This window comes from Hippichthys cyanospilos, chromosome 10 (genome assembly GCF_059441005.1).
Source record: "Hippichthys cyanospilos isolate Australia breed blue-spotted pipefish chromosome 10, RoL_Hcya_1.0, whole genome shotgun sequence".
Lineage (NCBI taxonomy): Eukaryota > Metazoa > Chordata > Actinopteri > Syngnathiformes > Syngnathidae > Hippichthys > Hippichthys cyanospilos.
The window spans coordinates 21,074,267-21,218,445 of NC_142378.1; the positions used below are offsets into that span (position 1 = coordinate 21,074,267).

The 144,179-nt window shown below is 40.7% G+C and overlaps 3 protein-coding genes and 1 long non-coding RNA gene across 9 annotated transcripts; 3 read left to right on the forward strand and 1 right to left on the reverse strand.

Moving 5' to 3' along the window:
- The first annotated feature begins 5,669 nt into the window (after positions 1-5,669).
- On the forward strand, positions 5,670-32,581 carry cilp2 (cartilage intermediate layer protein 2). The gene is made up of 11 exons (XM_088425281.1): positions 5,670-5,809; positions 11,385-11,459; positions 12,036-12,305; positions 12,417-12,599; positions 18,534-18,689; positions 18,771-19,088; positions 20,738-20,846; positions 20,963-21,120; positions 23,132-25,557; positions 26,905-27,351; positions 31,904-32,581. The coding sequence occupies exons 1-9, from the start codon at positions 5,749-5,751 to the stop codon at positions 25,543-25,545; spliced, it is 3,744 nt and encodes a 1,247-aa protein (XP_088281407.1). The 5' UTR covers positions 5,670-5,748; the 3' UTR covers positions 25,546-25,557; positions 26,905-27,351; positions 31,904-32,581.
- A 1,590-nt stretch (positions 32,582-34,171) lies between these two features.
- On the reverse strand, positions 34,172-75,554 carry LOC148417513 (Rieske domain-containing protein). Of its 2 annotated transcripts, XM_088425279.1 has the most exons (4): positions 75,373-75,554; positions 47,514-47,688; positions 37,038-37,153; positions 34,172-36,866 (listed from the first exon to the last, which is right to left on the reverse strand). In XM_088425279.1, the coding sequence occupies exons 1-4, from the start codon at positions 75,421-75,423 to the stop codon at positions 36,768-36,770; spliced, it is 441 nt and encodes a 146-aa protein (XP_088281405.1). In that variant the 5' UTR covers positions 75,424-75,554; the 3' UTR covers positions 34,172-36,767. The 2 variants fall into 2 exon arrangements, with proteins under 2 accessions (XP_088281405.1, XP_088281406.1); XM_088425280.1 differs by lacking the exons at positions 47,514-47,688; positions 75,373-75,554 and adding an exon at positions 40,595-40,921.
- A 23,943-nt stretch (positions 75,555-99,497) lies between these two features.
- LOC148417514 (uncharacterized) lies at positions 99,498-101,109 on the forward strand. 5 transcript variants are annotated; one of them, XM_088426060.1, is made up of 5 exons: positions 99,498-99,654; positions 99,733-99,784; positions 99,856-99,991; positions 100,117-100,385; positions 100,467-101,109. In XM_088426060.1, the coding sequence occupies exons 1-4, from the start codon at positions 99,524-99,526 to the stop codon at positions 100,311-100,313; spliced, it is 516 nt and encodes a 171-aa protein (XP_088282186.1). In that variant the 5' UTR covers positions 99,498-99,523; the 3' UTR covers positions 100,314-100,385; positions 100,467-101,109. The 5 variants fall into 5 exon arrangements, 3 of the variants coding, with proteins under 3 accessions (XP_088282186.1, XP_088282187.1, XP_088282185.1); XM_088426061.1 differs by having other exon boundaries at positions 99,898-99,991; XR_015867008.1 differs by having other exon boundaries at positions 99,498-99,784; positions 99,898-99,991; positions 100,120-100,385.
- A 36,660-nt stretch (positions 101,110-137,769) lies between these two features.
- On the forward strand, positions 137,770-143,307 carry LOC148417515 (uncharacterized). The gene is made up of 3 exons (XR_015867018.1): positions 137,770-137,929; positions 140,968-141,098; positions 142,215-143,307. It is a non-coding gene; the product is annotated as an uncharacterized LOC148417515 (long non-coding RNA).
- The last annotated feature ends 872 nt before the right edge of the window (positions 143,308-144,179 follow it).

Below are 144,179 nucleotides of genomic sequence, written 5' to 3' on the forward strand. Positions count from 1 at the left end.
CTTTCAAAGAGACAACTTTAGCAAACACACTGTTCCTAAAGAAAACATATTTCAGCTGTGAAGTGAAGGAAGGAGATGCTTTAACTACAGTAATCATTTCAACAAATATAGGAGCTGACTGATCAGCTATCAGCAATTGGATCTTTAATTGAAGAGGAAGATCAGATCGTAACTCCGCTGGGCAGTTTGCCTCCAAGTTCCGCTACAATTGTCACTACACTAGAAACTAAGACTGACAACCTGACACTGAGGTTTTTCAGCAGGCATTAATAAATGAAGAACAAAAGTGAACTGTTGCTAATGATTCCAGTGGTGCTACATCAGAGGGTGCATCAACCATATCATCACAATTTTGAGGAAATGTGTAAGATAGCTTCAAGACTCTGGGAGCAGTTGACAGAAAAAAAGGCAAAAAAAAAAAAGGCCAAACTAAACGTGACTGTCCAAGTTTGAAAAACAAACAAAAAAAGAAAATCGACAAAGCCAAGCATGTGATGTGTGAGGATGAAGGAGATTCATCGGAAAATACCTTTCTCAGAAAGAGGCAAACATTAACCAACCACAACAGGTTAAATGGTTTATTGATTGTGGAGAATCAAAACACATGTGATAAAGAAATGAAAAAGAAATCATTCATGATTACCAAGACACTGTGATTACAAAAACACAGTGAAACTGGATGATGGCAGGTTGGATTGGAAATCTCAACATGAACATGACCTTCTCATCTAGTAAATAATACTGTAAATTAATTCTCAATGGGAGCTTCTACCAAAAAAGGGATTACAGTACACTTCAAAAAGTCTTGTTGCTACATACGTGGAAGAAATGGAACACTTCAATGTATTGGAACACATCGAGCTCATGGACTATACCACTTGGATATTGAAGGAAGTGAAACTGTGTCACAGTGCATCAGTTGCTGCCAATCTGTGGCACCAGCACCTTGGTCACAAACTAAGTGTAAGGAACTCAAAGCTCAGGTGAATGAAGTGAACTTCTCTGAAGAAAAAGAGATTCCTTTCTGTTAAAGATGTGCGGAAGGCAAGTCGGCTAAAAAGTTATTTAAGTCGTTTGGAGGAATCCGTTCCAAACGCAAGATGTAGTTGCTTCACAGTGATGTCTGTGGTCCCATGCAGACCATTATCTGTTCTCAGCTTTGTGACACCCAGACCAGATTCTTTGAAGAATGTTCTCTCAAATTCCTTGAATTTGAGTAGCACCTCATTCTTCTGTTGCATCAAATATACCCTGCAGCATCTCTTGCAATCATTAATGAATGTCACAAAATGTTTTGATCCACCTGTAGGTGGGGCAAGAAAATTGAGGCACCGCTGCCTTAGGAGAAGATAATGCAATAAAAAAAACAAAAAACACAGTTAGTCAAATTTAATTGTTTCTCAACAGTTTTCTCAACTTTCAGGCTACATGTAACTCTACGATGACCATGAATTTTGTCAGAATGTCCAAATTAATGTAAAAGCCCTTTGCCGAAGCATAAGGGTTGTGATTGGTCATTGTAAACTTGACCTCACATTGCCCTAAAAATGTACGCATGCAAATAAACCATCTGGAATCCACATAACTTGAGGGCATGGGGATGAGCTGGTTTATTTACAAAACTCTGGTTTAAGATAGAAAAGGACTTCATCATAGTTTGGGTTTGCTTACACAGATGGACTTTGGTATGCTAGAGTCCTCACACTCAATGCAAACAACATCTTTGTGCTTCAAAAACACAAGTGGATTAACACTGGAGAGTATCATGTGAGTAAATTGCTGAATGCATGTTTGACCTTGCTCTTCAGAAAAGTACAAATTTAATACTTTAAATACACTATAGTGCTAAATTTGTAATCAATGTATGTGGTGGTTTTGGGGGCCTATAACAGATGAATGCCATTTCAATTGATTTCAAATCCTTTTCAAAAACAACAAGGAAATTAAGTAGAGCTTTGTCATGGCGCAAAAGAAACTTGTAAGTTAATTTGCCACTGTATAAATGTACATACTGGTGTATGATTTGTCTTGACAGTATTTGTTTGAAACATTAGACTGAACCAAGAGTTCCTCACTTAATGACAGAAGGCTAGATTCACTAAAGTATTGTGCGTCTTTTGTCAGGTGCTAACCACTAGAAATTGAACAAACAGCGTCCAATCCGCAAAGCATCAACAGATAGGTGAAATAAGTCTCAAACCTGCACTGCCTCGCAGAACGAATCTCAGTGTGCCAGCAGTATTGTACATATTTAAATGTGCAAAAGAGCTTCATTGGTAAATAACATAGAATTCATTGACACTATTAAATAGCAAAAAGCAGTTTGGGGGATCAACATCATATCAAATCTGTTGTAAATGCAACGCTCCTCAGTGGAAATTCACATTACGTGACGGAACATCCATTCCACGATCCATTTTCTTCTGCTTTATTCTGAGGTCAGGTCACAGGGGCAGCAGCCAATAAACATAGTGCCTCCAACATGTTCTAGGTCGTCCCCAGGGCATTCTCCCAGTGCGACATACAGTACTTCTATAATTGGAACACACCCTCTGGCCCCGCTTCTTAAAAAGGGGAACTGCCACTGGCCAATCCAAAGGCGCTTTACCTAATGTCTATGGTATGTTGCAAAGATGTGTAAACCAGGACAACTCTATAACATCCAGAGCCCTAAAGAACTCTCGACGGATCTTATCCACCCTCGAGGGCCTTGCCACCAAGGAGTGTTGTGACCACCTCGGTGACTTCAGCCCCAGAGACAGGAGAGTCCACCTCTGAGTTTTGCTGACTCTGTTTCCTCAAAGGTGGCATTGAAGAGTTCCACGAAGTACTCTGCCCACCGCTTCATGGCTTCCCGAGTTGAGGTCAGCATCTCCACTATACGCAGCTTTAATGGCACGCCTAACCATTTAACATTAGCCAATTAAAAGAAGGAAAGCATTTGCTCTTTTTGTCTTGATGACAATGGCACAGAGAAGAAGAATTAGTCGCTTTTGGATTAATCCAATCAATCAGCAAATTAGAAAACAATCTTGCCTGTATGGAGTGCTTTTTCTTTGTAAATCCGGATGTGTAGATCACGTTCTTTTTCCTGTTTGGAGCTTTCTGAACTGTGAATTTGACCACGGCGGATGACGGTGGGAAGGATTTTTCAAGTCCTGCGTTAAGTTGGCGGACTGCGGCGCGAGCAGCCACGACGCAGCGCAGCGCAGCGCAGCAGATACACAGGATGTGGAACCGCTCTCATTCATTAACATCATTCATAAACAGTTGTTATGTCTCCTGCTAATTGTGCCTTTGTTTTGCTTTTAGAAGCATGTTGCATTCCACCTTCAAAGGGAGAAGTCACTGGCCACAGACCTGTCTCCTATCTGTCAGCTGGGGCCTTCTTAAATGCAGCCCGGCCGAACGATGCCGGGTCATTACTCACTGATGTATTTCGAGTCCTGTATTCCTGCCTGACTATAGTGGAACCCAGGTTTACAACGTCCTTGCCTTATGTTTTTGTCACCTTAAAATGTGGACCGCGCCGTTTTTTTTTTTTGTCTTTACACCGTTTTGTTTGCCTTGTATCAAAAACAATAACTTCTCAAACATGGCGGTCAGTGTGTGTGCGTGACCGCGCTCATACGTCACTACACGCGTCACTGCCTATGTCACTGCAATGCTGGTCAGCTAATGGTCGGCGTCACGACTCCCTAAGATACTAGTTCACTATTGGTTGGCGTCATGGGATCACTAAGATGCTGGTCTGCTATTGGTCGGTGTCATGGAGTCACAAAGATGGTGATATGCTAAAGTCTATCTCATATGAGTGCTTACAATATCGTGTTTATTGGGCATTTTAGTGATTAATTAAAATTTTAAGTAGTTAGCCATGGGCCCCAAGGTTGCTAGTGATGTTAAAGAGAGAAATAAGAACATTATTAGTATGGCAACAAAGCTGGAGATAATCAAGAAATACGAAGAAGGCTAAGCTAGGCTACGGTACCCTCACAAGAGAATATGGCCATAACAAGCTCGTCACGTGACTCAAAGATAAATAAATCCTTTATATATTTTTGATTTATGATGTTATTTAATTGTACACATGCATATTATAATTAAGTAGCATGCATTATTCAATTTTGTTACAAATTTTTAATATGTATACAAAATTCTGATGTTTTTACCTGGGGTTTTTATGCAGCTTTTTCTTGTCATGGTCTGAGAGCCATCTGTTGTTTGAGGTCCCATCTGAGCTCATACTACGACGTTTGTTCCTGACAACAGCAGAGCGGAGTTGCAACGCAGTATGTGGATACCATGAGTTTTTCCATCATTTTTATAAGCATCCCCATCATTTGTCAGTAAAACAGGAGTCTGCTGGTGATGAGCCGACAGACGATCAATCAATCAATCAATCAATCAAATTTTATTTATATAGCCCTAAATCACCGAAGTCTCAAAGGGTTTCACAGATGAAAAGAGGTCGTACAGAGACATCTTTTCAGTATAAGGTACACAACAGCATCCAATGTCAAAGCTCCCAGAAGGGGAAGGAAAAACTCAAAAACCCCAATTTGGGGAAAATGAGAAACCTCCAGAAGGGACCGCAGATCCGTTGGAGCCTTCAACAAGCAACATTCCTCATTAGCTGAGCTCCACAAGTAGTGGACGAGCCCACTATTACAGGCCATTCGCACATGTGTAGACTTTGCCTTTCCTCGATTTTCCCTGAGTAGAGTGAAATGACACCACTTCCACTTTTTCATACCAGCAATTTGCAACGCAATCAGTTACTGTTAAAATTGTTACAGCGTTAACCGCAAGTGGAAGAAGAGGCTTAGCGCAGACAGAGAATTTCAGGCAGTAAGAGAGATCTCTTTAAAAGGAAAAGAGTATTTGACAATGGAATGGGAGATGTGTTCTTGCTTTTTTTTTTTTTTTTTTTTTTTAACTTGTCTCAGACGGCTGTAGCACCCACATCAACAAATTTTTAGATTGTGAGGATACAGCTTTACAAATAAGCCCGCATGCATTGAACCAGTGGTGGGAAACCTATGGCAAATTGGCCTAATTTGGAAACGGAGTCAATTTTATAGCATCCATCCAATCCACATTATTCGGAAACTGTACCGCTTTGTCTGGAGTGTTGTCGCGAGGTCAGCAGCTTCAGCATTTTACAGTAGTTGACCTAAATCAATTCCAAAAACAAATAGAATATCAGAAAAGCTGTTTATAAAGCTGATACATTTAAACCACACTACACTTTATTGTTATATTGACCATTTTTCTGTTTTAACAACTCATTGCTTTAAAATAATACTTGACTTTTTTAGCCAATTACAGCAGTAAAAAGATCATATTTTTTCTATAGTTAATTTGATACAGCATTTTTCCTGTACAATACATACATTATCTATAATAAACACATTTTGCCTGTTGCTGTCAACTGTTTTATTTTTAGCATCCACTCCCTCTACTCCTCCATTGTGTGGCCCCTACTACTTTGGTCCCCCAACCCCTCCTTTAAAACTGTTTGTGGAAGATGATACAGGGCATCTTAATATTGCTCTGAACTGACCAATGGCAAGCAGAAAGGGGCCGGATTGGCGAGCGCCCACATTGCTCCATCTTTTTAAAAAGCACCGGCCTCCCGCCTCCGACTAGACAATTGCTGCCTGAGCGGCGACGACACCTCAGCATCTTGCACACCTGACGAGGGACTGGTGGTCGACGCATTCTGGTGGGTGACAGAATTACACTATGTCAGGATTAAAAACAGCAGCCTTCTTCCAAGCTTTCCTGGCTCTGGGTCTAGGTCTAGGTAAGTGAATAAAGTTTCATCTTGTGTTGACAAGATTTTGAGACGATAGATTCATGGATAGATTCAAATGGGTGATGAGCTCATAGAGCAAAAGGGCGTACCGCATGTGTGCGATCGTGCATGATACATTAAGGACCACCACAATGGCTCGCGCGCTCCAATATTATGACACCAGCACGCTTCACTGACAGGCTAATACACAACATGTGATGATAGCAGAGAAGGGGATCATTAAGCAAAGAGTTCCCCCTGCACTAGTATTCTTCATATATGAACTAAAACAGAACAGTTGACAACAACAATAGAAATAAGAAAGATAATGTAAATACATGGACAATCAGATTAATATGCTACTCAGCCGTCCACCTTTTTTTTTATATCAAATTGTGCACTTCAAATAAATAAACAATATTATTCGGATGTTTTTGTTGGTCTACATTAAATGAACTGCTGAATGACATTGACAGATGTCGCTAACCACGACAGCAGTCTCTCAATCTTTACGAACGTTAAGTGACATCATATATAATTTTCATGAACGTAGAGAGAGATTTTATATGTTTTATGTTGTAGTTTGTATTACATACCATTTCACAAATGCAAACAAAAGCAAATATTAAAAACTTTATGCTTAATATGAGTTCGTGTAATGTGTTCAAACAATTCACTAATGATTTGCGCTATCTGTCATTTATAATAATGCATTTGCTAGAAAATCTGAAAAAAAACAGCCACAAAACAAAGATAAAATTCTGTGACAAAATTGTGATAGAATATATTTAATTTTTTTTTTTTTATAATAATTTGCAATTGAAGCGAGTGCAGCTAAACATCAAAAGGACCTACACAAGTAAAACTATTGCCAATTGAGACCCTAAACAAACATTTGTCCAACTGATCCCTAAATAGTTGTTTTGTTCCAAATTAAAAATCTTCAATAGCAAACATACATTAAAGACGCACAAAAGATTGCTTGTCCTCAGTTCACCCTTGCAACGTTCTGCCAATAGCGCACCTACCATCTGAAACTAAGTGGTCCATTTTCCCACCTACTGGCCTGGCGCCAGCTAAATGAGAGAATGGAATCAAAACGACAGGTTGAGTGAGTTTAAACATATATGGTCACTAGCACGTTTCTTTTTCTGATGGTCTTTCTCAGGCCACAGGATAGGTGCAGCATTTACAATTTGAAGGCGGCCAGCTACTTGTGCTACACAGCCGAAAGAGAAGCATCGTGGCACTGCTTTGCTTTCAGATTATTTAAACATACTCGCCAGAGCCAGCTAGCCTTAGTGGGGTGCCAATACATGCTACTGTAGATGGAGGGTGTCAAACCAGTTGGAGGACCACTGGGAGTCACAAGGTCTGGGAAGGGACGAGCAGGCCAGATGAATTTACCAACTTCAACCATGATAAGCGAGTGCTCATTAGAGCTTGCTTGCTTCAGACATAACAAATCATTTTTTCTTTGTTTCTGTCTTCACTACTTTTCCGCTTACTAAATGAATGTAAATATCCTGTTTTTCCTTTTTTTTTTGGTCGTATTCTTTTACTGTAATGAAAAACTGAAAAACTTTTATTTTTTCATTAACATTTATTATATTACAGTACTTTAAAACAATATTGTGATTTAATATGTGCTTATTTTTACTAACCTTTATTATCTATTCAGGTTCATAATATCAGGTTTATAATAGTAATGAAGCAAGCGGTTAGCCTCAATGCTTAGATAAAGGCTAACTAACTACATAAATACATTTGTAGGACAAAAGCAGATGAAACAACTGAAATTGAGAATTTTTCCCTCAAACTGCACTTTGTGATTTGAAAACTGTTTTCTACTACAATGCGATACCTATTTAAATTTGATTAATTGTTCAGACCCACTTGCTACTCAAAAAAATTATAAATTGGGGCACCCCTAAGTCAAGGGAAAGGTGGCATTTAGTTTACAAATAGAACTAGCATACAATATATTTCATATTTAATGGTTACAAAATAGTTCAGCAAGCTGTCTAAGAATACTTGCTTACACAGCACATAAAAGGCACATCAGTGCTGCTGTTCTGATTTTTTTAATCTTTTATGCATATTTTTCATCCAATTTATAACTTTATGACATTATCGAAGGTTGTCACAAACTACATTGTATTCAGACACATTCTTGACTATAAAACAAGGATTTCTTGTATAACGTTTTGGTTTTGATACATGATTTTTCAGTGTTATTTTTTGGTCCAATTTTTTAAAAATCATTTCTTCTGTATTTTGTTTTTGTTAACTCACAAGGACATTTGCGGGAGTAATTTATTTGCCATCACATTTTTTGCACTGTGAGCAGTTTTTCGCTCACGCACGTGCAGTAGTTCAAACAGGGATGCTGAGATAGCTTGAGTGTGACCAATCATGTTTGAACGATATCAAGGATGAAAGCTGCGTGTGGTTAATGCTTTACTGTACAGTATCAGAACACAAAAAAATTGAGCTCATGCATCTGATATGCATCATTAACTAATGTCAAGAGCAAAATTGCATGTCCTAATGAGGCGCAGATGCTTTAGGAATTCAAACTTGGACATTTGAGAGAAAAGAAAAAAAAAGACTGCACACACTTCGACCAAGAAGCTGGCCAAATACAAAAACAGCTTCCATATGACATGGCAAACACATCATCCCCTACGCAAGCAAGTGCCAGAGTTGCCCACACTCTCGAGTATGCCGACAGCCAGTCAGTCTGCATCAATTTAGACTACAACCTTGGCCTTCCAATACATCAAGTTATGTAACATTTGAAGGGGCGTCGATGTCTCCTCTTGGAATATACTTGTAATAAACAAGCTCCAGACTTCTTTACAACATCCATTTGGCAAAGTCATACCAGCTGTGACACCCAGGCTTTTTCCAGCATGTTTGCTGAAACCCTTTGACTTATTGGTGCAATCTGACAAAGTGCCACTGTTTTGCAAATGAAATGGATAAATCCCCCAAATTAGTGTCACAGTTGTCCCGAATTACGATGTCAAAAGAACTGTAATCTATTATCTCTTTAGTGTTTCTTTTCCTCCTTCCTACTTTATGAGACCTTTGTGGAAATGTCAAGGTTGAAGGTCAAACCTTACAAGTGTGAAAAGCGCACTAACAGATGAAAAATGCACACGTGAGAGGTTTAACGCTAAAGGAGACAAAGTATGAATTTACAGGAAATTAGGAATAGGAAAATGTAACTCACAAGGACTTGTGTTATTGCTCAGTTTGTTAAAGCCACGTGACATGGCACATGCTAATAATTCCATATTGCATATTTGTCAAAAAACAAGAAAGGTCTTCGACAGGCGAGGTCACAGTTGCAAATCAAGTCGGCATGGCTACTTTCAAATTTATTAAAATCATTAGGCCCCTTATACAATCGGTAACTGCCCAGATTACAGCATCCATCAGTAAAACTCTTGAAATCACCAGAACCAGGTACAGTTACATTTATTTATTTATTTGTTTATTTATTTGAGCCATAATGAGCAAGGTTGGACTACAACTGAATAATACTGGACTTGGATTAGACAGGATTAGACCAGCCAAAATTTTGGGAACACTAATTCAGCGTCATTTCATTACGTGAAAAGTAATTAATGGAGAAATATTGATGTAATTGTTTGGTAAACAAAACTTGATTATCAAAATCAAATCAAAAATCTAACCAGATTAACCATTTGAATTTGAAGGTGTGTCCAATTTTTTGGGTTGTATTGTATGTTGTAAAGAGTGTAGTCCTACCATCCAAAACAGTCTCTTCATAGATATTTGCATTGGGTGGGTGGAGGTGGGGGGACATTCAGTAAAGATAAGTGGTCAAGGTAATGGATGGAACAGGATCGATGGAAAAAATATTGGAAATAATGGAAGTAGAATTTACCATATTTTTCTGAGTAAAAATTGAATTTATTTTTCCTCATTTTCAACCCCCATATTAGGGGAGAGTCGACTTCAAATAGCTAATTCAGAAGAGACCAATTTTTTCCACATTTCTGCATTTGAATAACATTAATTTGAATTTGTAATTAGTACTATGGTGTCATTTACAACAGCTGTCCCACCGGTTCGCCGAGGATCAACTGGTACCGGGCCGTGTGGGCTGTACCCGAAATAATGTGTTGGAAATGATTTCGTTTAACAGTTCATGCGTTTGTGCATGATTTTTTATTTTTATTTTTTTTTTGTTTCCGCTTAAGGCCGCTGTTGATATTGCATACATAGTGAGAAGGATGATGTGGTTTTAAGAGCAGCCAGCAGCAGCAACCCCCCCATCCGTGTTGACATTACACACCCCCCCAGTCCGCAATTTAAATCTAAAGCATGGTGATAAAAAGGTTGGAGACCACTGATTTACAAGGCTTAAAATGATTATGTATACATCTAATTTGATATAGTATGCATCAGTTTTAAGGGCGAAAAATGCACTTCCGTCAAGTGCCACTTATTACCTCTTTGTTGTTGACAATGAGGCTGCGCGGACTTTGACACATTATGAAAAGGAAAAGACAGCTTGACTTGTCTCCTTCAGCCCTTGGATGTGTGCTCGAACAAGCAGGCATGAATGTTGGCAAGTGGGGGGGGGGGGGGGGGGGGGCAGCGAAGGGCAGCCTTCCACGCTGGGATCTCACAACTGTCATTAATTCAGTAAAGAACATTCCAATAACCACTAAACTGAGGGGTAGACCTTCATTTTTGTAAAATTCACACAAATTGACGTAAAAAAGGCAGGGTCGACTTTTAAGCAGAGAAATACGGTAATCTATTGTGGAAAAAAAAAGACAAAGGGGGCTTTAAAGCACTTGTCTGGTCTCAAAATCATCAGATATATTGATAAAACACAGACAACTGATCATTATAACCGCAATATGTAAGTTAGGATACGTCATCGTTGATAAGTAACCAAAGGAATGGAAGCCACTAATTAAATGGACAGGAAGTAGAGGAAAAAAAATAACTTCATTAAAATATAACTTCATAACAACTTTATAACGCTGTAGCGTTATGTCGAAACAGTCCTAAACTGTAATGTATTGTTGCGTTAAAGACACAAAATCCAATGCTGTGCTGATCAACCTTTAATCAAAGCACTTGTTTACCCTATACTAATGACTTGTAAATGATTGTATTTGCCGTTCTTAGTTGAGAGCAAAATGGTAGCTTCATTTTGAACTGTTAAGGACGAATAGTCTTTTGACGAGCTGTGCTGACATCTCTCTTTCCTAAATTCATCAATCTAATGTGCTGTTGGCATTGCGAGAAAGGCTTGATGCAAAGCCATAAGGACCCTTAGTCTTTAGGAGAGACGCTCACCACTGGAACTGCGAGTTATAGCATGCACACACACACCTAAATGGCACATTTGCAAATTTTCGTTTCCGTCACAGGGCATGACATGAAGTTTTTTTTTCAGTCCACACACAGCATTTTTTTTTTCAAATTATTATTCCCTTCTGATGTCCTGTGGGTTAGCAACCACACAACTGTTTTATTATGAATCATGAAGCTGCTTGCACTACTAACAAAAACACATTCTTGCTGTTTATAGGATTTCAAGATGAAAGTGTCTCAGTCAGGAGCAGGAGAGCAACACCAAAGAGTTTTACGGATACACGAGATACAGGTACAGAGGCACTGAAGGAATTTAAACACACTTTATGAATGGTGAAGAGGTGCAATTATTAGTCAATCTATTAACTGCTAAAAAGTAAAAAATCATTTTCTTATTTCTGCTCTGAGGAGTGGTCAGCACGTCAGCCTCACAATTCAAATCCAGCTCGCTCCAGCCTTCCTGTGTGGAGCTTGCATGTTCTCGCCGGGGTTCTCTCCAAGCACTCCAGCTTCCTCCGACTTTCTAAAAACATAAATGGGAGGTGTACAGTATTGGAAAACCTAAACTGTCCTTAGGTGTGATTGGGTGCGTGAATGGTTGTTCGTCATTGTGAGCCCTGTGATTGGCTGGCAAGCAGTCCTACTGCCCGAAGACTGCTGGGATAGGCACCAGCGAGCCAGCAAAGCTAGTGAGGGTAAGCGGCTACAGATAATGTATGGACGGATGCAGTGTAGGCTTCATGTGCTTCACAATGACTTATGTCAGGCTTAAAAGAGATGAGCAGGTTTCTGACATAAAATCTCGCTTCGACTTTGAACAACAGACACAAAGACTCTATTTTGTTCAATTCGTTTTGATTGCCGTCAGGTCTGACAGAATGGACGTCATGGTTTAACATTGATCACCCCGGTGGAAACGGAGATTACGAGCGCCTGGAGGCTATCCGCTTCTACTACCGGGAGCGAGTGTGCTCGAGACCCACAGCAATGGAAGCTCGCACCACAGACTGGGTGGCTGCGGCAGACACGGGTGAAGTAGTGCACTCCAGTCTGGAGAAGGGCTTCTGGTGCATCAACAAGGAGCAACCCTACGGACGCACCTGCTCCAACTACCATGTCCGCTTTCAGTGCCCACCCGGTAGCTAACCAGAGGTTTTTTTTATTTCAGTTCAGGAGCTGTCACATTGTCAACCACTGTACACTTTTTGCTCACTTTGTCACACCGCTTTCTGTCCTTGTTGATGCTCAGAGCAGAGTTTCTGGACAGAATGGGGTGAGTGGGGTCCGTGCACAACAACTGTTTGCAATGATGTCGGCATCCAGGTACGCCAGAGGAGATGCATGAGCACGCAGCCAATGCCTTTACTCTTGGTTCCTGCCTGCCAAGGGCATCATTCAGAGAGAAGGGAATGCTCCACGCCTCCATGTACAGGTGATTGCAACTTTGATTTTACTAACATGAGGCTTATCCACTATCTGTGCCACCAGTAGGCTTAGCTATTTTATGTGCGTCTGGCTTCGCATGTCTCATATTTAAAATGCCGGACTGTAACATACATAGTAGTTTTTTTGTAAACCCCACCATGCTACATGGTTTTATTTTTCCCTGAGGAAAACGCCTTACTCCACATTGTCACTATTTTTTAGATAAATGTTTTACTACTTGTATACGTTTTTTGAATCACTTAATATACATAGTTGTTTTTAAAAAAATAGATATGTGGTCTTGTTGATGGTTGTTTTCCAAAAAGTCTTTTCTATACATACTTAAAAAAAAACAAAAAAACCTTACAATCTATAAATGGTCGTTTTCTTTAAAAAATACAGGGACTATATATGGTCAGTTTTTATTTTTATAAGCCATCGCCTGTTTTTTTTTAAATGACACCTTTGTATACATGGATGAGTTCCTCCACCTCACTCTAAATGGTCACTTTTTAAAGACCTTAAATAACTAATTAAATCATAATTACAGGTGCTTTTTAAAATGTCTTACAAAGTGCTACACAGTGATCCCCCCCTACTTCGCGGTTACCGGGGGCTGTCAAGCCCCCGCGAAGTCTGAAACTCGCGAAGTAGGGTATCAGTTCCTAGATTTCTATGTACGCCCCTATGGCGTTATATTTGTGCCACAATTACGCACGCGCGGGAAAAAAAATTGAGCGGAGAAAATCAAACTGAGCGAGCGAAAACAGATTTTGAGAGCAAGAAAAAAACTATTGAGCGCGTAATGATAAGAGTTTGAGCACATTGGGCAAACAGGGCAAACGAGAGTGCGTCAACGGATAGCATACAAGCAATCTCATTGGATACTAAGCTGTGTCAATCAAAGTGCTTTTACAAGCTCTGATTGGCTGGTTTTGTGGCACAAACGTAACGCGTGAGCAGAACTGAGCGAGCGCAGAGGACGACTCGAGCGAGCGAGAGCTCAATGTTGAGCAAACGCGGTGTTGAGCGAGGGAGAGAGGAGTATCGCGAGCGAGAGCGAGATGTTGAGCGAGAGAGGGCTATCCCGAGCGAGCAAAGAGGAATTTTGAGCGAGCAATTTCGTTTTCTGTGTTCAAACTCAATCGGCGCGCGCTCAAACTCTTATCATTACGCGCTCAATAGTTTTTTTCTTGCTCTCAAAATCTGTTTTCGCTCGCTCAGTTTGATTTTCTCCGCTCATTTTTTTTTCCCGCGCATGCGTAATTGTGGCACAAATATAACGCCATACGCCCCAATATAGCCGCAGTAACCATAGACAATCCTTTTTTTTTGTGTTTTTTGCGTATTTTATTTCCTTTCTCCTATTATTTAACATTACGTTATCCTTATTAACATTATTGTATATTCATTAAAAAACTAATATTACTTAGTTTGTTGAGAATTTGTTCTCAGGACTGGTTATCTGCACCAAGACTCCGGTGAAAGAGTACGCAGGTCATCACGTTGAACTTCACATTTATTTTGGCTCATGTATGGTGCATCATGCAGTATATGTTGAATAATAAATCAACAACAATCTTAAAGTCAGAAAACTAACATATGAACATTTAATCTATGAATTTACTGTATTTTTAGCCGACATTAGTGGGTTAGCAACAACTAACAACTACTAACTATAAAGTGCAACCTCTACACAAACGAACACATAAACAGAATAAACACTCATCGCTTACTAAACATAGGCAGTAGCGTGCGTTATCAACAAAAATGATAAACTATAAATATGAGCTAACGTTGTCATTCACTACGTCGCCCGTAACAAGCCGAATGACGCACAGAGAACGTAAATCAGGAAACGGAAATGCATCGCGACCCGACAAATTAAAAGCATGCATTTCAAAATAAGATAAAAAACGTCACAAACTCTAAAGCTTGAAGAATTCTTAACATAGTTATTAACTAATATTACTTCGTTATTTGATTAATACAGTACTGTATAATGTACTTTTTTGCTTTTTTCAATTTCTGTACATTTTTGCACATTTTTTAAATGATTTTTTAATTTAAGATATTTTTTATTTTTCCTGAAAAACCGTGAGGTACTGAGACCGCGATATCTGAGACCGCGAAGTAGGAGGGATCACTGTATTTTGTCATTTTCTCAAGAAAATGGCTAGGTTTAATAAGCTTGCAGGCCTTCTCTCCTGGACGAATATGACCTGATATTATCATAAGTATAATAAACTATAATAAATGTAATAACCACAATAATAGTCATTTTCATTTTAAATTTATTCCCCCCCCCCATATATATTTTATGTATATAAATATTCTCGATATTTCGTTCTTTTCGTGTCATATTATATTCATTTGGTTCCCATCCTTCAAGTGCTGAAGTTTTACAGTAGAGTTTTAGCAAATTAGAGTTCAGCTAACTTGTGTCGCCAGGCTGTATGAAATCTACCTTCGCCCAAAGGTAGTGGTCCCCAACCCCCGGTCCGTGGACCGGTAACGGCCCGTGGATCAACTGGTACCGGGCTGCGTGGGCTGCACCCGAAATAATGTTTTGGAGATGATTTAGTTTAATGGTACACGCACACCGAACGCGAACGAGGCGAAAAAGTGGAGCGTTTTGTATTGTAGTCAATGGAGTTCACGTGACTGGGCGCGAATGCACATCGAATGGAGCAACGCGAATGGCTGCACGGTCACGAGAAGCGAAATTTCGCCTATCGCTTAAAGTTTTTTTTTTTTTTAACCTTTTTCCGCGTTTCGCGTCGCCACAGCCAATCAACTTCGGGAACATTTAACGGCTCGTGCAGGGGGCAGGTATGAATCATGGCGGTCGCTTTGCGTTTATCGGGAGCGATCCAACATGGCCAGCTGAGCTTTCAATACAAAACAGAGCCAAGCAAGAGCACTCACCTGGCTTGTAGAAAGGCGGAAGCGAGAACTTGGGACAACTGGTATGTCCAGCGTTTGTTTCACTTAACAGCTGTTGAACCGTAGTTACTGTGCAAAGCTAACGGTAGCACAGCATTGTCAGCACAATATTTAGCACGGTCTCGGCCACTTGGTTGCGACATTGAAACTTTTATTTTTTTGGCAGGCGAGTATTGCCACAAAGAATAAAGGTGCTGTCGGTGAAAATATTGGAACTGTCACATCCCAGAAAAGTGAAAGTTCTCAGCAATGCTCTTCTTTCCAGATCTATCGTAAAGTGCACAGCAACCTCGCTCCACTCCCCTCCCCTCTCCTCTCCTCGCGCGACAAAATGTGCGACAGAAAGCCCCGCAAATGAGCATTGCGATTCGGCGAGTGATTCGGCGTTCGGTGTGCACGTAGCACAGCAGTTTATATGTTTCGCACGACCATATCATGTGCCATCTGCATAAACTATAGTTTACGCCTAAAAAATACAGTTCAAACTGACCTGGCCCAAGGGTATTAAAGCTGACTCAGCCCAGCACGATTAATTAACTTGATTTGCAGGCCCAACCCGATTTTTTTTTTTTTTTTTTTTTTAATAGCGGGTCAAAAATATAATGCATGCAGAGGAAAAAATTAAAAAGACGACGGCGCCATGCGTTTACCTGTGCTTGGCTCCCCACTCATACCGTTGCATGTTTTACGTTTAAATTTCCTTGACTTTCGTTTATTCATAACTTCTTTGTGCTCCATATCAAAATAGCGGGTCAACAAAATGTAATGCATGCCGAGGAAAAAATTAAAAAGACGTCGGCACCACGCCTTCACTCGTGATTGGCTCCTCATTCATACCATTGCATGTTTCTCGTTTAGATTTCCCTGACTTTCGTTTATTCGTAACTTCTTTGTGCTCCACAACAAAATAGCGGGTTAAAATATATGCTTGCCGAGGAAATAATTAAAAAGACGGAGGCGCCACACTCATACCATTGCATATTTTTTGTTTAAGTTAGCCTGACTTTCATTCATTCATAACCTCTTTGTGGTCCATATCAAAATAGCGGGTCAAAAATCAAAAGGATTGCGACTCACGAGTGCTCCGCGCATTCATGATCTAGATCGATTCTGCGCTCTGCGGCTCCTGTTTAGTAGTTAAATAGCAATTACCAATAATGCATTCTCTGTTTTATCTGATTTTTTTTAATAACAAATATTTCTTAGTATAATGTCCATACAACGCTTATATTGTATGGATAAAGTTGTATTCTATTCATAAAGTTTGATGACTTTGCTGATCGTTTTTAATACATTCCCTTTAGTGAAGCACCATCTAGTGGCTGCGTAACGCAACTCTAGTGGATGCATAATGCATCCCCAGCCAGTACTATGGTTTTAAATCTACGTGCGCCTTATAATCCGGTGTGCCTTATGTATGACATTTTTTAGAAACTCGGCCATTCATTGATGGTGCACCTTATAATCCGGTGCACTTTATATTGCGGAAAATACGGTAAATGGTCCCATATTTTTAATAGACTGCTGCAATAGTCAATCGAGTCATAAGATCGCCATCTAGGGGCCTCACGTTGAATGTGACGTGACTGGATGCTCACTGCAGGAGGGGGGTGCCATACTGCATTGATCCACCATGTTTAACATTGGAAGTAGTTAAAAGTTATTTAAAACAAACAAAATAACATGTTGCTCAACCATAAGCTAGCGCAATCATAAGGCATAGCATACATTGAAGTAGAACATTTAGCAGAAAAATCAAATCTACTAATGGCTGAAGAAGAGCAAAACAGAAATTGGACCGACGCGACTTTCAGCTTTGGCGTCCATGTCAATACAAAATGATTGATTATTGGAAATTAAACAAATTAAAGCAAACTCTACAAGCATTTCATTGAAGTCTTTCTGAGGAAAGAAATAGAATGGATTTTTTTATTGAAATTAGTGCAGACAACTGTTTGGGTGAGTCAAGCATTTAATTCATTAATTTATTCATTTTTAATATGTTTTCATCATTTTATTTCATTCATATTCAATTAGTGGTAGAGAAATAGAATTATGTTCTCATATTAAACTGCAATTTGTAATTTAGCATACAATCTTGTTAAAACTTGCCTACTTTTAGTGTCACGATCTGTCTGGGTTTTATCAGTTGTCAGTTTATTTTGTGGAGTTTGAGTTATTTCGCTTTGGGTTCATGCTGTTTTTCCCAGCATCTGTCGTCATTAAAATTTGTGTCACCTGTCATGAGCGTGTTCCAACTCTAGTGTCTCCTCCACAGTACCTCTCGTTCTGTCCAGCTGTTTCGTGTTTGCATAAGTTTTGTCCTTTAAAGTGCCAGTTTAGATCTTTAGTTGACTAATGTCTATGTTCAACATCATTCCACAAATTCCCTGTCTCGCAGTTTTTTTTTTCTTTTTCGGTTGTTACTTTTCATCCAGCGTTTTTTCGTGTTTCGGCCAGGTTCTGCAAGTGATACATATTTTTGTTGAGCTCATCTCATATCCTACCTCCCTGCAGTTTGGATCCAGCTTCCCACACCTGTCACCAACGTGTCGTGCCGATATGACATTTGTTGGACTTCATGAAACTTTGCGGACAAATAATTTAAAATGAATATTAATTATTTAAAGTTTTGGCAGTATCACATACAATGATAAGTTTTAATTGCTGATACGGGTTTAGTGATGCTTAAATTCTGTGAAAAATAACCTGGGTAGCCCAACATGAGGTGTAAAATCACTGAAGGCCTAAGTGTGAAATGGGCAGACTGCCACTGCTCACATGAGACTGTATACTATATCTTATAACTATAACACACAAGAGAGCCAGATAACAAACACTGCTACACCAACAACAAATTTTTTCCACAGTGGGACTTGAAGTGTTCCAGAGTCTAAGTCCGTACAGATGTGCTTCTGCCACTCCGTTATCAGATCATTTCTGGCTCTGTCAAATATTCCTGAAAGTAATCCTTTCCAAATGTATCTGTGTGCAGCCAGGTGGAGTCCATGGGGTCGCTGGGGGTCATGCTCTGTAACATGCGGCGGGGGTCGGAGGATTCGAAAGAGGACTTGCGTGAGGACCTCGGAGACAGTAGAGTGCACCGGACGCCAAGCTGAAACTCAAAAATGTGGCAATAGTACATGTCCAGGTATGATGCGGGCAGCCAATGTGCTACATGTCGACGTCAACGGCAGCATGCATCTTTGACTTCTCCCCGTTGTTTTGGCAGTCAAATGTCAGCGCGTGTGCCCTGAAGGCCGTCCCGATGAACACTGCGCCCGCTGTGTGTGCGATGGCCACTTGTTGCATGGCGACGTCCGCAGTGTGATGGGAGTTCCTTTGGCGGGGGCTTTGGTAGCATTTGCCGACCATCCCAAAGTCGTTCGTGCCCGATCGGATGGCAAAGGCCGCTTCCGGCTGCAGGGCATCTGCTCGTCTGACGTGACTTCGCTCATCATTAGGAAGGACAAGTTTTCCCCCATTACGGTGTCGTCGAACAGCAATAGCACAGGCTTTTCTTGGGTGTCTGCTGTCCTCAGATCAGCCGGTGAGTAGAATGATGCATTCATTTCTATTGTATTTGTTCACATTATGGTTCCATATAGGACTGAAATAGGACTTTATTTCAGCCCTGGAGTTTCAGAGCTCAGCACGGCCCACTTTATTTTACAAACCTTTTAGTGAAGATTTATCATATTCACCTTTATTAGTATTACCACTGGGCGGCACTGGGTGATTAGCACGTCCGCCTCACAGTTAAAGGGACCCGATTTCAAATCCATCTGGTTCTGGCCTTCCTGCGTGGAGTTTGCATGTTCTTCTCGAGCCCATGTGGGCTCTTCTCTGAGCACTCTGGATTACTCCCAAACCCCAAAACATGCATGGCAGGTGAATTGGACATAATAAGTTGTCCTTAGTTGTGATTGGGTGTGTGAATGGTTGTTTGTCTCTGTGTGCCCTGTGATTCGCTGGCAACCAGTTCAGGGTGTCGCCCGCCTACTGCCCGAAGCCATTATCATGTTCTTGCTACATTTGGGATTAAATTATTGTGATGTGGTGACACCCTGGGCAACAAATGTAGGTAGTCAGTCCTGCATATAATGTAATAATAATAATGCTTACATTTATATAGCGCCTTTCACGAAACCCAAGATGCTTTACAAAGCCCAGCGCTATCACACAGTAAGACCAGTGGTGGTAAACTACGTTGCGTAGCCACAGCTGCCCTGGGGCAGACTGACAAAGGCGAGGCTGCTATACTGCACCATACGGCCCCTCACACCAACCACTGGAGGCAAGGTGGGTAAAGTGTCTTGCCCAAGGACACAACAGCATGTGACTCTGACAGAGCGGGGGATCGAGCAGCCGACACTTTGGTTACTGGACGACCCCCCCCCCCCCCCCCCCCCCCCCCCCCCCCACTGCCTGAGACACGGCCGCCTAAAAGATCTGTCTCAAGCATTGGCAATACATTTAAGCTTCAAAGTGATAATCAGATTTAAGTGATGTAGACACACAATGATTAGTGATTCCAAAATTAATGTGACCAGAAAAATAACTAATGGGTGCGTGAGAGGAACTGCTTGAACAACATACAGTACAGTATATTACAACCCAGCTCAGTAGGAATTTGCCACATCGTCTAGACGTGAGCTTCTCCTCTGGTCTAGAAGTTTTACACGTACTCACTCTGGGCCTGGCTAAAGGTAAACTGGTCTGTGAAAACTAATGTCACCAAAAATCATTTTAAAACCCCAAACCTGAGCATAGCCTCGAATTTTGCTTAGCAGCATGTAACAGAGAATCGAAATTCCCAACATCTTTTTAGACCAACTTTAAAGATTTTATAATTATCATATCAGACTACTGTGTGGTGTAATTATGTATAGTCTGTTGCTATTGGAACAGAAATTAAAAGCATAACACATTTGTACAGCGTGTCATGCCACTTTTTTTCTCAAATAAAATACCATTGAATGTTCTATACCAGCTCAAGGACTTTAATTGGGTAAATGATAAAACCAATATATAATGCTCATACGACTCCACAGAAGCACTTGTTTAATGGTGCGGTAACTAAAAGGAAAAAAAAGTTCATTTTAAACAGTCATTTTCCAAAAGTACATGAGCCAATGCAAGAAACATGTGTAATACAAGTGAATTGTACAAGCACTCAAAGCAGTTCTTTGCCCATAGAGAAGCCTTACATTGTCAAGCACCCTGAGGACAAAGTGCGTTACGAGGGCGGGCGCGTGCTACTATGCTGCAAGGCAACGGGCTCGCCAACACCTGACAAATACTACTGGTGCGTTAATTACTTGTGCAAAAACATTATGACCTTATTTCTTCTAATAGAACAAAGAAATGTTTTTTTTTCTCAATACTTATTTTGCATTGTTTTTGAAATTCTGTATGGTCAAGGTATCACAATGGCACTCTGCTGGACAGAAAGGTGTACAAATACCAAGAGGAACTTGTACTGAAAGATCTGAAGCCAGAGCAGGCCGGAGAGTATTATTGCAAAACCAGCAGCTCTGCAGGCAGCATTAAGTCCTCCCCAGCATCCGTCACTGTCATTGGTAAGTCTTGAAGATCTATCATGCCCATGCTACTGTGTGTTTCTTTTCCCAACACATAAACCCAGCCAAAACCAGTATCCAAACTGATAACACTCTCTTATTAGTCAATGCACAGTTTGTACAATAAACCTGATGATTTGTTTGACTCCACAAATTTATTCCAAATCCTACACAAGATCAAGCGAAGGCAGAATTCACTGCAGGCAGGTCTTTCCGAGAATTCTATTCTATTTACAGATGGAATATGAACATTGAAGAAGAAGTGACCCAAAGCTTTAGACCTCATATGTGAGCCATGTCCGTGCTTGAGAGGACAAAAAAAATAAATAAATAAAAAACGTCGGAGAAAGGGGGAAACACATTTAACAGGATATTTCTTTTATGGGGTTTATACGGGGAAAATACTTGCACTGTCTGGCCGAAGTTCAAGACTTTTCCCTTTCATTATTTTCACTCGTTCTAAAAAGCAGTGTGAGATCTACAAAAAAGTAAATGCTCCCAAGGCAGCCAAGGTGGAGGTGAAACAATAAATTCCTTTCTCTGTTGAGAATAACACATGTATGTGCTTAAATGGGCTAGCACTTTGCACATACAATATCCTCCAGGTGCTTCTGAGTTTCGAAGTGATTACCAATCACTGTGCCGTGACACATTCGTTTGCCATACAAAACCAAGTAAGTAAAGAGTTTTGATTAATTAAACCTGCTATAAACTGCCATGCCCATGCACAGCCTCATTTGCTTTGAGAAATGCCTCCAATTAAATATATCTAGCAGAAGCAAGCCCTAAAGAGATACTTTACTCATATAGCCATTTCAACCGTAAAAAAACAAAAGTTAAGTTTGTCCATAATTCATTTGAGAACTTCATTATTTTTCATTCACAATTCATACTTTTAAAACGAATTTTGCAACTTGCTGAGGGCTGAAAATGAGATTGCGTGTCTGAATGCATCAGGGCTCATGTGATCCCAATCACAGTTCATCTGTTTTCTGGATTTGGTCATGTGGTGACCGCAGTTTGAGTTGTGATTGGCTGTTACCTGAGCTCGAGCACGTGTAATGCATCTTCAGTCAATAGCAAATGGCTAAATGTGTTTCTGAAGGTATCTCTATTGGACATAAAACATAATGATTATCAAATTATTTACAGATTAAATATCCGACAGTAATGTACTTGTACAGAAGTGGAAACAAATAAACAATACTGTTTGTAACAATTAATTAATCAATTGTAATTAAAAAACTATGTGGGGGTATTAAACACTGTCAACGTTTTTTACTTTGACATTGCTGCAGATGGGTTCCGCAGGATTAAAAAGACCAATGGGCTGGATCTGGCCTCGGGGCCTAGCCTGCCCATCCCTGCTTTAGTCTCTATTGCCGAGCGACTCCATCTCAGATTTTCATTGGAGCTGTACACACACAGTCATCCACTGAGTGAGGCGAAGATACCTCTCCTTGGGGCACAGTACTTTCCATTGTGCCTAGCTATGTGGAAATGAGCCAAAACAAGACATCATGTACTATTTCAACCACCTTACATTTGTTCCACACGTTCTGCACTTTATTTATTTACTCGTGCACATAATGCAAATGTATTTCAGAGGAAAGAAAATGACAATTTTCAAAGCTCGGAGTCCTCAGATTGCAAATGGCTCAAACAGTCAGGAATACGTGTTAATACAGAACAAGTAGACGCAAAGGTAATGTTGGGAAATGCTTTCAAGGCACCCATTGCGACTAAAATCTTATTTTTGAAATGATCACACATTATCTTAGATTAATCCACTCTCAAAAACACCATGCCCCTCAAAACCATGCTAACTATGCTATGCCCTAACAATTGTGCACAAAACCCAGATGTTTCAGATGTTGTTTTTCTGTATACTTGTTGTTTTTTGTGTGTGTGCTGAGAAAAAAAAGTAGTAATCCTTGATGTGTCTCCAACTGATAACTTTTTTTATTTATCATATCACCATAACTCACTCTGATTCCTCACAAATTCACAGCAAAAGGAGCCCCAGCGTGCAATTCCACCCCTGAGACACATCTGATCAGACTGCCGCTGGATTGTGTACAACCCGGGACCAACTCCAAGTTTTACAATGCTGGCCGCTGCCCTCATAACAAATGCACTGGCTCCCTAGACTTTGATATGCGCTGCAGAGATGGCACTGGGTTTTGTTGTGGAGTCCAAGCAATGGAGAGCCGAACAATAGACTGTGGTAGCTACAGCCTTCCAATCCGGTCTATTTCTCAGTGCAGCTGTCAGAAGTGCGTGCAGCCAACTTTGCTTGTACGTGGCCGAGTGGTCACAGCTGACGATGGTGAGCCACTGCGGTTTGGTCACATCTACATTGGCAAAGAAAGGGCAGGCACCACTGGATACCAAGGAGGGTTCACCATACAAGTTAATCCTGACACACAGAGATTGGTGGTGAATTTTGTCGACCCCACTCAGAATTTCATTGACACACCGAAGGTGTTCATTTTGGACAAGAAAGGTGGATCAATCTACCATGATGTGAAGGTCATGAGGAAGCAGGCTCCTATTGATATCAATGCTGGTGAGACCAACGCTATTAACCTAGGAGAAATGAAAGGGGAAGAACCGATTGGACAGTTGGTCATTCCTGCCAATTCATTCCACAAAGACAATGGAGACGTTTATGAGGGAACTGTAAAAGCCAGCATCACCTTTATTGATCCAAGAAACATCACAACAGCTTCTGCCACCCCTGGTGACCTCAATTTTGTGGATCCTGAGGGTGACATGCTACCTTTGAGGACCTATGGCATGTTCTCCGTCGACTTCCGTGATGAGAGCAACAAAGAAGTACTCGGGGCTGGAGCAGTTCAAGTTCTTCTTGATACGCAACATGTGAAAATGCAAGAGCACATTCCCAAGATGAAACTCTGGTCTTTAAATCCCGACACTGGAGTCTGGGAGGAGGAAGGTGACTTCTCTAGCACAACAATTACTAGCGGACATGGACGGAGCAAGCGTGAGGAGCGCACTTTTCTCATTGGCAACATGGAGATTCGAGAGCGTCGACTTTTCAATTTGGATGTGCCTGAAAACAGGCGCTGCTATGTCAAAGTCCGTGCCTATATGAGTGACAAGTTCCTTCCTGTTGAACAGCTGGAAGGCGTCGTGATCAGCTTGATCAACCTCGAACCCAAGCCTGGCTATTCCTCCAATCCGAGGGCATGGGGTCGCTTTGACAGTGTTATCACCGGACACAACGGGGCCTGTTTGCCGGCCTTCTGCGATGCCCAGCGGCCTGATGCCTACACCGCATATGTGACAGCAATGATGGGTGGCGAGGAACTGGAGGCAGCTCCCTCCTCCCCGAAGATGAATCCAAATATCATTGGTGTGTCTCAGCCATATCTGGATAAAATAGACTACCAACGTTCTGACCATGAAGATCCAGCTCTGAAGAAAACAGCTTTTAGAATCAATTTGGCAAAGCCCAACCAAAATAATCTTGACGAGACCAATGGGCCCATATATCCGTATCAGAACTTAATAGCCTGCGAAAATGCTCCCGTTGATGCCAATCATTTTAGATTTTTTAGAGTGGAGAAGGACAAATATGAATACAATGTTGTACCCTTTGAGGAGACTGATCTGACAACCTGGACTGGAGACTACCTCTCATGGTGGCCTAATCCACAGGAATTCAGAGCATGTTTTATCAAGATTAAGGTCCACGGACAAAAGGAAGTGATGGTCAGATCGAGAAACCTGGGAGGAACACACCCAGAGACGATGAACAAACTTTATGGTATCCGAGATATACGCAGCACACGAGACATGCGAGAGGCTAACACTTCAGCAGCTTGTGTTGAGTTCAAATGCAGCGGCATGTTGTTTGATCAAGCTGAGGTGGATAGATCCCTTATCTCCATCATTCCCCAAGGGAATTGTCGCAAGATTGCTTCCAACAGCCTACTGCAGGAGTACCTCATCAAACACCCCCCAGTTGCGCAAAACAACGACTCTCATGCCTTCACTATGTTAGCGCCTGTAGATCCTCTGGGACATAATTATGGCATATACACGGTCACAGACCAGAATCCCAGGGTTGCTAAAGAAATTGCCATTGGCCGTTGCTTTGATGGTACCTCAGACGGTTTCTCCAGAGAGATGAAGTCTGACTCAGGAGTGGCTCTGACTTTCAGTTGTCCAGAGAGGAAAATCAACAGAGAAAGCCTTTTCCAGCGACTACAGACCAACCCAGGGCAGACACTGTCACAGATGGCGAGGGACATGAGGGAGATGGAAGGGATGCAGGTGCAGAGGTCATCCACTCAAGTGGTGGCCTATCCTTCCGAACAACAGGGCAGGATCCAAAGTCGCAGGGTTGTCACTACAAGCAGGAGGAGGACCCTTTTGCGCTCACAACAACGCCAATGATAGAAGCAAGAGGTAGGTCTGAAAGAAGGTGTATTCCTACTTGGAGTCATATCTATAGGAGCAAGGAACTACCAATGTAGAGTACTGTATTTTTTGGACCATAAGGCACAGTATACGTGAACAGGTTTTTATTTATTTATTTATTTAGTATGTGTGTGTGTGTGTGTGTGTGTGTGTGTGTGTGTGTGTGTGTGTGTGTGTGTGTGTGTCGGGGGGGGGGGTACTGGTTGATAATACACACCAGGTAGTAAGGCGCACTGAGGCGCATTAGTGCACATTACAGTAAATACACTTGATCAGAAATAAAATGAAAATTAGGATCTTTTCAGATTGAGTTGTTACTAACGTCATCATTTGTTGAGGGTAAACCTAGGGGACTTTGGAATATATATTATTAATTTGCGTTACTGATAATAATTTTTACATAAGTATGATAAAGTCAAAAGATGACATCCATAGTGAAAGTGTATCTGATAATAAGGTGCACTGACAATTAGAGAACTTTAACCTTATAGGGAATATATTTTTTCATTAAATATTCTGTTTTTATGGAGTTTGCATGTTCTCCCCGAGCCTGCGTGGGTTCTCTCCGGGCACTCCGGCTTCCTCCCACTCCCCAAAAACATGCATGGCAGGTGAATTTGACATACTAAATTGTCCTTAGGTGTGACTGGGCACGTGATTGGTCGTTCGTCTCTGTGTGCCCTGCGGTTGGTTGGCGACCAGTTCAGGGTGTCCCCGAGTCTACGGCCCGAAGCCAGCTGAGATAGGCGCCAGGACGTCTGCGACCCCAGTGGGGATAAGCGGCTATAGAAAATGGTTGGATGGATGGATTCTGTTTTTGTATTTCTATTTCTAAAGGTTGTAGCTTGAAAATAGTGAGTGATAGAGGGATACTGCAAAAGTTGCTTTGTGCAATATTACTACCTTGGCACTTGAAGGATGTAGGTGTGCCTTATAGTCTGAGAAACAAGGTACAACATTTTTGACACAGCTATGCTGTCTTTCAAACATACTAAACTCATTCCATGTATTGATAAATTCATTTTATTCATATTGATAAATATGTTTAAATGTTTTTGTTTGTCGTTCAAAACATGAACGTGGATGCAAGTCATTATGCTGTAGCATTTTTAACCTTAGTCTATGTTTTTGGAATTACTCTATCACAGCCAAACAACTTTACCAATACGTTTGAATGACTTTGTGAATAAATTCCAGTATCTTATCCCGACCACAAAATGTTTACTCTGCAGTGGCAGTTCCACTTTTTTGTACACATCGGGAATACATATACCTGTACTCTTTTTCTAAATGTAAATTTTAGACCTTCACCCGAGACTTCTCATGTTGTTGCAGTAAAACATGCTTCTCAACGAAGTTCCTCTCTATTGTGGAAATCACCCAACTCAGACAAACAGCAACATGTTGGGCCTGGCTGAAGATATCTGATAATTGTGTACTGACTTGAAGGGTTTGCTATCTTATTATTATTATTATTATTTTTTTGTAATGTCTCCTCCTGAATGACATGCAGCTTGTGGCTAAATGAAAATCAGTAACTAGCATGTAACTTAAAAGTTTTGGTCATATTTTATGTCCGAAAATCATATTTGAGATTAGCGAATATGCATTTATAAGTCTAATTTGTGGTATTTAGTGGTGTTTTTTCTTCTAACGCCAACTGTTTCTGGTGGTGGTACCCAATCGTGTAGAAATTGATTTCCATTCAACATCTCTAAAACTTGCAGACACTGAGACCTTTCTCTGAGAGACTCAAACGAGACCGACTGTGAATTCCGTCAGGTAACAGAGAACGTTTTCAGCAGTTTTCTTCATGTTGTGCATGGCTTTGCTACTTTGTTGGCTGTCATGATGCAGCTGCCCATACATACCAAAGCAAAAAGATATCATCCAAGAAAATAATAGAATAACACATTTGCTATTTCACCTAAAAAGGATTATACCTCAGGGTCTAGAATTTTTTCCAGCTATTTTGTGTTCGTCATTGAGTAATAAGTGAGAATATTGTGCAATATTGTGCAATAGGCCTTTTTTTTTTTAATTAAAATACTGAACAAAAGGGTTGTTGATAATTCAAGTGGTAACTCAGCAGTTTTATGGTCAGTGGTGAGCTGAGAGGTATTATATTTTACTCACTGCATTGGAGGGGTGATGGCTATTGGGTAGGAGGCCACTAATTGTAAAACCACACTTTGGAATAATGCTCCAGGACTAGCATGGACGCACACAACCGTACAGAGAGTCAAACATCAGAATTTCTTGGACTCCTATTTCTACATAATTAATAAGAATTCTAAGAAAACCTGTTTGAATTTGATGGGAAGGCTCCACAATCACAGCTATTTTGGTTAACAACTACATTCAACATGTACATCCAACAATATCCCATCATAAACTCAATAAATATACAGTATTGTTTTTTTTTTTTTCTGGCAGCCAATTTTAAGGTAAGTTAATGGCGTGGTCCACTTATGTAGCCATTTACAAGAATAAATAATAATTATTTTGTCTATAATTGCTGACTTAAATGTTTTTCATGTTATAATTATTACTTTTACAAATCCGATTTTGCCACTTACTGTCGACTGAACATGATATCACATGTGCTGAAAGCTTAGGTAACAACCAATCACAGCTCGGCTTGTGAATGTCTAATGGCCTGCAGGTGAACCATGAGTGATCATTATCCGAGCCTTGAGCATGGGTGACATTTTGGTCAGACAAGAGCATGTGGATTTTTTTTCTAAAGGGATTAATTGTTCACAAAGAAAATTTAGTCACCAAATCGATTCTAGACAAAATGATCAATCTTTTTACTTTTGACAAGGGCTAAATCATTGAACTATCCCTATAGTTTTTTTTCTCTTATTACTTCCAATCTTGTGTTTTCAACACTTTCAGGTTTCAACTGCATTTAGCCTACCTTCAACATGCTTGTCACAAACAGCAGCAAGTTTAACAAGTTCCTCAAACTAAATATACAGTACCGTGTGTACCGTTAATTATTGTCATGAACTTTAGGCTGTAAGCTCGTTCATCTGAAAAAGATTCGATTTGCAGCCTGAGGAGTAATCTAACCTCTCCACGCTGAACTAATCCTAAAACCAGTCAAGAGCGACAGCAGTCCATGGGGACCCCAGGACAGGCTGAGACATAAACACACTTGTGCAGTTAATTAGAAAATAAACTGTGCATTCCTTTGGGGGCCATTACAGCAATATGACCCAGATGTTCATTAACAGTTCAGAGACAAAGAAGTAATTAAAGCAAGAAAAATAATTTCCATCACAAGTGCACTAGCTTTCTACCCGGTACTGTTCAACAAAATCTTATACAAAAATTTGAATGAAACATGTATGGTTTGGCATAAAAGTTGTGCCACATTGCTGTGGTGATCCAGGTTTTAATCTCCAACGGAACATCCCTGTGTGGAGTGTTCATGAAAAGGATTCTGAGGTTGATTTGAAAACTCTAAATTACACACCAGTGTCTAGGTGACTGTAAAGAGTTGTATGTCTCTATGACAAGGGTTCTCAATCTTTTTGGACTGAGAGGCCCATTTTAAAAAGCAAATTTTCCAAAGACCCCTGTTGCAAATGTTTGCAGAAAAAAGAAAAAAAAAAAGCCAAACATAAGTGTACTTTTAATTCATCAACATATTCAATATGATAGAAAGTATATTTGTTTCTTTTCAGCTATACTGAAGTTTAAAAAATAAAAATTGCAAATTGCATGCCTCCTAATAATAAACCAGGTCAATTTCCCCCCAAAATGTTGCTTGCCAATTATTTAGTCAAAAACAGCAATATAAAATAATTACTGGCTTCATCGCCTTGTTAGCAAGCAATTGTAGACCCAAATGCATTTCGACAAATTTCAAAATTATTACATTTAAAAAAATATATTAAACTGGTTGAATTGATTGCTTTATTGGAGAGTCATGATTACTTTCATCATTTAATATAAAATAAAATGAACACCAGTGTATATATATATATATATATATATATATATATATATATATATATATATATATATATATATATATATATACACACACACAGGGTGTTCCAAAATATATGACCCCATTTTGTGGGACAATAATTTTGACAATGTTCGATGGAATGACCACAAATTTTCACAGCTTGCGCATAAACATTTACGTTGGCAGTTCTATCTTTTCAGGCTAAGAAAATGCCGTTCACTTCAAAAGAAAAGGCATTTTGCATGTTAGAGTTCACTCTGACTCAGTCACCGAAGACAGTGCAGCATGCCTTTTTCACAAATTTTGCAAAGAAGGCCCCATCTACAAAAGAAATTAGGACTTGGCACCATACATATTGAAAGAAAAGGGCTGCTTATATATACCTAAATGGCCAGGACGGCCATCAATGTGTGCAGAGTCCCAGGCGACACATTTATGAGCATTATGAACATTTATTAAAAACTGTCATAGAACCAACAAATATTTGTACTTTTCTTTGTAAATGTAACCAATAAAACATATGACCTTCAACATAAAGTGTATTTAGTTTTATTAAAATCCATAGAGATATAGGCATTTAGAATGGGGTCAACCATTTTGGAACACCCTTTGTATGTATTTGATTTGATTACTAACCCAATGTTCTGTCTTTCCTGTGTGTTCCAATTGCTTCTATCAAGGTAGAGAGACATGTAACAGCAAATGAGTTTAACTCTTTAATTTAGTTGTGTCAGTAGTACAGCTCTTAATTATTTATATCGTAAAACTGTAAAGAAAAGAAAATAAGCCAAACATAACTCAGGTAAATCCCATATGCCAAAATTATATATCTTACTAAATGTACACAAATTGCATGGATTAAATCATATAACTGAATTACATATCAGTCATATAACTGCATTACAAAATATATTCCTTTCAATCTAAAATGTTAAGTAGATGCAAATGAGTAGGAATATCAATGAAAAACATTTGCATATGCTAACACCTAGCACAAACAAAAATGCTTATCAGCTAAACACATACAAGGCAACACTATCTAGCACTCTGAAGATAAAAACTAACATTAGACAGCAACTGCTCCCAACTGAAGCCACAATGTCCTTCCCCACCACAGAATGGTGGGGCGCCAAAAAAAAAAATAGACTAAGCCAAACAAGGCAGAAATCTGTAACTGTTAAGAGATAAAGTAAATCATTTCCAAAACACCCACATTATTTCACGGACCCCCTGCGGTCAGGCCACTGACACCCGGCGGTAGGCGGACCCCACTTTGATAACCACTGCTCTATGTGACCAACTACCAGCCAGTCTAGAACGTACTTCACCACTTGCACAAAATCAGCTGGGATAGGCTCCCGTTACCCTCAACCTTAATGAGGACAATAGCTTCACAAAAGGGATTCTGGGTGTCTTGAAGCTTGCTGACACTTACGCACATACATTTTTGGAGTCAATGGCAAATCTTACAACATACTTGCACACACTCTGACTACAAGCACTGTCTGGACTGAAAACGGAAGTCACCGTGCAGCAGATATAGCATGCAACCCAAAAGACAAAAAGTAATTGAATCCAGAAGCTAAAGCAGCAGTCTGTCATGTCATCACGATGCCAAACATCTGCGCAGCAACTGAAGGAAAAGTTAGACCTGGAGAGACATTTGTCGGAAGAAGTGTTAGTGATGGATGAAATGTTTGGTCAAGGAGGAAGAAGTAAAGTAATTGGGGTCTTTGCAGTCCATCGCATGAGGTCTGACAACAAGTGTTTGCACATGCAAGCTGGAAAAATGCTTTGACAGCAGTGTGGGCTTATTCATGAGACACTATTGGGGGAGCTTCCACGAGCGACAACGTAACAATCATAATAATAGCCTGGCCAAGGCCTTGCATGGGAAAGTCAAGCGTGCTATTGCTTGGAACATTAAAGGGCACTTAGGAGGAAAAACATTAGCAGTGCTTTGGGGAAGAATCGATGAGAGTTTAAGCCCCATATCAACAGACAAAGCACACCAAAACAAGATTTATTCTTTGTGAAGAAAGGCATTCATGACAATAACATTTTCACTTGGCAAAGAATTGGAGAATGTTAGCCTGGTAAATCATGGGTTTGAAATTGAATGTCTTCAGTTTTTAAGCTATGTTCTGTAGAAAGTTGTGCGTTTTCAGAGTAGGAATCTGAACAACTTTCTGGAATCCTACGTATTCTCATGGGCAACAGTTTGAGGCGTAGAAGAACAATTGTTGAAACAAATCTTTGACATTTACCTATGCGGGGGTATTTTGGGGGTTACGTGAAACGGTGTTTCTGCAGTTATCAGGAAATCTATTCTTTTTCTCTCTGTGACAGGAGCGGTACTTTTTTCAAATCAAGAGCAAATTAAATGAAGCAACTCCTATGCAAGCCATTGTATGTCTTCATTTTCTTAAGTTCTATATGAATGTACATTGAAATAAAACATATGACATTGCATGTGACATCATTTATGGGTATATGCTGGAAGTGCTGAATAAAGTATGCCTACAGATACCACTACAAATACAGTTCCATTGTTTAATGAATCAGACATGGGCCTTTTTAAATGGTAAATGGTAAATGGACTTTCACGTATATAGCGCTTTTCTACCTTGGGTTCTCAAAGCACTTTACACTAACTAGTCATTTACCTACTGATGACGCAGCATCAGGAGCAACTGGGGGTTCAAATGTTTTTATTTTTCATTCAAAAGTTATTTGTGCTGGTTCAGGGATGCATGGATGAAAACATATTTCACAGCAGTTATACTTTTTCAACTTCCAACAAGATGGTTGAGAGATCATTTATTCCAGAGGTCAACCTTATTCATTTTACAACGACTTTCAAGTGAAGATGTGTTTGCATAAGACACCTCTAATTGCAGCTTTGATAAGATTAACATTTGCTTGGTAACTGTCATGACACCTGTCATGACACCACTTTCATGTGTAAATGATGTATTGTATAAACTTTGTATGATCAAAGGACTGTAAATAAATGATTTTGATGAAGCTTTTTGACTGCCGTTTGTTATGTGCTGTGGCAATGGAATATTTGTCCATTCCATGGTAAATTCAGTCTAAAATGCATGCATGACAGTCACTGATAAAATGTGTTAATGTGAACAGTAAATTTGATTAAAAATTTGTACTTTTGAGACACAAAGACAAACATCCATTATAACTAACACCTAAGGACATTTTAGTATGACCTTAATAATAATAATCATAATAGTAGGAGGAAACCAGAGAGCTGAACAAAACCCACGCAGGCACAAGGAGAACATGCAAACTCCACACAGGAAGATCTTGGTTGGAATTGAAGCCAGGACCACTGAACTGTGAGGCCAACGTGCTAACCAGTCTGCCACCGTGCTGCCCAATGTAGAAACAATGACTTGATTTTTCAGGCCTCATTTTATTGTACTTGGCCATTTAATTTGAATTTGGGCAGTGATTAGACTTTATACTGTTCTGATCGACTTTACTGCAATTAGTCGATATTTGCCAGTTCATCGTAAATTGTTGCATCCAGTATTTCTTTCCCAACTGGATTTTGTTTGACAAAAAAATAACAAATATAAAAATGATTTTAGTGCATCTATACACAAAACCAAACACCATGTCTCTTCTGTGAACCCATCAGGATGATAAATAATAAAGCTAGCAGTGAAACCCCAGATATTCACCGAAGTAAGGTTTAACCAGTAATTATTTGACTGTCGTAAAATTTCCCATCATGGAGCAAAGGCACCAACACTTTCGTGACTGGGCGGTTGTGCCTCTGTCAGGAAATGGAGCCGACATAAATTATACTACCGTTGTAACAGCAGCCACCGCTAAAAATTGAACTCAACATAACAACAAAAACATACAAACCAGAGTGAATTTGTTTTTCTCGCTGCAGCGAGAAAAACAAATTCTTTTTGGATCAGTGGTTCGTATGTTGTTGTGAACCTTCCCGTGGCATATTTCAAACCAGCCGTACATCCTCCTTTGTCAGTAAAGTGATTAGAGAAAAGGAGAAACACTTATTGAGGCCAGTTTTGATGGGGGCATTTTTATTTGTGCTTTACGTGGGTGACTTCTTTTATGGTTACAGGTGTCTCAGTAAATCATAAACCTTTCTTTCTCTCATGAGAATGCTTTTTATGAAAATCTCTGTTAAAAAACGAAAGAAAAAAAAAAGCCAAATCCAAATGAACTCCAAGAGGTCTGTGGCCTGACTGCAGGGGTTCCATGAAATAATTTGGGTGTTTTGGAATTGATTTAGTTTATCTTTTAACAGTTACAGATTTGTGCCTTTCTTTGCTTAGTCTTTGTTTTTTGGCGCCGCCTATGGTCGCTGTCTGCCTAGCTCAGGGGTCGGCAACCTGCGGCTCTGGAGCCACATGTGGCTCTTTCATCCTTATGCTGCGTGCACACCGAACACGAAAATTCGCGTGGCTACACTCATTTGCGGGGCTTTCTGTCGGCGTTGTACTTTTTGTCCACTTTACGGTAGACCCAGAAAGAAGAGCATTTGTCATGACTGGACATGGTGGCGTGAGGAGGTGTGGGATGTGGGAAAGGTGGAACAAAAAAAATGCTGGCTGAGAGGGATGAGGCTCAATAAATTGCTGGTTTAATGCAAAAACATAAGCTGGGAGAACAGGACCCAAAAAATGCGACATAAAACCTAAATGCAAGACACAAACTCAACTTACGGGGGGGCTACAAGGAACGGGAGGCACAAGGGAATGATGCGTGTCCGGGAAGCACAACAGCAAGACAGTGAGGGAAGACATACAATGACCCGACAAGAACTGAATGCCAACTGGGCACACAACGAGAAGACACGACACAGCTGGGGAGAGACAAAGGCAGGGGAAGTTGATTCGATGACAAGGAGGGCAGGTATACAATCAGGTGGAAACCAATCATACAAACAAGGCTCTACGCAAGAGAAACCAAATGAGCAGGACAAGAACTAAAAAGAAACCCACAGCTTGAGAAAACCAAAATTCCCCCAAAACAGAAAACCCAACCCGAAATCACAACAGATACATGACAGCATTGCTGAGAGCTTTCATTTTACTGGGATGTGGCAAAGCCAATATTTTCACTGACAGCACCTTTCTTTTTTTTACACTGCGTGTCCCTCGCTTTACGGCAATACTCGACTGCCAAAAAAAAAAAAGTTTCAATGCCGGTCAAAAAAATCTCTAAAAGAAGACTAGGACAAGCCTAGCTGCTAACCAGCAAAAAGAGTAACTCAGACCAGCCAAGATGGACTTTTCTCTGCCGTGGTACAGGGAAAAAAGCTTGGCAAACGAACTCATGCGTTGCCAATAGCACTAATTCATCGCTCAAGCATCCTTGCCTGCTTTTTCTTCATTCAGCAAAGCATTGCACATTACAAGACATAACAAAAAGAGCCAGTTGGGCACCACCAACAGCTGGGCCAAGGTCCCAGCTCACACTTTCCTGCGTCAACAGCTTTATCTAAGGACTGGGGCGAGATGAACTAGGACTGCATAGATGTACAGCAATGCACAATATTCTAGACAAGAATTAAGCACATAATGATAACAACCAATATATGAAGGGATATATGATTCCCTTCACAATGTCGCAATCAAGTGGCCGATACCGTGCTAAATACTGAACTGACAATGCTGCACTATCGTTAGCTTAGCACAGTAACTACGGTTCAATAACTGTTAAAAACGGAAGCAAACGCTGCACATACCAGTTGTCCCAAGTTCTTGCTTCCGCCTTTCTACAAGCTAGGTGAGTGCTCTTGCTTGGCACTGTTTTGTATTGAAAGCTCAGCTGGCCATGTTGGATAGCTCGATAGCCTGCAATCGGTCACCAAAGCAGACGCCATGATTCATTCCTGCCCCCTGCTTGAGATGTTGAATGTTCCCAAAGTTTATTGGCTGTCACGACGCGAAACGCGAAAAAAGTTAAAAAATGTTAACTTCACACGAAAGGTGAATTTTCGCTTCACGTGACGTCGCGCGGACATTCACTCGCGTCGCCCGACGCGCCATTGCGCCCAGTCGCGCGAACTCCATTGACTACAATACAAAACTCTCCGCTTTTTTGCCTCGTTTGCGTTGTGCCGCGTTCAGATAAAGCTCGAAGAGCGGATGGTTTTGTATTTTGGTCAATGGAGTTATCGCGATGGGCGCAAAGACGCGTCGAGCGACGCGCAGCGCGTAAATACGCGCGATGCGACAAGTTAAAATATTTGAACTTTTGTTGCACGTCACGTCGCGTCAGCCAATCAGCTTCTGGAACGTTCAACGGCTCACACAGGGGGCAGGACTGAATCATGGTGGCTGCTTTGCGGTCACCGGAGCGACCAAACACGGCCAGCTGAGCTTTCAATACAAAGGAGGACCCAAGGAAGAGCACTCACCTGGCTTGTAGAGAGGTGGAAGGAAGAACTTGGGACAACTGGTATGTGCAGCGTTTTTGAACTTCTCGTGTCACGCGTAATTACGCGCCGCCCGTCGCTCCATCGCGTCATCGTGCGAACTCCATTGACTACAATACAAAACCGTACGCTCTTTGCGCTCCATCTGAACGCGGCATTGGATTTGTTTCAGTTCCAGAGTAGAGGAGAGATTTTGCATCGAGTTGGCCGAGTAAACATCATTTCATTTATTAGTTACAGTGGTTCACTGTGGAAAATGCCGAAGTGGCGAATATGCGTGTTTGTGGAGCACACAGCCGGATATTCAGTTTCAGTCACCTGCAGGCGGAAATGTTGTTATGAAAACTGGGTTCCCACGTGAAACATTTTGAGAGGAAGAACATGTGTCAGTGAGCATATATTTAACTATGGCAAATGCAAAAATATCATGATCTACCTCCTTTAAATCAAACTTGGCAGTTGCAAGCAGAAATCATTTTCCTTCTGCATTGAGTTCCAAGTGTGATTCGTTTTTTTCTCCGAGTTTCCCCAAACATTTTGTCAGTCTACATGAAATGCCCTGATGTCTTCTTTCATACAATTGGTTGATATCATCATTGTGTGACTTCACATGCAATCAAAGAACAAAGTCTGAGCAAGTGACAGATAAGGCTCAGGAATGCTTTCAATTGCAGGGAAAAGTCTTATAAATAGCCCCCAAATGTGCTCGCTATTGGCAAGAGGTCTTGTAATCAGCGACTTGGCATTTGGACCAGGTGTATGGAAGGTTGAAGCTCAGTTCTTGGGATGGACAGGAAAGGGCTGCAAGGAGAGACAGCTTGCATGCTTGATGTACACATCACCGTCCTCCAGCTTCACTTCATGCACTTGTTGCTAAACCAATGGAAACATCGAGACATTAGACCATCAGCAATATTTTTGACGGGTGTCCCCAGGTGCATCCAACCAAAATTTTGAGACATGCATTAAGGTTTCATGCATCATAATGAAGCATGTCCAACATTCTAGAGTTCATACAATTGCGGTTTTGCTTTCATTACTGACTTTCAATGATGTCCCTGAGTTCCCGGTCCTTAAGTCAAAGGCGTAGTCATGCCAGGGACAGAAGACCCGCAGGATTCCGTCGGCCTCCTCAATGTCCCCTTCACACAGAGGACCTCCTGGGAAAGACAAAAGGTTTCCCGCAGGCAACCAGAGTGCTTTAATTATTATTTATATAATATGATTATTTGTTATAGACATGAACAGATTTAATCGGCTGGATTGGATCAGCAGAAATTTTACATTTTGTGCAGCATCGGTGATCGGTTGTAATGGTATGATTTTTCGATCGATCGATGGCGTCATTGATCAGATCAGCAAAATAAAATGTTAAAAGTAAACGAAAGCTCATTTACTCCAGGGGCATTCTTTGCTGCCAACAATTTTCAATTTTCTCATGTACAGTCTTTTTTTCAATTCCAATATTTTGAAAAAAAAAAACAAAAAAAAACTTGGTGATTTCTGCCCCCTTCCACACGACCCCCAATTTTTCATGTATTTAATATTTATCATTCATGTTCTTAAGAATTTTTAATTCACTGACTATCTTAAGTAAATTTAGAAAGCTACTTTGATTTTTACTTTACTTTTGATAAATGTTCTTCAATGAGTTTTCACCATCTGTGTACTTTTGTTTTCTCTACTTTGCTGTGTGAAGCCCTTTATTTATTTGGTTAATTTATAAATCCCTTTAGATGACACATGCAGAGAATGAGGAGTTCTTAAGGGACAACGGAGAATGGCCCTGCACAGATTGTTATACAGCAGTGGGGTCTGCAACAACCTATTTGTGAGATTTTTAACAGTTTGCAATTTTTATTTTGTAAACTTCAGTATGGCTGAAAAGTTACAAATATACTTTAGTAGTTCTAATCAAATTGATTCTGTTGGTGAATAAAAAGGTCACTTATGTTCAGTTTAAATGATTTTTGTTGTTGTTTTTCCGCAAACATTTGCAAACTGGGGATCGTTGGAAAAGTTGCTTTCTAAAAGTCCCTGACTGTAAAAGGTTCGAGAACCCCTGCAGAACATTGAGCTGTTGGAGATTAGTGGCTGTACTATTTTGATGAATTATATCACTTGAAATCAACGACAGGAATACAGTAATTGTGTATTCTAAATAATTAATGATGATCAATTAATTGATCGATTGAGCAGCTTCAATCAATATGTAACGTTATTTGTAGCGAAAGAAGAGAGGTCAAGCCATAGACCTAGGTCTCAACAGGTACAACAGGTACAATAAGCATTGAATGTAGACATATAAGATTAAGATAAAGACCGATTTTGTTTCAGAAATAACACCAAATAGGAGATAGTTTAATAGAGAAGTTTATTAGCTTGAAGTCAAAATTGTACTCTATAAAAATCAGATTGAAGAGAGTACTGGATGTCATTAAAATTGAATTTTGTACAATAGAGGATAGTATCTGCGTAAACGTGAACATTAGAGTCTGCAGGTCGGAGAAAAATCATTTATAAGATTTGAAATAAATGAGGATCAAGTGACGAACCTTGTGGTACTCCTCTAGCTATAGGTTGAAAGTTGGAATTGAAAATGAAAGGGGAAAACTAAACACATTGTTGACAGTGAGATACTAAACCAAAAAGGGTCTAACTGACCAATACCATGAAGTAGGGCTACACAATGAATCGAATTTTATTCGCGATCACAATACTGGCTGCCACAATTAATTAAACTGATCCTCTGCGATTTTAACATTTAAAAAGCTGGCTACAGACTGTACACGTCAAATCAAGCACTTTCAGTCATCCTACCACCAGGGGGTAAACGCAAGGTTAAGACTTCATTATGACTAATGCTGGGTTCACACCGAACGCGAACGGGGCGAAAAAGCCGACAGTTTTGTACTGTAGTCAATGGCGTTCTCTTTTTGTTTTAAAAGCTCAGCTGGCCATCCAAAGTCAAAACATTGAGAAAAAGTCTCTGACTAAGGCCCTCCAATGTAAAACGTCTTTATTATTAGGACAAATCCTACATGGACATATTTAAAAAAAAAAAGAAAGCCTACACGTAGCCCAGTTGGCCGTGTTGGAGTGATTCTGGTATTTTTAGCAGGCTCCCATCAGCATCAGAGTGAAATGGCGTTGAGTTTCTCACCTGATTCCTAAGATATACCTTGCTCGCAGTCAAATGAGACCCATTTTGGAAAAGCCGAATAAATTAGAATGAATTGAGTCTGAAATGACCAAAAATGACATTTTGGCTGCTAAGTCCATACTCACTTCGAGTGATTCTGATACTTTTGTACTGTTTTTTTCTTGCAAAAAAACTTCAAGGCTGGTCTAGGTGTTGTTGCAGGCCTGTTGTTGTAGTATGTGCTTGGTTGAAAAAAGTAGTAAGTCATGAAAAAACAAGTAGGCTACATTTTTTTCATTGGTTTGCACTTAGCAAGTAGGTTAGCTGTGATGCATGTGTGACAAGTTGTTGCATGTCTTGCGTGAATGTTTTCATTATTATCTGTTTTCGTTTATTTTTAATTATTTTTAAGTATCAAGCGTTGTTCATTTACTGCTTGTTTAAAAAAAAGCAAAAAATAAAGATGTTTGTCCAAACATGATGAATGATAGTGATTAATAATAGTGATTTCAATATTGACCAAAATAATCGGGATTATTATTTTGGACATAATCGTCCAGCCCTACAATGAAGTTTGTCTTACAGGACAAAATGATCCAACATGTCAAATGTCTTTGTGAGGTCATTTACTAATGGAACATGTTGTCAAAGCCAGTGAGGATATCATTAGCAAATTTGTTGAGAAATATTTTCTAAATCACAGTTGAAGTAGGAATTAAATGTTATTTTCAGACATTATATTCAGATAACAATTAAAATATGAATAAATAAAATAAGAGTAATATAAATTAATATAAAGTCTCAAAGACTTTAACAATGGTGTTACCCATTGATACTGGTCTGTAAGTGATAATTTGATGAAGGGGAATAACCTTTGCACATTTCAAATCAGCCGGCATTTCACATGCAGAAAATGTTACAAGGAAAAAATCGGCCAAAGGAAAAGCAAGAACATGAGATATAACATTATCTCTGAGTTGCCATAGAATATACCTGTAAAGCTGTTTTGTCTTGCCTGACTGTCGGCGTTTTGTTGAGAACTGTAATGGTTTATTATTGTATTATTTTCCATGTGCACTTCAATGGGAGTAATCATATGTGAATTTGAGCTATTTGTTGGCCAGACGAGTCCTAATCTTCTGTTAAGTAGGGCCAAAAACAAATTGTTTACTGACGATTACTTTCAATGAAAAATAAACAAATGCCAGTCAGAGTGGTACGGAGCTGAAACATGGGCGTTTAAATGAATAGTACTGTATAAATTAATGAATGTAAAGAGTACAGATTAAATGACCGTTTTTGACGACGTCTATCGAAAATCACGTTTTACTTTGAAATCTGTTTTGAAAAATGAGAGCGGAAACCATGGCAAGGCCGGAACAGCCTTCATACTTGGATGTTAAAAAAAAAAAAAAAAAAAAAAGGTTCGAAAGGGGATACAACATCTTCAACCCCCCACCGGAGTGTGCACAGCGGGCATCCATGGCGAAGAACTGGCCCTTGACGAAGAAAAGACACAGGTCCGACTGCCTGCCGAACGACGAGTACATGAGTCGGCATCTCTTGGCGGAAAGCTCCGAGGCTGTGCCGATGTGTCTCCACGCGACTCCCCGCACGTTTTCCTCCCCTTCTTTTAGAGAAGAGGCCATTAAAACCCGGCGTCGCTTGCCTCTCAGATGGTTAATGCCGCAGTATTCACCTCCATTTTCCCCGTTTTGGTGTGCACAGATGCTGCATTCGAGGAAGTTGGGAAGTCGGAAATCACACGACTATTATCCCAGTTCCGACCTCACAGCGTTTGCGTCATTTAAACAACAAAAATGGCTGATATCGATCAATAGTTTCTTGTTCTGGCTCATCACAACATATTTTGACACTAAGCTTAATTTACTGTATAATGTCCTTTATTTATATAATATATCTTCAAAACATTTCATGCATTTCACAGAACAACTCAGTGCAGACGTTAACGGTGTTTCCTGACGTAAAAAAATAGCGTTGTGTTATTTCGAATAACTGTAATCATACAGATTAATATAGGTTTAAACTCTTGTAAATTATATTTTGCCATTCACGGACCGTGTGTCCACGGTGGTCGCAATGGAGAGATACGGCTGAAGACTTGCCATTATTGAGTAAGGCGATGTCAGATGAAGTCGATAGGAATTGTCAGGTGCCTTCCCCCCCAATTTTGGCAACTCAGACCTCCCAGTTCAAAGGGGCGACGGAAAATTCAGATTTCCCACCTTTATCGAATGCAGCAATATTGTTAGAAGGCTAAGTGTGTGCGTGCACGCACATGATGTGCGACGAAACATGGATTGTCAGTTTCTTTTGACTTGTATCTCCATAGTTTCTTGACATTCAAAAGACAAAACAGATTCACAGATAACTAGATCAAAGGGCAGATGAACTACAAGATTAAAGATTTCTTGTAGTCAATAAACAATACCATCCAGGCTAAAAAAAAAAACAAAAACCCAAAAACAGAACTTTTTCTAATTCACTGTTTTCTTTTCTTGTTCACTGTATTTCACTTGTGCTTTTACCGTAATAATAAAACTTATTATTTCAGGCAATTTCAGACAATTATATTTAACAACAATGACAAATGGTAATTTAACAAAAGAGATTTTAAAATTATGTTTTGGACCTGTAATTTCAATACTGTGACATTTTTGCTCAAGGTTATCATACGTCAGCATTTGATATTTTACCATGCCTGAACCCAAATGAATTACGCTCAATGAATGCACTGTACTGGATTAAAGTGTCAAAGACTGAGCTTTTCACCCAGAGAGTTAAAAAGGGAAATAAAGGAAATTGGTGTTCTTGTCAATGTTCCCTCTAATTTTTCAATGCGCCTGAGCATTCACACAAACTTCCTGAGCAGGCTTTGGACCACGGTGAGCAACTTCTGACATGCACACAGTGAGTCACCGTGCACATATCTGATGCTCCTAAAGTGACCAATATCACATAAATCACATTTTTTCATTCATGAGCGAGGAAGGAGGGGGGCTCTGAGTAATGCGCTTTTGGGTACTTATCCTGTCGTTTATGAAGGGATAGCTGAGGTGAAAAGCGTCCAGGACCAATCAGGGAGAACGATGCATCTGTGATTGACATGTTTGTAAGAGCCAATTCACAGCATTTCACTTAACAGAGTTACTTTAAATGTCATTTTTTTGTAATGGCCAAGAGCTAGAAAGTTATTTGTTTGTGGGTTGTTTTTCCTCACTGCCCAATGGACATTTATGTTACTGCCCCTTTAAGGCAGAGGGAAAGGTGCATAATACTGGCTCTTTAAAAGCCTTAGACCAGTATCACTTCAGAGTGATCGCAGATTAGAGAACAGGGTTTCTTTACCGTAACATTTGCCTTTTATTTAAAGTATTTTTGTTTGAAGAGCTTTGGAACTACTTTGGAATTACATTTATTATTTTATTGTGGATTCTTTTGAAAATTTTATTTATTGTATTTGAACCTGGGCAAGCATACAAGTAAACCAGGCAGCCAGAAGTCTCAACCCGCACAATGTTGCTTAAAAAAAAAATCACAACTATTTTTGTTTGTTTTCAACACGTTTGTCATTAATATTATTTTTATATCTTGAGCAATAAGTGTTTTAGACATGACAGTGTGATGTATATAGCACTTGTCCCCATGGCAATAAACGAGCCAGGTTGTGAAAAAGAAAAAAAAATCTCACTCACTTTGACCGCTTGTTGTTCTACTTGCATATACTCCCAACAGTCATTCCATCTTAAAAGTATGGCGTTATATTTGTGCCACAATTACGAGCGTGCGAAAAAAAATTTGAGCGGAGAAAATCAAACTGATCGAGCGAAAACAGATTTTGAGCGCAAGAAAAAAACTAATGAGCGCGTAATGCTCGCTCGGGATAGCCCTCTCTCGCTCAACATCTCGCTCTCGCTCGCGATACTCCTCCCTCCCTCGCTCAACATCGCGTTTGCTCAACATCGAGCTCTCGCTCGCTCGAGTCGTCCTCTGCGCTCGCTCAGTTCTGCTCACACGTTACGTTTGTGCCACAAAACCAGCCAATCAGAGCTTGTAAAAGCACTTTGATTGACAGCTTGGTATCCAATGAGATTGGTTATACACTATCCGTTGACACACTCTCGTTTGCCCTGTGTTCACCTGGAAAGGGCAAACGAGAGTGTGTCAACACGGACTTGGGCTGGAGAATGACTTTTAATATTATTATTATTACTGTATTGTATCATTTGACAGAAATACCTTGTTAGTTTTTGTACTTTAATAATATAAGCCCACCCCTCCCGCCCACGTCGATGTGACGCACTCTCGTTTGCTCCTTCCGGGTGAACACAACAAGCAATCTCATTGGATACCAAGCTGTCAATCAATGTGCTTTTACAAGCTCTGATTGGCTGGTTTTGTGGCACAAACGTAACGCGTGTGCAGAACTGAGCGAGCGCAGAGGACGACTCGAGCGAGCGAGAGCTCAATGTTGAGCAAACGCGATGTTGAGCAAGGAAGGGAGGAGTATCACGAACGAGAGCAAGATGTTGAGCACGAGAATGCTATTGCGAGCGAGCAAAAAGGAATTTTGAGCAAGAAACTTCTTTTCAAGAACTTTTTTTCTGCGCTCAAAATCTGTTTTCGCTCGCTCAGTTTTATTTTCAACGCTCACATATTTTTTCCGTGCGCGCGTAATTGTGGCACAGATATAACGCCATATAAAAGAAGCACATTTCTTTTTTACTATCGCTGGATGAGTGGATGTGTCGCTGCTCGTTCATTTCGCAAAGAAAAGAGGTTAGCGTGTGCATTTCTTAATTCCGCACTGTTTGCTAGCTAACCTGCACTGCGTGTCTATGCAGGGAACATTTCTGTCCATGCGTTTGATTGGATGAATAGTGTCAGTGAAACTTATCGTATCATTGGCTGGACACTTGTCACTCGCTGTCACGATGCAAAATGGTACAGAAAACAATATTATTGGTCTAATTAATCAGATAAGATGAGGTCTAATATTAGATATCACTTAATATGTTTAGATTGCATTTTGTTTTATGCACAGCATAGCTTTTCTTGTGCGCTGAGAACATGCGAGCAGTGCGAAATTGCGCACACGCACAGTTTAGAGGGAATACTGGTTCTTTTCCACAATGGTGTAAATGCTCATTTTTAATAGCACCACACTGCATGTGTCTGTGAATATCAAAATACAGTCGAGTCTCCCCCTGCTCAGATTTTGACGAGACATGGTGCGAGATTTAACTGTTCACCGTTTACCGTAAAACCAGTCCCTTGTGAGCATCCCCTAAACAAGTGGTTTTCAAATAGGGGTATGTGAATAAGTGAGTTCCTGTATATATTATTAAATGTAATGATTTTTTAATACCATTACATTTCCTTTTCAAATCAAGAACAATTGGAACATGGAGCAATATATGGCTAAATTGTGTTAAACTGACATCTGTGTAAAAAACATGCAGACATGCATGATGTTATACAGTAAAATAGAATATGCATTTGAATACCACATCAAATGTAGTTTCAAAGTTTGAAAAAATCTGAAATGGATGGCAGAGCAAATGCTTTGCGCTGGTTAGAAATACTTAGATGAAAAAAAAAGATTGAAAGGGGGATACAACATCTGTAAAAAGCGGTTGAGAACCACTGTCCTGAAAAACAACGAATTTCTTAGGGTTGAGTTAACAGATGAAAAGTGTGACACATTCATCCATCCATCCATTTTCCACCGATTTAGCCTGGATTTTCATGGGTCGGCAGCACCTTGAGCAGGGAAGAAAAGACTTTCCTCTCCTCTCCGACCACCTCGTCCATCTCCTCCGGGAAGATCCCCAGGCGTTCCCAGGCCAGCCAAGAGACATAATCTCTCAAGCGTGTCCTGAATCATTCCTGGGGCCGCCTCCTGGTGGGACATGTCCAGAACACCTCACCAGGGAAGTGTCCAAGAGGCATCCTAACCAGATGCCTGAACAACTTCAACTCATTCTTCTGAATTTATTTCAGCAGCTTGTATCTGGGACTTCTTACTTTCGGTTACAACCCACAGTTTTTGACCATAGTTGAGGGCAAGAACATAGACCAACCAGTAAACACAACAGGTACAGAGTCCGCAGCACAGCCGCTTCACCAATACACCTGCCAATCTCTTGTTCCATCCTACCCTCACTTGTAAGGAAGACCCCAAAATATTGTCCTCTACTTGGGGCAGGACATCATTCTCAACCCGGAGAGGGCACTCACCCTTTCCGACTTAAGCCCATGCTCTGTGGCTTGGAGTTGCTCATCTTCATCCCAGCCACTTCAAACTATGCTGTGAACCACCCTAGTGAGCAGCCTGAAGAGGCCAATAGCATGACATCATCCGCAAATAGAGATTTAATGCTGACGCCCCAAAGCCGGACCCAAACAACACGATGGCTGCGCCTGGAAATTCTGTCCATGATGGTAATGAATAGAATCGATAACAAAGGGCAGCCTTGGCGGACTCCAACCCTCACTGGAAATTAATTCAACTGCCGTCGTGAATGCAGCCCAAACTCTGACATCAGTGGTACAGGAACCAAACAGCTGATATCAGGGTCCTTTGGTACCCTATAATGCCAAAGCACTCTACGCAGAACTCCCTGAGGGACACGTTTAAAGGCCTTCTCCAAGTCTGATTGGAACGATTGGGCAAATTCCCATACACCCTTGAGGATCCTGTCGAGGGTATAGAGCTGGTCAACTGTTCCACGGGCGGGACAAAAACCATGCTGCTTCTTCTGAATCTACAGTTTGACTTCCTGCCGGGCCCTCTTGTCCATGAACACCAAATTGGGCAGGCAGAGCAACGTGATCCCTCTATAATTGGAACACACCCCCCTTCTCAAAAACGAGAGACAACACCCCATTCTGCCGTTCCAGAGGTACTGTTCCTGATGTCTACATGATGCTGCAGAGGAATGACAACTAGGGCAGCACCACAACATCCAGAGCCTTTAGGGACTCTGAGCGGATCTCATGTACTCCCGGGGCCTTACCACCAAGAAGTACTTTGTCCACCTTGGTGACCTCAGCCCCAGAGATAGGACAGCCACGTTGGAATTTCCAGTCTGCTTCCTCAGAGAAAGACATGTCAGTGGAAATAAAGAAGTCTGTAAAGGAGCCTACCAACCTGTTCACGATGTCCCTATTTGAGGTCAGCAACGCCCAGTTCAAATTTCCACTGTAAACAGTATTAATGGTGCATTGCTGTATGCTCCTGAGACGGTGGATGGTGGTCCAGACTTTCCTCAAAGCTATCTGGAAATCTTTTTCCATGGCTTCAGCTAACTCCTCCCACACCCGTGTTTCTGCATCAGTGACCGCCGAAGTCGGACTCTGCTTGAGTATAGTCAGTACCTGTCAGCTACCTCCGGTCCCACAGGCGCAAAGGCTTAACAGTACTCCTTCAGCTTGACGACATTTGTGTATTGCTGCCACGACCTTCATCGACCACCTTTATCAGCCACAACTCCAATCAACCGCCTCGACAACGGAGGCGCAGAACATGGCCCACTCAGATTCAAAGTAACCCACTGACCCTGGGAAATGGAAAACCTCTGCCCAAAGTGGGAGGCGAAACTGAGATTCTGCTAGATGTTCCCAGTATACCCTCATAATACTTTTGGGACTGCTAAGCATTCTCTCCCATTATCTGAGCCAAGATTGCACCAGGTGTGTTCAGTTGATAGCTCCGCCCCTCTCTTCACCCGAGGGCACTAAGCACGCGACCGCAAATTCAATGATATGACCACAAAGTCGATCATAGAACTGCAGCCTAGGGTCTTCTGGTACCAAGTGCACATATGCACCCTTATGTTTGAACATGATGTTTGTTATGGACAATCCATGGTGAACACAGAAGTTCAATAACAAATCATCTTCCGATCACAAATCTCCAGATCTCAGTTATTGCCCATGTGAGCATTGAGGTCCCTCAGCAGAATGAGTCCTCAGAAGAAACACTCTTCAGAACACTCTACAAGGACTCCAAAAAGAGTGAGCACTCTGAATTGAGCTGTTGTTAAGTGCTTAGGCATTTAATAAACAACAGTTACGCCTAAGTTCCCACCCGAATGCAGAGGGTGGCTACCCTCTCGTCCGACGGGGTGAACCCAATGTACAGACACAGAGCCGAAGAGTGGAAGAGAGCCCAATCCATCTTGAGAAGACTGGTACCAGAGCCCAAGCTGTAAGTTGAGGCGAGTTTGAATATATCTAGTCAAGATTTTTCTGCTTCACACACCAGCACAGGCTCATAACCCCCCAGAGAGATGCGGTTCCATGGCCCAACAGTTAGCTTCTCTAGCTGGGGATTGTTGCGCCAAGGTACCCACCCTTGTCCGCCGCCCAGCTGTCTTCGCAGCCGACCTCTTTGGCCACTCCCTCACAAGTGGTGAGCCCATGGGAGGGGGGAGCCATATTGCCTCTTCGGACTGTGGTCGGCTGGGCTTCATCCCTCACCAATAAGCCCCAAATCCAGGCCTGGCTCCAGAGAGGGGCCCCGGTGACCTGCGTCAAAGCAAGGGAAAACATTTTCCATTATTATTTTCATCATTACAAATGGTCTGTGAGGTGTGTTTAGTCTGATCCCTCACCTAGGACCCGAATGTCATGTAGGACCCTACCAAGGGCACAAAGCCCATGACAACTTCGCTTGTAGATCACTGCGAAACACAAACCAAGGGGTCACAGTTAGGTGACAACTCACGGAGGGAGATCAACCAAACACTAACACATTCAGCTCTGTGCAAGCCTCTTCAGGCCCACAATAAAATGTATTTCCACCATTTGCATTCATCTGGATTTTGCCATTACCATTAATTCAGTGACAAATCCAAGTCAAGTGGCCAGACATGACCTCCTTGATGAAGATAATCATCAATAGATACAAATTCCCTCACTGTAGCACTTTGGGAAACAGCTGGTGCAGGAATTTAAGCAAGCATCAGCCAAAACCAGCACGCATGTGGCCCCTCGCACACTCACCACCCGTCAACCCCAACGCTGAGCCTGCTGCAGCTCACAAGTGCACATGTTGCATTATTATATGCAAACAGCCACTTTTTTGTTCCTTGGTTGAGGTCTGTCAGTGACATGGAAAGGCTTTCTCAGTAAACTGACCCTGATGCCAAAGAATGAGTTTGAGTGGAAACATTAGTTAAGCAAAATGTAATAGCGGATCTACAACACAAAGCCTGTGATTGTTCGGTTAATGGCAGGCTCACATTTTAGCCGTTTTAACTTTCCACATGGCATCTTAACATCACAAGCTATTTTGGAGCTCTGTGTCTCAGCAGGCAAATCTGTTAAGTATCACTGTCAAGTGTCAGTGTCAGTGTCCTTTGATTGGGATATTTTTTTTCAAATATTACTTGACCCAATAGATGAAAACTGCATTCAGGAAGATGCAGCCTATAAACTCAGTAAGCAATGTGACATTAAAATAAACCACTTTAATCTTGCAGTGCATGCAATAAATCCTTTGCTTTGTGTTAAAAGTCAAACTATAAGAGCCTCCATCCTATACAGAGCTCTTGAGAATTGAGCCCGTAGATCAACCCGGCTGACGCGCCTTTCTGCTTCCACGCTGTGGTGTGTACCAAACAAAAGACCACTTGACAGGTGCACCTGTTGTGTCCAAGGATTTATTTTTCTGCAGCAGTGAGTATAGTAGCCGTATCTGTGTATTTAGAACATTAATCATAATTGAATATTGTGCAAACAAACAAATTCCCCACACACCATTTGAATTTATAACATACCTGCGGTCACAAACATTTGCCCTTCCGGGTCAATCCTCCCTTACTCTAACCGTGCATCTGACACTTAAATAAGCAATAGCACCACCCTAATTATACATGCTAGATATTGCAATTGACCCTGCCACAAACAAAACACCGTACAGTAAAAATCCTCTAAAACAAAACCTGCATGTGCAAAAAAAATCCCCCAGTGTAGAAAAAAAAAAGTCCATGCATTGAAACCTTTCCTTTTTTCTTACTTCCTCATACAATGAAAAATCCCCCTGTTGCATACCACAAAATGTTTTTTTTCTGCATTTGATTTGCACTGAAATTCACTACGGCGAGAACAATCCTGCAGCCAAAGTATAGCTTGGTTCATACTTGACGTGCCGACATGCGTTTTCCAACACTTTATACTGTCAGACGTTATTCTCCCATACTTGTATGCTGCAGTAAATGGACTCTGCAGCATACAAACAACACTACTCTCTAACAGAGGGAAAGACTCCGAGTAGATTCAAACAATCTAAATTCTTCCAAGCATTTTTAAATGGACTCCTTATCTCTCTCCAACATGGTGCCAGGAGTTGATTACAGTATTTAGATCATGGTATTCCTTTTAAGATTAATCACAAAGGTGTTTGTAGCGGCAAACTTCCATAAGGAATAGTTTGTCCGCGATGTTTTCTGCTCGTAAAGAAATTCCGTAAAATACGTGTTGAGGAAAATCTATTCTGCTTGGACCGACCTTAACACATGAAGACAGGAGAAAAGTAATAAAGGTAAAAGAATGAAATTGAATGCTTATTGTAGATTTGGCAATTTCTTTCTTTTTTCTTTATTTTGAAGCTCATCAACACATGAGGAAACTACTGCTTCTCTGCTAGCACTGTGGCACTTCAATTGGAAAACTGATGGATCAAACTTACATTGCACCCAATCCTATTTATGCTTGTTATGAATGTTATCTTGTATTATTTGTATTTTAATCCAAGTTTAAAACCATCCACCCATCCAACCAACTATTTTCTATAGCTACTTATCCTAACAAGTGTAGCAGACTTCCTGGTCTCAGCTGATTTCAGGCACCCTGAACTGGTTGCCTGCCAATTGCAGGGCACATCAGGACAAACAACCATTCAAGCACCCAATCATACCTAAGGACAATTTAGTGTGTCCATACACCTGCCATACATGTTATTGGAGTGTGGAGGAAATGTAATCACAGAGAAAATGTAATCTCTACACAGGAAGGCCAGAACCAGCTGGAATTGAACTTGGGTCCCTTAACTGTGAGGGGGACATGCTAACCACTCCCCCACCAAATCATCCCAAAATATGCAGTTAATAAATAATATGAACGTGTTAGTGTGAAAATCAAAGTCAAAGTGTCATTATTGTGAATCGATATTGCTTATGTAGGACACTTCGATTTTTGTTTTCATCGCCTCGCCTTGCATTCACCTGGTTAACGTGCACTTTCATAAGTACCTGTAGTCTTGGTTCCTTGTGTTTGCAGTATTTCTTAAACCTAACGGTGGTAGTCCGCCGACTGGAGGCCCCTGTTCCTGTTCCTGTGCCTCAGTGGCTGGAGGCCCCTATTCATGTTTAAAGGGCTGTATCATGAAAATTTTGTTATGTGTCAATTTCTCACCCTAAACACACAAAAAGTGTTATTTTCGAAGCAATATGACAATAATAATCCCTTGTACCACCTCTATAATGACTTCGTACTGGCAGAGCGAGAGTAAATCTACAATCATCTTATCTAGGAGATGTCTGGGAGGAGAGATTTTACAGCAAGTCTTTCAAGTAAGCAGTAATGTTTCATTAATTAGTTACAAAGGTTTGCTGTAGAAATGATCCAAGCGGTGAAAATATGTATTTGGCAATACACACACTATCAGTATTTGTACTGTATTAGTCACAGATGTGCCAAATGTAATGTGCATGCACATGCAACTTTGAACATTTTGAATGATCATGATATAAGCCCTAAAAAGTCAAATGGAATCAACCTCCGCATGCAAACTGGTGTCAGTGACAAACACTGACTGTCACTTAGCCAGGAAAGGCCAATCCGTTTGTGAGCTACAAGTTAGGAAATTGCAAAGAAAAGACATTATCTAGTAAATTAAGCTCAGCAAAACCTTGCTTTTTATTTGAGTTAGGTTGTTGTATATGTGGCATTTGATATTTTAGTTCAATGATGATAACTAACTCCATTGACAGGCTTTCCTTCAGAGGTGTAAACATCAACAATGGCCCAGAGACTGCAAAAATCATTTCGGAGAACTCTGAGTTTGGGCGCCGACTTGAGGTCAAGACAGGGATCGGGAGCTGACATGTGGCTGAGACAGGGGTCAAGCACTGACGAGCATAGGACTCAGGGATTGGGTGCTGACTTGCAGGGAACTCGGACGTCGGACACTGACTTTCAGGGAACTCATGGGTCGGATGCCGACTTTCAGGGGACTTGAAGGTCGGACGCTGACTTTTGGGGAACTCGGAGGTCGGGCACTGACTTTTGGGGGACTCAGAGTTTGGGCACAGAGGCACAATGTCCTGGACTCACAGTCGCCTTGATGCAGGGACAGGGGGACAGGAGCGCACAGTCAGCTTGGCCCAGGGACAGGGGCACACTTCTCCCTTGGCGACAGGACAGGGCGGCACAGTCACCTTGGCGTAGGGACGGAGGTGGACAGCAACCAGGGATCTCCTGTGCATTAGGCTTGGAACTCGGGACAGTGGATTTGAACTGCCGAGATGCCGGTTCTGGGACTTGTAATGGTCTAGGCCAGTGTTTTTCAACCACTGTACCACGGCACACTGGCACACCAGTGTGCCGCGAGATATTGTCAGGTGTGCCGTGGGAAATTATCCAATCTGTGTGCTTGTGCGATCTAGCGCCAGGCAGCATACTCATCCATAGTACTCTTCCATACTGTGCACAGCAAGCTCGCTCCACTCCCTCCCCTCTACTCGCGCGATTAAAATAAAAGTGGACAAAAACTACAACAGCAACAGAAAGCCCCGTCCATATATATGTGATGTGGTTTTTAAAGCAGCCAGCCCCAGCCCTCCCCCGCCTGTCCAGGAATAAGGGCTGGGGCCCTCGGCTGCCGGGGTTCAGGGACTGAAGGTCCTGCCAGGTCAGCCTGCCACCTCTGTTTGTGATGGACATCGAGAACGTAATGATCAGAGTCGAATGGAATTGAAAGGGGTGCGTGCAAATAGGGGTGGCTCACCATCAGGTCAGAAAAGGGGGAGGCAAGACTTGACTTGTGGCGGGAAGAGAGGGAAGAGACGACAGGCTGAGGGCATTGACTGGTGGATCGGCTGCACCTAACTCGCCATCTCATCTTATTGTATAAGTATACCAAAACTTGTATATTTTATTAAAATCAATTAGAGAAAAAAGCAATATCAATCAACTTCCAACAACTGTTGGTTATTTTTTTACAGCGTTTATACGGGTTACAGCTTAGTCTAAGACAGAAAAAAATAACCAAGTGCATCAAAGTGCGTGAAAGTAAAAAAGGCATTCTTATTTTGCTGCAATTGAACTTGACATGACAAAAATAAGGCTTTTTCCATGGGGTCATCTGTGCCCTTCCTGGTATCATCTTGCACGCCCCCCAGGGGGGGCCCGCCTTACTTTTTGAGAATCACTGGTTTAAATAAACCTTGCTTGAGGGAAAATAATAATCAGACGTAAAATCAGGGTGTATATAATACATGCACAAAGGAATAGGCTTGCGCTCATTCATAAAGATAGAAGTCAATGACTCGTCAACTCGTGGCATGTAAAACGAACACACTAAGTAACAGTGGCGGGCCGTGACTTTCTCACCTATGCCTTTTGTGACGTCAGACTTGAATAAAAAGCCCCCAAGCGCCCACATACGCATTACTGGACTACACAGGCTATTTTCCAGAGCTTTTAAACGTCAATAAACCCACATCAGCCATTAAAACTTGTCATTATACGTGATGCTGTCAATAACTACAAACATTAATAATAATTTAAAATAAATATCCACTAAATTTGATGAAGTCCAAATTGCAAATCCCAGTTTAATACAAGAACATCATTTATTTCTTTACTATTAATTGAATATGAATGAAATAAAAAAAAACCACAAACATATAAAAAAAATGAAACAATAAATAAAGAAAAGGCTTGCACTCACCAAATCAAATGGTGGTCACAATCGATCAGTAAGAAGTGCTCATTCTCCATTGAACATTGATGTTGTATGCAACTCTCTCTTACAAAGCCCACGGTGTTCAAGTCGTGAGCTTAAAGTTTTTCAAATTTTTAAAAGAGTTTTTACGTTTAATTTTCTACAGCAGATTTCAAGAATGCATTTGTACAACTGGACACCATCTACAACATGTAATTTAAAAAAATGAAAGGTTAGTCAGTTTTTCTTAAATGGCATGTTTTAACGTTTCAATTACTGTAGACAAAATATTTTTCTTACATCAGTCTTGCTTTCATAATATTGTTAAAAAGTTCCCATTACTTTTGGGTCACCCTGTACAAAAAGTAACGTATGAGTGTCATTGTCCTTCATAATCCCAAGATGTGACCGTCTCGCTGAATATTGTTTCTTTTGAGACTGCGCCATGATGCTTAAAATGTGATCAGTAATATGTTTATGCACTTTGTTGTCAGAATCCAAAGTTGACAGCTGACTGACATGTGCAAGACAACAATAAGCTTTAACATGATCGACTGTGGTTCTGTGTTGCCTGGTTGACAATGGGGAGTAGGGACTTTGACTGATCTTTGCCCAGATAAAAGCAAAACAATCAAAGAAACATTTGATTGGGGGGGCTTGGTTGCACAGTTTTACACTTGATAGTTCCAGAGACCCAAAAATGTCCGCCAGAAGAAGTCACTTGATTAGAACCTTGAAATATTAGTAGAAACCTGTACTTCAACATATCCTCTACTGCAAGTCAGACCAATCAACCAGTCAGCATGTCAGTCTTTTCCTCTCCCATTTTAACACTCCTCACCAAAGGGCGCAGCTTTTTGGAAGTGTCACCCAACTCAGACAATCTATGAGAGGCTGCAAAATGTAAACATTTTCCAAACATAGTTGCTAAGTGAAGTATAGCAGACTGGATTCCCACACATCTTATACCACAGAATTATTTTTCCGGCGAGTAATGTGCGGGTAAGAAATAAAATTGTTCTTGTGGCACACATATGTTAGCTCAATCTCTATATTGTGCCATCTGTCCATAATGGGTCTGCAAGAGACATCAGATGGTACATACTGTACACTCCTCTTGCCTTTATGTCTGCGTGCACAATACATCCGGTTCTTCAGCATCTGAATATGTTGACAAGTAGCCTTGAAAGAAGCTTGGTATGATCCTTTAACGATGTGATTAAATTGGCAATATGTATGTCATAGTCTTGTTTAAAGACTAAAACAAATTCTCAGGCACTGATCAGTAGAGCCCAAGAAAAATTTTATATATTTTTTTTTTTTTTTGCAGTGGGCCCGCGTGAGAGATTAATTGCATGATTGGGGTCGTTAGGCAAATTCGCTGTATGGCGGGCAATCCAAACCTATGTTAAATGGCTAATGCGTTTAGAACCCCAGGTAAAAACTTCAAAATTGTACATACATATTAGAATATAATGTACTCATTACTGGGATACACAGGCTATTCCGGAGCATTTAAACATCAATAAACCCACATTAGAACTTATCATTACATGATACTGCCAAAACCTATAATTGATAATAAATTTAAATTGTTTGTTTGCAAAATTTCATGAAGTCCGCCAAGTGTCATATTGGCACGGCACGGTGTGTGGGGGAAGGGTGTGGGAAGTTGGATCCAAAATGCAGAGAGGAAGGATCTGGGATGAGCTGAACAAAAACATTTATTACTTGCAAAAGCTGGGAGAAACCAGAAAAAAAAAAAACACTGGATCAAAAGTAATAACAGAAATAAAAACAAAACCAAATTCACAGGGTGAACAACGACAGTGAGGCAGGGAATTTGCACAACTGGCACAAATGCTGTGGACGGCAAAAACAGCAGTGTTAATCGTAGACATTCAACAACTAAATAACTAAACTGGCACTTTAAAGGACGAAAAACAAGAAAATTAATAAATAAAATTGACTCAACCAAACAGTTATCCAACACATTTCAGTACAAAATCCATTCTTCTTTCTTTCCTCTGAAAGATTTCATTGACTTGTTTGTAGAGTTTCTGCATTAATCCTTTTGTATTGACATGGAAGCAATGCTGAAAGTCGCCTCCAATTTCCGTTGTGCTCTTCTTCAGCCATTGTGGGTTTAAAAAAAAACTATTTGAATTTTCTGCTAAATGTATGCTTCAATGTACGCTATGCCTTATGGTTGCGCTACCTTATGGTTAAGCAACATTTATTTATTTTTTTGAATAACTTTTATGAATGACTTTAACCACAGTGGACCCCCGTGTTATAGAGTCCCTGGCTTATGTTTTTTTCATGTTGCGATGTGGAATACTGAGTTTTTTCATCCTCTCTTTAAGTTATTTTCCCAGCATTGCGACAAAAACAACTGCCATGACTGTAGGATGTTGAATGTATTTGTGTTGTTTTATCTCCATCTGCAGGCGTTTTTAGGTAATTGCACTTATTTTCTGTTGCTGTCAACGCCTCCATGCAATGCGTCACCGCAATGCTGGTCTGCCATTGGTCGGCATCTCCTTACAGAGATACTGGTCTGCTATTGGTCGGCATCTCCTTACAGAGATGCTGGCCTGCTATTGGTCGGCCTCACTTGTTTCAAAATGGCGGAATGGTAAAGCTTTGTTCTATCGTGAGTGGTTAAAAAAAAAACATTTTTAGTGCATTTCACTTCTTAGTTCAAAGTTGAATGAGTTAGCTGTTAAAGAGAGAAGTAAGAAGTTGATTTATATAGAAATGATTTTGGAGATAATCAAGAAAGACGAAGCTAGCCTAGCCTAGGCTACCCTTATGAGGGAATATGGGCATAACAAGCGCCAGTCAAAGGTAAATAAATCCTTTCTATATTTTATATTTTTGATGTTATTTGATTGTATACATGTATGTTATGTATACGTTGCACTTACTATACTATTTTGGTACCAATTTTTAACATGTATGTACAATTGTAATGATTTTACCTGGGGTTCTAAACACATTAACTATTTAACATAGGTTTAGATTGCCTGCCATACGGTGAATTCGCCTTATGAGCCCAACCGTGGAACGGATTCATCTCGTAACTCGGGGGCCCACTGTACTTCCAACGTTAAACATGGTGGCTCAATACAGTAGGCTTGCACTCACTAAACAAATGGTGGTCACAATCGATCAGTCTTTTCAATACCTCTCGATTTTTCTTCCCCAAAGTATCCCCTCTGGTGTCCTCATAAGTTTTTGAAAGCACCATAGCGCATTGAGGGGCTCTCTTTACCTTAGAACTGAGATGTACAATGCTGTTAATCCACTCAGATGTCCCAACACGTTTTTAAAAGCACCGTGGCGCGTGTGTCCAACCGAGATTTGGTGTCTCATTGCTGCCTTGGTTAAACAATTGAAGTTTACAAATCCAATGTAGCTCCAAACACCAAATCAATCCTTTGCAAACAAAAGGCATTCCCAGTAGAACTATTTGGCAAGGTTAGCTCACGCTCCTGGTAACCCAAAAATGGCCAAGTCGGGACAAGTTAGCTCAAAGCTACGCCTGTCACGCAATCAACTAAAGCCAACATCCTGTAGCTTGCTTGTTGAGCATTGAGCAGCCACTCACAACAAGTTCAACATGAGGCCTCTAGTTGGCGATCTTATGACTTGATTGGCAGCTTGATTGCAGCAGTCTTTTAAGCATACGGGCCTCTCACATATCCATCTACGCTTGCATAGAAGCCCGCAACTGTTGAAGCGAATGCCCTAGCGCCTCCGGGAGCAGGCGGATTACATACAGCCTGGCGACACAAGTTAGTTGAATTCTAATTGACTAATAATTCCAACTTTAAAATAGAACTCTAGAAGGAGCGTTATAATTATTATTATAGCGATATAATATGACATGAAAAGAACCGCCCCTCTGGGGGCCGTCAACTTATCGTGGTGCAGGGATTTACACGTCCCTCTGGAGACTCCCTCGTTCTGGTGGGGGGGACTTCAATGCTCATGTGAGCAATAACAGAGAGACCTGGAGGGGTGTGTTTGGGAGGAACGGCCACCCCGATCTGAACCCAAGTGGTGCTTCGTTATTGGACTTCTGGATTGTCAATAACAAACACCATGTTCAAACATAGGGGTGTCCATATGTGCATTTGGCACCAGGACACCCTAGGCCGCAGTTCAATGATCGACTTTGTGATCGTTTCACCGGATTTGTGGCTGCGTGTTTTGGACACTCAGGTGAAGAGAGGGGTGGAGCTTTCAACTGATCACCACTTGGTGAAGTGTTGGCTCTGAAGGTGGGGGAGGATGCCGGTCAGACCCGGCAGGCCCAAGTGTATCATGAGGGTCTCCTGGGAACGTCTGGAAAAGCCCCCTGTCAGAAGGAGTTTCAACAACCGCCTCCGGCAGAATTTCTCCACGTCCTGCGGGAGACGGGGGACATTGAGTCCGAGTGGACCATGATCGGTGCCTCCATTGTCGAGGTGGCTGATCGGAGTTGCGGCCGTAAGGGGGTCTGTGCCTGTCATGGCGGCAATCCCTGAACCCGCTGGTGGACACCAGCGGTAAGGGATGCCGTCAAGCTGAAGAAGGAGTCTAGCATTTTTGGCCTGTGGCACTCCAGAGACAGCTAACAGGTACTGACTGGCCAAGCGGTTTGCGGCTTCTGCAGTCGCCGAGACAAAGATTCGGATGTGGGAGGAGTTCGGTGAGGCTATGGAAAACGACTTCCGGACGGCTTCGAAGAAATTCTGGTCCACCATCCGGCGTCTCAGTAGGGGAAAGCTGAGCACCATCAACACTGAGTAAAGTGGGGATGGGGCTCTGCTGACCCCGACTCAGGACATTTTGAACTTCTGGGCAGAATACTTCGAGGACCTCCTCAATTCCACCAACACGTCTTCCCCTGAGGAAGCAGAGTCTGGAGGCTCCGAGAAGGGATCTCCCATCTCTGTGGCTGAAGTCCCTGAGGTGGTCAAAATACTTCTTGATGGCAAGGCCCCGGGGGTGGATGAGAACCGCCTGGAGTTTCTAAAGGCTCTGGATGTTGTAGGGCTGTCCTGGCTGACACGCCTCTGCAACATCGCGTGGACATTGGGGACAGCACCTCTGGATTGGCAGACTAGGGTGGTGGTCCCTCTTTTTAAGAGGGGGGATCTGAGGGTGTTTTCCAACTGCAGAGGGATCATACTCCTCAGCCTCCCCGGTAAAGTCTATTCAGGGGTGCTGGAGAGGAGGGTCTGCCCGGAGGTCAGACCTTGGATTAAAAAGGTGCAATGTGTTTTTTTTCCTGGCAGTGGGAGAGCGGACCAGCTGCAGAATTCTCGAGGGTGCTTGGGAGTTCGCCCATCCAGTCTACATGTGTTTGTGTACTTGGAGAAGGCGTTCAACCGTGTCCCTCTGGGTGTTCTGTGGGGGGTGCTTTTGGAGGTACGCCCTGATATGGGCTGTTCAGTCCCTGTACCACCAATGTCAGAGTTTGGTCTGCATTGCCAGTAGTAAGTCAAATCCGTTTCCAGTGGGGGTTGGACTCTGTCAAGGCTGCCCTTTATCACCGATTCTGTTCATTACTCTTATGGACAGAATTTCTAGGTGCAGCCGAAGCGTTGAGGGAGTCTGGTTTGGGAGTCTCAGCATTGCATCTCTGCTATTTGCAGACAATGTGGTGCTGATGGCTTCTTCAGATCATGACCACCAATTTTCACTTGAGCGGTTGGAAGGTCGAGTGTGAAGCGGCTGGGATGAAGATCAGCACCTCCAAATCTGAGACCATGGTTCTCAGTCAGAAAAGGGTGGAGTGCTCTCTCCTGGTTGGGAAAGAGGTCCTGCCCCAAGTGGAGGAGTTCAAGTATCTTGGGGTCTTGTTCATGAGTGAGGGTATGATGGAATGTAAGGTCAACAGCGTCCGCGGTAATGTGGACTCTGTACCAGTCTGTCGCCATGAAGAGAGCTGAGCCAAAGGGCAAAGCTCTCTATTTACCGGTCGATCTACATTCTTGTCCTCACCTATGGTCACAATCTGTGGGTCGTGACCGAACGAACGAGATCCCAGATACAAGTGGGACAAAAGGGTTTCCTCCGCAGGGTGTCCGGGCTCTCCCTTAGAGATAGGGTGAGGAGCTTGGTCATCCAGGAGAGCCTCATTGTCGAGCCGCTGCTCCTCCGCGGTGAGAGGAGCAAGTTGAGGTGGTTCGGGCATCTGGTTAGGATGCCTCCCAGATGCCTCCCTGATGAGTTGTTCTAGGCATGTCCCACTATGTTGAGGCCCCGGGGATGACCCAGGACACGCTGTAGGGACTCTCGACGTGTCTCTTGACTGGCCTTGGAACACCTTTGGATCCTTCTGGCCAGAGCTAGATGAAGTGGCCAGGGAGAGGGAAGTCTGCGCTTTCCTGCTGAGGTTGCTGCTCCCGTGACCTGACCCCGGATAAGCACAAGCAAATGGATGGATGGATGGACAAAAAGAACAGAATATGGAAAATAATTTTATAAATAAAAAAGTATATATATATATATATATATATATATATATATATATATATATATATATACTTTTTTATTTATATATATATATATATATATATATATATATATATATATATATATATATATATATATATATATATATATATATATATAAATATAAATAATTAGCAGTGACAGCAAATCATCATGTTGCTGTTTGAATTTTGCAATTCAGCCAGATAAACTAAAGACTGCCCATAACATGACACCTGACATAAATCTACAGCAGAGAACTGATGGAGACACCACTTATATGATTCAATGATTCAAGTTGTAACAAAATGCACATTTCTATATAGGCTCTGAAAATAAAGACATTACCTGTCGATGAAACATAAAAGAGGCCAATGCAAACAGATATATTTTGCTTCAGTACTCGGTTTAGACCAAACCTTATTTTCCCTCTCATGGTTCACTCAAGCCTCAGTAACCTTTACTGTCCCACAGCAGTGCTCTTAACAGTACTTCCTGGCCTCTGTTAACAGGAGAAGGTCAAATAATGAGAGACTATTACAGTCTAGAGCACGGAAGATCCAAGGCTTTCTGACAAATTAAACAAGAATTTAATCTGGGCATGCCCTTTCTCTTATTAGACACATGTGTGGATTTGATTGACAATATATTCTTGGCTATACTGTTTTGCAATATTTCCGTTGCACAGATTGAGGGGACAGCAGCATTTCAACTAGAGACCATCCTTCAGCATCATTATCCTTTATAACTTTTGCTTGAGCCTGTCCCAGTGAATTTAAGGACTCAGACAAAGAGTGGCCAGGTCTATAAAGGAACACTCGATACTCCATAAAAGTAGAAATGGAATCCACACTGGCTCGCTGCATCCAACCACATCACAGCCTCTCATGTCAGGCCATCTCAGTGTGGGACTTAATGGGAATGAAGGGATCCATCCATCTGGGAAAGCGAATATTCAGATACAAAAAGTGTTTTTGTGCCATCTCCCTCAAGAAATAATTGAGGTTCACTTGGGTCTAACACACAAACATCTTTTGATTTCCTAATTCTATCAGATATCAGTCAAACTGTTATCTATGTTGTCAATCACAAATGTATTATTAGTTTGTCTCCTTCAAGAAATCCAATGGGAATCACAGGCCGTATTGTGAAAAACATCTTACTTTGCTAATCACGGACAAATATTACGAATAACTGCTAAGGCTTATTGTGAGCAGAATGAGTTTCTCTTTCCACTCTGTATTTTCCCCTGGTACCAACCACATCCATCATCTACCCAACATGTGTCCAGAGCCATTTGGTTGCATTATTAGTTTAGCAGGTTGACCACTTTGCAGCACTTCTACTGTCTGTGTATTGTATGAACGCAAAATTGTAGTTGTAGTTCAAAAAACAATTACCTGATTTGGAGCAGAGGACTCAAACTGTGTGAATGGTGTAAAAGCAACCTTTACAAAGTACAATAACAGTCGAAAGTTTGGTTACACTTTCAAAGGGCCTGGAACACATTAAGAGGTCAGGAAATTCCAACTATTAACACTGGGAAATGCCCAGCAATTAATTGAACGTCAATCCAGATTATGAAGCAACTTCCACATTACATAGCTGACTGACAAAATACCAAGATCCGCAAAGCTGACTACTTTGAACAATTAAAATTATAGTACATATTCGTGATGTGGCGGCTCGGTGACTGAGTGGTTAGCAAGTCTCCCTCACAGTTGACGGACCCAAGTTTAATTCGAGCTGGCTCCAGCCTTCCTGTGTGGAGTTTGCTTGTTCTCCCCAAGCCTGCGTCATTGTTACCGGTGTGTCCAGCAATTGGCTCGCAATCAGTTGAGGGGGTCCCCCTGCCTACTGCACAAAGTCAGCACCAGCAAGCCTGCGACACATGACGATACGTGAATATAGAAATGGATATTCATGACAGCTGTACAGAAATGAACTGCAGAAAACTTTATTTTTTTTCTTTAAATCACTGAACTGAGACAATTTTGACCTCTTAAGAGGTTGATGTGCTGTAATTTGTAAAGCCTTGGCACACTTTTAAGGAGAAAGTAAGATGGTAAAGTCATTTACTGTAGTGCTGAATGCTTGATCATTCTGAATGTTGTGAGTGAATAAATCCAAATATTTATTCATTTATTCCTTCCTTCCTTTCTTTCTTACATTATCCGTCCATCCATCCATTTGGCCGTCCGTTTGTGCATCCATCAAGGGTCGCAGACATGCTGGAGCCTATCCAGGTATAAAGTGCCACGACCTTCACCAACACTTGCCAATGTTTGCCCCTCAGGGGGATAGAAGCTGTGGATGTTTTGTCACTGGTAGTTGTCTAGTGATAAATCACAATAATGTATAAAACTGAGAAGAAAAAAAAAAAAAAGAAAGACAAAAATAATTCCTTTTCCACAACCGCATCGCATCATTCATCATCTGGCTATTTAATTGCAGCTGGAACAGAACAATAAAGCTGGATTATTCTTTGCTACTTGCTTAGCTATGTTGAAGCCAGATTAGTTCTCTGCCTTTTTGCTCCAAGTTGGTTAGTTTCATTACAATATGCAAAATTTTCTATACATAACCCTTATTACGCCTACATCTACCCAGTTCAAGCCCATGCACACAAAGCCCAAATGGTACCCAATTATAAATCAGTACCATTGCCCACATCTAGCCCAGGCCCACTTGGTACCCAGAAGACCCAAATGTGCCCCACATGAGTCCCAGATGGAAATATTTGCTGGGAACTTCACAACACTGATCAATAATCCTGACACTAAAACCTGTAATCTGCTCAACCATCCAAATTCTTAAAGAGGTGGCTCATCTAATTACTTTAATGATCTAGCACTTAAACAAGTAACGCAAAATGCTCTCTGTAAGTCAGTGAGTATTTTTGGGTGCAACTTGATCAGCTTCAAGTGCCCTCATAGGTTCAAATGGAGGGAAAAAATACTGTTTTTGCACTGTTCCACATGCTGCATTACGCCATATTGATTCATGCCTCAAACGTCTCTCACAGGGTGCCCTTGACTTTCTTTTCAAGGTTACACAAGTAGTCTTTGTAATACAGGTGACCTGGAAAACATATTATGAAATACAAGAGCTGTGATATAAGATTCATAAATAAACATGACATTTTTTTAAAACCGATAATTGTCACAGTGATCATTTTTCCCTTCTTACAAATGTAGGTGTAATGACGTTATAACAACTTGGCATACAACAGGGGGGAAAGGGATAAAATGTCATCAAGAAATATTCTGGCCCTTTGTAACTTGTGGAAAAATAGGATATTTAATCTTGGGGGAAGCTATTTGGGACAAAAAATAATTTAGCTCCTCAAATAAAGGTGCCATTTTGCAATTTAAGACAACCGCATACACGAAACACACATTCAGCAAATTCACACAGAAATATGAGATTTCGTATCATGCACATTTGTTCAAGTCATTTAAAACTTATTTTCCATTCCCTTACTTAATGCATAAAAGTATAAATGAGAAGACCACTGTTAGTACTTTAAAAAGTGATCAATTCTACTGTAGTATGATCAGTTTGAAATAATACTATAAAACTGTCCCCATTGTTCAGCTGCCACTCAGAGATTATGAGTGGCACCTAATTTTTACCCATGACAACAACTTGAGCGCAACAGGGGCTTCAAGATGTGCCGAGGCTTGATACACACTTAAATGTGATGCAATATTTATCATGTCCTCAGCTAGCAGAAAAAACACTTGCATTTGATACAGGGTCCAAATTTTTCAGCCATCTTTTATTTGACAAGTATGAAAGAAGCAGATGAATGTACCGCAACTTATGGTTAACAAGCTAATTGAGAAGCAATAGCTAATTGCCCTCTTGCTAGATTGTGAGACAAACTGCAGGAACAGCATAGACTGTCTAATAGAGCCTCCTCATCTTTCATAAAGCTAAGCATGTGAGCCCCATGTCTTCCTATTCTGAGGATATTTGTCTGTTTACAGAAGCGGCTTGAATTGGCTGTCGGTGATGCGTACCATTCTCTTGAGGGTAGTAATGAGATCGGTTATGTTGCCACTCTCCATTGAAGAGAATTTACCTCTGACTTCTTTGGACTGATTAAGCTGGGTCCCGAACTGACCGCGCAAACCATAACATGGACTTCTGAAACTTTTCGAGGACGTAGGCTTGTATAATGTGACATCACTGAGCGCAAAGAGACTTAATGTGGGAGTGACACTGAGAATGGCATTGAGAAAGACTTTTTAATGTAAGAAGCATAAGTGAGTAACCCCTAAAAAAAAAAATTATGTGCATGCCTGTATAGTTGTCTGTCATTCTATATGTTTGCAGAATTGGCTGCCGACCAGTTCAAAATGTAGTCTGTGTTTTGGTTTTTCTCCAGCTGTCTGTAACTGTGAACAGAGTTATCAATAATAAGAGACTGGAGAAAAGCCAGGACTCTGAGTCAAAAACGATCTTTTGCAAAAAAGGGAGAGAGCACCAAGGGCTTCCGGTGTTCCCGGGCTCTCCTCCTCCTTATACTAAAAAGAAGGCAGTTATAAGTTTCAAAATATTACCATATAAGGAATTGTTTATGTCTGTAGTGTGAGTGTGTGTATGTGTTTATGCCAAGTTGTGTATGTGTGTGGGTGCGTGTGGGTGTGTGTGTGTGTTTATATGAGAATAAGCGGGTTAAGAGGTGTGCAAGCAATAAGTTTTTATATGATAACATATATACATATATACAATTACCCCATCAGGGTTACAAGAGGAGTGAATACTGCATATCCACCTTACTCTGTACTTTGTACAGCCATATCAATAGCACTGGTACAAAAGGCCATTGTTTAATATCTGGTCAGGCTAATTCTTTTCAGTTGTTCACACCAAAATCTAATTTCTCATTGACTCCAAAAATTTGCAAATGTCAGTACATGTCTCAGGTATCTTATTGTATTTTCACAAATAGTCATTTAGCCTATTTTCCAAATAAATAAGTCCTCTTGATCTAAATTTAATATTTGATTACCTGTGTGAGAGCCTCTGTTCTCTATGGAGCTCTCGAGGATTGAGCCGTGGATGGACCCGGTTTATGTGCATTTCTTGTTCTAAATAATTGTGTGTATAAAACAATTGACACTTGACAGCTGTGCCTGTTAAGTCCAACAATTTATTTGCAGTGGCAGTGAGTCTGATATCAAAGGATCTGCGTATTTAAAACATAAAAAAAGAATATTGTGTAAATAAACAATTTTTCCAAACATTTGAAATTAAAACATACCTGCGGTTAAAACCATTTGCCTTTCAGTTTCAATCTTCTCTCACCCCACCCATAAATCTGGCGCTTATATAAGCTATAGCGCCATCCCAAGGATACATGCTAAAAATGTTGCATTTGTATGGAGTAAGATTACTGTCAAAAAGGAGTATCCGTGTTTTCAAATAGAGGTAAACGTGTTTTCAGATTTGTATCCGTGTTTTCAGAATTGTAAAATGGTAAATGAACTTTCACCTATATAGCGCTTTTCTACCTCAGGTACTCAAAGCGCTTTACACTAACTAGTCAGTTACCCACTGATGACGCAGCTTCAGGAATAACTGGGGGTTCGGTGTCTTGCTCAAGGACACTTGGACATGGTCTTGATGGTCAGGGGATCGAACCCACAGCCTTTTAACTGGGAGACGACCACTCTACCACTGAGCCATGTCATGTTTTCAGATTTGTATCAGTGTTTTCAAATTTGTAACCATGTTTCAGATTTGTACCCGTGTTTTACCACTCCTATGAGTATGACTCTCACGTGACGTGTGTGAATCTTCCTTCGCACGCATGGATCTATGGCGTAAGATGGCTGTCAAAAAGACATCTGTGTTTTCAAATTTGTTTTTGTGTTTTCAAATTTGTATCCGTGTTTTCAGATTTGTTTTCGTTTTTTCAGATTTGTATCCATGTTTTAAAATGTGTATCTGTGTTTTACCGCTCGTTTGAGTACGACTCTCGCAAGACACGTGCGAGAATTGCACGTGCACATACATTATCCTTAAGACTGAAGCCATTGAAAGCTTCTGTTTGGCGTTCATTTCGTTTCCAATTCTGCAATTTTTTCTGCTCTACGCATGCGCGGTGCGACTGACTCTTGATTGACTGACATTGCCTGAAAATACAGATACGCCTTTTGGACATTTATCTTACGCCACAGATCCATACGTGCAAAGGAAGATTTGTGCATCCACAGGAGAGATTCTCGCACGTGTCTCACGAGAGTCGTACTCATACGAGTGGTAAAACACGGATACAAATTTGAAAACACTTATACAAATCTGAAAACACAAATACAAATTTGAAAACATAGATACGTCTTTTTGACAGCTATCTTACGCCAAGATCCATGCGTGTGAAGGAAGATTCACGTACATGTGTCTCACAAGAGTCATGCTCATACGAGTGGTAAAACACGGATACAAATCTGAAACATGGTTACAAATCTGAAAACACGGATACAAATCTGAAAACACGGGTACAAATCTGAAAACACGATACAAATCTGAAAACACACATATGTCTATTTGAAAACACAGATATGCCTTTTTGACAGCGATCTTACTCCATACATTTGGCCCTTACAATCTATTTAATGGTAGATCTTTCCAAAGCAAGTCAACACAATTTAATTGTGTACATCATTATATGCACAATAGTCTGTTCAAGTGTTAAAAATGGTCAAGAACTTAATACCGTGAACACCATTCAACATGTTTAGAACATTTCTTTTTACAATTCCTTTTTTTTTTATTTGTGTTTATATTTTACAAGTGCAGAAGACTATGTACATTTTATGTAGTTAGAGCTGGTTAGCATTTATTAGTCTTGTCTGGGTTACATGTGGGCTAGGTGGGCATGGCTTATCACTGGTTAACTATGGCTGGGTTCTTTGTGGGATATATGTGGGCTAAGTGAGCATGGGTAAGAGCTGGTCAGCATTTATTGGTACTGTCTGGGTTATGTGTGACCTAAATGGGGATGGGTTGGAAGTGATCACCCATGTCTGGGTCTCATATGGAAGTGGGTTTACTCATACCTATTGGCATTAAATTGACCAATCAGAGGAGAGTGATCTACACATAGGCAAGCAACATGAGACGGCATGGACAACACTGATGACATTGAGAATGAAGCATCAAGGACTGAAAGAATGTTGCAGAGGGATGTCAGCCAAGAAAGCCCTACAGCATCCAGAGCCTTCAGGCACTCCGGGCGGATCTCATCCGCCCTTGCCACCAAGGAGTTTTTTGACCACCTCAGTGACTTCCGCCCCAGAGATGGTAGAGCGCACCTCGGAGCCCGAAGACTCTGCTTCCTCAAAGGAAGACGTGTCGGTGGGATTGAGGAGGTCTTCGAAGTATTCTACCCACCGGTTCACAACGTCCCGAGTTGAAGTCAGTAGTGCCCCATCTCCTCTGTAAACAGTGTTGATGGTGCACTGCTTCCCCCTTCTGAGACGCCGGATGGTGGACCAGAATTTCTTCGAAGCCGTTTGGTAGTTGCTTTCCATGGCCTCACCGGATTCCTCCCACACCCGAGTTTTTGCCTTGGCGACCGCCAAAGCCGCACTCGGCTTGGCCAGTCGGTACCTGTCAGCTGCCTCTGGAGTTCCACAGGCCAAAAAGGCCCGATAGGACTCCTTCTTTAGCTTGACGTCATCCCTTACCGCTGGTGCCTACCAGCGGGTTCGGGGATTGCCGCCACGACAGGCACTGACCACCATACGGCCACAACTCTGATCAGCCGCCTCGACAATGGAGATGCGAAACATGGTCCACTCGGACTCAAAATCCCTCGCCTCCCTCAGGACGTGGGAGAAATTCTGCCAGAGGTGGGAGTTGAAACTCCTTCTGTCAGACGTTCCCAGCAGAACCTCACGATACGTTTGGGTCTGCCAGGTCTGGCCGGCATCCTCCTCCACCATCAGAGCAAGGCATCATTGCAAGGCAATGTACCCATGCGTGTAGGCGCAAAGGGTGAAACTAATGTGGCAACAATAAAATTATTTGACGTTTCAATGGTTTTGTTACATTGTAACACCAAGAACTCGACAGTAGGACCCCAACAGACTGGACACAAACAAGAATGAGTCCAATATAAGTGTTTTATTAAACAAAAGGAGCATGCAACGCGTGAAAGAGCATAACACCAAATTGGCAAAGAATCAACTCAAATTCGCGGAATGAAAACGCCTGTCAAAGTCCAAATAAAGGAGACCTAGAAAATGCTGAAAATGCTGGTCCGCTCCCCCTGAGCTCACTTGTGCCGATGGAGTGCCTTGCCTGGTTCCGGCAGCTAGTCAAGCAGAGAAGTCATTCACGTGAGGTGGAGACACAGAGGGAATGTCACAGGTTTATTTATTCATTTATTTTTTGACACAGCTGAATATTAACTTGTCAAAAAGTTATCATCACTATCTGGCACATCAAATAGCTCCTTCCATTTAAGACCTGGTCATCCCCCCCTGTATCCTCGTCAATTGTTCAAATTTTCTTGTTACTCTTCCAGTTAGTCATCTTCGGACCCATCCAATTATTTTGAAATGGAAGTCTTCGGAGATGATTTGCTGACTGTCTTGCTTGGGATTTTCTTTACCCAAGTGATGACTGTTGTGAGATCAGCGGGTGGACGGTTGCCCTGTGCTGTTTCTCCCCCCTGTCGACTTGTTCAAGCGCATGTCCAAAAGCTCAAGGAGTCAGTCTGTCGTTTACTTTTCATAATTCATCAAAGTCCGCCCAAAAATGATCCACGCAACCTCATTGTTGACAACAAAAAGGCAATAAGGTGGCGCTAGACAAAAGTGCCTTTTTTGACGTTTTGTGCAATCGCTCTGCATATTATATTGAATTAGAGGTATGTATATCATCATTTACAAATGACATGATTGTACTTATTTCACATTCAAATGAATTTCACATTCAAATGAATATTATTCAAACACAGTGATATGGAAAAAATCGGTCTGTTTTGAGTTATGCGGTTATAAGTCAACCCCCCAAATATGGGGTTTGGAAATGAGGGGACAAAAAACTCGACTTGTACTCAGAGAAATACGGTAATTGACCGAAGACAAGAACTGGTAACATGAATATAAAACTGTAATTAATGTACTGTGCAGTAATGGCGAAGAAGATGAAGAGAAAATTAGGACCTGCCGTAATAATTCACAGACCAAACAAACTCCCATAAATGTGCTAATCTCCCTCATGTAATCACCACTGTTGTGTTACCTGATCAGTGAATCAGCACTTGTCTGTTTTCTCACTTGAAAAATTCTCAATCTCGCAGAGCAACTGAGTCAATCTCCATATTCGTTCGTGTTATTTAAAACACTCTTTCTATTGTATCTGACTTTCTTTTCGCCATCACAAAAAAAAAAAAAAAACGGTAAAATAACAGCTTAAGTCAATATATGAAATCATCTACTACCGTCTTGTTTGACAATGTCATTTGGCCACAATGGCAAAATGGGCTGTTGAATTAGTTGAGGTCGGTGCATTTGAAAGGTGTGGGTTTCAAAACAGACTCTATAAATCAGTGGTGATCAGTGAGGATAAGCGGCTCCAGAAAATGAATGGATGGTTGGTTACCATTAATAAAAACTGTTAAAAACCAGTGTGCACTCATTTTAACCTTTCCAAACTGAATGAACAGATGTGAATAACAATGCAGTGGAATTTCCAAAATTCGATGCAAATTATTTCCCATAATGCTGGCTTACTTTCAACTGTTTGAATTTCAAAGCTAATTTCTCCAGGAAAGTATTTTTATCTTTTTTTCTAGCAGTAAAGGACATCTGTCCTATTCTATACCACTTAACCAGCATTTAAGATACTGTGAAAATTTGTTATTTTGTCAAATTGCTTTATGGATCATTGAAAATCTATTGTTTTTTTCACATAAAAAATATGATTTCATTATTGGTGTTAATGTTTTATAAAGCGAAAGCACTCTTCAGGTGTTAGTGGTGTCAAAAGTGGAAACATCACTTATGGGCAATAGAATTAAAAAAACAACATCAACAACAACTTTTTTCCCCCTAAATTATGGTCCAAAATAGGGGATTTGGTTGAAGCCAACCAACCTACTGAAGATTACTGTAAAACGGAGTATGGTAGAAACGAATTGGATGAAATATGGGAGTCCAAACTTAGATTTGTGAGTCTCTAAAACACAATATTCTGTGAACCCTGAACATCAGTCAGAATGCTCAAAATCAGGTTGCCCCCTGAGGTGATCTTTTAAAAAAAATGACTGTCATTCAAAGAGTTAATATATTAGCATACGAAGTACTCTCAAAATTTTCAGTCATGGTTGCGCAAAGCAACTAAATTTTAGGTAAATCACTTCAAAATTGTAGCTGTTTTGGGGGTCAACAAATCATATACTGAACATTTTGACCTCAGCTGTACTAGCTAGTTTGTGTAGGTTCACACACACACATGTTTTGTAGGGAAAACATATTCTCTGACATGGTATGGTGGTTTATACATGATAAATCAAGTAAAAACAATGAATCCTGGGGCTGAAGTGGATAGACAACACATGTTTTTTGGATTGAGTGGGATTGAAAAACATTACCGGCGCTAATTTATGTAGTTCAAGGCTCAAACTATTTGTCTAGTTGTGTGACAGAACATTTTAAAAATCAGCTAAACTCCATTTTTGTGCAGTTGCATTTTTAGTTGTATGAGAATTTGGCAGACACCATTGATGTTCTGGGCATGCCCACACAAAGAGGCACACCACCAGTGCCATTGACATTTTGGCAACAAAGAGTAGACCGATGTCTAAAATGCGTGAAATCGCAAATTTTGAGATGGCGCAGGGCCTGTCGGGTTTGGTATTTTGGAAGACCCTGCTACACCTCAATAGGTGAACCCGGCGTAATTGTACTCCACACCCACGGGACATTTTTCAATTTTGTGATCAAAAGTAGAAGTACAGTGAGCCCCCGGGTTACGAAATTAATCCGTTGGGCGGTTGGGCTCGTAAGGTGAATTCGCTACATGAAAAAAACATAAACCAGGGACCCTGTAACTCGGGGGTCCACTGTATACACAATTGTAGACCATCTAAAAGCGCAGGTGGCATCATGCAATTTTGATGGATTTGATGGAGGCATGCAGGCCTTCGGGAATGTTATGTGTTACATTTCATTGTATTTCATTGTACTGTATATGAACATGGCATTTGCCATTCTCTCCCAAATCATTACGGTAATCAATTCAATCAACAAAATTATCATATTTTCAATTAAAAAATATTTATTTACTGCCCCAAACACACAACCTCCCACACACCCCCACCCGTGACCGCACGAAAATATGGGTGGGGGTGTGATCCCACCTGCCCGCAAGATCAGGGTGCAGATGGCAATGTCTGTGCTCATCAACAGCGGACAACTGAACATCTTCCACAGTGCAGATTCTCAACTTGGATTTTAGTTGAAAGCAGGCTACACACATTGCGTCCCACTCTGCGCTACATTTAAAGAGACAATTCACAAAGGCGCAAATGCCCGTCTGTCCTCACAGTCTACAAACCTGCAGAAAAAAAACTGCAAGCAGACTGTTTACATTTTAGACTGCATTGTGCTTTCACTAAACCAGGCTTTGGGGGAAATTCTAGGTTTGAGTTATTGATGAAAATAAAACATTTTGATGGGGAATTCCATTTTGAGATTTTTACAAAATTAAACTCATTCACCCTTGTGCACTATTTTAATCATTTTTGCTTTAGGTTTGTCACTTTTTGAGCTACCCCCATGTGTTATATATAATTTTAAAGGGAATTATGTGTAGAATTAGAATACTGTATGTCAAGATCTCAGTTTATAGTTCACAGACTGTCAGTTTGTCACTGGCTGATGCCCGTTTTGCCAACTGACCACTGAATAACGACAGCGATTTGAGAAATGATCAACTAAGCCTGACGGAACGTAAGATTTCAGATGTGAGCTGTTTAAATTCTCCAAATTTCTGAGGAATGTTTAAACTGCCCTATATTTGAGAGTGTGTCTCAAACAGGTAGCAAGCTAAGCCAGAGTTAACTGAAATCAGCTGAAGCATAAAAATGCTGCATTCATGCCTACTGGCTAAAGAAGCTAACTGCTCTCCATCGCCGCTTGTCAGCACAAAATGAACAATTTGCTAACATTAGGCAGTCAACCCACAACTGGTAACCCAAGGTTGGACTATAGTAATCTTGAAGGACCTCCAGAGGGGTCCCTGATGTTAGCATCTCGTTCATTTGTGTTGCCAGGCATTCATTGAAAGCAGTTAGCTTTTTTAGTTAATAGACATGAATATGTTGATCCGCACTGCTACTGTTATAACTACACTTTTTGTAATCAGCCATGATGGCCTCTCACATCTGCGCCAAGTCAATCACCATGTCAATCACCAAACTTGAACCTAAGCACAAAAGTAGGGCCCTTATATATAATTAATTAAACTCACAATTTACATTACAGATTATATACGTACAATGGTTAAAAAAAAAGATGGATACTAATAAAATTAATCATAAATATAAGCATATGTCAGTTAATGATAACTGTCATAATACTAATTAGGATTACACATATATGCTCTCGCACAGGCATAATATCAATAGTAGTATAATAATAATAATAATAATAATAACAATGCCGTATTTTCCACACTATAAGACGCACCGGATTATAAGGCGCACCCTCATTTAATGACCTATTTTAAAACCTTTTCCATATATAAGGCGCACCCTCAATGAATGACATATTTTAAAACTTTTTCAATCACAATATAGTAATACTCAAAGCAATAACAATAATAACTCAAATAATAACTCTCAATAGCATAATAACTCCATGGCAATATGACCAACCTTGTTCAACTGTAAACACACAAAAGAAACAGGTAAAGCTTACTTTATCAGTTCTCAATATTGATCCATATATACGGTGCACCTGGTTATAAGGCGCACCATCAGCTTTTAGCAAAATTAAGGCTTTTAGGTGCGCCTTATAGTGTGGAAAATACGGCATTGTTATTATTATTATTATTATACTACTATTGATATTATGCCTGTGCGAGAGCATATATGTGTTATCCTCATAGGTGCACATAACTGGTACACAGGTCCGCATGCGCGACAGAAATCACTGATGCGTAATGTGGCATGCTTCACTGCGCTCATTTGTGTATCCTTAATTTTTGATGGCAAGCCAAGCGGCTCCAGCCACACAATAGGACCGTACACCCGCGCCTACTGCATGCGTCTCCGCTGCGCCACGGAGTCCCTGGAGGGTCAAACAAAGAGGAATTCGTAGATGCCATGAAAGAGGACATGAAAGTAGTTGGAATGAGGGAAGAGAAAGCTGGAAGACAGGCTTATAGTTACTTGATTCACTGTGTTGACCTCTGAAAGGAAAAGCCAAAAGCAGAAGAAAAATACTCTCTTCAGTTTCCTCTTTAGCTAATATTCAGCCTCCATATGGTGGATATCCTGAGATTAACTTTGCAAGTCTAAAATCTGCCAGTGCTTTCCATTGATGAATCTATGCATGATTGTATTGCTATAGCTGAAGGCAAAGGATGCAGTCGGTCCCCCAGCAAGGTATGCAATTCAAAGTGTGTAGAAGGTCACTGGGCGTGGGGAATCAAGCTTCAATTGGTTAATGCTTTCAATTGCCTTATTTGGTCCAGACATGTTTTATTGGAATCACAGGTGCAGCTGAGAATGTGTTCACTCTGCATGCACACTTTGTGCAGTCATCCAAAACCAGTGCTATTTGAGCGGCCTCACTTTTCCAGATGTGAAGTTATGGCAACGGGAACCTAAAAAAAAAAAACCCAACAACAAAGCAATGACCCTGCACAGCCTTTGCAAGCGACATGTTGTGGAAAATGGTGGTCAGCATCCTAACATGGTTTGTTTCAAACCTTAATTTCTTGGCAGCATACATGATAAAGATCCAGGTTTGCTTTTTACATGAGCTGACTAGAAAGCACAGATGTGCACTCTTGCTGTCTCCACAAATTAAATTGTCAGCGCTGATTGCATCACTTTATTTTGCAATTGACTGCAAATACCTGCATTGATCCGAGTCTCCTCTTCAACTTGGGAATAGTAATAAAGATATAAGTTTGTTGTGGTCTGTTTTGTGACTTCCATGTGGAAAATGTTTTTAATTTATTCACTGCCATTGACTAATACAGATGTCAAAGATTCACTTTTACTGGGCTGGCAGTTCATTTAAGTTCATTTATCCATTTTCTACGTTGCTGTCTTAGTGTATTCCAGCTAAGTGGCAAAGAGAAATTACATCTCCTGGTCATACATTACATACTGTAAAGTGTTTTTCAAAAAAGAAAAGGTGAACTTCAATATTTTCTCGTTGAAATTACATATTAAATCCCATGCACATATCCTCATTTGGGAAGCTGGAGAGCTGGAGCCTATTCCATCTGATTTTTGGGGTAATGGCGGGATACAACTTGGACTGGAACCCCACCCACTTTATGTTCTGTAGTTTCTACTGTATATCAATGTGGATAACTTGGTGCTTTGGTGTAACTACTTCACAGACATACTGTACATGTATCATTAAGGAGTGTTGTTGTGAATACAATAAACATATGAGCTAATGAAAAAGTATTGAAAGCTGTACAGTGGTACTTCTATTTAAAAAAATAATTCGTTTTGGAAGTAATTTCTTAACATGAATCTTTCAGAAGTAGAGCCCTTTTTACATGTAAATAGCATAATCTGTTCCTTGCCCCTAAAAATGCGTCTAAACCCTTTAAATGAATATTAAATTATAAAAATGCATCAAAAACTGTAACAAATACATATTAAGGTTACATTAGTGCATAATAATCTCAGCCTTTTTTATTGTTTTATTGTAAGCATGTAAGTTTACTTAAATTTAGTTTGGGGTCATGCAAAGCGCTTCCTATGTGATGTTATTGCTAAAGTGCAAACAACGTGCTAGCAACGCTAACCTCAGACGTGACACTGGTATGGTACATATGTGTTTTACGTGAATATGTCAATTCTATGTTTGTTAGCTCTTCGGAGTAAAGATGAAAGGTGGAAGATCACAATAAATATTGAGGCAAAAAATTATTGTCTTGTTTGTGGGCATGCCGGCATATTAATAAATGATCAAAATGCACCTGTCCCACTGGGAGGAGGCCCCGGAGACGACCCAGGACACGCTGGAGGGACTACTGTATGTCTCTTGGCTGGCCTGGGAACACCAAGGGATTCCCCCGGTGGAGCTGGATGAAGTGGCTGGGAAGAGGGAAGTCTGGGCTTCCCTGCTGAGGTTGCTGCCCTTGCGATCCGACCCCGGATAAGCGCAAGAAAATGGATGGATGGACAGATAAAAATGCATCACAAACTGTAACAAATACGGGAGGCATCACAGGTTGTGATAACACATTACATTACAGTGATGTTGGCGCGAGCGCTGCTCTCTTGCGTCTCATATGCCAACAGTCCCCTTTCGCATCTTGAATTTCCTCTCATCACTAGAGACAGTATCTTTTCGCCGAGGCATTTCGTCAGCTGATTTTTTTGGTAACGAGGCGTTATTAGAGGTACCACTGTACATAAATAATTAAAGTCAACAAAGCAGTGCCTTAAAACTATGTCAGGTATCTTTTAGAATCACATAATTGGGCCAATAAACGACTGTGGATAAGTATCAGGCCATGCACTGTATGTGTACGTGTCCTGCCTGCCCACTCACTGTCTGGGAAGCATTCTCTGGTTCCTCCCGAAGGTGATGACGCGTGGCCATTACAGACGCTGAGCCATGGTCTCGGAATCCACAGTCGTCGTGTCCTTTGTGAACAGAAATTGCTTCTGTTTGGCAACCCACTCAGCAAGCCTTCGTGCTATGAGACCATTTGCATTCCATGCTATCTGTGATTGCCCAAGGAACAATTTGTTGTTGTGCATGCCTGGCGGGAAGGGCGGGGGTTGCGATTGTTGTGACGTTGAACTCTGTGTTTGCCAACTTTCCGAGTGAACTGTTGACAAAATCAAACAATAACTATTTGATTTAATAAAACGAACATCATACAGAAAACAAAACACTGAACGTTTTCATTTGGTAGATTTGGGTCATCTCTAGTCATTGAACACGGTGGTACTGTGGGTGTTGTAAATGTCAAAATTCTCTAAAATGTCTGAGTTCAGTCAAGCATTTTTAATACAGAGGAGCAATAAGTATAGACAAAACAATACTCACGGTTATAGTTTCCTTATACTCTATGAAGAATTATTAATACTGCAACAGCTTGCTGAGCGTAATTGTGACCGTTTCCATATATAGTACTGTACTTGTCTGTATTATACTGCTCTCTAGTGGCCAAAGCACTCAAACCAGAAGGCATTGCTGGTAAAGGCTCTCGTTCCACCAGTTTTGGTAGAAGTTCGCATTGCCCTGTGATTTCCATTAGTGCCCTGCACTCCAGGAGCTCACCTTTCTTTGTATGCCTCCACCTCCTTCACATATTGCTTCCCTCTTTTGCTATTCATGGAGCCAAAATAGTTTCCCACAAAATGAACTGACCACCACTCAAAAAGTGACATTTTACATCTACAAGATGCCTCTAATGTTTGTATTAATTAACATATATAAATAATAATAATAATACAGTGTATGTTGCCTAATTTGTGCCAAACTGGGAACGGAAAAGTCAATGAGAGGATGCTCATATGATGTATGTCAATCATACCAATTCCTCATGAGAATAAAACAAACAAAAAAACAAACAAAGCATGTCTAGCATTTGTTGTACAGTACTTCACTTTAAGATGAATTTATATAGCAGTGGTCCATTTTCCATCCTTCATTGCTCCAGTAGTTCAGTATGAGTAGTTCAGTATGAGGAAAAAAGGTTTTGATAATTAAAATCAGCTGTAACATTACAAAAATGGTGCAATCTTTAAAAAATTAAACAAACAATAACAACAAAAGTTTTCTATTCGTAGAAAACGGTTTTATTGAGACGTTTTAAAAAATTCTTACTTATAGTGTTATATTCCAATGGTAATATTGTAGTTCTCTTAACTTATATTAATCGATTAATCCTTTTAAGAAAAAAAAACAATCTATGAACTACAGCTGCTAAAAGTCCAGCGCGACTTATCAGCGTTTTGTTTTGTTTTTTTTGCTAACCACGAGGACACAATCCACCAGTAAAGCAAATGAGTGTATCGCCTAATTTCGGAACAACTATTAAAATAGCAAATGTAAATCAACAGCTGCACTCTAAGTGTTTTAAAAATGTAGGATTAAAAATATTTTCAAAATTGTATACATAAATTGAATAAGATCTTCTAATAAAACTTGTGATGAGTAAATTTGATAAACTGTATGTGGGTGTACGTACATATGTATGATTGCATCAATTGAAATGAAATATCAATTAATGTGGAATGCGTTTGTACTGTATTTTCACTGAAATAATCAACTAAACAAAGGGAAACAGAAAGCCACTATCCAAGGGTTGAATTTGAACTGCTATTTAACTTTGCAGTATTCTGTGCCATCCATCTGTCGTCCGTCCATCCATCCATCCATCCATCCATCCATCCATCAACTTTCAATAAATATGATGGTGCTAACCATGCTAACATGTTCATTCTGTTGAAGATCGGATATTGCTGTGAGCAGGCAATTAGAGTTTAAAAGAAAGAAGTTAAAAACCATATAAGTATATATTTATACATATACCACCTTTTTGTTTAGGTATCCAATGTTACGACCTGCGGCTTATAGTCTATTGCGGCCTGTCTGTGACAAAGGATATTTTTTTTTCTCAGTTTTTGTTGCTGCATTTTATATACCAAAACGTATGGATAATTGTTTTATTGTTCTGTGTCCTGCAGCATTTACCTTTCTAAGAGATTACTTTTTAAGAGTTTTTATTATGTCATTATCTTTGAATTATGTTTACGGGCATATTAATGTGAGAAGAATCAATAATACAATGAATATTAGCTGAATGTATTGTATTATTGTGTTTATAGACCAGTAGTTATTAACCTGAGTTCGATCGAAACCTAGGGGTTCGGTGAGACGGTCTCAAAGGTTTTTTTTTTTTTTTTTGCTTCCGGCGCAGAGGTCCACTCCTCAGTCTAGAAGCGTCCTGCTCTGTGATTTCCTACTGGTCCTACTGAGCTAAGCTAACGATAGCGCAGCATTGTCAACACAATAATAATTGTCAGCATGGTTTCGGCCACTGCGAGTTTTACTATAGCCCCCCGCCAACCCCCCACTAATTTTGATTTAGTACGTGTTTACTGTGACTTTTCTTCATACCAGTGATACAGTCTGTTTTGTAGTTTTATTTAAGTGTATATATTACCATACAGCAAAGGTGTATTTAAAGATGATTAATTGGGCAATTGCTGTATATATAAAAAAAAAAAAAAAAATCTTCCATGGCATATATATTACCAATAACTGGAAAAAAAATCTAATTATTGATAATATAATAGAAATTATATTTATCATTCTTTTTCAGAAGCAGCACATCATTAGCGTGATTTTAATGATTAAACACTTGTAAAAAAATAGCAGCATGTCCACATTTGACAGCATGAAAAATGATAGTAAATACGTATAGAAATTATGGAATGGAGAATTTTGTTTACCTTGTTGGTCAGCTGCTGGGCTTTTGCTGACTTGCTATCATACTCATTGGTTAATCAGTTCGAAAACAAATTTGTTATAGATGGTTGACTGCTGCCAGTAGCACCTATATTTTCTATGTAAAGGTTTGCCTTGCTTGACCCTTCTTTGGATGTGCTTGTTGTGGCTGGATGGTGACGTCGCATGTGTGTCAACTTCACCACTTGAACCTAAACATTCATCAATTCATTTTCTATAGCTGCTTAGTCTCACGAGGGTTGCTGGCAGACCGGTGCCTATCCCAGTTGTCTTCGGGCAATAGGGACACCCTGTTCTGGTCGTTGGCCAATTGCAGGGCACACAGAGACGAAAGACCATTCACACTCACAAACACATCTAAGGACAATATAGCGCGTCCAACTCACCTACCTTGCATGGTTTTGGGATTGTGGTGAGAAGAGACCAGAGTACCCGGAGAAAACCCATGCAGGCATGGGGAGAAAATGCCAGCACCACATTTGAAGCCCACGGCTGGAATTGAACCCAGAATCTCTAAATTGAGACGTTGATGTTGTAACCACTCTTCCACCATGCCGCCCTATCCACAGTATTGTTTCCAGAAATGTTTTCCACATTTCCACGATTTTACCATCATATTGCAAAAAACTTTGTACAGACTTCGTCTGGATCAGCCAAAGAAAACCAAGAAGAAATTGAACAGGTTAGATATAGATATAGTATATGCACACACACACACACACACACACACACACACACACACACACACTATCTATATATATATATATATATATATATATATATATATATATATATATATATTAATGAGTTACACTGAGGAGTTGGAATCTACTCCCGCCCCAACTCCCACTTTTACACCCACAGGGACATGCCATGTTAGTCATCAAACACACCCACAGCAAAGTCACACGCGCACACGCACACACACACACACACTGTCGAGGCAGAAATGCAGTGGAACAGACGTTCACCAGACCGTTGGAAATCTCTTCCCAAGATTTCTTTTAAAATAAAACGGTATTTCAAGTGTAAACACTCCATTGTAATACAGTTTGATCATGTACGGATTTGACCTTAATTCAACGTCCAGGCCCGTGCTAATATGACCGCAGCTGCCCGAGACTAAAGACTTGCGCTTCGACTTTGTCTGTGGCATTGTTAGATCATGCTTTATCTAGACTGCATGGTTAAAAGTCAAATTGACAAATTTAAACATGTCAAACCTGAGGTTTGTGGGCAGAAACTGGTCCCAAACTGGAGCAACAATATTGGCTAAATAAACGAGCGCAACAAGATGTTGAAGAAATAGGTAGATTGGCAGATTGTAAACGATGGTTACTAAAGTTTTGATTTGAATGAGCAGCAAAGATGACAGATGAGCTTTCCCATGTGTCAACAGGAGGGAATATGTATGATTAGTTGCATATGGGGCCACATTATATTCCAAAATATTTTGTAAATATTGTGATATGTTTGCCGAATAATGCACAAGTTTATTTGCGACCACATAGAGGAAAATTTCCAGAACCACCAGAACTATATCATACGATACATATGGATTACATTGAATTCAACAAGGCATGAGGAAAACAATGTTGGCTGGTCATAATAGATGCATTTTCAAAGTGATTTGAATTATTCCCAACAGCGCATTGTGATGCAAAAACAGTTGTCAAAGCATTCTGTGATCGAATCATACCAACATTTGGCATTCCTAGAGTAATTGTAAGTGACAATGACTTACATTTTGTAAAAAAGATGTAACAAAAGTTGGAGAACTGCTGAATATCAGAAGGGCTTGTTGAAAGAGCAAATGGGACAGTCAAGGCCATACTCACGAAAACAATGAAAACGATAAAGAGACAGTGAGCAGATTGCATTCCTATTGTGGCCACAGGAATGAAAATTGTTCAGCTGAAGAAAAAAACCTTATCACCACTTGAGATAGTGTATGGAGGACCATACAGACTACCAGACTTAACCCCTGACCAGCCACCTAGTGGATATTCTAATCCAGTTCACATGAAAAAACTGTTTGGCACATGGGAGGTGCATAAGCACAATGACTGGCCAGTGTGTTCTATCCCGCAGAATACCCAGGTACAGATCAGAGACCAGGTGTTCCTTTAGGTGGTGAGACGACCTCGTTGGGACAGTGAATGCTGGGATGGCCCATTCCAGGTGAGCGCAGCGACACCAACTGCGGTGAAGGTTAAAAGACGCGACCAGTGAATCTACCAGTCGCAGTGCAAGATCCTTCGACCCCCTGTTAATGGGCCTAGCGACGCCAGTTCCTCAAAGGGCGGATCAGCACCCCCAAGTGCATGGACGGTGCACCAACGAAAGACCACAGTGGGAGGAATGCTCCCCTCTCAGGAGAATGGCCTGTCCGCAAGCACTCCTCCGAGTAGCATTTTGACTGACTTCATGGAGGCATCTTTTAAGCACACAGCCTCACAATTACATGCTACTTAACTTATAACCATCCATAACAGACAATCATGGATGCTGTTGAGTTTAGCGGCACAAGTGACCATGGCCATTGATGAGTATCAGCCTGTTAACCCCCGACTCTGAAGACAATTCAACAACTATGTAAATATGTATATATATATATATATATATATATATATATATATATATATATGTATATATTTACATAGTTGTTGAATTGTCTTCAGAGTCGGGGTTAACAGGCTGATATACAGTATATATATATATATATATATATATATATATATATATATATATATATATATATATATATATATATATACTGTATGTATTAGACCAAAAACAGCTCTTGCCTTTGTTTTTTTTTTTTTGTAATTAGCTCTTGCTTGGGACGGTTTTCGACCATTTTCCCACTGGGTTTTGGGGTAGTTTTGCTCCCACTCAAGCAATAGCTTTCGACATTGTTTGATGTTCTTTTTTAATAATGATAAACGGGAGATATGTGAAAGGAATCATATATTAGATTGTTATCATTATGTGTTTATTTCTTGTCTAGAACAGTGTACATTGCTATCCATCTATGCAATCCTAGTTCATCTCGCCCCAGTCCTTAGGTTAAGCTGTTGCCGCAGGAAAGTGTGAGCTGTGACCTTGGCCCAGCTCACACTTTTGGTGGTGCCCGGCTGGCTCTTTTTGTTATGTCTTGTAATGTGCGATGCTTTACTGAATGAATAAAAAGCAGGCGGGGACGCTTGAGCGGCGAACGCTGTTGGCAGAGCATGAGAATGTACGCCAAGCCTTCCCTTTGCCGGCGGAGAAATGTCAACCTTGGTTGGTCTGAGTTACTATGTTGCTGCTTAGCAGCTGGGCTTGTCTTAGTCTTCTTTTAAAGATAACCCTGACAGAAACTGAACATCATCTTATGATACGCACATTGTTTCACTGCATATTGCAATATATCAATATATCAGTATTATTGCCCTGCCCTAACTGCCACCGAGTTGCACTACGGTCTAATTCACCTCATTCCATTGAACTTTGACTAGTAAAAAATGTCTAAGTAACCCTTTATAGGGGAAGTAAAATAATTGTTTTCATTAATCCCTTCTGCCATAATATACCCAGCAGTAGTCCACAAACCACTCTAATTAATATTGCCCTTGTGGAATGTGTAGCAAAATCCACCATTTTGATCTTTCTCTAGGTGCAGCTATATTTCCTATTGCCGTCGCATGAAAATTATATCACTGTTGCCTGGGGCTCAGGTAACAACCACTTATGGGTCACCTGTTTTCAAGTATGCTCATGTAACTTTTGCAAGATGAAAACACTTGCAGTAGTTTTTTAGAATGTCCCGTTTGAACTGGCAGGGGCGCGCAAACAATATTTTTGGAAATACATTTTTGTACTTGACGGAACACGTCAATCTCCACACTTGAGGGCCTGAGATTCAAATGGCAAAACCTCTTGCCCGACACTGGCAGGTTTTAGGAGAGCATCTGCTAACCTCTGACAATTCTGATTATGTTTATGTAGGAAATCTAAAAGAATTTGACATTTGCATAAGCATATTCTTGTAGGATCACGACTGTCTCACAGCCTGGACACTGGAGCATTTTTACTTATGCTATTTGACCACTTATAAATCTTTGGAAGGACACACAGATGTTGTGTACATCAAAATTCTTCCTTTTATGTCAAACTAAGTACTTTGCGTTCCGTTCATTTAGGAAGCCAAAAGAGCGCTGCTTGGGCAACTTAATGACATACTTTATCTATATTTTTAAAATTGCATTTGGTTTGTACATTGAGTTATCCAGACAGCATCATTAATGTAAACGTCCGAATAATTCAAATGTGATGAACGACTGCATCCATGCATAGTAAGCATCTGTTAAACACATAACAGTAACCTATTCAAGGTCCTCAGGTAAGGATGAGAAAAAAAACAAAAACAAAAAAAAAAACATTCTTAGGACGTCTAAGGTAACGGGGTGGGCTTATGCATCATCCAGAACACAAAATGTACACTCAATGGCTACTCTAGACAAAAACAGCTACAAGGATAAAATAAAAACGATTGTGCTAACAAAAAAAACAAACAAACAACAACAACCGAGCATTACTTTTTTGTTTTTAATGTTTTTGAAGGACTATTAATCTCATCGGCTCATTTTATAACTACCCGATTTTAAAATTAATTAATTCCATTTTAACCTCAAACCACAAACTCCAACCACAAAAACGAACCTTTTTAATACTTAATTTGTGAGCAACATTTTGATTACATAATTCTGTTGATAGGCAACGAGGGAGGGACAGAGAATGTTATTAATATTTGTTCTTTGTTCTTATTGTTTTCGATCAACCACAAACACACTGACACATTTAGTACTGTACTAATAGTTATATTGTAGTTTAAAAATTTGGTTATAATCGTTGCCAACGTTCGATGTGACTACAACGACGACACTGACCTCTAGTGGAGACAGCGTATTAACCGCAGTAGAACTCTGAGCTGGGAATACACGGGGGTATACGGCGTATACCCACTTTATTGAGAGTAACATTGCGTGTACCCATTTCTAACCTCCCCTGATGCGCAACTTTCAGGAATATCCAACTGCCCGATAGCATCTTTTTTCACAGGAATAAGAGAGAAATGAGGGAAGATCGACCTGTCAGCCACATAAACCGAGTTTTGACGCATATATGTGCATTTTTATATCGGCGGTATTCTTACAACACTTGTAGAGGATGTAAAAGTTATAATCTCTCCAGGTGGTTCAAGTGAAGAAGATTGTTAATGGAGCAGAGAGGGGCCCATGTCTGCTGATGAGTTTTGTGATCACAGTAGCGTGTGTGAGAGAGACAAGGAAATTTTTTGTTTCTGTTTTGTCATGTGGAAATCGATAATGTATTGCCAGACCAGTGGAGTGTAAAACAAATCGAAAAATTGAAAAAAAAAAAAAAACTAAAAATGTTTGCCTCATGATGAATACATTTTAAATTTTACAGGGGCGGCATGGCTTGGTGGTAGAGTGGTTGTCTCCAAGCCGAAAGGCCGTGGGTTTGATCCCCCAAGCATCAAAACCATGTCCAAGTGTCCTTGAGCAAGACACTGAACTCCCAGTTACTCCGGATGCTGCGTCATTAGTAGGTGAACGACTAGTTCGTGTAAAGCGCTTTGAGTACATAAGGTAGAAAAGAACTATTTAAGTGAAAGTCCTCTTACCATTTCATTTCCATTGTGCTTGCAAGACATTGTGCTTGCTTCTCCTAATTAAGTCATTACATTTTTATATACCCACTTCTCAAGGGACCAGTACACCACTGCACTTATCCTCACCAGAGTCGCAGGCGTGCTGGACCCTTACACAGCCGAGGTATACCATGAATTGGTTGCCAGCAAAACACAGGTCACACAGAGACATAAAAACATTCACACTCACAAAACCCCTAAGGGCATTTGGGAGTGCCCAATATACAGTACCAAATATGCATGTAGGGAACGTGGGAGGTATCTGGAAAGCCCACACGAGCACGGGGAGAGATATGGTCTCTCCAGCGTGACCTGGGTCATCCACAGGGCCTCCTCCCGGTTGGACAGGGCCAAATCACCTCACAAGTGAGACATACAAGAGGCATCCTAGCCCCAATGCTCGAGCCATCTCAACTGGCTCCTTTCAATGTGAAGGAGCAGTGGCATGACTCTGATCCCTTACCGGTGAACATTTCCATCTGGGCCTCATGCCTACTTGGGTAACAAGTAGGCATTGGCTAGAACTGGGCAAACATACTGGTTTACATATGGGTACCATCTGGGCTTTGTGATCTGTTTAGACTAATTGTGCATGGGTTAGAACTGGTCAGAATTTATCAGTGCTATCTGGGTTATGTGTAGTCTAAATAGGCGTTGGTTAGTCCTGGTCAATGTTTATCGGTCCTGTCTGGGATATGTGTGGCCTAAATGGGCATGGGTTAGAACTGGTCGCCCATGTCTGGGTCTCATATGAGATGTATTTGTGCTAAGTGGGTTTACTCATAGGCATGAGGGAGAAACTGATCTACACACGGGCAAGTAGCATGAAGCGACATGGACAACACTGTCGACATTGATGATGAACCATCAAGGACTGAAAGAAAACAGGGACCTAAATACATGCAAAATGATGAAACAACAAGAAACAACTGGACCAAACACAAGGGCTTGGAGGGAGCTGATTCAGTGACACAAGGAACAAGCTGGTCAACAAGCAGAGGTGCACAATCAAATTGAAAGAGAGACACTGATCTGGGACACATGGAAACAAAAACCTGTCTGATGAAGTGTTCCGGGAATGTCCCACGCTGGAAGAGACCATGTCTCTCAGTTGGCCTGGGAATGCCTGGAGATATTCCCAGAGGCGTAGATGAAATGGCTGCGGAGAGGAAATCTCGGCTTCCCTCCTAAAGTTGCTGCCCTCATGATCCGACCCTGGATGAGCGGTAGAAAATGAATGAATAATGAATGGAAAACTCCTTTATTTTGTTAACTTGAATAAAAATGTGCATTGTCATCTGAAACATTTTTTTAGCAGACAAGCTACAAATATAATGGATGTTGCTACATGATCCATCTTCTGAAGATCCAGAATATAAAATGCCTAGACTCAGATACCAACACAAATGGCGTTTCAAAGTTTAATAAGTCTACATGGATGGTGGTCAACTATGTTAGGTATTTATTTTTTTCTTCCAAAGATGTGTTGTGCTGTTTAGGGGATACTTGGGTTAAAAAAAAACAAAAACAAAAAACATTCATTTCACGGGGGGGGGGGGGGGGGGGGGGGGGGGGGGGGGGGGTTACACAACAGAAAAAAGTTGAGCACCGTTGTATTCAACAACTAACATCTATACTAGTCAGACAAAATTGCATTATTAAGAGAAGGTGATAAACTATTAAGGATTTTTATCTTAGGGTTTGTGTATCGTATTAGTATCAACATGGATATACATGGGTGATGGTATGTTTCTAGAGCGTGAAAAATAGTAGAAGGGGCATTTGTAAGTTTCAGCTTGAGCTTTATCCTGCTTGTTTTTTACATCTCCCTATCTCATTACACTTGATTCAAATAAACAGCTTGTCAGTAAGCTATGGGGAAGCCTAATTATGATCTTGATTGTTCAAATCAAGTGTTTTGACAGGGAAATATCAACAACGGTTCTCCGGTTCTCCACCCCTGCACTAATACTAATATGCATTAGAGAGAGACACAATTGTTTGGTCATGATGGAGGTATTGACGAATTTGTTACCTGACTGAAAAGACAAAAGTTAAGACAAAGCATGTGCATTTAAAAATAGAAGCCTTCACGTGTGCGAACTGGCCTTCTTTTCTCAACATTTGCACCTCCTACGCACCCTCAAGCACTTCCTGTGCAGCGCCACACTTTTCCATTGTGGTTAACTGGGGCCTACTAACACGTGAGAAGCTGCTCAGTAGCCCTTCAAGTACATCTGGTTTCACATACATGATGAGCTCATGTGTGATTCGCTTTTTCTCTCAGACACACAGAACAACACCCACAAAGAAAATTAGTCTGACAATATATATATTTTTTTTGTGGTGGTGGTGGTTTTCTGAAATCGCAATTTATTGTAACACAAGAGGGCGCTTTGGCTTCCTCTCTGGTTCATTGCCAGTGTGTGATTGCGTGTGTGTGTGTGTGTGTGTGTGGGGGGGGGGGGGGGGGGGGGGCACTGCTTCTGATGTGCTGATTGTTATTCTGCAGCTGCAGCCTTGCAGATGCTTGCTACTTGGTGTTGTCATGCTTTCTGTTGGTCAGAAATGTGGACATGAAGCCCAGCTACATAGATGGAACGGCATGCTTATGTATGTAATCCTATAGGCCGGTTGCCAATATGGTAGTTGCATCACACAGATTGCAATATTTTTCCGATCTTTTTCAATACTGTGCTGCTGCTTTGTTCATCGTTCATTTGCAGAATAGGATGGGTGGCTCGTCGTGTTTAAACATGTTTTTTACATTTACGACCACCTGATTTAAATTCCTGGAATGCATTTACTTACCACTGTATGATTAATATTATTTGCTTTTGTAGATTATGGTCAGTACATTGGCAACAGCATATTATTATAGATGTAGTTGTCGTTAAAATACTCTATGAATAAATCTGGGTTGTTCAAGTGTAATAATTATTGTTTTCACTCTGTTTTACTATTTAAAGATATCCAACATGTTTACATTTATTAAAATGTAGCAGTTAAGCTACTGTATATAATGCACCAATTATTTTAAAACACGATTTGATATATATTTGACTGTATAGATATTTATATGTGCAAATTAGACATTTTCATGTTTGACATTTAATGCTGTATCAAATTTTGTGTTCATATTTTAATATCATATTTGAATTGATTGTAACTATTTGCTAAATATTTAATTATTCAGGTTTATTTACAACGTAAATGTTTTCAGAGAGTAAGAAAAAAACGAAATGTGTTTAAGTGTCTATTAAGAGCAGCTGAGATGAGCAAAGAGAAGAGCTGAGAACAGCGTTCCCTCACTACTTCGCACCTCATGTTTTGCACCCTTATGTTGCGTTCACACCAAACGCGAACAAGGCAAAAAAAGCAGACAGTTCTGCTTTGTAGTCAATGTATTTCATGTGACAGGGCGTGCCGGAGCATCCGGTGACGCGAATGACACGTCCCGCGCAATGCAAAATCGATCGCAGCACGAATTTTGCCCCATCACCCAATGTTAAAAAGATGTAACTTTGTTTGCTCGTCACGTCTCACGACGCCAATTAGCTTCGAGAACGTTCACCGTCAAACAGGGGGCAGGAATTAATCATGGCAGCCGTTTTGTGGTTTTGTGAGCTATCCAACACGGCCAGCTGAGCTTTAAATACAAAAACGGAGTCAAGCAAGAGCGCTCACCTGGCTTGTAGAATGGTGGAGGGGGAACTCAGGATAACTGGTATGTGGAGCATTTACTTCCTTTTGTTGAACTGTAGTTACTTTGCCAAGATAACAATAGTGCAGCATTGACAGCACAGTATCGGCCACTTGATTGCGACATTGAAACTTTTTTTTTTTTTTTTTTTGCCGCATACCGAGGAACACGCAACTGAAAAAAAGAAAAAGGAAGGTGCTGTAGGAGAAAACATTGGCTCTGCCACATCCCAGAAAAGTGAAAGTTCTCAGAAACTCTCCTTTCCAGATCCACTGTAAAGTGCACAACAAGTTCACAAGCCCCACCCCTTGCGCAAATGTGTGAACAAGATAAATGCCGGCAATTAACACTCGGCGACTGAAAGCCCGCCGAATGAGCGTAGCGATGTGTACTGTCGCGTTTGGTGTGAATGTAGCATTATGCTTCACTTTTTTTTTTTTCATAATATATATATATATATATATATATATATATATATATATATATTGTGGAGAGAGGCGCTCTGAAGGTCAACAGCTTGGACAAAACTGGCAAAGTAAACATGGGCACCTACAAAACACGTGATTGGCTACCAGCATGACATCAATCAATGAGGGCACGAGTTGTAATCTGATCCGATCTGGTACTCCGTAGGCAACTCCGGCCCTCCGTTTTATCCCTACTATGGCCAAAGGATGAAATGGGAATGGAATGGACTGTACCTTTACTGTATGATGTTGAATAATTAAAGATTTAAGTCAATGTCAGTATGTCTACCTAAGTAATCTTTGTTTCAAATACAGTGGGCCCCCGGTTTACGAACCCCCTGTTTTACATATTTTTCATCTTACGACGTGAACCGCAGGGTTTTTTTGTCCCCCTCTTACGCACAAACCATCCAACATGCCGGTCAGTGTGTCGGCACTATTTTTTTCGATTTGCTGCATAAACAAAAATAACTTTTCTCGCATGTCACGGAAACGCCAATGTGCTATTGGTCTATTAAGGTCACAGTCACGGTCTCAGTCACGGAGATTCCCATATGCTATTGGTCGATTAAGGTCGCAGTCACGGTCTCAGTCACGGAGATGCGGATATGCTATTGGCCGGCGTCACGTCAATCACAGAAATGCCGATATGCTATTGGCCGAACGCCTTCATCTAGCTTGATGGCACAGCTGGTCGGTGTGTTGTGAAGACTTTGCAAACTTTATCTGTTTGACATGGCTTGTAAAATTGCAAGTGGCGGTAAAGGAAGAAGTAAGAGGATGATGACAATAGAAACAAAGCAGGAGATAATAAAAAAATACGAAGGAGGCGCACGCATAGTAAGCCTTGATAGTGAGAATGGCCGTAACCGCTCAAGAACAAGGAAGCTATGAAAGCAAGCAAGTCTTCTAAGGGCAAGACTTTCCTTGCCAGGGGTCAACAACAAAATTTACAGATTACTTTTATTCAATGTCTGGGCCGCTACTAATATGACCGTAGCTGCGCAAGACTTCAAAGGAAAGGGCTTCACTATGTTTTTCTTCCATCGCCAGGGGACGGACCTCGGTCAACAACAAAATGGAGAGGCTTCTGCTATTATGGATTAAAGAGAAGGAAATCGCCGGTGATATGTTCTCTTTTAAGAAAAGTTCTCGTTTAAGAAAAGTTCTCGTTTAAGAAAAAAATAAAATAAATTCTGCGGGTTCGTCTCTGCTCCCCTCTGCGTCCACCCACCATCCAGCTCAAGTCGCATTGCCCCAAAGGTAAATGTCATTTTTCCTTTGGATATTTATGTTATTAAATTTAATTGTACAGTAGATTGTTACTAATTTTTAATATGTGTATAAGGTCGTGGTTTTTACATAAGGTTTTTGCACGCATTCACTAATTAATATAGGTTTGGATTGCCCGTCATACGACTAATTCGGGTTACGAGCCTAGCCGCTGAACGGCTTAAGTTCATAACACGGGGGCCCACTGTATGTGATGTAAAAATAGTTTTCACATTTTAAAAATTCTGCTACCCACATACACATACATGAAAATTCCTGGGAGGTGGAAGGAGAAGTTCCTTATTTAGCGAATTTCACATTATGCGTTTTTTTTTTTTGGTCCCCGTTAAATACAAAAAACAAAGGGAACACTGTTGTATGATATACTCTATGTTTTTTAAAAAAACTATAAACATGCATATTTTAATATTTAAATTTTTAAATTAAATACTTCATATATATTCTTTGTTTACCATTATTACTTATTGCTATCATCTTTATTTTAATATCTTAAATACCTTTCATTTCATGATTATACAAATCAATGTTCAAAATACATGTCTACAGTTAGTAAAAGCTGTGTTCAAAGTAAAATTCAAAGAAGGGGAGGGGGATACATCAGCAGGGATTCAACAACAGAGTCAATTAAAATGGTTACCCAAATCTAATAATAAGTATAACATAAAACTGGATTATATGATACAGTAATGTATACTCTACATGCTTGACCTACATAATCTTTTTTGCATATTTATCGATGGTGGGGTTAACATAACAGTTAACGCATTTGTATAAATGCAGTAAAATAGTATTAAACTGCATGAGCATGTGTTTTTGTGCAGTGCAATGAGTTATGCAAAGCTACACCTTTAAGAGCATCACATTGGTATTCTTGCTTCGTCCACAAGCTGACTGTGGAGGTGGACAGATAGTGGTTGTGGGGGAGGGACAAGGTGTGTGTGTGTGTGTGTGTGTGCGTGTGTGCGTGTGTGTGTGTGAGTGTTTGTAGGAGTCTGCTCCAATGAGTCTCCAGAGACTCTTATGGATCGGAGAAAAAGAGCATGTAGGACGTCCTCAGCATTCCGCATGTTTTAAGGGCCTGGGCTCAAGGAGTCAGACATTGATCCGGTGGATCGTCTTTCTCTGGGAATGTTGTGTTGTCGGGGCTCCACATTAGAGAGCTACTAAGAGGACTACACCTCTGGAGAAGTGCCACCCCACATGTAGTGTAATTTAATGATAACTACATCTATGATTATATTTAAAACATACTGTTGGTCATTAAGAACACATTCATTTGCAAGTTTATGAAATTTACAATCATTTAATGTATTCCTTTTTAATGAAAACCGGTTTATATCTTACACAGTGTCCCTTTAAGCTAAACTCTCAGCCTTGGTTTCTGATAGTTTTTTAAAATAGATTTTATTGTAAAATACAGCACATCAAATCAATTGATGCGTTCAGTAAACTCAAGCAGTTCAATATCTATGATGCGGGTCTGTGATTGATTAGGATTATTGAAAGGCAACTGCAGCAGTGGCGGAGCGAGGGAAAAGAACACCTAGCACACAAGGAAATAGAATGAATCATTCCCTTCTCCTACTCCTACAACGGCAGAACAGTAGTTACAGCTATTTCTGTCAATCCATCTACCTGACCAACAAACACATTTTCCATCTGGCCAAGGTACTTCAAAACTGTATTGCATTATTTATTACTTCTTACTGTCATTTCAAAATTACTTACATTATAATATTACTGTTTTTGGAATGGAATGCATTACACTACTATTGCATGACTTTTATATTACTCTCACCACCATAACTGGAAATATGGATTTGCTATTCTAAATATAGCTCATTGCGCTCATTACACACCCAGTGAAAAGTTGTCTTAAGGCTAAAAACAGTATAAATAATTTAATTTGTATTGTATTGTAAACACCGTAAAGATAAGATACAATATATATTTTTTTGTATTTTAATCCCTTTATTACTTAGATTCATAGCATGGTGATGCATTTTTATGCTTTAGGCAAAAACAGTAAGTGCATTTTACAATTTCACTGTTAATATTCAAATTCAAGCTTAGTCTGAAAGGTAAAAGACAGATGTTTCTCAAAAATAAATGGTTTCGTTGGGCTGACGTTAGCACCTTGCCAACATCATTGTGATTGTTTTAAATGTAGTTTACCATTAATTTTGTATGCTTCATCTTGATAAATATTGACTAGAACTATTTGTAGACAATTATTAGTAGCAATTGTACAGTGAAATGTAGCGTTGGCTCAACTTGTCATTATTGCTAGTAGTGACAGGAATCTTGCTGACAAGGTTTCTAAATGCTGGTGAATCCACTGTCGGAAGCGGCAGCATATCTTTTACGTACGACATGGTCCTAACCTTTTGAGGTCGAAGTGTTAATCCCCTGAGCGAGACAGTCCAATCCTCCACGTGTTTTCTTTTCGCTAACTTTACTTTACTATGCCACCGCTCAAAATGGTTTGTTAAATTACTGGTCCTATTTGGTGATGAAGACAGCTCCTTAGGTGTGCAAAGTGCACCTAACAATAACTATATATTCTTTTTTGCTTTTATCTCTGATGAAGTGAAAGTAATGGGCGTCTGTCCACCTCATGTACAGACTTTTCTCCTCCGCTCTCACGGTGTTTTTGGCGGATTTGGGAGCGGGAAAAACATCACTTTCAGGCTAAAACTGCATTGTAATGCATCGTGTTACTCTCATTTGTAACAAGTACAAGATTACTATTTTATGTGTGTAATCTATTACACTACCACATTACAGCAAAAGATAACGCATTAGCGTAATTACAATACTTTTGTAATGCATTACTCCAAACACTGTCTATCAGTTGTGCTTAGCTAGCCATCCACCCATCTGCACTACATATCTTACCAACAACACAATGTATGTGAGTCTGGCCAAGGGCGCTTTCATCAGGTCCAGAGCTAAGTGGTTAGAAGAGGGGGGAAAAATTCCAGTTATTTTTTTGGTTTAGAAAAAAGAAACAGGAAAGGGAACAACAGTATTATGTCTCTTAATATAAATGGTACTATCAATACAGACCCTAAAAGTATAGCAAACTATGTTACCTCCTTTCACAACAATTTATATACATCAAAATTTGATAATGAGAAGTGAGAAACCTTTATTAGACATATTCCAAATTTTGCTCCCCAGATTTCTGAAGAATTCAAATTGATCTGCGAAGATGAGCTTTCATGATCACAAGATGCTCACAGATGCTGTGCACTCCATGAAGTTAAGAAAATCACCTGGAAGTGATGGTCTCTCAGTAGAATTGTATTTATGTTTTTGGAATTTGATTAAGGACATTCTACTGCTCATGTTTAAAGAATGTATACACAGACAGGAGATGACAACAACCATGAAGCAGGGTATGATTACCTTAATACCTAAGCCAGATAAAGATAATCTTTTCATTGAAAATTGGAGGCCTGTTTCACTTTTAAACATAGGCTATAAAATTTTATCACAATTTTATGCTAAAAAAAAACTAGAAGAAATTATAAGTGATAAAAAAAATGGCTTCACTGACAAACGTCACATTACCTCTAATATTAAATTAATATTAGATTTACCTGACTACTCAAATTACATAAATTCAGATGGATTATTTGTGTTTCTTTATTTTTATAAGGCATTCGGTTCGATTGAGCATTCTTTTATTATACAAGCCCTAAAAGTCTTTGGTTTTGGAGAGAATTTTATTCGTAATATTGGCATGTTTTACAAAGACATAAATAGCTCTGTCATTTTATATCCCAACCGTCAGAGTTATCAATAAGAAGAGACTGGAGAAAAGCCAAAACTCTGAGTCAAACACGATCTTTTGCAAAAGAGGGAGAGCACCAGGGTCTTCCGGTGTTCTGGGGCTCTCCTCCTTGTTTTATTCCAAAGATTACAAAGAAGGCGGTTACAAGGTTCAAAATAATACCATATATGGAGTAGTTTATGTCTGTAGCGTGAGTGTGTGTGTATGTGTATATTTGTGTGTTCGTGTGTGTGTGAGTGAGTAGGTTAAGAGGTGTGCGAGCAAAGTGTTTTTATATGATAACATATATACGTATATACAAATTATTCCATCACCAACATTTCCAGGAGATTTTCTATTTCTAGGGGTGTACGTCAAGGATGTCCTAGTTCCTGTTTTTTATTTTTCATTGTGGCTGAACTTTTGTCTTTAAATATTTCACATAATCCACATACTCAAGGTTTAACCATTATTAATAGAGAGATCAAAATTACACAGCTAGCTGATGATACAGTATTATTTCTTAAGGATAAGCTGCAAATACAGAATGCACTACATGAAATTGGTGATTTCTCTGAGGCTTAAGCTCAATATCAAAAAAAGTGACATTCTATGCTTACATGAGACTAACGAGAAACTTATGGTTGGTATCCCTGTTAAACAATGTGTCAAATATGTTGGTATTCATGTTTCGAAAGATTTAACTCTGAGACAACAATTTTGTTCCTAAAATTAAGAAAACCAAGTCAATTCTTAACATGTGGCTCCAGAGAGACCTGTCAATTTATGAAAGAGTATTATTGTCAAAAGCTGAAGGTGTATCAAGACTTGTTTACCCTGCTTTGTCACTTTTTGATAATGATGGGTTCTGTAAGGAAATTAATAATTTATTCATCAAATTTGTGTGGAAGAACAGACGACATCACCTTAAAAAGGAAATAGTCAAGTTGGAGAGGGCACAAGGAGGACTGGAGATTTTAGATTTTATCAATGTAAACCATACCTTTCAGATCAAATGACTTAAAAATTGTTTGGAACTCCGAGAATCACTAGGGAATTTCATACCTCACAATATATTCAAAAAGATAGGTAGTTTAAAGTTTCTATTGGGATGTAATTATAATGTTTCTAAATTGCTGGTAAAACTTTCAAAGTTCCATCAGCAAGCTTTGTTATCTTGGAAATTGTGTTACGTTCACAACTTTTCACCACATAAGGATATCATTTGGAACAATGATAATATCACTGTTAAAAATAAGAGAATATATAAAGAGAACTGGATTGAAAGGGGTATAATATTTGTTACAGATTTGTTTGAAAATAATGGTAACCTTTATAGTTATGTAGATTTCCTTAAAACCCAAATATTTTCAGTTTCATACAAGGAATTTGCTTATGTTGTAAAGGCTATTCCTAGAGGTTTAACTGAGTTAATGAAATGTCATTTGGGATATCAAGGTGTTAATGTTTAGATGCCTGGATTACTCGTTGGAGGTATAACATTAAAGGACAAAATATGTACAAACAAACATATATGAACTGAACTTCAAAATTGTAACAAGATTTCACCCAGAGGGAAAACTTTTTGGAACTCACAATTAGACAATATTAATTTTAAATTATTTTTAATTGACTTTGAAATTGTACACTGTACATCGATACATTGACTGTAATAGCAAATAAAAAAAGTGAATGTACTTTGTTATATTTTGGATTTTCCTTCCATCCCTACATGGGTTTTCTCCAGATACTCTGGTTTCTTCCCACAATCCCAAAACATGCATGCTAGATATACTGGTCGCCCCAAATTGCCCAAATTGTCATGATTCTACATCGACGGGCTCATGACATTATTTAAGGGCATTTTAGTAACAACTCTTGAGAGGGTTGTGCAGAAACATACATGTGGGGCATGAAGGAGGGTGAGTGGATGCATGAGGGAATAAGAATGAAAACAACACAGGCTTAGCCTGGTCCATTAAAAAACAAAAAAAACAAACTTGCATTGTGGGGAATGGGGAGCGTTAGCGTTTGTTCACATGCTTGCACTGTGTCTTGTGTTTTGTAAAAAGAAAATACTGTTTTTAATATTTCCATCCATCCATTTTCAGAAGCCGCTTATCCTCACGAGGGTTGCAGGCCTGCTGGTGCTTATCCCAGCTGAGTAAGGGCAGTAGGCAGGGGACACCCTGCATTCCCATTCATGCACCCAATCATACCTAAGGACAATTTAATATGTCCAATACACCTGTCATGTCATTATCAACAGTAAATTGGATCACGTTCATGTGCATGGGTGTGAGTGTACTGTAGGTTGTGCCTTCAGGATGAGTTGTACTTTGGACAAGAAAGAAAGTCACTTTAATTTTGCTGTAACTTGAAACAGGATGAAATATCACACAAAATGTCGCAGACCGAAAATCCCGGTGATAGCCACCAGAAAGCAAGCGACTATAGTAAGGCTGTGCGGCTGTGGAAAATGAATGGATCGATGAATGGATGGGTTACAGTTGATATCAAAGATGCAAGAGCAATGTTTACCCAGCAGATGTCCTTCTCTCACCAAATGTCGCGCACATACAAGGCCGTCATTAAAGCGGGAAGTAATCTAGCTGAGAGAAATTTAACTTAATTTATTGCTAAACAAAACAACAGTATGGGGTAGCGGATTTTCAACTCTACATTTTGGTCACATTTCAATGCAACATCGCGACTAGACGTCATGAGCGAGTGACTCATTGTGGCGCCTTGATTTTCACACATACCCTTGTTCTTGGTAGAGGCAAGCCCCGCCCCCATCCCCCACCGCTCAGGGTTTCCCACATCCCCATTGAACTTTCCACCCACTCATAGAGGAATGCACATTGAAAAGAAAGTGTGGGAGGTGCAGGGGAGTCTGTGTATGTCTGTTTTTTTTTTTTTTTTTTGCTTGCCTTTTGGAAAGGCAGCACTTTTGTACAGGGACATGGAGAAAAAAAATTGCCAGCTCTTGCGGGATCCCGCAAAAAGTATTGCGAGAGCTCGCGATCCTGTTTCCTACATATGTGAACCGGAAGTTAAACAAACTCAGCGATGGAGCAGCCTGAGCCGACACGTCACCCGAGGGAGAAGTTTGTTTTTTATTTTAGTATTGGCCTAACATATAAAGACATCAAATCCGTTTTTGCACGTAGACATGGCTTTGGCATAAGTGAGAAACATCTGAAAAGAATATTTAGGGTGAGGGGGCTTTCTCGTCTTAATGGCTACTGAAGAAGAGTTGGCAAGACAGTGCCATATTCACACTTTTGAGATCAATACCTCCACCAACGATAGCCCTATCCCTCATGAACTTCACATACTACTTGCTACAATGTAAAAAAAAAAAAAACAACAAAAAAAAAAAACATTTGTAAAATATTTAAACAGAACCATTGATCCCTATGCGCAGCAGAGGCTCGGCGAGTGCGCAGGGGACTGTCTGCAAATTGTATATGAAGGGTTAAAAAAATAAAATTTATATATATATATATATATATATATATATATATAAGCACAGACACACTCACCGTATTTTCCGGACTATAAGCCACAGGTCATAACATCAGATATTTATGCAAAATGATGGTATATGAAAGTTTTAATTTTTTTTTAATATACATTTTTTAAAGTCGTCTACCAACTGCAACATCCTCTTTTTAACAGCATTCTGTCTCCCATTGTTTAATTGACAGAGAAATTTAGTGAGCATTGCACACACTGCACCTAAATAATATATAGAATCATTAAAATTATAAATACAATCGTATATACTGTATACTGTATATCAAACACAAACTTTTATACGAGGTCTTTATGCCGTCCTCACTCCGAAACATCGGATTTTTTGCCACCTAGACAGCAAGATAATGATGTTTCAAACAACCAGACTGTCTTTCCTTTTGCTCTGCTTTATTTGAACAATGGCCATTGACCATTACCCTTTTTAGGTCGCCGTAAAACTAGAAAAATAAAACCGCTAATGATACATAGCACCTCTCGAGCTAACAAACAAGCAACCAAACAACCTAAAAATACTTCTATTTCCAATGTCTCTAACGATAAACAAAATAGATGAACAGTATCAACATTTTGACAACTTGTGTACTTACGAACAGTTCTCGTCCAAGGCAAAACAAAATACGATCAGCAATCCTTGAACATTAACCGGTCGTCTTTGCATGCTGCTACATTGGAGAACTGGCGTCTACTGAGAAAAACATTATTTCGAAGTAACCAGAACAGGGTGCTGTAAGTCTATGAACAAATCTAAAACAACAAAGGTGGTACTGCACTTCTGAAGGGCAGAAATCTTATTCAATTTAGACAAGTTTTAAAAATATTTTTGAAAATATATTTTAAAACTCTTTTTAAGCACAGGCATTGATTCACATTTTTGCAGTTCTATTTCATAGTTGTTCCATAAACTGACTTCTTGAGCATATACACACAATTGCTTGACTGGTGGGAAAATAAAGAGCGGACAAGCGGCACTGTTCTACAAGGCGTAGGGCTCAAATCATGAGGAAAAAGTCACGGCTTATAGTCCAAAAAAATATGGTGTGTGTATATATATATATATATATATATATATATACACACACACACACACACACACACAGTGGGCCCCCGGTTTACGAACCCCCTGTTTTAACGTATTTTTCATCTTACAACGTGGACCGCGGCGTTTTTTTGTCCCCTTCTTACGCAAAAACCTTTCGTCTTACGAACCATCCAACATGCCAGTCAGTGTGTCTGCACTATTTTTTTCGCTTTGCTGTATCAACAAAAACAACTTTACTCGCATGTCACGGAAATGCCGATATGCTTTTTTATGTTTTTTTTTTTTTAAAAGAGAACATATCACCGGTGATTTCCTTCTCTTAAATCCATAATAGAAGAAGCCTCTCCATTTTGTTGTTTACCGAGGTCCGTCCCCTGGCGATGGAAGAAAAACATAGTGAAGCCCTTTCCTTTGAAGTCTTGCGCAGCTACGGTCATATTAGTAGCGGCCCAGACATTGAATAAAAGTAATCTGTACATGATCAAACAATGTTGAGTCAGATTTCCAACATTCCGGTGGACTGTCTGTTCTTGACTTTCGAATGTCTCTTCCTCCTGCGGGGTTTTAATCTATTCCCGCCCCACAGGCATGTTCGTGTCAGTCATCAAGCGTACCCAAGACCAGAGGCACACACGCCCACACATCTCGAGGCACAGAGAGACACACTAAGGAGCAGACGTTCACCAGACCGCTGAAAATCTTTTACCCAGATTTCTTTTATAATAAAACAGTATTTGAGGGGTAAACTATTCTTTTTTATAATATTTGATCATGTACAGATTAGACTTTAATTCAACGTCCTGGCCGCTACTAAGATGGCCGCAGCTGCGCGAGACTTCAAAGGAAAAAGTTCACTACTGTACAGTGTAAGATTTAATTAAATATGAGTACTGTAGTAATATTTGTAAAAAAAAAAAAACCCATCTTTTTATTTATATTTCTATTTTTTATGCAAAAACTGGGAGGCACTTCTTTGCTGATTTGGAACATATCTACCGCAATAAATTAGGTTATGTAACATGAACCCTCAAGTCAAACTCAAAGTCAAAGTCAAGTTTATTGTCAATTTCCTCACATGTGCTTACCATACAAAGGAATCGAAATTGCGTTTCTCACTATCCTCTGCGTTTTACATGTACAATAACAAAGTGCAGGTGCGCAAGATGAGATAATCCTAAAAACTAGATTCTTATCTATAGTAATGTAATGTGCAGTATGTTAGATCTACTTTGCCTAGTGTTGCTAAACTAATAACTAAAATTAAAAACTAAATACAAAAACCAGGTATGGCAAGAATACCCCAAGACAAGACATAAATAGCAGCATATGACAAGACAATCCAACAGTACGAGACAAAGCAAGACAACTCTGACTGTGGTTGTCCCAGTTGTGTGCATTTGAGGTAGTTGTTATAGTTCTAAGTGTAATCGCTAGTGCAATGGAAGTATAATTATAAATAAATATGGCAGCAGCAAGTCTGTGCAAATTTTGCAAGTGCATGAGCAAAGTTTGAGGTTTTTTTTTTTTTTGGGGTGGGGGGGGTCGAATGACCCAAACTTCGTCTGCCAGCGAGGTGTTTCTTCTGGCTGGGGCTGAATGTGGGAGAGAGGAGGGGAGAGAGAGAGAGAGTTTCACGGGTGGGAAGGGGGGAGAGTTCAGTAGTCTCACGGCCTGGTGGATGAAGCTGTTCCTGAGTCGGGTGGTGCGGGAGCGGAGGCTCCTGTACCTCTTTTCGGAGAGCAGGAGGCTGAACAGACTGTGTGCAGGGTGGCTTGTATCGGTGACAATCGGGATGGCGTTGTGGCTGAGGTGGGTGGTGTACAGGTCTTGCAGGGAGGGCAGTGGAGCACTAATAATCCTCTCAGCTGTCCTCACGATGCGTTGTAGAGCCTTCCTGTTGTCGTCAGTGCAGCTCCCGCCCCACACGGTGATGCAGCTGGTGAGGATGCTTTCGATGGTTCCTCTGTAAAATGTGGTCATGATGGGTGGCGCGGCATTTGCCCGCTTCAGTTTGCGCAGGAAGTAGAGACACCGCTGTGCTTTCTTGGCCAGAGATGCAGTGTTGGTGGTCCAGGAGAGGTCATTGCTGATGTGCACCCCCAGGAACTTGGTGCTGCTCACCCTCTCCACTGCAGCACCATCGATGGTCAGTGGGGGGTTTGGGTGTGGCCTCTCTGGAAGCTGACGACCATCTTTTTGGTCTTGCTGATGTTTAGCAGGAGGTTGTTGTCTTTGCACCATCTGGTCAGAAGCTCCAGTTCTTTCCTGTAGTAGGTCTCGTCACCGTTGGAGATGAGGCCCACCAGTGTTGTGTCGTCAACAAACTTCACGAGTGGTTGGAGCTGTGGGTTGCTGTGCAGTCGTGGTTCAATTGGGTGAAGAGGAGGGGGCTGAGCACACAGCCTTGTGGGGCCCTCGTGCTCAGGGTGATCCTGCCTGAGATGTTGTCGCCAACACGCACCACCTAAGGCCTCTGGCTGAGGAAATCCAGCAACCAGCTGCAGAGTGAGGTGCTGAGGCCCAGTTTGTCCAGTTTGCAGGTGAGTTGTTGTGGTATTATGGTGTTGAACGCTGAGCTGAAGTCTATGAACAGCATTCTCACATATGTCTTTCTTGTCCAGGTGGGTGAGTACCGGGTGGAGGGCAGAGCAGATTGCGTCGTCTGTGGATCGCTTTGCCCTAAGCAAATCTAATCCTCTTGTTCCTTCCTGTGCCCACCTGGCATTGCCTCGCAGCCCCCACCCCTTCCTGTTTGAGTTGGACAGTTCTACAGAGATTCCATGCTCCTTTTGTTCGTGCTCAAGTAATTTGCTTCCTGGTTCCCGTTGACATTTGTCTGGCATTTTTTGTTGTTGATATTTTGATATATAGTATATATGGTTGATATTTTGCTCTTTTTAAAGATCATTTTCACATTTATTGTTGCTCTTTTTTGTGGTTAAAATTTTACTTTTAATTCTGTCTGCTTAAGGGTCCTTGAGGGAAACGGAAATTGTAAAACTGAGGCGTCTGGCTAAACTTTCTTTTTTTTGCTATTTGCTTTTTTGTTATTATGCCACTGCCACTCTATGAGTGATCACATTCATGGTTTCCAGAAAGAACATGCACATGAACACAAATGCACACGCGTAGGTTATTAGCTTCAAGCTTGCCAGATGTGCCACCCACACGCAAAGTGTCCTGGTCGTTTGTGTTTGACAATCACAGGAAGTTTGTGTGTTTGCTTGTAGTCCCCCAAAGGACATTATGTTACAATAAAAGGATAACAATCTTAGTGTACATGTATTAAATCCCAACTATAGTATTTCCCCAACATCTGTTACTTAAATCTGAGCTAAAGTTAAGCTATGTGAAAACAATTAAATTACAATTGAGATAAAATATCAGGTTTTGTTATTATATACATGATACAACTTAACTTAATGAGATTCAATAGAGCTCAGATATTGAATAAAATAAAATAGAATTCAATAACTGTTTTAAAAATGCTATATGGATAAATGTTAAGTTTTGTGTTTACAGCCTTGAAAAAAAATACTGTATGTAAAAAAAGTTCATTTCTGCCTAGAACTGTCACAGTTGTGACTCGGGCAGGTTGATTGTGAACCCCGGGACACTCAGGAGACAGCGTGGAGTAGAGACAACGGTTTATGAACACAAAAAGCACGCACTGCGTGGGTTTCTAACAAAGTTACTTCAAAGTACAACAAAACGATGAAAAGGGGACTCAAAGTACAACTAAAAGAGACTATGCAAAAGAGCAAGTAACTTACTAAGACTTGGGGAGCAGAACCAGCAGGAGGGCGTCGCTGAAAATACATAGTAACAAAGTAAAGTGCTGACCAACTGGCAGACTGGAGGCAAGGAGGAAAAGTAACAAATAAAACACTAGGGCAAAGGTGCTAGGGATCGAGGAACTGGCATGTACACAAGAGGGCTACAGACGCAATAATCCGGCGACACCCTCCAGCTCTGACCGCACCTAAATAGTCTCCTGATTGGAAGGAGGAGCAGGTGTGCGGCCAGTGGTTCTGCTCCCCAATCTGCAAACAGGACAGCACATTAGGGACGCAGGATGTGACGAGAACATGTCCTTTTATTGATTAATTTATTTCAATTTTAACCAATATTAAGTAGCACCTGAAAAGTTTTATTAGCATTTAAATAAAAAAATATATATATATGGGAAGTCAAAAAGTTCTATTTTATTTGTGATAAATCAAACTTTATTTTCAAATGTTACAGTTAATAACACAATTCCAATTTAGTGGCAAGTTTTACATTAAATAAGGTGGTCGTATATGCCAAATGTAACAAATAAAGTAACATGTAATAGAACTTAGTTATCTTTTAATGCAAGAAATCAAATAAAGTAGCCAAGTTAGTTTTTCAAAATAACTGTGGCAATGCTGGTTAACCTTGTGATTATTATTGTTGTGATTTTCCAATACTACTACTTTTCATGAAATCGCCATCTACTGGCTCGGCATGCAAATGGCAGAATTTGCAGTTAGCCACACGTGACACTTTGTACAAATGGACAAACGTCAAGTTACTTGACGTGATAACACAAGCATGCACACATAAATACAGTGAGTGTGTACCTGCCACCTCCCTTCCACCCAAAGACAGTTCCATACAAAGGGGATAATTAGCTCTGACTGGATGTTGTTTGACTCAACATTAGTACAAATCGCATAAAAGAAACAGCACCCTGATTTACTCCCTGGAATCTTTTTGTTGGCCATGTATGTGCATGCCATTGTGTGCGTGTGTGTGCGTGTGGGCGTGTGCATATGTGTGTTGTGAGTGTGTTCTGAAAATATGAATCACTGTACAATAATTGCAAGTCAAACTGTGTGTTTGTGCATGTATTTGTGCATACACATTTTGTGACCAATAATTTTGTGGCCAAAGTTAGTTTTAGTTTTATAACACACACACATCAGATTTCTTTAATCAAAGCCACTAGATCACAGGTATAAAGCTCCAGGCCCAATACATAATTTAATGTGGCCCACAAAATGCTAATTTGACTTCAGATTTCTGGCTAAAATACTGACCTTGCATGTTGTCTTCAACTTTGAATAATCTGAGGGGGGGTTTTCTTTTTTTTAATCCCAAACTCACTTTCGCCAGTTTTTGCCACTTTTTGATTTCAAACTAGGTCAGTGTGTGACCAACAATGTTGGAAGTAATGCATTAGAAAAGTAATGTAGCTACCGTAATGCATTACTTCTTGCTGCAACGAAGTAATGTAAGGCATTACACATTAAAAAACTAGTAATATTTTACTCGGTCGAAATGATTAACATGTGTTACAATGCATTACAATATACAGCCTAAGAAATGCTCCTAAATCCTTTCAATACAATACATTTGTGTTTTACATTTCCAGTGATCTATCTAGGCATCATTTGCAAGTCCAAGGGAGCAATAATATTTATTTCGACCTTTTAAGTTTACTTAAGTTTATTTTAGGGTAATTCCACAGGATTTGTAATGAGCTTAATGAGTTATGTTTCCACAGGATGTGTAATGAGCGTAATGAGCTATGTTTACAATTTCAAATCCATACTTCCTGTTATGTCGGTGAAAGTAATATAAAGGTAATGCTATATTAGTGTAATACCTTGCCTTTCAAAAACAGATGTAATGTAACTAGTTACTTTGGAATGACATGAATAAGTGATACAGAATGCATTACAGTTTAAGTAACTTGCCCAACAATGGTGATGAACACACTTAAAATTGATTTGACTTCACAGTCATAAGACCCCTCTGACAGAAACTATAACTATGATGTGTCCTACAATAATAGTAAGTTTGACACCCCTGAACTAGATGTAATGAGCTTGAAGTTTCACTTTTTTGGATTTACAAGCAATTTGGCCAACACGGGTGTCTCTGACTGGTCGGTTTTCTTTTAGGCTTTAAACCAAAAATAATTAGAGTTAGTAGATTATGCCAGAGAGGGCTGATATTTTCTAAGATCATTATCCACCTGTAATTCTGTCAGTTTAATGTTTCAACTTTAAACCTTATGATGATGACTTGTAATGGCTTTCTTTTCGAAGTGAGCCATTTTCTAAAGCTGCTTACCCTCACACGGGTGGCAGGCTTGCTGGTGCCTATCCCAGCTGACTTAGGGCACTAGGCAGGGGATACTCTGAACTAGTGCAAGCCAATTGCAGAGCACAAAAAGATGAACAACCATCCATACACCCAATCACACCTGTGGACAATTTCATATGTCCAATACACCTGCCATGTATGTTTTTGGAGTGTGGGAGGAAGCCGGAGCGCCCGAGGTGATCATGCAAACTCCACACAGGAAGGCCGGAACCAGCTGGATTCAAACTCGGGTCCCTAACCGTGAGTCGGACGTGCTAACCACCGCGTCATCGTGGCGCCTTGATTCAAATCATTTCAACTTGAACATATGCCACCTATTCCATATGATTTTATATCATTGCATGTTACTCAATGATAATCCAAATTGTTTTTACATCACATAAAGCAAATTTGCAGCTTAGTTTGACATAGTTGGTTGTCACCGCAATACGAGTTTAGTATTAGGAAATCCCTTGTTTGTTTTACATACTTGGATGATTCTGAGAAAGAAGGAAGGAAGGAAACTGGCAAACATTGAATCAACGGGAGGAAGCACTGGTAGAGAAGAAAAGATGATGTCAGATTGGTTGTTGCCCTTTCAGGGAGCAAACATTATTAGGCGACCAGTTTACCTACCATATTGGTGTTCACCATATTTGCATACTCACTGTGGGGTCATTCATGCAATGGCAGAACAGTAACTTTCCTATTCATTATCACTACTGCATGCATCTGTGGTGGACTGATTTTAGCCAAGTATGAGGAGGCGGCTTGGTCACACAATGTTCTTCATCACAAATTAGTGGATTGAGCTAACCCAAGGCAAGCTAGTAATAATGCACTGCTGGTCCCCACAGGTTGAATGAAACAATGGCCTGTGTTTATTTGCCTGTGCCACACTCCCACTACAAGCTGCAAACAGCAGGACAGAGGCGTGGAAAGAGGGAAAATGCAGGCGGGGTGGGGGTGTCTGGATGGGAACAAGAAAGACAGATGACAAATAGATGATGCTCCATTCCCACTCTGACACCCACCTACCCCTCCTGCCGTGTCCTCCATTTCACTGCAGAGAAAAATTCTAACAGTTCAGCCCACGTTTGTTTTTACTCTGTCTCTTTTTCCCTTGTCACTCTTTAGTTTCCTCCGCATCGGACTGCGTCTGTGTTTATCCGTCTCTCTACTCATCCTCCCACACTCCCGGTCATTGGACAGGTCAGGACGGGAGTCACGACAAGCTCTGGGATTAGGCCCCCCACCCCCACTATCTGTCATTCATCACACCCCACAGTTGACAGCTACCGCTTCCCACTCGCACCTTCTCCTTTGCACTCCTTATACCTTGCTGCCTCTCATACATGTTTCATCATGTGCACCAGCGTATGCATATGTATTCATTAAACAGCAATGAAATGACTCAAATCTCATTGTAAAACATGACGTTTGTCCCTAACTCATTGCCTGGCATGCATGCGAGCCATGGTTCAAAATTAATTTTTGTGAAAAAAATATTTGGCCTAGGGGAGAGGTAGAACGAAGAAAAGAAAAGAAAACTGTGATTGAAGAAAGAACAGGGGCTGTGGAATAAAAGGTAAAAAGATATTAGTAAGGATATTTTGGTGCTTCTGAAATATATAACTGGTATCACGCACAACAGTTCTAGTGTGCTTTCCCATGTTTTAAGCACAATGTTATGGAGTATGGGCAAATACGTCCAATTGCGATGCATTCTGGACAACTTAGGGGGTTAGCGAACTGATTTGCTAGCAGTAAAAAGGTATTATTTTGCCTATAGTTAATTTGATAACTAACTTACTTTTCATATTTACTTAATAGTTTTAAAAACATTTTTTTAAGTCTCGCAGTCATTTAAAAATGATCTCACATGTGCAAGGCTCAGTTAGCGGCCAATCGTGGCTCACCGGTTTCCTGGGTTATGTCATGTGAAATTCACAATTTCAGCTGCGATGATCTGAACTCTTGAGCACATGTGATGCCACTTTCAGTTGGCAGCAAGTGGAAGCAATTGTTTCAAATCTATTAATTTTATGACATTGAACGTAATTTAATTATAACATGATTTACAGCCAAAATACATGTTTGTTTCCTCCTGAAATTGCCGAAGAAGTTCAGTATTTTTAAATTAAGGAAAAATATATGGACGTTCGCTTCACCAAAATTACTAGCTTTTCTCTGTCATTCAATATTAAGTTTGTTTGTTTTCCACACGCAATTCCTATTTGATCATTTTAACCCTTAGATGCATAAGTGTGCTCAAAAATGACCCCAGGGGTTCTTATTCTTCAAAATCTTTAAAATGAAAAATATGTATATTTCCATTTTTCAGGAATTCCTCAAAAAAAAAAAAAAACGTGTTTAGGACATACAGTGTTGCCATTTAATTATTTTGCCATTTAATTATTTTTTGCCATTTAATTATTTTTTATATATCTTAATAAATTGCAGCATTTGTATCACTACCCCACTTTTCCAATAGTGGGGTCAAAAATGACCCCAGACATTTTCTATGAAATTTCAAGGGTTGGCCTGAGGAACTTTTGATTCTTTTCAACTGTGAATGTCAGTATGCATTATGTCACAAATACATCTGATTGCAGCAGTCTCACCACCCAGGATATCATTTTTACACGGCAACATACATGTAAGTATTATCTTCATTTATGAAATTATTTTTTTCCATTCAAGACTTTAATGTTATAGCGTATAACCGTCATCAAATTTGCCTACTTGTCAGTTAGCTGACTAACAATTACAAAGTTAGCTTTCTACATATTTTAGCTTTCTAATGTATTACTCCATATGTAATGTAGAGACTTTTTCTATATTTATAATGTACTTGTAATATAAGATAACTTGTTAGATGGGCTTTTTATGATTAGTGATGGTCTGTGTTTACACACAGTAGCTGCATATTAATTTATAGTTGTGTGAGCTCCTCAAACATTGGCCATTTGTTTTCTCATCTAGAGTATCACAGCTGCTCAGACGCCAGCTCGAATTCATGAAGACCTTGCAAGACAAATAATTGTGGGTTGGGATGAAGAGCCCATTGGGGGATTTGACTCAGGGTACATTGTTGTTTCCTAATGTATGCTAATTTGAATGTTATTGCAACTTTAGTCATTGTGACACTTTGGTTGTGAAATGCATTCCAGTATTTCTCTACAGTATAATTTTGTGGGCGAGTGCTTAAAAACAATGTGAGTTACAATACATACAGGCTAATGCAGGGGTGTCCAAACTTTTTGCAAAGGGGGCCAGATTTGGTGTGTTAAAAATGTAGGGGGCCAACCTTGGCGGGCGTTCTTTCCATATAACAGCAATTAATTTAGATACAGTTCAGCGGGACGTTCTGTGTTTAACATTTGCATTTTTAGTTTCATTTCAGCTATCTTAAGCATGTGTTTTGGTTCATTTGAAACATGCATTTAATTGAATAGACATTAAATACTGAAATTGAATATTCACTTAACTTCACTTATTTTTAACACTTTAACGTTTTTGTAACCGGTGAAGTAATTGTACTCTTGGGTGCAAATTACATTTGAAACAAAAAAAATCTCACCATGTCAGTCTAATATTTATAGAATTTTTAAACACAATAACAGAGAAATGAATAAATTATAGGCATATCAACAAGTGCAGGACTCATTTAAAATAAGGTCTGGCTCTATGGCAGTAGTATGGATGCGGAAGATGTCTTGTGAGTGAGAGTCCGATAGCCGTGCCACACGGCTCTTATTTAAGTTCATAACCGAGAATATCTTCTCACAGGAACCCGAACAAGTTTACAACAAGTTTAGCAATCTCTCGGAACTTGTCCTTATCCAGCTGTGGATAAAGGTTGCCGATATACTGTAAAGCTGCAGCCGCTTACCGCGGCTCTCTGCGTCACACTGCAGCGCAACTTTCTTCCTTATGTTGATTGTCGCCATTTTGTCGCCAATTACTCATATACTAATTTGCTGTTCCTAACTGAGCCTATAGTTGACAGCATTTAGCACATGCAGGTAAAAGCGCTGCTGCTCAATGTATTAATTCTCCATGCGGGCCAGACGTTATTGATTTTATGACGCAGGCCTCGTGCCTGATGGAAATTGTCCACGGGCCGCATTTGGCCCCCGGACCAGACTTTGGACATGTCTGGGCTAATGGAATGAGAGACCATACCATATTAGAATAAATTACACATTTTTGCGTTTATGAATTAAAAGTACGCTATAAAGGAGGTAAACAGATGCTATTAATAAAATTGAATACTAAACTAAAGCTAAATCATGTAGCAGTAAAGTCGACCAGAGTCAGACAGGAAGTCAAGTTGCTCAATAAAAAAAGAAAAAAAAATATGGGTCAGAGTAACCGCTAACACCCACCATGGAGACATATTAAATAGGTCACCCAGCACCTTCGGGTATCTCAGCGTGTGCTGCAATTTTTCAAAAATATGGGCCCACTTCTCCCCAATTAAGATCTATTTGGGCTCATCCATGTCCATCTTAATCGCCACCCCACCAAAAGGATGCTCAACATGCTCGATCCCAACCCTGATCATTTTGTAGCCTTTCTATTTCCCTAGGTAAACACTTTTGCTCGCCTCAAGTCCACGTTATTTATTTATTTATTTATTTATTTATTTATTTTTGGCAGCGTGTACAGCAGGATAAGGTTGATGTGTCCTTATTGATTTCCTACAAAGAAGTGCTTCTTAACATGTATAATGCGCTTTCACCACAGTCACCTCAACTGGTGGAAACAAATAATAGCAAACAATTTAATGACACACTAAAAATGACAATCTCTGCCCACATGATCTAGCATGGCAAAATACAAAAAAACAAAACAAAGTTTAGAACAGGGGTATCACAGTAACAGCCGGTGGGCCGGTTCTGGCCCGCAAATGGGTTTAATCCGGCCTGTGAGATGATTTTGTAAACTATAAAAATGTGCAAAATTGTTTAATAAATGAAAAACTTGAAATGTTTTATGATTATTAGTAATGTTAATGTTTTATGATTAATAGTGATGTGGTGCTTTTATTATTTCAGACAGTAATAAAAAATAATACATTTGAAGTTAAAGTTATATAAATATTTACAATGATAAATATACAATGATTTTATTGGTTGGGCCCACTTGGGTATAAATTATCTTTCATAAGGCCCGCAAGCTAAAACGAGTTTGACACCCCTGGTTTTTAAATTTAGGAGTACTGTCCAGGTCAAGAAAACCTTCTGAGACTCATTTGGGTGAAATTGTTGACACACAAGCCTGAGAATTTGCTCCAAATGGTTACCTCCAGCCAAAATGGTCACCTTTGGGTTCATCTTCAGGCATTAGTTCTTTTGTGCAGCTGCTTTTAGAAGACCTGTCCATCAAATGTTGTGTCAATCAGTGAAACTGGGGTAGTTTTTTTCCCCCGACTTTCAGTGGGGCAAAAGTGTGTTTGGAGGTAGTCCCCTAAAGTTAAAACACTTTCACCAAGATTCAATCTTTTTTAAAAATAAATGTTTTCTGGCATTTTGAGACCTACAAACTGAAAGCTCTTTGTCAGACAGCTTGTAATTAAAACTCCATCTCTAGATTAAGGTTGTCAAAGTTTGAGTCTCGGAACAAACAAAAATAGACAACTTCCTTAATCTGTGTGCGCATTTTCTAACAAATTTTGTAATTTCATAGGTTTTATTGTGTGTGCGTGGTGGGGCAAAAGGATGTAGGGGAGCCTTAAATTTTTAGCAAGATGAGTACCCAAAAAAGATGAATATTTTGTGGAAAAGAAGACGGATTATAATAAGGAAGGCAGACTTCTGAATGCAGAGCTCTTCTTAGAGATCTATACATTATACCTTCACTACTTTCACAACAACTATCGTCAAACTACAGAAGAACCACATGTGACTTTAAAGCCACTGGAGGGTGGTGGTGGTCGGGTCCCAAAGTCTTACAGCAAAAGGTTAAATATCTGTCTCCAGCTCCCTGCCAAGTCTGTCAGAACTGATGAAGCTCTTTTTGGATCAGAGGGCTTCAAGAATCTTAACTCCAGATGCTCTTAAGTCAATCTTTAGTACAGAGTATGTCCTGTGAGATTAGACTCTTTGGACTCTTAGATTGTAATGTTAAATCTTGAGATTATACTTTGTATTTTTCTATTATAAAAATTGACATTTCAGAAGGGCTTTCATTCCATTTCATTTCCAGGACCAGTTTAATGTTTGGAAATAATTTTGAAATCAAATGGTGGGCAGTCCATTGGTGCCGACACACACAACGCACATTTAAGCAAAACAGGGGAACACCCACAAACTGCTTGTGAAGATGACGAAATGAGTTGTGCATTTATTTTGAATTTATGTATTTTGTCAGTTGTAGTCTGATGGTTATATCATGGTTTAGCTTTATGTTGATTTTGTTTTGTTCCTAGTAGGCCTACATGTTTTTTTTTCCCTTGGTGTGTTTTAGTTGGATTGTGTCCTCGTCAACTTGTTCCCTTGTGGCGGCACCTGTGTCTTGTCCAGGTGTTCATTGTTGTTTTCGTGAGTTTGGGTTGTAATTAGTTTCTTGTTTCCTTTCACTTCTTGTTGTTGTCTTCTACCCTGTTGTTGCCAGTTGCTGTCCTATGTTTCCTAAGCCCTACTTTGTTTTCGAGTGCCTTGTTTTCCTTTTTTTTGTGTGAGTGATTTTTTTTTTTCCTTTGGAGCACGTCCTGCCCACCTGCGTTTGGGTCCACAACCTCCATACCGAGTCAGACTGTGACAGGTTAAGTGATGTATTGAGGGGTGTGACTTAAAAAAAAAAAAAAGTTGACTGTCTTTATTGGATGACTGACCGAGTGATGATTGAGGGTGGGAGTGAAGATGGAATGCACTGAAGACAGTTTTCTTTTCTGGTTTCATTTTACAGAAGTACGAACCAACGATTGAAATTTGGGTCAGGTTAAAAAAAACATGGATCGACCTGCAAAAAAATGTAAAATTTCCACCTCCGTGGGGTGGATCGATGGATCAGTGAATAGTCGGTCTGCCTCACAGTTAAAGGGACCTGAGTTCAAATCCAGCTGGCTACGGCCTTCCTGTGTGTAGTTTGCAAACTCAATGTGGTTCTTGAATCCTCGAGCAAAATGGTTGTAATCATGGAGAAGTTGGCGTCTCTCGTCGAAGAACTTATTGCTGATTCGGCTAATTGAAGTCCATTCAGAATCTCATGCTACACATTCAAGGTCGATCACGTTGTTTGGGCCTGTTCCAAAGTAACTGCCATGTACTAGCTTGTACTTGTGCAGGTGTAATGATAATAAAGGCTGGTTAGCTCTCTATCCCTCTATTCATCTATCTATCTATCTATCAAGGTGTTTTAGGTATTTTCTCTTTTTTTTTTCCTGTAATGACTTCTGGCTTACAGCTGTGTCATTCAGGTTAATGGCTTGAATTTCTTTCAGACCATTTGAATTTGAAGATATTTCCAAACTCTTAAATGGTACTATAATATCAACTGATGTCCACCATCCTCAACCTCCAGTTGGGTGAATAAAAGAGTCTGTCTTTTTCCTTCTGAAAAGTTCAATGATCTCCAAAATTTCAAATGTCTCACATGCTCTTTTGATTAAAGTTGCTTAGTTTGGAGTCTGCAACTTCAGCTACCCACAACCTCTGTAAAGCCAACCTTTACTATAATCCATCAGGTATTAGTCTCTGTGTATATTGTCTGTGCTATGACTACCGCTCTGAGTCAACTCATCACTTTAGTTTCGGTTTTATCATCAATCCACAGTGAGGTCAATTTTCTCCCTGTTTGAATTTTGCATGTACACAGTGTATGAACAGTACCAGCAGCCAGACAAAGACACAAATGAGATCCAAGCATTCTCTTGTATGATTAATGCAAGATGACTCACTCATCGAGGCTTCTCATCGAACATGCTCATCGTAGCATATCTATATTTATTGCAGGCACCCACGCACGTCTTTCACAATGCACATGAGTCCCAGTTAAAAGTCAAATTCCTTTTGTGCCTTTAAGATGTTACTCAATGTTACTTATTACTCTGTTCAACAATGGCTTGGACTGCTTTCGCAGGGTCTTCCCATAGTGTACAGCCTTCTTCCATTTTTGGATGATTTCGAGGCAATGCTGTCACTTGGTGCGGGTCACTAAAAGAAGGAATTCAATGTGGGTGATCGCAAATGTATCATCGATTCAACTTTTTCATGAGGTGAATACAATGTTACTGGATGCCCCAATAAACACACATCTCATGCCCTCAGCCTTTGAGACAAATGACTAATAGCAGAAAAGCATATGTTTTTGGTCTCTCTGTATCTCTGTATAATGTATTGTATCTTTCACATTGAGATCCCTGCAAAATTGTAACACCAGTGCAGAAGACCTGGTCTGTATTTCTGTAAGTAACACTGGAAAACAGATAGCAAACTTTTGGGTTTATTGTTGATATAAAAAAAAAAATACTAATACTAAACATGGTTTTCAGAATCCTATTGTATTTGGAATATGAATTATATGGCATAATCCGTCAACTTTTACCTCAGTAGGCAGGTATTTTGTCACTTGCTGTCGACTAAAAATCATAGTTTCTCAATGACCAATCACAGCATGTGTTTTCTGAGTTTGCTCATGTGATGTGGGTGCCATGTGTCAGAAGCAAGCGAAGCCTTAACAGGTCTGCCAGTTTTTAAACTGAGCCCTAAATTCTGTGCTGTCTTTCGACAGCAAGTGATAAAATAGCTACCCCTTCAGATGGCTAAAAAGAGTTGGATTTAGATGCGTAAGTCGTATTCGGCAAACACATTATGCCACATATTAGTTTAGTTGAAGCGCACACAACATAGTATTATGAAGAAAACCTTTCACTCGACTATCCCTTTATAAGTTAGCTTTGTCATGAACAATTTGTTCCTTCTTTGACTTACTGGCCCCCTGCTTTTGGCCCTCACTGAAATACAGTATATAGACTGTATATATATTCCCACCCAGATAGTTTGGAAGCCACCAAGATGCACTCTGGAAGCAATGTGTTATGTTGTGTTTCTCCACCTGCATTTTTTCACTCGCAGCTGCTTCAGTTACAAACAGGATTAGCACAGGTTCTATGGGGCCCACGAGCTAAATTAGTTTCAGCAGCAGTAGGGATCAGAGTTGCAGACCCCTAACCCCTGCTTGGATTACAGAATCCTGACCCCCATCGCTCTGTTGAGGCCTTTGAAGTCACTCGTCTTTTCTTTCACTCACGCCAGGCGACTAGCAATGAGTTATGGACTGCTGCTCTGCACCCAGCCTCCCTCTGTTTATCCCCTCACTCCCTTTTTCTGCTATCAAACTTTCAAGTTCTGCCTCCAGGGTGAAGTCCCACTACTATGTTGCTCCCTGTCGAAACTTCCTCTGACTCTTCTGACCTCCTTTCCATCTCCGCCACACCAACTGAAAATAGCATATTAATTGGAAAAAACGCACACACAGACGACAGGTCTAAGTAAAACTATAGAACAGAAAACAGTGTAATATACATGCCAGACCAGTAGTTGCTGAGACAGCACACATACAACTGATGGATTTCTCTGTCAGCTTTTATCTCAGACTGTTGTCCTCCCTAGTCATTCAAAGAATTGAATTTGTTCAATTCTTTAGCAGTTGTGAAAGAAACTTGAGCTGTAAACTGATCCCATAGCAGATACATCATATTCGGTTATGTAAATTGCTACACTAGCAATGACTAGCTCCTAGAAACTGTCACTATAACAAGGAAATGGCAACAAGATATACAGTATAAATTAGTGATGGGACTCACGGTTCTTTAAAGAGAACAGTTCATTCACAAACCATTCAGTAAAAAAAGCTGTTCAGAAGATATATATTTTTTTAATTTATTTTAAAACATCAATATTTTAATTTAGGAGTGAATAGCACGTCCCCCTCACAGCTAAAAGTACCCAAGTTCGAATCCAGCTGTGTGCCCTGCGTTTGGCTGGTAACCAGTTCAGGGTTTTCCCCTGCCTACTGGCAGAAGCCCGCTGGGATAGGTACCAAAAAGCGTGTGACCCTTGTGACGATAAGCAGCTTTAGAAAATGGATGGATGGATGGATGGATGTTTTAATCTTAAAATAAGCACTGCTATTTGTGACAAGTACCAATAAATATATTACACTTAAAGTGTTTAAGTAATGGGACAATTAATATTTTCTTCCTCTAAAATATTTTAATTAGTAAGTACATTTAGGCATGTTCGGAATTGTGACATTCGCTTCATTTAGGCATATGGACTAAAATAAAAAAAATAAATAAATAAACAAAATACAAAAAGTATAAAAACATAAAATACATATAACATCTTACACTTTTTCGAATATTGGTAAATATAAATATGCATAAAATTTTACACACATTGGTTTGCATATGTGTGTGGACAATCTGAAATGTTTTGATCAAATCTAGTCTGTAGCCACTCTGGTTGACGACATCAGCTGCTGCTTCACTCCGCCTCTGCTCCTACCTTCGTTCTCTCGCCACTCAACATTCAAGAGTTTTATTGTCATATGCATAGTAATACCAAACAATGAAATTCCTATTCTGTTCACTTCCCCGAGCAGACTACATTACACGATCGAGCAAATAATAAGGTAGGCAATAAAATAAAAACAAAACAACAGTAATAGAGCAATAAGAGAGAGCAATAAGCGCAGTAATAATGAAGCGCTAATAAATGAATAGACTTACATTCTGAGTATATTATGAAGTAGATTGAATGGAAGAAACGGTATACTTGTACATATGAGGAATATATCATGTAGTGCAAAATATTATTTAGCAGCTTGCCTGCACTTTGCAGCGTTTCTTAGATGCATGTGTGCGTGTGGTAAAATGACTGGTGTTGAGGCAGATTAGTGCGTGAGGGATTTATTCAGAATCCTTATTGCCTGTGGGTAGAAACTGTTTGCCAGCCTGGCAACCCTGGCCCTCAGGCTCCTATAGCGTCTGCCTGATGGCAGCAGTTCAAATAGATTGTGTTGTGGGTGAGTATTGTCTCTGATGAGGTTGTGTGTCCTCCACTGAACCCTGGTATGTCCTCGGCAGTACCCTGGTGTGGTAAATGTCCTGGAGTGAGGATAAGGCTGCTCCACAGATGCACTGTGAGGTCTTGATCACACGCTAGAGAGCCTTACTGTTTTGTGCGGTACAGTTGCCGTACCAGACTGTGATGGAGGTGGAGAGGGCACTTTGGACTGTACATCTGTAGAAGTTGTTAAGAATCATTGCAGGCATGCCAAATTTCTTCAGTCTCCTCAGAAAGTACAGTCTCTGTTCGGACTTTTTGATGATCTGTCAAGTATTGGGGGACCAGGTGAGATCTTCGCTGATGTAGGTGCCAAGAAATTTGAAGGCTTTCACCCTCTGGACCTCTGTCACACTGATGAATAGTGGTGGTTTGTGTGGTCCCTGTGTGACATTTCTTTGTGCTTGCTCCAGAGCTAAAATACCCACTTCTAACTGTATGGTCCTCAAGCTCTCCAGTAAGGTCTATTAGGGAGTCAAACCTTGGATTCAGGTAGATCAGTGTGATTTGGGCCTAATTGTGAACAGAGGACCAGCTCAAGAGGATCGTCAACAGTGCGGGAGAATGAATTAATGTGTCCATGAATACATGTGTTTTGTGGACTTGGAGAAGGCGCTCAAACATGAATCTCAAAGAGTTTTGTATGAGGTGTTTTGGGAGCACAGGATAGTAAACTCCCTGATATGGGCTGTTCAGTCCCTGTACCACCGATGTCAGAGTTTGATCTGCATTGCCAGCAGAACGTCTAATTCATTTCCAGTGAAGGTTTGATTCTACCAATGCTACCCTTAGTCCTGCCCTTCTGTTTGCTCTCTCGACGAAGAGAATGTTTTTTTTTAATTTTTTTACAGCAGGGCACTCATCGGTGAACTTTCATTTGGCTTCGCCGACCTTGGCGCGGACCTGTTGCGCCCAGATGATGTGGCGGCTCTGGCTGTGGGCGTGAGTGGCAGTTACAGCTGGGTTGGAGGCAAGCCATGGGGGAAGGAAGCCATGAGGCACACTAGGGTGAAGTGACTGGGCTGCTGCCACCGGTGCCTGGACTGCTGCTGGCTGGCATCCGCTGCCTCGGGTGACGAGCTAAGAACCCGGACCAGCATTTAACTGAAGCCTGGCTGGCGGGGAACGCATCGGATTAGGCAGGGGATGACCCGGGACACGCTGGAGAGACTTTGTCTCTCTGCTGGCGTGGGAACTCCTGGGGATCACCCAGCTGAGAAGGACAAAGTGAGTAGTGAGAGGGATGTCGGGATTTCCCTGCTAAACTGCTGCCCCCGCGACCTGGATGAGTGGTAAAACATGGATGTATGGACAACAGAATGGTGTTAATATGCTAAGATGATGAGCTCTGTAGAAGTGGCACTCTGCAGAAGTGAATGATGGGCGAAACTGTGGCGTTGGGGTGCTGGGAAAGTGGGTAGACATCACCTTTTAAAGACTTAAGGCCCAATTTTCAGGGCCATTCAAAACATTCAGTTCGTTTGTGAATGTCACATCACTGATAAAAATGCAGCTGCACAAAAGTCAGCTATATGAACAGTTACTCTACAGTGTTTTCTTTCAAAATTAAAGTCCTACATGGACTGCGTCCTGGACTAATTAAGTCAATATCAGGGTGTATCTTAATGGTTGGAGCTGAAAAAAATCCCACAGTGGTTGTATAGAAGATACCCATGTGAAACATTACACAACCAGTGTCGTTTTTCCATCACCTGGCTGAGGAGGACGAAGTGGCTAGTGAGAGGTATGTCTGGGTTTCCTTGTCAAAGCTGCTATGCATCTTGAATCTTGGATATTTCACCTAAGAAAACCCATGCTCCTCTCCAGGAAGTTGAGTCAGATTCAGGAGGAGCAGTGTGGATTTCGTCCTGGCCGTGGAACAGTGGACCAGCTCTACACCCTCGACAGGGTCCTCGAGGGTGCATGGGAGTTTGCCTAACCAGTCACATGTGCTTTGTGGACTTGAAGAAGGCGTTCGACCGTGTCCCTCGGGGATCTCTGTCGGGGGTGCTTCGGGAGTATGGGGTACCGGACGCCCTGATATGGGCTGTTCAGTCCCCGTATGACCGATGTCAGAGCGTGGTCCGCGTTTCCGGCAGTAAGTCGAATTCGTTTCCAGTGAGGGTTGGACTCCACCAAGGCTGCCCTTTGTCACCGATTCTGTCCATTACCTTTATGTACAGAATATCTAGGCGCAGCCAAAGCGTTGAGGGTGTCCGGTTTGGGAGTCAGGCTTCTTCAGGCCGTGACCTCCAACTCTCACTGGAACGGTTCGCAGCTGAGTGTGAAGCGGCTGGGATGAAGATCAGCACCTCTATATCTGAGACCATGGTCCTCAGTCGGAAAAGGGTGGAATGCCCTCTCAGGGTCGGAGATGAGGTCCTGGCCCAAGTGAAGGAGTTCAAGTATCTCGGGTTCTTGTTCACGAGTGAGGGTAGGATGGAGCGTGGGATCGACAGACGGATCGGTCAGGCATCTGCTGTCACGCGGGCTCTGCACCGGTCTGTCGTGACCGAAAGAACAAAATCCCGAATACAAGCGGCCGAAATGAATTTCCTCCGCAGGGTGTCCGGGCTCTCCCTTAGAGATAGGGTGAGAAGCTCGGTCATCCGGGAGGGGCTCAGCGTCGAGCCACTGCTCCTCCGCGTTGAGAGGAGCCAGTTGAGGTGGTTCGGGTACCTGCTTAGGATGCCCCCCGGACGCCTCCCCGGTGAGGTGTTTCGGGCCTGTCCTACTGGAAGGAGGCCCCGGGGAAGACCCAGGACATGCTGGAGGGACTATGTCTCTCGGCTGGCCTGGGAGCGCCTGTGGATCCTTCCGGAAGAGCTGGATGAAGTGGCCGGGGAGAGGGAAGTCTGGGCTTCCTTGCTCAAGCTGCTGTCCCCGCGACCCGACCCCGGAGGACAGCGGTACGAGATGGATGGATGGATGAAAACCCATGCTACACTGGTCATCAGTGATGCCAGTAACAGGTTACGAATGGCGTACTCCCTCCAAAATGTGCGCCTGCACAAGGCCCACAAATGTAATCATTTCAAGAAAACATATCTAAATATTATGTTTAGCCAGTACACCTTAATGGTTAAATATGTCACGTAAAAATACACTGGTTTGTTATTTCAAAAAATTGTATTTCTCAGTCAGAAAATGTAATCCTTACTTAAATTCTTAAATGTCATTGTGAAAATATGTTCCATTTAGCTGCAAAACTAGGTTTCAGTTTTCTTAACAGGTTTGTCTGTATCTGTTGAATATCGCTATTAAAGTAACAATCAATAAAATAACCAGAAGTTTCAAGTCAGTGAAAAATTATGTTTTGCGGAAGGACAACGGAATGTCGAAATGTGGGGGCGAAGTCACCGGCCAGGCACACCTGTTCCTTAGTCTTAATGTTGGGCTTTACAAGCTGGAGAGCAATTGCCAGGTTATTCCTTCTCCACACTCCGAGTTGCCCAGAGAAGATCCCAGCATCCCCGTTCCGAGTTCTACTCCTTCGAGTCATTTTTGGTTGGTACTTTGTCTTTTTGCCTTTTTGTGCTTTGCCTTGTTTTATATTGTCACTTTGTTGTCGTCGCTCTCCAGCAAGACCCTGCTAACTCGTGCATGACCACTTTGATTGGATGGATTTTAACTCGAGTACCTCAATTGTGAGGCGGACATGCTAACCACTGCCGCTAACCAAGCCGCCCTGGTTCAATAATGTTGCCTAGTATTCCTTTTTGTAGCTATATTTCTATGAGTAACATGACACTGCAGTCCATGAATTTCTTGTGCTGTCTAATCCAAAATTGCAACTCATCAATTTATTCGCCACAGGCCTCACATTCGCAGGAAAATGTTGTTAGCTTTAGCCTGAGTTTTAGCCTCTCAGCTCGCCGCAATTCCATCACCTTTGTTTACAATCTCTGCCCTGCCTGCGACCTCCGGTGAGCTGGATAAACGGCAAAGCATTGGCTGTTTTCCATAGGTCATAGAAATGAGGTGGAAAATAACTGCTAACTTGGAAATTGAGACACAAAGCATCATGTTGTGACTGCACCACCGCTATGTTGTCAGATCAACAATTTGCCAAGTGCATCGGATTCTTCATCAGGGGAGGGGTTACACCGTGTCTAGTTAAGAGAGACTACAGCATGAAAGAGGGAACTTACTTCTGTGGGGCTTCCCAATAAAAGAAAACACTGGAATTGGAAAATATCACGGAAAATAAATCAATAATATATTAAAGCGACCAGGTGACGATGGGAAAACACTGTCTACTAAATTACATAATCAATTTTGTCTACAACATTGACTATTCATTACAGCTCTAATGTATTCATTGTACAGACCTAATAAAAAGCGGTTAAGAATTAAGTCTGATGAGATTTTGTGGTATTTTGCTTTTTAAATATGATTTGAATGAAAATCGCTCACACTAAGTTGAGCAAAGCATTTTGGGATGCCTGTGAGGTGACAGCATTCAAGTAACCAATAGACACAGTGACTGGCTTTTAGCCAGGAGGTCCCCTAAACAGGCATTATATCATAACTTAAGCTCAGTAAAACCCTGCTTTTTACTTGTAGCGTATGTGACAGATGACATGCAGACAACATGGTTCAGTGGTAGAGTCATCGTCTCCGAACTGATAGGTTGTGGGTTTGATCCTCTGACCAAGTGTCCTTGAGCAAGACACTGAACCCTCAATTGCTCCTGATGCTGCGTCTTCAGTAGCTAAATTAGTCACGCTTTGAGGACCTATAACAGAATAGAAAAGCGATATATAAGTTAAGGTCCACTTACTGTATTATATGCTCCAACGTGAATTTTGTTTTATGTGACCATCTCTAAAAATGGTATTATGGCTCGACTCCAGAAGTTGAAGGCTATGCTCCCAGTGGATGTGATTTCTTATTGCAGTCTAGCACTACAGGAGTAAATTAACCCAATGTACAGTTAGCATGTTGTTGCATGTCCTCAGGTATCGTGGTGTGGGCTTTGGTGTATTTTGTCATATGTTTGCCTCCCTTAATGCCATCCTTAATTGCCATCCTTAATAGGATGACTGATTAATTGAAAGGAAAACAACAGTAAGGTTTCGCTTTGGCTCATATTTTAAGATGGCAGAAGCTTTGTTATTTTCTTGTTTATTTTGGGTGGGTTGGGCGGACAGTGGTGATGGAAGTGTTGGAAGACAGAAATGCAGGAAGTGGTGACGGAAGTATGGTTAATATTGGGCTGACACATTGACAATTACAGTTTGGGCAACTTTCAAAAACAACGCACCGACAATGATACCGTCATTGTCGGTCACACATACTGATACCATTCATACACACAAGCACACCAAAGGATAATTTAGAGTGTCCAAAATACCTACAGTACATATTTTTGGAATGTAGGAGGAAACCGGAGTACCCGAAGAAAAGCCATGCAGGCGCAGTGAGAACATGCAAACTCCACACAGGAAGGTCAGGAGGCAAATCCAGCAACCTGTCTCCCTCCATGCCACTCCTTACTGTTTTAGTTTCTAGATATTTTAGTATGTCACATTTTATGTCTTCTCCACAGTTTAGAGTTTCAGAAAGTACTACATCAGGTATCAGATTATTTTCTCCTTCACCTGATTTTTCTTTCTCCCGGATCCTATGTTCCTAATTGTTCCCCTCTCAGCTCTCCTCTCATTAGGACTTTGTCCCCAGGGTTTTTCTACGTGGTTCACGCATTTCTCAGTGCTGACTGGCTGCGTTTTACATTTGATATCCTCTAAAACAGTGGTCCCCAACCCCCGGTCCGCGGACCGGTACCGGTCCATGGATCAACTGGTACCGGGCCGCGTGGGCTGCACCTGAAATAATGTTTTGGAGATGATTTAGTTTAATGGTACGCGCACACCGAACCTGAACAAGGCAAAAAAGCGGAGCGTTTTGTATTGTAGTCAATGGAGTTCGCGTGACTGGGCGCAAATGCACGTCAGGCGACGCAATGGATGGGAATGGAGTGACGCGAATGGCCGCGCGCGGACACGAGAAGCGAAATTTCACTTTTCGCGTGAAGTTAATTTTTTTTTTACTTTTTCCGCGTTTCGCGTCGCCACAGCTAATCAACTTCGGGAACATTCAACGGCTCACGGAGGGGACAGGAATGAATCATGGCGGCCGCTTTGCGTTCACCGGGAGCGATCCAATTCAGCGGCCATTTCAATACAAAACAGAGCCAAGCAAGAGCACTCACCTGGCTTGTAGAAAGGCGGAAGCGACAACTTGGGACAACTGGTATGTGCAGCGTTTGCTACACTTAACAGCTGTTGAACCGTAGTTACCATGCTAAGCTATATAATATAAATGTAAGCCGTTGACCGGTCCGCGGTGATCAAAAGGTTGTGGACCACTGCTCTAAACCACAAAGCCCAAGTACGGACAAGCACATAAATTAAGTTCATTAAAATTTTTCCTTCCTGTGCCATGTCAATGGTCAATGTAACCAAAAGAACTAATGGTCGACCAAGAAATTGGTCGACCATTAGTTGTTGTTGCTGATTGAGCACATTTGCATGAATAAAAAGATTATGGAGTCAATAACTTAGTGAAGTGCAAAGTCTGACACATACATAAGAGCACAGTATAGCACTGTAGTTTTTTTGCAAAATATGAGAAGCACTTGAATTCGGGGCTGAAGTGGTTAAAAGCACTGGTCCTTGTCTTATTGTAGCAGAAATGTTTAAAAAAAAATCCTTCAAAAACACTTGAATGATAACTTATTTTTCCTATTGCAGTATAAGTAGATTATGTTCCTTGCATTTCAACGCCCATTCTAATGAAAACATGATCTATCCATACTGCAATGGCTTTTTTACATGTATTTTTCTTGTTAATATATTGAATATAATCTCTCAAGGGGAAATTCTTTTTTTTTTCTTTGAACATATATTTTTTTTAAACTATTAGTACACCAATTAAAGTGCAACATTGTATATTTCACTTCTATGTATTGCGGACAAGGTAAAGAGACAGTAGAGAAGAGCAAGCAGATATAGCATAGCGCATGAGGTCCTGCCCCAAGTGTGTTTATGCGATTGGGGATGAGACCTCTTGAGCGTTTTAGTAAGTTGCTCTATAAGGTCAGCTTATTCCATTGCGTACAACAATTACATTTTGCAGCCGTAGGCTGCTCACATTACATAACCTTCTGCAGGGCAAACCACACAGACTCGCAGACACTGTACATACATACTTGCCAGTATGTCACACTGTGTGACTAGTGATTGCATGTCCTGTGCCTGCTGAGCCCAACCCAATCCTGTGCAGGTACATTGTGTAATACTGTACACTACCACACCATCCAGATGTGTCGACATAAATTAAAGGGCAGCAAAACAAAACAAAATGAATGAATGAAACAAATGCATAAAAATCTGAAATATTTGTTGTCATTATTATAATATAATCACAACTATTTATTTTTTCTCATATATAATTTCCCTCAATCCATTCATTTATACTGCCACTGTATACTTTTTTTCCCCAGAGATGTGGAGGGCTTCAGCCTATTCAAGTCGTCTGTGCAAAAGGTAGAGTGCACAATGGCCTCTGTCAATCAGCCAACAGGGAGTAATCACAAGTGGGAATGGAACCCATGGTTCTGCACCAAAATCAGGTGAGTGAACCTTTATATATTTCTTTTTTATTATTTAATATGAGAAGACACAGAACTTAAAAAATAAATAATGATCATGATAAAATTATTTATTAATTCATAATTTAGGTAACTTATAACAATCAGAAACTGGAACCAAGCCCACGCAGAGACAGGCAAGGATTATGAGCAACTTGCTTTATTGTATTCTCAGGGACAAGGCAGGCTGGCTTGCACATAAACGCTCAAAAGACAGGTGACTGACAGATGGAGCCAAGCCAGGGTACAACATTGGAACAGGGACCAACACAATTGTGGTCATGCAGGCAGAGTAGGTCTTTTTACTGGGGTAGTAAGAGTTTGGGTAGTCAGAGACAGGGAAGGTTGGAATCTGGGCAGGCTGATTAGGGAGGTATGCGAGAGAGCTTAGTATAAAGACAAACTGGCAAATGGAAGCAAGGACAGGCAGGCATATATGCAGGGAAGTAATTGGTTGCACCTGGTTGTGATTGGGCTAACAGAATGGAATGTCGTCAGGCTGGTAGGTGAAGGAGAATGAACTGGCTGACCGTGACACTATTTATTTATTTATTTATTTATCTATCTGTGCTAACAATAATTAGAAGGGATGACACAAGAGCTCATATGCCACTAGATTTCATGTCCCTGCACAGCACAAGATAGTTTTTATTTTGTATTATTTTTTTGGGCTTGTTGGGCTACAACTGCAAGGATGTGCAAGCAGAATGTGCTGCATGACGATGAAACATGACACCAAATTTAATAAATTCAAATTCAAATTTAAGAAATCAATAAACCATACAAAATAATATATGGACCTTGGGACGCTTTTATTTTATATGCATGTTGCCAGCGTTTAGCGCAGCCTCTGGCAAAATTAGCCGATAGTTACTAGCGCTCAAGTCCCTTGAGAGCAGTTGGATTGCTTGTCAGACACGGTATAATAGATGTAAATCCAAACTGCAGAGTCAGTCTGACATGGTTCCTGAGTCAAATATGGGTCTGATATCCCTTCATCTCACTGAAAGAAAAAATATGGGGACAGCTATCAAAAATATCAGCTGATTTTCAGAAAAATTATCAAAGTCAGTCATTCATTACTAAGTGGGAATGTGTTATTTGGTCTTCTCTGTTTCTATTTGTTTTTTTAAACAGACAAAAAAAGTTCGTTTTTTTTTTTTTTCATTTTTATCAGAATACTAAAACATTCAAAAGAAACAGTCACAAAGGAAAAATACAGGTTTCACATTTTATTTTCAAATCACCTGTGTGGCGATATTTTTGTTTTCCAGTCGAAGAAATAAATGGTAGATTTTGGCATTTAAAAAAACATGCCAACCACTGCATATAACTCAAGCTGCATGCATTGTGTTAAAGTTGCTCAGCTGCAACTGAAAACTTAGCTGGTAACAAAAGTGAATCTCCTGTTTATATTTGTACACCAAAGTATGAAGTTCCTTGCAGTTCGCTCAATAAAAGGAACATTTGCCTGAATCAAATCTCATCTCGTTCTCATGGACTCAATCTCATGAGACATCTTGTATCGTGGGATTTGTGTCTTGTCATATCCCTATTATTTGGTAAAAAAGAAATAATACAAATAATAACAGGCAGGTAATATCAGTAATTCTGGGTGAGGTTGAACAACTAAAGCTTGTTTTTGTAGTATATCACTATAATGTAATCCAATTTGAGTCAAATTAATCAATGACAACATTGATGTTAGTTCATTACAGTTGCTCCCCCAACATAATGCACTGATATATTTCACCTCAATTAAACTTGTCCAAAAAAACAAAACAAAACAAGCATTTCTGTTTTTCTTTTGTGACCATGCTTTTGGGCCCCTAAATAGTTCCACATAGATGTACCATTCACATGTAGGACATGATAACAAAAATGGGGAAAACCAGATGCTTATATGTAAAATCAAAGGCCTGTATGGTCAGTGATCCCGTAACTATGGTGTTATTAGCATAGAATGGCCAGATTTTCAATCTTAAGAACATGATAATTTTATACATAAAATGGGATATGCAGAAAATTTTCACAGGCAACTATTTATAACAAATGTAATTGCTAGTCTATCTTGTGAAAGGTGGTTGTGTTATTACTTCAGTAAATAAAATACTTTCTGGGATGAACAGCAATAAAGAGAATGCATCCACAATTATGCAACCAAATTGGCTCGGTCGGTAAAGTAGACCTACAGTAGATTGCGCTCTGTACAATTATGATGCTCAATGCACTTTATAAAAGCTCAAATTGACACACAAATTCAAACACCTCCAGAGGCCACTGCCAGGTCCAATGGGAGCTAATTTATAGGGTTAAGAGTCTTGTTTTGGATGCTTCAACATGGTCCCCCAGGGTTGGCGCTCTATGAGCACCTACTGTATGTAGTCTAGATGTGTACGGCGTAATGGAAAGCAAATGCAGATTAGCCATTCCTTTGCTTGGCCTACAAACTGAGCTGAAAGAAACATACGTTGCATGCTATGGTGCAAATCTTTGCTGGCAGAAATGTTGTAATTTAATATTTATTCTACTCATTGTTACAGCATTTCAAAACGTTAAGGTTAAGGTTCTGGTTTGTTTGTAAATCATATTATAACAAAAAAAATATATTCCCCAATTATTATGTTTGGTCAAACGTGCCTATTAGTGCCCCTTTTTTAACAAGCCTTCAAAGGCTTGATTCTTACAAATAATAATAATTCACTAAAATAAATAAAGTAAAGAATAATTAAAACAATTTCACAAAACTTGGCACACGGGGCAACTTACTTGAACAGTGCAAACCAACAAAAAAAATAAGCCTACTTAGAACGAAGCATATTATTCATTTTAGGCAAAATTTTAATCAATTAGCAGTCAAAATGTCATTTTCCATTATTTCAAACAGAATTTAGATCAGATTTTTCAAAATGGGTCTCAACTCACAACCAGCACTGTATTTATCAGGAATCTGTGAGAAACAATGTCATTTCACACAGGTAAATAATATATTAGGGTGAAAGAAGCAGATGCTTTTGTCATGCAAACATGTGGGAAACATTCCCCCCTGAGTTTGATTTTGCTTGTAATAAAAAAAATACTTGACTTTTTAAAAGTTAACATTGCCAAGGATCAGATTAATTAGTCATGGCAGCCAATATACTGATCGTGATTAAAATTCGATTAATTGTGCAGACAGGAAGGCGAGGAGACTGTGTATGATTGATCCGGTAATATATCAACTTGTCATGCCAGCTCGCCAATGAATCGTCGGGCAAATTATATAGCTCCACAGCATGTGCGGTGAATCACATTTCTTGCAAAAAGCGTCCTCGCTTCCAGGAAAGATCCATAACTGTGCTCCCGCCTTTTCCCAGTGCTCATGGCTTTCCCAACAAGTAGTTAACAGCTGGATTGATAGAGTGGAGGAAGAAGAAGGAAAGCATGCTTTTGCAAGTAGTTAAGATCAGTATGTAATAAGCATGAGAAAGGGGGTGGAGGGGGCAGGAGTGGTAACAGAAAAAAACGTCGTGAGCTCAAGGTTGAGGAATCAGGAACTGCTCTTTGCTCCCCGCCCCGCGACGCCCACGGCGATACCGCCACCGCAAAAACACCGCCCACACCTCCACCCATGCACGACCTTCTACTCACTCCAAACGGAATGCTGACTTTCCCCCCCATCTGTGCTTATAGAACACATCCTTCTGATAAAGGGGAAGCACTATCAGAAACTCAAAAATCCCAAATTTCTTCCTTCATGCACTTCAGAGGAAGTAAGTGTCTCTGTCAGAATAAAAATATCTCTCCTTTGCAGTCTGCAGTATAGGGAAATCTGTTTCCACGCTAGACTCCAGACTTGGAGACGCTAGACTTGGAGTCACCTCTCGACTAAAAATACTGTAACAGCACAATTTATATTTTTGTTTGACTTCAGGTGAGCAACTTGAACCTCCACAAGTTGTTATGAAATAAAGATAAGACAAACTACATGTAAAAATGTCTGACATTTAGGTTGGACCGAAAATGCTCATGTCTGATATTAAATAGAAAAAGTATAAAAAATAAGGTTAATACAGAACTATCTGGTGGTGCACTGGTGCTCTATCCCCTAATAAAAATGAAATCACTCCAGAGCACAGTAGGAAGTAGGATCTGTAATTCAGATGCATATTTTTAACAATTGATTTCATATAAAAACATGACCATCCAGTGGAGCACAGCCACTCTGAGCTCTAATGCAGAGAGATTACATTAGCAATAAATCAAACCCATTCCCATTCACACATTTCACACAGACATTACTGCTCTGTATTAAAGCAAAATTTAATGCAAAAAAGAGGACAACAGAGTGGCATCTGTTGAGTCACCATCCCCAATGCAGTCATAACTGGGCAGAAGAGAGAGAAATGTCAACTTGAATAAACAACTTGTTTCACCGCCACCTGCTACCTTTTAGGAAATCTTTTTAGGTTCCACCTGCTGAGCGTCCGATGCGATGATGTGCCCTTGAACACACTCAAATTCAAGCAGCCGATGTTTATCATTGAAAGAAAAGGGGTATTCAGTTTTTAGCACAGGGCCTCAGAATTGTTTTTGATGAGGTCTGGTTAGGTTTGAAAGGTTTGTGGGAAGATAAGATCACAAAATGTTTGGCATACTCTTCTCTACAGCAGCCTCTCTTTGGTTTTGATTGTGATGGCATTTGTCATTTGGAGGCAGACACTTTTCCATAGACAAATGATGCAACCAAAATATCATCCACCTTTTTGGCATTCACAATACAGGCTTTTCATTTACAACAGGAAAAAGGCTCACCTTTTATCAGCGATGCTGCCAATTTACACTGCAGAATGCTGGATTAAATTCTTTAAAGGAGCTTCCATGTACACAGTATGGATACATTTTATATATATATATATATATATATATATATATATATATATATATATATATATATATATATATATATATATATATATATTATATATATATATAATTAAACATCAAAAATAGAAGAAAGATGGCCCTGAAGGATGAACTGCTAAGTGAGTGTCTCAGGCAGCAGAACCCTGAGGAGGGTGCAGAGGAGGAGGAACAGACAGCCTAGAGGGACTAAACCCTACATGGCATGTACCAACATCAGATAGAGGAAGTGGCTGTTATCAAGAAGTGGCTGAATAATGCAGGACTGACAGACAGCACAGAGGCACTAATCATGGCAGCACAAGAATAGGCCATAAGCACAAGAGCCATAGAAGCAAGGATATATGAGATTAGCCCAAACTCAAGATGCAGAGTGTGTAAAAAAGCCCCTGAGACAGTCCAGCAGATAGTAACAGAGTGTAAGATGCAAGCTGAAGCATCGCTCATGGAGAGGCAAAACCAAGTGGCTGGCATAGTATACAGGAACATCTGCAACCACTATGGAATAGAAGAACCTAAATCCCAATGGGCCATACAACAGAAAGTGGCTGAGAACAATAGGGCCAAGGTGCTATGGGACTTCAGCTTCCAGACTAGCAAACAGGTCCTGGCTAACACACCAGACATAGTGGTGGTGGACTAAGAACAGAAGAGAGTAGTGGTGATAGATGTGGCGATGCCAGTTGACGCCAACATCAGGAAGAAGGAACATGAGAAACACGAAAAGTATCAAGGGTTGAAAGAGCAGCTGTAACAGATGTGGAAGGTCAAGAGATGCATTTTCCCCGTGGTAGTGGGGACACTTGGGGAGGTAATCTCCAAACTGGTTGAGTGGCCCTAGCAAATCCCAGGAATAACTTCTGAAGCCTCAGTCCAAAAGAGTGCAGTCCTAGAAAATTCAAAGAGACTGCGCAGAACCCTCAAACTCACAGGCCGCTGGTAGAGAACCTGAGCTTGAGGATGACATGGATACCACCCCGCTGGGAACGCTAACGTGAGCTGGTTGAGCAACATGTGTTTTTTTTCTTTTTTTTTAAAATAACTTAATTCAACCACTTCAAAGTGCTATATTGGTCCATCCGTTAAACGAGGTGGACCAATATAGCACCGCCTTCCTGCAGTGAGCGCCCAGGTATGTCACGCCCTCTAAATGATGATGTTATGACTTGATTGGCTATTGCAGCTGTTGAGCAAAAATATCGGCTCGTACACAGCACGTCATTGCACAGAAGCCTTCTACTTGTTCAAGTGAATGCCTGAGCCCCTCCCAGTTAAGCCGACATGAAGTCTGCCTTGTGATACACGTTAGCTGAATTCTAATTGGCTAAAAACTCTACACTAAAACAGCAACACTTGTAGGAGTGTAACCATATGGATATATGACACGAAAAGAACTGAATATGGAGAATATTTTTTTTATAAAAAATATATATATTTAGTAAAAATCAATTTAAAATGAAATTGACTTTTATAATAGTTATTAAAATTATTATAGTTTATTATATTATAGTGTCAGGTTATATTAGGCCTGCAGAAAAGGCCTTGCTGGCCCTGACAGCTCACCACTGATATATATACACACACACACACACATTTGTTAAACACAGTTACATAAACACAGTTGTTTGATAATAAATAGCTTTACCCAAGCACTAACCATGAGTGAAAGAAAAGTTTTTGTGTTATCATTTATATATATTTTTTTTTATATATAAAATGGCCAAGAATTGATAAATTTTGCCAGAGTATGTAAATTTATGAGCACAACTGTATGTATTTGTTTTTTTCTAGGTTACGAACGTGCACTGCAAACTACTGTGAACTATTGTCAATTGCGTAGTGGATAAACACGCATTGTGGTATTTTTGGTCGAGGAAGACGGCGTCTCTCAGGTTGTATTTCTCTTTTCTCTCTCACATGTTTGATTTGTGTTTTTATTTTTAGTTTTTGTACTTCATTTTGGCTCCAAAGCTTGAGGCAGATTCTTCAGAAAAGAGAAGCCATCACCATGGAAGTGAAATTAGATATTATTGAGTATTTCTTAAGCCATTCTTGCCGGCTGAGGGAACCATTTGTTCATCCACACGACTCGTAAAAGAATGACCTGCACACGTGCACGCACCCGGGCGAAAATGGCGGCCACGCTGTTACTGGTTATAAGGCCCTTCAAAACAAGAGTTGTCTATAAAATCATATTTGTGTGTGTATACATGTCTGTGGTGTGTGATGCATTTTCACACAATCACGCTTTCGTCTCTGAAAATGAAAATTAATATAGTAGTATATTCTAATTCCACACTTAATTGCCATCTTCACAATATTTATTTATATTTTTTTATGAGTGCAACTTGTCGCAATCATAACAATAGCGATATGGTCTTTATGTTCATTTATTAGCCTGTTGTGGTCAGTGAACAGCTACAGGACAAGAATTGGAAGATTAGATGCACTGGGGGAAAAATGTTTTCCTAAAGAAATCTGCTCCTGAATTCTTCATTCAGCTTTGATGCATTTTCTTTTGTTGGAGAAGTTCTTGAGGTGATGGCCTTCGTTAAAGATCGTCTACCACTTGCACATCCGCATATCTGTCCAATTTCACTTTCATTTTCTATAGCCTGTGTAGAAGCCCTGACAAATTGGATGGGAAGAGTGCTAGCGACGGGAAAATTAGATCATGTAATGGGAGCTGCTGGCAGTGTGACTAAATTGGCTAACTATAGCTAAAAGCATTGTATATTGTCCATCTGGGGCTTTCCTTGATCTCCCACTGCTCCTCTTTGTACACTCAGCTATGTGAAATTTAGCTATGAAATTCTGCAAGGTGATATCAGAGAACTTTGCGTGAAATCAGATGAGAACTCGAGAGTGATGGTGCCATCACACCACTGGATTATTTTCATGTGATTATTTCAATGTTGGACCAGTGGAACCTCAAAAAATAACACACAATACAATCTGAGGTTAAGCTCCAAGTGTTTTTCAAACAACTTGTCATGTCCTTGTCAAATATGCTTTTGTTTCTTCCTTTTAGGTGGAGCTTTCCGGTCGTCCATGAGGGGGCAGGACTCACCGGCCGCACACCTGACTCCAATCCACCATCAAGCCCCTTTTTAAGTCGGTTGGAGCAGGAGGGTGGCCCTGTGTTAATCCTCGCCAGTTTGAACATTATCCCCGAGTGTACTTCTGAGTAGCGTTCTGGCTTGTGCTTTCCCTTTGCTGGTACATTGTACTCCTGGATCGCATTCCTTATTTTTCAAATATCTTCTCGAGTTACGTTCCCTCTCTGTCTCTTTTGGTTGCCTTTTTGAATCCCAGGCATTAGCCCATTACTTTTCTTCATATTTGGCTAATTTGGCCGAAGTCGCCCTCCTGCCGACTCCATCCCCTCCGTCCCTTTGTTATTCTGTATATTGGACTATAGACACTTTTGTCTCACCTTTATTTGTATTTTGGACTTTCTATTGTGCTTTACTTTTCCACCACGCTTGGTGTGCGCCTTTTGTTTGTAATAAACTCAACACTCATTCCCGAGTGAATTGTCTGTTTGGGGTCCCCCTCCATCTCGTGTCCCAAAGTTAATTCACCACACAAATGGCTTTACAAGATCCTGTTTAAAAGGCAACTCAACTCCTTTGAGCTTGGAGCCATACCGAAATATAAATTCTTTACCAAAAACATCCTAAATGTATTTCTCCTCCATTCATCCATTTCGAAATTTCCTTCTCTCAGTACCGGCTTCACCTGATTGAGTATTGCTCATGACACGAACACACAATTTTGCAATTTTATAAACAAGGTTTTGAAGAAAAATGATTGTACTCAACGATTGATAGCTGCATCAAAAAGCAAGAGTATTGTACTCAAGGTAAATGACTCTCTCTCTCTCTCTCTCTCTCTCTCTCTCTCTCTCTATATATATATATATATATATATATATATATATATATATATATATATATATATATATATATATATATTTATATATTTATATATATATTTATATATTTATATATACGTGTAATGTATGCCTTTAAATTTGCCCCATTCTTTGTCAAGTAAATATCTAAAATTCCCAGGCATGTCTTCTGAGTCCTCTTTCCTGATATTTGATGAGTTCTGAAAGGAGAGGTGCGAACGTGTGCTGGACGGTCTCTGACTGCGTCAACAGCTGGCTACTGGCCCATGTTTTAGACCAGGCAAGCTGTTGAGCTCCATCAACACAGCAGACGTCAGTAGCTCTCCAGAGGCTTTGAAGCCAAGATCATCGAATTAGAAGCTTAAAGCCACACTGGCCTTCCAGTGAGTGTTATTTTTGAATGTACTGTACAGATAAAATGAGCAGATGGAAGGGAATGGGATGGGAACATTATCTTCTAAAAACAGTGGGTGGGAGCATCTTTGAAAACCGACTGATGCATGGGTTTAACACAAGCAGGAAGACAGAGTGGAGGTGAGTGAGGAAAAAATAGGGGAGGAGAATCAATGGAAAACAAGGGAAAATCGCCACAGAGTAATAGCACATGGCTTCCAGGCAAATATGAAATACTTGCAATTCCATTGGGTCTTTGGGATGCAGACTCTCACTCCATTTGTATGGAAATGAGTTTGTCTTTCTTTGCTCGTCCACTGAGGAGACCATTGAGGAAGAGGAGGAGGAGGAGAAGGAGATGGAGGGAAGGTGTCAATGATATTGTGATTCCTGCCAATGCCTTCAGAGGTGGTGGTCGTGGTGGTGGTGGTTGTGGTGGGGGTCTCCCAGTTTGTTTTTGGGCAGCAAATATGGATAAAATAAATCCATGCCTCAATGACAATCTGATCAATATGGCTGTCGCCTCGGGAGTGAAGGCCATTGTCTGATATTGACATATTTGCTCACCTCACTCTGGCTGTCTCCGTGTCTGTGTACGCAAGACCCGCAGCTGGGACTAATCTCATCCCTGATCCTGCTGCTGCTTTCCATCCAAGATGGCAAGCAGATGCTGCAGAAGATTTTCTGTTTGACTATTTTCAGCAGTGTTTAGGTGGACTGCCACTCATGTATTCATAACCAGATGCTCATCTCTACTCACTAGGCACAGAGCAGGCTAATGGGGGGGTTAGGAGTGGTAGGACAGCTCATTTTGCGAACCGTTTACTTGCCTCAGCTCCCTCCCATTCTTCCTCTCTGAGTCAAAGCCGCTAGCAAAGTCTCAGTCAAGCATCAATTCTCATGAGATGTCTGTGAATACACCAACATGAAAAGAAGTGAAAATGAGAGCAAGCAGTATATGAGCTTAGATTCTTGTACTAGACAAGAAACATTCTGGATGAATAATCCATATTTGAGACAATTAAGCAGTGTTTATTGTATTGTAGCAGTACAGCTCTGTGGTTTACTCATTGTAATGCAGTATATGTGATTACAAGTAGGGCTGACACAACTTTTTCACTTCCCATTTGACGACATTGCGGCCTAAAGTACTGTCTGATATTGATCCACTGTAATATCATCAGGAATTTATTTTTTGGTACAAAATATAATCATAACAACAGTCAGCCCCAGGAGGTTGACCTCAAACAGGAAAATGTACTGCATTTGAAAGAAAGAAATACATAACAAATTAAAGCAATTTAAGACATTTACTCCATGCTAGAGAGAATTTGCATAAAATGGAAGATAGCAGGTTATCACATCTTTGAAAGGTCTCCTTTTGGCCTTCAAGATGCAATACATATCCCCATGTTTTTTTGTTTTATATATACCGTAAATTTCGGACTATAAGCCGCTACTTTTTTCCCAAACTTTTAACCCTGCGGCTTATTCAGTGATGCGGCCAATTTATGTAATTTTTCTAACGACCGCTAGGGGCGCTCGAGTAGAAAAGGTAAGCTTAAGACCGGTGGAATATATGCGTCGAGGAAGACTGCAACTTCCTGTCTTGTGCATAAATTAAATTAGCGTGAACATACCCTCATCATGGAAAATGCAAAAAGAAAGGCATATGACGCAGGACAAACTCCATTCCAGCTGTGATTCTTGGGGGCACAACGAAGTATTTGCAGCCGCTTGACATTAGTGTGAATCGTGCATTTAAAGTGGCGCTCCGTGTTGAATGGGAGAATTGGATGACTAGCAGCGAGAAATCTTTCACTAAAACTGACCGCATGCGAAAGGCAACTTTTTCACAAGTCTGCCAGTGGATCCTGACAGCGTGGGGCAGCGTCAAAAAAATCACCATCACCAACGGGTTCCGAAAAGCCGGTCTGCTGCGTGACGGAGAGGAGGGCACAGTGACAGCGAGAGAGAGGCTGAGGGAGTGTGTGACGGCGTCTATATGACACTGTTTCATTCCGACACTGAGGAAGATGACTTCGATGGCCTCAGTTCAAAGGAGGAAAATGAAGACGGCTTCCCGTATTTTTTACCAGTATGTTCTTTTACCAGACTTGTTTTACCAGACCTGTTATACTGTGTTGCTAGCGTGTTGCTACCATGTTGCTAGTGTGTTGCTACCATGTTGCTACCGTTTTACTGCCCTGTCACAGGCACCGTTTGGGAAGAAAGTTATATTATTATTGTTAAGTTACATTAGTAAAACTTTGAAAACCCTCTCTGTGTACCGTGTTTCTTTGTAAATATGTTTACATGTTTTAATGTGGGCACTTGCGGCTTGTATGCAGGTGCGGCTTGTGTATGTACAAAATCGGTTTTCCTCTAAAATGTAGTGGGTTGCGGCTTATAATCAGGTGCGCTCTATAGTCCGGAAATTACGGTGTGTGTGTATATATATATATATATATATATATATATATATATATATATATATATATATATATATATATATATATATATATATATATATATAATATTTATAAAATTCATGGGTATTTATTTTAAATCATTATTAATTTTGTTATGCATCACGTATAATGACAAGTTTTAATGGTTGATGCGGTTTGAAAAGTGGTAAATAGCCTGTGTAGCCCAGTAATGCAAGAGTCTGACATCACAGAACGCATACGTGTCATCGACATATATTATATATCATATATGTCATGAACGTATATATATATATATATATATATATATATATATATATATATATATATATATATATATATATATATATATATATATAAACACAGTGCATACACACAGTGAACCCTTGTTTATCATTTATTGCGGTAGATAGGTTCCGGAACCAGCCTCGATAGCTGAAAATCCATGAAGTAGTGCCCCACTTTTCACTTTTAAAAACAGCATTTATATATTTTTAATCGTGAAAAGTCTTTAATATTACTGCAGTACACATATTTACTTAAATCTTAAATAACATTTACTTAAATGTTAAAATCTTTAATGATTAAACCTTATCCATTGTACAGTAAGTGAAATGCTCCCCCCTTTCCCCCTTAATCATAGGTCTAGTTATCATTCAATTATATCACATGGGGGGTGGCACTTCTCCGGAGGCAGCCGTGTTTATGATAGCCACGGACCAATAGTAAATGCAGCACCTTCTGCTGTCCATAATGAAAAACGTTCTAAATGTTACACACTGTCCCTTTAAAACATGCAAAAATAATATCTCCAATTTTTCCTATCAATTTTCTGTAAATATTGTTATCTATTTTTGAGATCTATGATAATGACAACCAACCAATGCCAATATATGCATAAAATATTTTCCATTCAGGTAGCAAAAGTACCAAGTAATTGCGTTTATATTTCTTACAATATTAAGAGTAGTGAAATATTTTAATCATGGTTAAAAATTACATTTTGACCACATTGTTACGGATGTTTATAACGCTTTATAATTCCTTTCTAATGCTTCACAGAAAAAGAAAAAAAAGAAACTAAACAGTCCAGGCGCGGCACCGGCACCAAACGGGGTGCACCCAAGGGTTAGAGTCAGGTGGGCGACCTGGGCGCCAGACAAGAGTACCCCGGTGGAGCGAGTCAGGCGGGCGACCCGGGGGCCAGAGGAGATGCGCCCAGCGGGGCAAGTCAGGCGGGCGTCCTGGGCGCCAGATGGCAAACCCCAGGCCGCTCTAGGCGGGCTTGTGTCCCAGATGCCCCTGGGCGCCGTCGGGCAGAGGCGGAGGCGTCGTCAGGCGTAAGCGTCATCAGGACGCCGTCGGGCGGCAGCATCGTCAGGACAACGTTGGGCGGAGGCATCGTGAGGATGGCGTCAGGTGAAAGCGTCGTCAGGACGGCATCAGGCGGAGGCGTAGTCAGGACGACATCAGGCAGAGGCGTCGTCGGGACGCCGTTTGGCGGAGGCGTTGTCGGCACGCCTTCTGGCGGAGGCGTCGGCTGGAGACCATCAAGCAGAGGCAGAGGCTGGACGCTGTCAGGCAGGGGCAGAGGAAGAGCCTGGATGCCGTCAGGCAGAGGCAGAGGTGTCCTCAGAATGCCGTCAGGCGAAGTCAGAGGCGTTCTCAGGACGCTATCCGGCGGAGGCAGAGGCGTCGTCAGGGTGCCGTCAGAGGCGTCGTAAGGACGCAGTCCGGTGAAGACAAAGGCGTCGTCAGGATGCCGTCACGCGGAGGCAGAGGTGTTGTCAGGCAGAGGCAGAGGCGTCGTCAGGACGCGTCAGGCAGAGGGGTCGTCAGGACTTCGTCAGGCGAAGGCGTTGGCTGGACGCCGTTAGGCAGAGGCGTCGTCAGGACGTCGTCAGGCGAAGGCGTCAGCTGGACGCCATCAGGGGGCCACTGGGAGTATGTTGCACACAGAATTGAAATCATGAAACTGACCTGTGACAGAGGTGACCATTGATGGCCGACTGGGGGCTCAGGAAACTGCTGCAGCGCTGTCGCTGGCGGCTCGGAAGACCGCGGCAGTGCCGTGGATGGGGACTGCGCCGTGGCTGGTGGCAGCGTCGTGGCTGGTGGCTCGGAGGACCGCGGCAGCGCCTTGGCTGGGGGCAGTGCCAGCTGTGCCGTGGCTGGCGGTTCGGGAGGCAGCTGCCGACGGCTTGGTGGAGATTTGGTGGAGGCAGCCGTGGATGGCGGGACGGAGACGGCCACTGGACACTGATCAGAGATTGTGGTGATTTGAGGGAACTGACCTGGGATAGGAGTGGCCGTTGGAGGCTAACGTCTAGCTTGGAGGCCAGCCGCTGGGCGGCAATCACAGGCTTGAACGTCGTGCACAGACGAGTGACTGGCTGGGAGGACTGAGGCAGACGGGCGACTGGCATGAAAAACTGAGGCAGGCGGGCAACTGGCTTGAAAGTCTGATGCAGACGTGCGACTGGCTTGGAAGCTGGGTGCCAAGTCACAGGGTTTACAGAGGCTGGCCGACTCGCGGGGGTTACAGAGGTCGGGCGCAGAGGGGCATGGTACTGGGTGCACAGCCGCCTTGGCGCGGGGACAGGGGCGGACAGCCGCGTTGGTGCAAGGATGGGGCCGACAGCCACCTTGGCGCAGCGACAGGTGCACTCACTGCTTCAGCCTGCCAGCGGGAGACTTGGGAGACGGCGACAGCAGGAACAGATGTGACAAGAGCTTGTGACTGAGTTCAAGACTGAGTGGTTCAGACAGGGCAAAGAAGACAGGGCGCAGCAAGAGGAGGACATTGAGACGGGAGGAAACGAACCAGAATTGAAGGGAAACGGAACAGGTGGGGTCTGACGGCAATTTGGGCGGTGGCCTTTTCGCGGGCCCCCCCACCGGCGAACACAAAATGCCAACTGAGTGCCCACGAAAATGTCACGGTTAACGGGGGGCTCAGAATCAGAATCATCCGAGGAGGAAGTGGGCACAGACTGGCAAGATGGGGAACAAGGGCTATCAAAATCAAAGTCAGAAAAATCATAATCATGCTCTAAATAAAACGTGTCGGCGGGAAAAGGACGGGGATAAACAAAATCATGGCGGAAACTGGAACGAAACGTGAAGAATTCTCTATGTCGGAAGAATCTGAATCTAATATGTAATGAGGTGAACGAAGAGGAATGAGGGGTGCTCAGGTGCATGGATGGAAGGTGAAGTATCTGATTCTGAAAAGTTGGAACTGCGGAAAACGTGCAGAGGCAGAATGATGTCGTACGGGACCTCAGACGGATGCGAGGGAGAGCCGAATAAAAAGGCGCGGGAGAGGGGCATGGATAGACGCGGGCTCAGACGGAAGAAACACAGAAGAAAAGACAAATGGGTCTCACACTGGGGGAACAGGGCTGGCCGGCGGGCTGAGAGCGAATGCGGGTGGGGCAGCGGCGTTTTGTCCGTCACCGCGAGCATCCCGCTGGGTCCTGATCTGTTCGGATCATACTGTCACGGTCGGGCGAGGCAGAGAGGTAGGCGGGCGTGATAGAGGTGGTGGAGGACCCAAATGCAGCAAACCTTCCAGGTAGGGAATGCGTGTAACTATCGATGTTTATTTAACCAAGTGGCAGGCAGGAACAAAGGCGGGGAAAATTCCCCCCCAAAAAGGCGCAAGCTTGCAAGACAGAAAGCTAATACTAACGGACAGGGAGACTAGAGACCAGTGACAAATGACAAGTGAGACGCGACTATGATCCAACAGTTAGCTGTAACGAAAGACTACCGTAAATACACATACACACTAATTAGACAGACGCATGGCCGCTGGGAAGGGAACAATAGGCAGAGGGCGTGGATTGGACACACGAGGGGCAGGTAACGCAGACAGGTGGAGCGAATCAACATTAACACGGTGTAACACGAGAGGAGCTGAAGCACAAATAATAAGCGGAAAAGAACAGAACCCCCCAAAATAAACCCACAACCAAAACCCAACAGAACATAACAATATAAAAAACATTTTTCAAAAATTGTACTTGTTTACAAGCAAGTGAAGCAATACTTTTCTGAGCAAGAACCATCGAGGAAATTGAGATGTTGGACTCAATTTTAAGATGTGGGATTAAGCGTGAGTACACAGAGAAAAAACACTCAAATTCTGGGTGAGCCTATATGCTACTAAATGGTCCCCAACCACTGTTCTGTGGACTACATTTTGCACCAATCTGCACAGATTTCATGGTCACATACATTATACATTGTTCAACTCCATTGGCCCTAATTACATATTATACATCAAAAACAAACCCACAAAATCCCAATCAGCAGGGATCTGACCTCCTTTGTCAACCAACCTCCACCCAACTTTTAATATTTCTTCCTCACCCTCAACGCTCCATTCCCGGAGTTCCCGAGGCAACGGTCAAGAGGTATTGATCCCCAGAGGTGAGAGTTCACACAGGGGCAGTCTCGACATGGGCAAAGGGTGAAAGCACCGGGGGTCAAGTGAGATTGAATGTGCCGGCCTTGTTGCCAAGAGCCATGCAGGTCAGCTGGATCTAGTTCATTATATGACCCCTGCTGTCCAAAAGCACCACCCATCCGTCATTGAAATGGAATTTCATTAGATATTTGAAATTTGTCGCCCATGAGCATTATTACCCTCTACATAGAAGAACGGTTGCATACCTTCAATTGATTGGTAATCATCTATACTTCAAGGCAAAACGGTGGATTGCTAGTGGATTGCTTCTTGTCGATAGCGGACAAAGCTAGCTGATTTACTGCTGTTCACGCAGAGCTCATCAGCTGGGTCAGCAGGCCAATTGCATGTTTGCATTGGTAGACACTTTCTTCATCAAACTTTTTCGCTTTTTCCCAACATGATGATAAAAGATTAGTTTAAAATTGCACCAGAATCCAATAAAGAATACAGTGAACACCGGTAAAATTTTCAAATTTAGCTTTTTTTGTTTGTGTTGTGAGAATTACCGTATGTACCTTATAAGAGGGGTAGGTAGACTTTTTCTTTCCATGGTAACTGCCCTTCAACTCCTTTGTAGGTTAAACAACCTCATTGATAGTGTCCAAAAAAATGACATCATATCTTGACCTCACTTATAAGTCGATCCCCCGTTTTTTAATTAAATTTGGGTGAATTTGACAAAAACGCAATTAGAAGTCTACTCCTGATTTTATTGGTTATAAAGATCATGGCTGGCCAATTATAACACGTGGTGTGTGTTATTAAAATGACAAAATTATGGTACGTCTTCATCATGTATCGAGTAGCATACTGTTGTGGTTATGATCTGATGATCTCTGATGATTCACTTGGGAAGTTCTTTACCACAGTGATGTCTGTGGCGAAATCAGCACATAGAAGTTACCCTTGATAAGATAAGAGTCAATTGGGTGGTGCTTGACGAACGTGCATTTTGCATTGTTCTGTGCAAATGCTCTTTCTTTTCTTTTTTTATTTTTTCTTTTTATTTTTTTTTTTCTTTTTTTTTATTTTTTTTTATTTTCTTTCTTTTTTTCTTTTTTTTTTTATTTATTTCTTATTTTTTTTTTATTTATTATTTTATTTTTTTTTTCTATTTTCTTTTTTTTCTTTTTTTTTTTTTTATTTTTTCTTTATTTTTATCTTTTTCTTTATTTTTTTTTTTCTTTTTTTTTTTTTTTTTTTTTTTTTTTTTTTTTTTCTTTTTTTTTTTTTATTTTTTTTTTTTTTTTTTTTTTTTTTTTTTTTTTTTTTCTATTTTTTTTTTTTTTTTTTTTTATTTTTTTTTATTTTTTTTTTTTTTTTTAAAACGATGCATACTATATTAAACCAGAGGTGTGTGTATATATATATCTATATATATATATATATATATATATATATTATATATTTGAGTTTAGCTGAGGTACTACAATTTTATTTTCAAAAGTGAGAAAAACCGGTGCAATGGTTGTCTCTTTTTTGTTTTGTTTTTTTTCTGTGCACCTGCCTGACTGGCATGTGTCTCTCAGCCTCTTTTTATTGCCATTAATAATGCTCCAGCTTTTTCCGTAGAATTCAGTGCAGTCTGGAAGGTTGTAGTAATTCACTGAAGGATCACCGCTCCATACCTGGACTTTACGGAATAGTGTAAAATTTTCTAAAACAATTTTTCAAAATACTGTCATTAAGGCAGAGGTGTGAAAGATGCATCGCAATGATATTACCACTTTCCATTTTTGTGTGAATATAACAGAAATCATCCCTATATTGGTGGTTTATAGTATTTGTCGTTTTGGATTTTTATTGTATTCTTATGGTCCACCTGTAATGCCCTCACATGGGGAAGGGGAGACAGTCACAGAATATCATTTCACAGATGGATGTCAGAAAAACGCTAACATAATGTGCACATTTACACAGGAGCTGCTCTTAGCCACATCTCACACCCAGACACACTTTTATTTTCCATTGTGTTTAAAAAGCGTCTAAAAAAGTTTGAAAATGCTTATAGAGTATGAGTGCAGAAAAACAACCATTGTTTATTTTTTTATCATATGTTTTTCATATTCCCTCCTACTGCGGGTCTGATTGTAATTCCACCATGGTAAACCGGTGTTGTCTGAACTATTTACAATCAGAGGTGGATTTTAGGCTTCTACTCCCCTGGAAGATGCCTGCCGTCTTCAGGAAGTCTGATGCTACGCATCCACTCAAACACGCACGCAGGACTGAAAAACAAGACTGGAAGCCAGAAGAGGAAATGTAAGAGGTGAAATTTGCACACTTATTTGTGAGCATAATTGGGAGAATGTTGCCACCATTGTGCAACAGGAGGAAAAAAGAGAAGACAATGGAATATAATGAGGTAACACAGTTGTGTGTGAGTGGATGTTTGCTTACATGCGCTCTGTAATTGACTAATGACCAGTTCAAGGTGTACTAAACCTTTTATCCCAAAATGAATTGAAATAGGCGCCATCTTACCCTACGGCAAGACTATAGAATACAACAATGTTGCTATGCCCTGCTGAACTCAGGAAGATGCAATTGTGATGGGACATTTGGGTCATTCAGGAACCATCCACTAGAATTCAAAAGACTGTCTCTATCAGTTTTGTTTCTTTTTTGTTTTCTTTAACATAACCACTAGTATTGGTGAAACATTGTAATTTATGTGATACTTTAAGTGCGTGTGTGTGCGGCATCAGTAGGACTGTAAACTTTGCAGAGGCTTGTTTTCAGTACTGGACTTTCTGTATGGAGTTTGCCGGCTTGTTTTTCTCCAGGCACTCTGGTTTCCTTCCACATTACAAAAACATGAATGATAGGTAAATAGACCACTTAAAAAAATATATCCCTAGGTGTTTATGTGAGCGTGAAGTCTGTTTGTCTTTGTGTGCCCTGCGACTGACTGGCAACTTTAATGCGCGGCTGTGATATTGGATGGATCAATGGACATTAGATTGTATAATTACAGATAAGGCATTTAAGGTCACAGACGCTAATAACTACAATTTAATTTTGTAGCAATACACTTACAGGTATTGCTATAACATTATTCCACATGTAAACTTAAAAGTGGAGCTGCCTGTCAGCTGCTATAAGATCAAAAATGTCTGTTAATGTTCTTCTGCTCTTCTTTGTTCAAGATGAGCAGACTGAACAGGTTTTGTGCTTGAGTGACCTCACTGGGTTCAACACAAGGGAGGCGATGTCATTCATTTTCAATTCATTTTCAGGGCGACAAGGCAAACATCACCAATCCTCCTCCAATATCCGTACATGTGAAATTTTGTCCATTGTGCACGTTGTTTTTTTTTTACTTTTTTATGATGGCGCACCGTGTTTCGCTCTCCCGTCGCAAACTTTTTTTTTTTTTTTACAGCAGGGAGGCACTTTGTACACTGCGGGCGGACTGAGCGACCGGCAGCCAAGGCAGCAAGAGGCAAGCTCAGAGGAGAGGCCTTCATGCTAGGCTGAAGGCTGGGGCTGCCGGGCCACCGGTGCCTGGCCTGCTGCTGTTTGGCATCCGCACCTCGTGAATGGGATCGACAAGCTGAGAACCCGGACTAGCATTAATTGTGAGAGTGTTGTGTTTTTCACATTCGCTGGGGCCTGGCTGGCAGGGGATGCACTGGACTTGGCGGTCGAGCTGGAGGTGCAAGCTGTTTGCTGAGGAGACCGGCCATTAACAAACATGAGATCAAGCAGCCGGACGCTGTGTTCATCACAGCAGAGGTCTTCAACCAGTGCGACCTCAGGACTATTTTTCCTAACATTTGCTCTATTATGGAATGTATTCTGCTCGGGAAGTGAACAGAGTAAGAATTTCACTGTGTGGTATAGTACTACACAAGTGACAATAAAAACTCTTTGAATCTTTGAAAAATGTTTAACTTCCATTCCGGTCAACCTCGAGGTTACTGAATTTGACAAAAGTTATAATTTGCCCTTTCATGTCTACATATAAAGTTGCACAGTATTTGTATGTCACTGCTCAAGCCAGCCAGCAACAGGCTGGTACAGGCACTGGTGAGAACGGCTGGTGCAGTTCAGTTCTGGAGTCCCGGGTCGTCCAGCCGGGATAGTCCAGCTGGGCAGCCGCATCCACCACCTATGTTCGTCCGGCCTAAGCAGTAGGCCTCAAACCAGCATCATCCAGCTGCCCCTCGGATTCAGGATGCCCGCAGGTATAGTCCTGGTATAAATTGGGTTGGTTGGTGGTGGTTCCGCAGCAGGTTCTGGACCAGGAACAGGCTGGTCCCCCAGAAACCTGGGAGCCTGCTGCTCTGGCTCCTACGGAACTTCAGGACATCCATTTGGCAAGGCCACCTTGTGATTTTCACGCTGAGTGTCTGACCCTTACTCCTGTCCCACCAGGGCCCCCTGCTGTCACATTCACTGCCCAGGACAAAACTGTGTACTCATGGTGTCAGACTGGTGAATACTCTGTGGGGTTGTCGTCATGCCTTTCTGGATGTTCGGGGGCGGAGTTGTGGGGCAGGCACTAGGACCATGTCTCTTACCCAGTAGGCATGTTGGAATGAATCTTTGATGCTTTATGGCTTTGTTTTGATAATTTGGATAATGTTGTACAATTTTTTGATGGCATGCGAAGAGTAAAGACGTAAACTAGCACAGCAACGTGTGGTTTCTTCGTCTTGCCACAGGCTAGATTATGTTTACATGTGCATGCTAGCTTCTTAATTTTCTGTCTGCTCAATAAGAAGAGAAACAACAGAAAAAAAGGAAATTTTATATCACACAGTAAAAAAAAAAAAATAGCCTAATTTGTAGTTTACAAAAATCTCGTCTCATCTTTTTCTATCACAACTTCTATTCTAGTCATTATTTTGATTCATTGGCATACCAATCATTACAGTGACAAATAGAAGCCTTGTAATGTCTTAAGCTATTAAAAACTAAGATAAGTGAAATAACTGACAATTTATTTTAATTCAGTAAAATATCAAAGTATTTTCACTCCCACTTTTCTTTCTGATACATGTCAGCTCACTTGATAAATGAAAGCCCACATTGCTTTGATATCTGTTGTCTTTACGTTTAATGCATAGTTTGACAGCATTTGGACAAATTATTTAGTGGCTAGTTCTAACATTGGAGGCTCGTGCTGTAACCATGCAATGAGAGCATAATTAGCATTTTTTTTTTGGCATTCTTGATCAGCAACTGAGTATGATTTTTTTTAATGGTATGTAGGTGTTGGTAACAATGTGATGTGATGCCAATAAATAGGCAGAGAAAAGCTAGCTGCTACACAAATCACCGCTGCGAAAACCATCTTCAAAATGAAAGGGTCCTATTACTATTGCATTGAGGTCAATGCACT

Excerpts from the sequence above, each read along its gene's own strand:
- cilp2 (XM_088425281.1), top strand. The coding sequence starts at position 5,749 with ATGTCAGGATTAAAAACAGCAGCCTTCTTCCAAGCTTTCCTGGCTCTG. Across the intron at positions 11,460-12,035 it reads TACGGATACACGAGATACAG|GTCTGACAGAATGGACGTCA; the intron begins GTACAGAGGCAC and ends GATTGCCGTCAG. Across the intron at positions 19,089-20,737 it reads TGCTGTCCTCAGATCAGCCG|AGAAGCCTTACATTGTCAAG; the intron begins GTGAGTAGAATG and ends CTTTGCCCATAG.
- LOC148417513 (XM_088425279.1), bottom strand. The coding sequence starts at position 75,423 with ATGGCCACGCGTCATCACCTTCGGGAGGAACCAGAGAATGCTTCCCAG. Across the intron at positions 47,689-75,372 it reads CAGAGAATGCTTCCCAGACA|GTCACCGGGGCCCCTCTCTG; the intron begins GTGAGTGGGCAG and ends GCTTTGACGCAG. Across the intron at positions 36,867-37,037 it reads ACTCAGGGACATCATTGAAA|CAACAAGTGCATGAAGTGAA; the intron begins GTCAGTAATGAA and ends CCATTGGTTTAG.
- LOC148417514 (XM_088426059.1), top strand. The coding sequence starts at position 99,524 with ATGAAGCTGTTCCTGAGTCGGGTGGTGCGGGAGCGGAGGCTCCTGTAC. Across the intron at positions 99,785-99,855 it reads CCCACACGGTGATGCAGCTG|TTTGCGCAGGAAGTAGAGAC; the intron begins GTGAGGATGCTT and ends TGCCCGCTTCAG. Across the intron at positions 99,992-100,119 it reads CCACTGCAGCACCATCGATG|GTCTCGTCACCGTTGGAGAT; the intron begins GTCAGTGGGGGG and ends TTCCTGTAGTAG.